The sequence below is a fragment of the Pectinophora gossypiella genome, chromosome 11, assembly GCF_024362695.1.
Source record: "Pectinophora gossypiella chromosome 11, ilPecGoss1.1, whole genome shotgun sequence".
Taxonomy (NCBI): domain Eukaryota; kingdom Metazoa; phylum Arthropoda; class Insecta; order Lepidoptera; family Gelechiidae; genus Pectinophora; species Pectinophora gossypiella.
Window position 1 is genome coordinate 2,640,361 of NC_065414.1, and position 119,487 is coordinate 2,759,847.

At 37.5% G+C, this 119,487-nt stretch overlaps 4 protein-coding genes, 1 non-coding gene and 1 pseudogene across 5 annotated transcripts; 1 reads left to right on the top strand and 5 right to left on the bottom strand.

Moving 5' to 3' along the window:
* Positions 1–21,987: 21,987 nt before the first annotated feature.
* On the bottom strand, positions 21,988–41,788 carry LOC126370789 (uncharacterized; annotated as a pseudogene).
* Positions 33,535–33,606, bottom strand: Trnav-cac (transfer RNA valine (anticodon CAC)). Its single transcript has one exon. It is a non-coding gene; the product is annotated as a tRNA-Val (tRNA).
* Positions 41,789–42,711: 923 nt separating the features above from the next.
* LOC126370698 (serine protease snake-like) lies at positions 42,712–55,156 on the bottom strand. Its single transcript, XM_050015709.1, has 10 exons — positions 54,872–55,156; positions 54,557–54,636; positions 53,586–53,630; positions 52,823–52,946; positions 52,179–52,241; positions 51,064–51,143; positions 49,474–49,653; positions 48,513–48,738; positions 45,669–45,832; positions 42,712–42,911 (listed from the first exon to the last, which is right to left on the bottom strand). The coding sequence occupies exons 1-10, from the start codon at positions 54,906–54,908 to the stop codon at positions 42,732–42,734; spliced, it is 1,179 nt and encodes a 392-aa protein (XP_049871666.1). The 5' UTR covers positions 54,909–55,156; the 3' UTR covers positions 42,712–42,731.
* Positions 55,157–58,665: 3,509 nt separating this feature from the next.
* Positions 58,666–65,958, bottom strand: LOC126370705 (serine protease persephone-like). The gene is made up of 9 exons (XM_050015718.1): positions 65,800–65,958; positions 64,798–64,853; positions 62,947–63,043; positions 62,435–62,506; positions 62,084–62,154; positions 61,299–61,454; positions 60,319–60,538; positions 59,919–60,115; positions 58,666–59,545 (listed from the first exon to the last, which is right to left on the bottom strand). Exons 1-9 carry the CDS (start codon positions 65,837–65,839, stop codon positions 59,357–59,359), a joined length of 1,098 nt encoding a protein of 365 aa, XP_049871675.1. The 5' UTR covers positions 65,840–65,958; the 3' UTR covers positions 58,666–59,356.
* A 2,688-nt stretch (positions 65,959–68,646) lies between these two features.
* LOC126370713 (serine protease snake-like) lies at positions 68,647–75,398 on the bottom strand. The gene is made up of 9 exons (XM_050015736.1): positions 75,194–75,398; positions 73,398–73,459; positions 72,474–72,555; positions 71,001–71,039; positions 70,521–70,573; positions 70,165–70,326; positions 69,666–69,870; positions 69,204–69,391; positions 68,647–68,923 (listed from the first exon to the last, which is right to left on the bottom strand). Exons 1-9 carry the CDS (start codon positions 75,231–75,233, stop codon positions 68,750–68,752), a joined length of 1,005 nt encoding a protein of 334 aa, XP_049871693.1. The 5' UTR covers positions 75,234–75,398; the 3' UTR covers positions 68,647–68,749.
* A 6,149-nt stretch (positions 75,399–81,547) lies between these two features.
* LOC126370790 (serine protease snake-like) lies at positions 81,548–85,939 on the top strand. The gene is made up of 9 exons (XM_050015814.1): positions 81,548–81,593; positions 81,863–82,002; positions 82,082–82,247; positions 82,963–83,025; positions 83,167–83,243; positions 83,553–83,720; positions 83,922–84,126; positions 84,493–84,665; positions 85,003–85,939. The coding sequence occupies exons 1-9, from the start codon at positions 81,548–81,550 to the stop codon at positions 85,324–85,326; spliced, it is 1,362 nt and encodes a 453-aa protein (XP_049871771.1). The 3' UTR covers positions 85,327–85,939.
* Positions 85,940–119,487: the final 33,548 nt, after the last annotated feature.

Genomic DNA, 119,487 nt, shown 5'->3' on the forward strand with positions numbered 1-119,487 from the left:
TTCATAAACGCGTGTATGAAACGTCATGACGTAGTTACGTCAACATTACGTCACGTCTTGACGTTATTGCGTTCGTGATTTACGGCACTATGCTTACACGAACAGCCGGGGTTTTAGAGGTTAAAGGTACTTTTATTTAAATATTCTGCACTATACGGGTAAGTGTATTTCTTCTTTAATCGTGTGGGACAACCCTTGTTGCAAATCTTTGTGTCAGCATTATTATTGAGCAACCAAAAACCCCTGACATTAGTCATATAACGACTATGTACTTACATCAGTATTTAGTAACCGGGACCAACGGCTTAACGTGCCTTTCGAAACACGGACCATCTCACATTCGGACAATCGGGTGATCAGCCTGCAATGTCCTAATCAAACTATGTTTGAAGCTTATAAAGGTTACCTGTTATTACATAAGTTCACGACTATATTCCAATTGGGATAGTCAGAGTTGTTCGGTACGAGTGCACCGAACTTGTATTTGTTGTTTTGTAGCACTATTGTGGGTCCACTAATGCACTACTGTAATAACACGCACTGATTTAAACTTTTTTTTTATTCTATAAATCGAGGAGCTAATATACAGTCGTTAGTGTAGTTTTTAGCAGAGAGACAAAATATTGCCATTGGCCCCGATTCCTGGAGACACCGCCTAATTTTATTTTAAGTTATATCCGTCATTTTCATAATTTTTCATTTCGAAAAGGAAAGGGACGGATGATTCACAGCTCTTAATTTTAGAAAGAATGAGTAAATGAATGTGTCGGGTTATTGACTGATGTAAAATTTTTAGACGGTTGGTTTAGATTTGTGCTTAAAATTGACGTGTGTTCCATAAATTTTATGCTTGTCGATTACCCGTCCCTTTCCTTTTCGGCGGATAAGAAAATGACAGATATAACTTAAAATAAAATTAGATGGTATTTACAGGAATTAGCACCATTGTAAAATACATCATAAAGTTGGGTTGCCAACAAGAGATATATCCAACGCGAGACGAACTAAGTATCCAATCTACACTTCACCGAGCTTTCTGTTAGACCAAAGTGTTAGTGTCAACTGCTTACATTTTGTTGGTGGAGCCACCATAGTCCATCTTTTTTTGTTTTGTTTTTGTCCATAGTTCATTTTAGTCCATTTTGTTGGTGTAGCCTAGTGAGATTCGGCCCTAATGTTGGTACACTTACAACCTAAATAAAGTACAGTGAAGTGCGGGTGGACAGATATTAGCGCGGTGACGTCGTAAGCAGCGCGTCCATGTCGTGTTCAGTTCGGCTCGAGTCACGTACTCTTACAATTTGGCCCGTAATGGAAGACCGCGGTAGTTGCGACGTGAGCGAGCCGTTATTGCACGCTATTTTTAACGAAATAAAGTATTTACTTTTGTGTTTTTAATGCTGCTTGGTGAAAGAATAATATAATATATATAATAAAATTCAAAAACATCTTTATTCAGTAGGTAACATAGTTACACTTTGAATCGTCAATTTTTACATAACGAACGTCTCATCCGCCTAAAACTACTGCAGCTCACAACCTGTATAGCCGAGGAAAAGAAGCTGCAAGAAAAACCTCGGCACAGGGCCCTAGACGTTCTTTAAAAAAATAAAAATAAACATAAAATATTGGTATACAATTGAGTAATTTAGCTGCCTAATATCAGTTCTCATACAGTTAATTTCATGCATTCATATCCTCTAAATAATCACTAACTTTATAATAACCTTTTTTGTAAAGTTTTTGTTTTTGTCTTAAAACAGTTGAAATGCAAATTCTGAATGTCAATGGGAATCTTATTGTAAAAACGTATACATTGCCCCTTAAAAGATTTAGTAATCTTATGTAATCGACTGACTTGTAAAGCAAGTTTACTTTTATTCCGGATATTAACAATGTGCCGATCGCTATTTTTTTGCAAATAATCCTATATGTATAATATAGGAAATGAGCATGAAAAATCCTATCGCATTACCCTAACATAACATAATCATACATCAATGGAATTACCTATGGGTGATAAGCATAAATAATCCTACGTATTTATTGTCATCATCAGCCCATTAACGTCCCCACTGCTGGGGCACGGGCCTTCCCTATGGATGGATAGGGAGATCGGGCCTTAAACCATCACGCGGGCCCAGTGCGGATTGATGGTTATTAACGACTGCCAATGCAGCCGGGACCAACGGCTTAACGTGCCTTCCGAAGCACGGAGGAGCTCGAGATAAAAACTTTTTTTTTTGATCACCCATCCTATGACCGGCCTTTGCGAAAGTTGCTTAACTTCAACAATCGCAGACCGAGCGCGTTTATCGCTGCGCCACCGAGCTCCTCAGCGATCTACTTTTGGTCGAAGAGCTCGTAGTTATTGTAATACTTACTAATAGTCATATTTTAAAAATCCTTATAAGTGGTGTTAGTGATATCGTAACGAAAACTATGAGAGATAATTCAGGCCATGATTCCGAGTTGATATCGAGCGCTTACGTTGTTTTTACTATAAAGTGGCGATATGCGTGAGTTATGTATAATGTATGTGATAGAATTGAAATGTCAGGCCGAAGTTCCATCAATTCGCGCGTATTTGACTTCTTCTTCTATCGTGTGGGTTATGAGGCGGGTTACCAACCTCATTAACCCCGGTGTCAGGGTTATTATTAAGCCGCCATAGGTCCCTGACATGGCTCATGTAACGACTACGTATTTACATAATTAAGTAGTAACCGGGTCCAACGGCTTAACGTGCCTTCCAAACCACGGATCATTCTATTTTCGGACAATCAGCGTGGTGTCCTAACCGAACTAGGGCCTACAAAGTGCTTTTTGTGATGTCTCCACAGGGATTCGAACCCGGGACCTCCGGAGCGGAGGCCGTTATTTTACTTATTCGTTTGTACTTTTGGTCGAAAAGCTTTAAGCGCATGAAGCATGAAGCGCATATAATAACTTCCTTAAATATTTTAAGCAAAAATAATTTCTTACAAAACCGTGGAAACCATCCAAAATAAACTTCCGTTAATAAACGGCCGTTTTGTAAGAATAGTTTTTCAAACTATCGTCCACCTGTAGTTCCTCTATACTTTTGATGTATTATGTAGTTATTTCTTACATATTTTACTAGCTTTTGCCCGCGGCTTCGTCCGCGTGGTGTGTTATATATAAGAGAGAGATCTTTGTGTGTGTGGTGCATATCAAATTTCAAGCATCTAACTTATGCAGTTTAGATTTTTTCATACAATTTTTTTCCCAATAACTCCCATTTTTCAAAATACAGCCAAAAATAAACTTTATATTTACTAAGGTATGCATGCATGCTAGATTGAATCAATTGATTGAATAGATTTTTTTTTAATTGATTGTTCATTGAGTTTTAATTTTAATACACACTTCCTTTCTTCCCTTCAATGTTGCTGTGCCCTACAGGGTCCATGTTTTAGTTCCTATGCCTATGTAACACCCCATTGTACTACATGGAATGCAATAAATAATTTAATTGAATTGAATTGAAAACATCTATCTTACGCGGTTTCGATTTTTTCATACAAATGTTTTTTTCCCGCTAACTCCCGTTTCCGTGGGAATTTTGCAATATCCTGTTGCAACTAAGCTTTAAGTTAACTTTTCTTTTTAAGTTAAGTTAAAATTTCAAGCATCTAACTTAAGCGGTTTAGATTTTTCATACAAAAGGATTTTCCCGCTAATTTCCGTTCCCGTGGGAATTTCGGGAATTCCTTTCTTAGTGCACCTCTACGGTACTTAAGCTATGTCCCTTCCAAATTGTAAATGCCTACGTTTAGCCGTTCAGGCTATGCGTTGATATGTCAGTCACTGAGTCAATCAGTTTCTCCTTTTATTTAGATTTGTTTTTTTCATACAAATGTTTTTTCCCGCTAACTACCGATCCCGTGGGAATTTTGTAATATCCTGTTGCAACTAAGCTTTAAGTTTACTAAAGTACCTGCATGCTAAATTTCAAACGTCTAACTTGAATGGTTTAGATTTTTCATACAAAAGGATTTTCCCGTTAATTCCCATTCCCGTGGGAATTTCGGAAATTCCTTTATTAGTGCACCTCCACGGTACCTAAGGTACCTGCATGACAAATTTCAAACGTCTAACTTGAGTGGTTTAGATTTTTCATACAAAAGGATTTTCCCGCTAATTCCCGTTCTCGTGGGAATTTCGGGAATTCCTTTCTTAGTGCACCTCTACGGTACCTAAGGTATCTGCATGCCAAATTTCAAACGTCTAACTTGAGTGGTTTAGATTTTTCATACAAAAGGATTTTCCCGCTAATTCCCGTTCCCGTGAGAATTTTGGGAATTCCTTTCTTAGTGCACCTCTACGGTACCTAAGGTATCTGCATGCCAAATTTCAAACGTCTAACTTGAGTGGTTTAGATTTGTCATACAAAAGGATTTTCCCGCTAATTCCCGTTCCCGTGGGAATTTCGGGAATTCCTTTCTTAGTGCACCTCTACGGTATCTAAGGTACCTGCATGCCAAATTTAAAACGTCTAACTTGAGTGGTTTAGATTTTTCATACAACAGGATTTTCCCGCTAATTCCCGTTCCCGTGGGAATTTCGGGAATTCCTTTCTTAGTACACCTTTACGGTATTTAAGGTACCTGTATGACAAATTTCAAACATCTAACTTGAATGGTTTAGATTTTTCATACAAAAGGATTTTACCGCTAATTCCCGTTCTCGTGGGAATTTCGGGAATTCCTTTCTTAGTGCACCTCTACGGTACCTAAGGTACCTGCATGACAAATTTCAAACGTCTAACTTGAGTGGTTTAGATATTTCATACAAAATGATTTTCCCGCTAATTCCCGTTCCCGTGGGAATTTCGGGAATTCCTTTCTTAGTGCACCTCTACGGTATCTAAGGTACCTGCATGCCAAATTTCAAACGTCTAACTTGAGTGGTTTAGATTTTTCATACAAAAGGATTTCCCTTCACTACTCTGCTCCTATTGATTGTAGCGTGATGAAAAGTATACTATAGCCTGTCCAGGAGTGTGAAGAATAATTGTACCAAGTTTCATTAAAATCCGTCCAGTAGTTTTTGTTTCTATAAGGAACATACAGACAGACAGACAGACAGACAGACAGACAGACAGACAAAAATTTTACTGATTGCATTTTTGGCATCAGTATCGATCACTTATCACCCCCTGATAGTTATTTTGAAAAAATATTTAATGTACAGAATTGACCTCTCTACAGATTTATTATAAGTATAGATGTGCTTCTCACACCTGTTGGTTGCTCTTTCTAACTTTTGCTAAGTTAAGTAATCGATAACGTAAGTCTCTGGAGCTATACGAGATATGCGAGCTAATTTTCCCAGCTTTTCTTTTTATGTCTCCCTTTTAACGGTTTTCGTTTTAGTCAGTGTAGTAACACAGTTAGTTCGACCATTGTAGACAGTGATACGGCTCACCACCTACCACGTTGGTCTAACAAAAAGCTCCTCGCAACCCGCGAATGGAAAACCAACCCAATACTTACAAGTTCACATACTTCCGAAACGCATTTCTCAGGAATGTGTTTTTCCTCACGATGTTTTCCTTCACCGCTGATCACGTGTCATTATTAAATCGAAATATTTCAATTTCAAAAATCATTGGTAAAGTTCCGTGCTTTCGAACTTGTGACCTCATAATGACAGTCAAACGTCCATCTAACTGGAATACTGGGATTTCTGTATACGTACAGAAAGAAGCCGTGGTAGCTAGTATACGTAGTATATAATATAAATACTATATATATTTTTTAAATAATTTAAATATAGTAGATAATATATATTATTTTAGTATATATATATTATTTTTGTAAACTACTTTTCTTGTTTAAATAAATATAATAGGATGTATTTAATATAGTAAATGTTGTATTTGTGGGAGATACGATTTCCCTGTCTCACTTAGCAGGGTCCACAGAATACCAGCGTCGTGGCTCGCACCTCGGCTTATGTTGAGTGAGGCCATTTTATAAAGGACATCACCACCATTGTTGACCAGTCCATACACTCAATTACAATTTGTCTTAATGTCTACTGTCTATTTATTTGTACTCTCTTGTGTTAGTTGGTTTTATTACGTGTTGGGTTTTATATTTTGTTACTGTGGTGTCCCTATAGAAGTATAATACACGTTTCTTTCATCTACTTAATTGGGTATTTGACTGGGTCCATGATAAATTATAATATGCTAATCTAAAAATCCCAGCAGTGGGCGTCGATGAATCTAGAAATAGAAGCCAACCATCAACAATCAATCTCATTTTACTTTTCGACTTATTTTCGAATTTTAATAACGACATAAATAACAATGAGTACGACGTTTGATTGTTTTTATTGATGACGTCACAGGACAATATTTCCATACAAACTCCAAAGAAAACTTCCGTTTTGACGTTTCGTAAAAGATATCTCATTTGACTAAGTTGTCAAGTAGCCTAATTATACAGTCATGAGCAATATCATGTACCCACTTTAGAACCCTGTCGCACTATCATATTTGACGTTTAATGAGACTTACGGTTTAATTTGCTAAAAAAGTTAATGTGACATGGTTTCAAAGGGTATACAGTATACATATTAGTACTCGTGACCGTTCATAAATGTTTATGGGGATCACGGGTATCAACATACATTTAAGTACAGCTAATTAATTACCAATGTATCGTCGTTGTTGCGACAAAAGTTTTGTTAGAACTACAGTCGTTAACTTCAGACCCTCTGAAAGCAAGTTCTTGTTAGGCATTGAGAGAATATTAGCACAAAACTTTCTTCTGTACGTTTGTTTACTTTGAACGGATTTTGTGAACGTTACTCATTGTCTAGTGCTTAAGTTTTTCCTAGTGTTACACCGGCCGTCATTGGGCGAGCTCCTTCATTCTGCGCTTATCGTAATCAGACCACTAGGGTCGTTTCATTATCTAAATATATAAAAGGAGAAACTGACTGACTGACATATCAACGCACAGCCTAAACGGCTAAACGTAGGCACTTGAAATTTGGAAAGGACGTAGCTTAGGCACCGTAGAGGTGCACTAAGAAAGGAATTCCCGGAATTCTCACGGGAACGGGGATTAGCGGGAAAATCCTTTTGTATGAAAAATCTAAACCGCTTAAGTTAGACGCTTGAAATTTGGCATGCAGGTACCTTAGTTAACTTAAAGCTTAGTTGCAACAGGATATTTCAAAAATTCCCACGGAAACGGAAGTTAGCGGGAAGAAACATTTGTATGAAAAAATCTAAACTGCATAAGTTAGATGCTTGAAATTTGATATGCACTTCCACACACACAAAGATCTCTCTTTTATAACACGCCACCCGGACGAAGTCGCGGGCAAAAGCTAGTTTCAAATATTATCCTCTCAGACGACGTCTTGAGCGGAGGTTCGCGCCCATTGGGGCAACCTCAGGCCTGTTGTCTTCAATTTTGTATCTGATGAGAGCCCTCAGTGGTCCTCATTTGTCCGGCCAAGTATTTATTTATTTATCTATCTAATAATTACAACTATAAGTTACCTTAAAGGTACATGCCCAATGCGGTAACTTCGACACATAAATATAAACTTAAATGATTATAAATATTTTTTTTTCTTAGTTACTAAACTTATCAAATATCCTTCATTATCGGTATACTAACTTATTATCACACGCACACCATGTCAGAACTCATCGGGACGGGTGCTCCACAGGTCTTCTAAGGACATGGCCAATCCACCGCCATTACCGTGTGCCGATGGCAGCCTCCACAGTATTCTAGCGATAAGGCCGCCTTTTGCCCTGTACTTACTTAAGAGTCTTTTTGTAATTATTTCTTTTTATTTTGGTGCAATAAAGTGTATTTGTATTGTATTGTATTCTGCCCAGTCAATCTCCACAGTTCTGTGTTTGTAATAGTCAAATCTACAATAAGGTACGTAAAATATATTGTTCACTTAAGTCCGCATGTTCACTTAAGAAATTTTTAGGCTTGATTAAGAGCGGGTCCGGATCTCGTTTGAGTAGATTTTGTCAATCTATCTTTTCCTTGAAGAGTTTTTACTGTTACAAAACAGTGTAACAGCCACCCGTTATCCACCCATACAGTGCTCGAGGCGTGTCCCCGCATACATTAACGGGAGCCACGGCGCTCGGATTAAATATGAACCCCGCTTAACTTTAATAAGCCAGGACATGAATGTTTGCTAATTTGTCAGCCCCTGTTACGGTGGTAGGGCGGCCGATAACACGCCGCGATACCTTATCTACGATATTCTTCGTGCGTGCACGGGTTTCGGTATATTTAATCTTTCGAACGCCGGAACGCGGAACTCGACCAGACACAATGTAAAATCTATTGTGTCTGGTATCTCGGCATATGAGAGGTTAAGCCACACACTTTCGTTAGCTGCCATGCTGGACTGGGAGAGAATCTTCTTCCCTTGTGAGGGTTGTGTTTTTTTAAAGTAAAATAACTCGGTTTGTACTTATTTAAATCTGTTGTAAAACACAACTGTTCGTTTTCCAAATAAACTAATCTATAATAAAATAATCGTGTCGTCTGAAACGATTATATAAATTTGAAAGAATTAATCGACCCTAGTGGACCGATAGCGATAAGCGCTGAATGAGGGAAATTGTTGACCACGCCGGCGGGGTCAGTATCGGGGTCCTAAAGAGTTTGTTGTCGCGAGCTGATTGGCCGCCTCTATGGCCTAAGTAACCGTGCGTCACCCAACAGGGTCCACATAATATCAGCGTCGTGGTACACGCCGCGACTTGTGCTGAGTAAGGCCCTTTTATCTCAGGACACCTTCTGGTCATTTCGACAAACATCCGTCTTGCTTTTTTGTAATTGTTTTAGTGGAAATTTGATATGATGTTGTATTTTTTTTGTATGTGGCGTCCTTTTATAATAAACTTTTTCTATTCTATTCTATTCTAACCAGTTAAGATCGTATGTGGGTTGTAAGCTCAATGATCTTCTAACGGCCATTTCTATACTCTATCTACGCATGGTCTTCGCTTACTAAGATACCTAAGTTTTGACACTTATTTTCGCGTATTTTGTATCATAATAAGGGTCAAACAAAAGTGTTCGACGGTAATTTTGTTTTAGATACATCAACTTAATCAGTATCTTAGATTATCTCCCTTCGTTCTTCATCATCATCAAAGGAATCAAACGAGCGAAGTCAATTCTTCTAAAAGCTGTTAATCAGGAGGGTCACTCATGAATGTTAATCTCTGTACCGAGGTACTTCCTCTCCAAACGAACTGGACGACAGTAAACCTTACGAGCTTGGTGGAATACTAAATACTTTTTCTACGCACATGCAAGTATAGGAAAATATATTTATATTGTGTATATTTTAATTATGTATATATTAATTCTGTATATACGTATTCATTAATTTTTATATTTTAATATAATTATGTAATAATTATGGACAATCAAGAGATAAAAGGGGTAAAAGGGAGCATTTTTAACTGAGCTATAGTTTGTTTAGTTTTAATTATTAGTGTTTATGTATGACTGGAATTAGCTTTGTGTTTGTCAACTATTATTATCTTTTTGAAAATTACTATTATTTATTATAATAGTATAGTGTAATATATAAAAAAATAAAAAAGTTGTTTATTTACATTACAGGCATCTAAAAATTAAACATTATTATAAAAAAATATTAGTAGAAAAAGGGTATTTATTTCTTTAAGTATGCATTATAATGTTATTTATTTAAAATTTATTAGTATTACAATTTCGCTACTTGGGTGTATTGTTTTATTTTATTGAGGTTGGCTGGACAAAACTCAACCACCAAAAAGTTTACAATATATTTTAAGTTTTTTATTTTTATTTCCTGTGTGGTTTCTGTCATGTGTTAAATGTAATAATATCTGTCTGTGAGAAAATAATAAATGTTTCCTTCTTCGTTCTTTCTTTCTTTTTTCTTTTTTCATTTCTTTCTTTCTTACTCTTTCTTACATTAGATTAGATATCCATCATAGGTCTCCTGTCTTTTGATTAGGTACCCACATGTGCAAAGGAGTTGGTTCGACAATCATATGCGGCGATACGACTCACCTTATGGAATTGATCTAACAGAAAGCTCGGTAATAAATGGGAACTCAGTACGGTCACGAGCATTAATACACTTTGGTACCATGTCACATTATTATTTTTGACAAATTGAACTGTAAGTCGCACTAAATGTCAGATATGGTAGTGCGACAGAGTCCTAAAGTGGGTACATTATATTGCTCATGACTGTACATCTTCCAACGTATGTACCTATCTCTGACTTGACCAATAGGGAATTTCGTGAGTTTAAGTTCTCGTTGTACCTATATTCTTAATAAAAAGATTGTTCAACCAGTTTAATCCACGGAAAATCCCCAAGGCACCAAATAATTCCCCAAAAAATATTCTAAGTGCTATTGTAATAAAGAAGGTAGGTATGATATTACACAGGTATTTTGTTTTCAATTACGCTCCTGCTTCGTTCACCGAATTAAACTTGAAATGTTTTTATTAATTCTCCTTCAAACATTCTTCGTTAGAGAAAAGGGCGAAGTGTGAATCTGATTCAGGTACAGAGAATTTCTTATCAGTACGCTTTTTATTAAATTAAGTTAAAAAACTGTGCAGGAGTTAAAAATGATTTATTATGTGCAAATGTCACAAAAAAAAACCTCGCTTTGAAACGTAAAAACTTTAAAACCTCTTTCAGCTCCTATTTTTTTATTTAGGTAGGTACATTAAAGGCGGATAAGCATTTTACAAAAAGTCGAAGTTCTGAAGTAACAAACATTAAAAAAAAACGAATTCTGGGGGTTAAAATGGGCACATTGAAGAAATTCATCTAAAAAACAATAGGTATATATATTACAATTTGACATTTGCGCATATAAAAAGTAAGTGCGCAATGCAATTAAATGTCAAATAGCAATATTGCTTTCTTAGATGAATTGCTTCGATGTGGCCATTTTAACCCCCCTGAACCTCTTTGTGAAGTCAACATTACCAAATGTCAAATTGACAGCAATATTATGTACTATGTATTTGCTGAGTTAACGTAATTGTGACAAACAGACGGGCGGGCAAACGAAGCAGCCAGGGTTCTTACTTTTCTGCTACGGATCTCTAAGCATGCTCAAGCGAAGATGAATGTGAAATAAAACTTTCCCAGGGCAATCTGTCAAATTCACGTTTTTTCTCGTTAATTTTTCCTCGTTCTCTCGTACATAGATAAATTGATCCCAGCCGGGAACTTAAATTAACTTGTGTTGAGTTATTAAGGGTGTAAGGTAAGTTGCTGACCTATCAAGTTCTGGGAGTCTGCATTTTGAACACCTTAATGAGGTCACGTATACTAAATGAGAACTTTCTAGGCTACGTTCCTTAAAATCAATATAGATAGCATCGTTTAATTAATTTCATGGATAACAGACATTATGCATCTTGTATCTTTGTTTTTGGGTATAAATGATGATCCTTTTTATTACACCCAGACACAATTACATCTTCCACCCATCATTATTTTGATCAAAATAGCTTTCTATTTTAAACAATGTAGGTAGCTACATAATTCTATACATAATGTGATCCAAATATCAAGCAACATTTATTTTTATATCAAAATCATTGGCCACAGCATCTATCGTAGATGATTCTTGCAACACTTGTGAGTCTACGGGTTCCCGCAGCGCCGCCGATGACTATAGAGCCAAAATAGTTGGAAAAAGGACTTCTTCTTCTTCTTATCGTGTGGGTTGTGAGGTAGAATACCAACCTCATCAACACTGGTGTCAGGGTTATAATTGAGCCGCCAAAGGCTCCTGACATGGTTCATGTAACGATTACTCACTTACATCAGTAAATAGTAACCGGGACCAACGGCTTAACGTGCCTTCCGAAGCACGGATCATCTTACTTGCGGACAATCAGGTGATCAGCCTGTAATGTCCTAAGCAAACTAAGGATCACAAAGTGATTTTTGTGATATGCCCCCACCGGGATTCGAACCCGGGACCTCCGGATCGTGAGTCCAACGCTCAACCACTGGACCACAGAAGCCGGTAACGGAAAAAGGACTACAATTTTCCATTAATCTCAAATGTTGCTATTCTTACTTTACATAATTTGCTACTTTCTATATCTGATTTTCTCTTCTCTATCTTCCGCTCTCTCTCTCTCTCTCTTTCTCTCTCTCTCTCTCTAAAAAATGATGAGGCATTCTCTTTTTATAGACCCTTAGATGTAACATAACATAACATAACAAATACTTTATTGCACAAACAGGAAAAAACAAAATACAAAACAAAAGATAAATAAAATGAGTACAATAGGCGGCCTTATTGCTAATTAGCAATCTCCTGATGACCTGTTGATGTACTATACTGTGGTATAAGATATTCTTTTAGAATCTTGTTTTCTTTAGGCTGGTGAGTTCTGTCATGGATCTCACAATAACAAAACACGATAGAAGTAAAACTTTATTACTTACCTCTAGACATCTGTACTCTCTTATTCCATCAAAGCAAGTCTAGTAAAACCACCAAATATGTTTGCAGAATGACAATAACAGAAAATGAATAACGTAACATTTTTCATGTCGACATGTCGATATTTTGTGCCAACCATTGATTGGCTGTCACCGTCAAACCACAATACATCCTCCCTGATAACAACAGACCCTTTATTTGTACCGAGAGGTAAAACGATGTCTCCGTTTTATTTGTGTTGTTGGGTGGTACAAACCATGAGATTTGAAAATCGAACGAACTTATGTCCCAATTACAGGTACACGCATGCACAATTACAACAACATAACGTATAAAATATATATTAGTATTATTATATAAACAAATAAACAGCTATAAATCTTCTAATTATGTTATCAGCTTCATTCGCCGATTTGTTCGGCAAAGTTAATGCCATCCGCGGCAAATCTACAATAAGTCACGTCAAAAAACCGGAGACCGGCCTTTGCGAAAGTTGCTTAACTTCAACAATCGCAGACCAAGCGCGTTTACCGCTGCGCCACCGAGCTCCTTTATTATTATTATTTGTTATTATTTAGTATAACTTGCGCCAAACGTTCTAGTTCATCTGCCAGGACAAGAATTAATATATTTATGATTCACAAATAGGTGAACATCAATAGAAGTCGAGGACAAGATGGCATCGAAAGAATTGTTTGCTTTAGTTAATATTATGGCTGAATTATATCTTATAATAGGATAGATTACGGGGTCACAGATGAATTATAAAATACTAATCTAGAACTTGCCCGCTACAAGGTGGACCGACGATCTGGTGAAGGTCGCAGGAAGCCGCTGGTTACGGGCAGCGCAGGACCGATCGTCGTGGAGATCCTTGGGGGAGGCCTATGCCCAGCAGTGGGCGTCGTACGGCTGATGACGATGAATCTAGAACTAAATATAGCAGAGAAAATATAGGTTGTAGTGTTAAATACGTATATTTCGTAGTAACAGCTTTTGCTAAGACAAAAGACGAAAGTACATACATAAGTTAATATAAAAACATTGGTCTTCTTATTGGCCAGTATAAAATTATACGAACTCACACACGGGATTCATTTGTGACCAATTTACGAATTTGAATTATGAATTACGTAATAAATTATGCGTATTATGAAATATTATGAGTACGACGTTTGACCTAGTTCATTGATGACGTCACCGTTTTGTATTCTCATACAAACGCCATATAACGGGGAGGGGAGATCAGTACTTTTTGTTAAAACACCATTACCTGTAACAATGGCAAAATTAGCTTTTACATCATCGAATTAAGGTTCAAAACAAGGAGGTTATCAATTTATATTTACATAATATTGTTGGAATTGCACAATATTCGTATATGTAAGTCTATAATAGGCTATGTGTGTTTGTATGTAGGTATGTATATATCTTTATCCACGCATTTTTTTCAAAAACTAGTAATCGTATGGAATGAATTCTTCAGAATTTAGATTGTAACATTGCATTCAACAAAATATTCTAAATTCAAATACACTTCTCATCAAAAAAATCGAAACACTTCCGTTTTCATTGTTTCTGTCCGAATTTAACACAAAAAAGAATTCATACGATGAAAAAAAATACATAAATGTATAGCTGGCAGTTTGGCCATTACAGTAATAAGCGAAAATTCTAAATTCAAAATTAGAATTTCATTTGTTTATCTTATAAACGAAATGAATCACTGTTTTGAGACAAATGTGTGTTTAGGGTTGGAGTACATTTAGCGTTTAAAAACTAAAAATTGGCGCCTATCCTTAAACTTTTTGTTTTTTATTTCAATACTGTGACTTTGGGACGTCTGAAAAAAGGTTTTTTTTTCTAAAACGTATGGATACTTCGCCCACAGAAGCCGCCCAAGTTGTGGCATTGCTGGATTCTGGCCTTAGTCAGCGTGTTGTGGCTGCAAGACTGCATCTAAGCCTGTCATCTGTTCATAGAGTCTATAAACGTTATCGGGAGACTGGTTTGTTCACGCGCCGTTCAGGATCTGGCAGGAATCGGGTCACTTCTGAGCGAGATGATCGATTTATTGTAACAACTTCTTTAAGAAATCGACGCCTTAACGCTTTTCAACTGCAGCAGCGGCTTCGTGTTGTACGAAGGGTGGCTGTAAGTGACTCTACAATTAGAAGAAGGTTGAAGGATCGTGGACTGGTACCGCATAAGCCAGCAAATGGGCCGAAATTAACTGCAGACCATCGAAGAGCGCGCCTTAACTTTGCACGTGAGCACCTAAATTGGTCATACCTACAGTGGAGCAAAGTTCTCTTTTCTGATGAGTGTAAAATTATGCTGTATGGTAACGACGGAAGGAACAAGGTCTACAGAAGAGACGGAGAACGCTATGCACAATGCTGCATTGAAGAAAAGGTCAGCTATGGTGGCGGTTCGTGGACGGTTTGGGGAGGAATCAGCGCCGACGGTAAGACAGAGCTTGCTTTCGTGTCTGGGCCACGTCTGCCTGCACTAAACTGTCATCGGTACGTCGAAGAGTGTCTCGAGCCTCATGTGATGCCCTATGCACATTTTATTGGCAACGGCTTCATATTCATGCACGACAATGCTAGGGCTCACACCGCGGGCGTCGTACGAGATTATCTTAACGAAGTCGATATCTCTATTATGGAATGGCCAGCAAGAAGCCCGGACATGAATCCCATTGAACATCTGTGGGATGAATTAAAGAGACGAATTCGAGCAAGAGATCCTGCCCCAGAAACACTTAGCCAGCTGCAAGATGCAATCCAAGAGGAATGGGACAATATACCACAGCATGTGATCGTGACTCTCATCCGATCGATGAAGAACCGTATGGAAGCAGTAATTAGAGCTCGGGGAGGGAATACAAGTTATTGAATAAACGTTTTTTAGCTTTTTTTTTCATTTACGTGTGTTGTTTTATCCATTTCCTTTATACTCCATACGGAATAAAAATGACTCATTTAACAAAATACGAAACCTATGAAAAATTCATTTAAATTTAGAACATTAACATTAAGATTTGATAAGCTCATATTACTCACTATTAAACGACATTTAACATTTATTCCTAAATGTACACATTTTTCTGATAATCCTAACAAAACGTAAACTTGCAAGGTGTTTCGATTTTTTTGATGAGAAGTGTATTTTATTTGGGAATCTACTCCATAACTATTTTTTACTTTTTATTTGACAGTTTTTAAAATAGGTTTATTTTTAAATTACTTATTATGTTACATTTCGCTTTGGTACATTAACCTGACTTTCCTGGCTTTGTGTGTAGCAAGCATTAAAAAGTTCATACGTCCTTGAGATTTTTTTTTTTATAAAACAAAATGGTTGCTTAGTAAAGTAACGTTAATCAATTTAACCTTCGTAATGGTGACATAATTGTTTTAAAACAAAATATACTGTCATTTTTCCCTGTTTACTCTCACAAAGTTACCTTTATTTAAATTTTGTGTGAAATCCGATTAATATTTATGTCGGTGTAATTAAATGAATAGCATTATTTTTTAAAAGAAGAAAAAAAAACGGCAATGGTCGCGTTGTACAATGATATACGAGAAGAGGAGGAATATTCAAAAATTGTCATTCCGTCATTTACATATTTTCCTTAAAACACACGTTTTTGGTGACATTTGAATAGGTACTTAGAAGGACTTACATTGACCAAATTGCAGATGTCCTTAGAAAAGGTTTAGTACGATCTACTCTGAACCGTCGTGCGTGTATGAAGCGATTCATGAATGTGGAGGAAGCAAGAGAAGTGTGTCAGGATGGAAGCAAATGGAATTCTATAGTCTCTGCTTACCCCGGTGGGAAATAGGCGTGAATTTATGTATGTATGTATGGATTACTGTAACGAATTCTATATTGTTTCTTTACTCTCTTTTGTTATTGTATAAAGTAATATAACACTACAGAACAATACTCAATATGGAGTCTCGTTTCCACAGTAATCCTAGACAGCTACAATGAGCTGGTCGGAGCCGGCCTCAGACTTCGCTATCCGTCTACTAGACAAATCGCTCCCTCAAATGGAAGATTACTGTAAATCCTGGTGGATGTCACACTGAACCGTAATGCTGTGGGGAAATGTGGCCTTGCCTAATAAAAAAAAAACAGAAAAAAAAAACGTTCGTCGTCGTCGTCGTTTGTTTTCGTTTCATTTAAGAATCGGTTAAGTAATCTCCATTCTAGATAGATAGATAAAATACTTTATTGAGCACAATGGACACAAAATATCTGTATTTTGTGTGATAAGGACAACATATACGGAAAAGCACAACACGCGGCCTTATTGCTCATGCAGCAATTTCTTCCAGGCAACCACAGCTAGCGTCTCTACATTCGTCTTAAAAAATAAAATAAGTAGTCATAAAAAATCGTAAATAAACGCAGTAGTTATGTTATGTTAGCGGAAAGAAAATATCAAAATGGTTAGCCGCAAATGATAATGAATTGTCCTTTCTTTCAGTTCCGGTCAAGTAGTTAATGACATATCTATAATTTAATAAGTCATGACACAAAACAGGCTCTACGGAACCCTATTTGCTACGTTCCTGACACTGACACACAACTTTTCCATCTTCCGTTCTCATGAATATCTTCGGACATAATCGCTAGTTTAGAGTTCCTAGAATTGGTATTGCCATTCTTTTAAATATTCTTAACACTTTCAAAGACAGAACGTCTACGGACGTTCCGATTCCAAAGTGTCATACCTACTACCTATTATGAACCATCAATGACCCATGGTCTCTGTCCGTGAAAGGGTTAATTAGAACACGCTTTGCCCATCTATGGATTCTTCTTCTAATTTTTTACCACTTACATCCGTCTCATACAACTATGTTTTGTTTATCTTTCTTTATTTTCGGCGTAGTAACACATACATAAACTCACCTATTTCCCACCGGGGTAAGTAGAGACTATAGAATTCCATTTTGCGTCGATCCTGACATATTTTTCTTGTTTCATTCACATTCATCAATCGCTTCATACACGCACGCCGGTTTAAGGTAGATCGTACTGCATCTAACGACATCTCCAATTTGGTCAATGCACGTTCTTCTAGGTTTTCCTCTGACAGCCCTACCACCAACCTTTCCTTTATATAGTCTTTCGTTATCGTAATCCTTGGCGCAATAAAGTATAATATATTCGACGGAATAGAAGAAAGAGATTGAGGTTGGTTGGTTGAGGTTGAGAGGTTGGTTGGTTGGTTGTTGGTTTGTTGGTTATGAGGTTAGAAAGGCCCTAACGCGCATTTTGTATGAGAACCACTGTCGCCGGTTCAACCCCACACTCTTTTACTACTACTCCTACAAACAGATAATAACGATAGCCCTACTGCTTCTCAAATTCCATAGACACTTTACCGCAGTGTATATTTTATGTGATAGGCTGCAATTTTATCATTACTATTCGTAAGATACTGCATAAAAAAGTATTTTTATTATAAATAGTCGATCATACTAAGGATTTTAGCGTTCCTGTGATCCTTGAATGATAGTCGACATGTGATTTTTTGCCCTGCAGACGACCTTTTAATATACTATCGCGGAGCTCCGTGCGACGTCTTCTTCTTCTTCTTCTTCTGGTGTCAGGGTCACTATTGAGCCGACAGTGGCCCCTGATATGGCTCACGTAATGACTACTTACTTAAATCAGTAAGTAGTAACCGGGACCACCGGCTTAACGTCCCTTCCGAAGCATGGATCATCTTACTTTTTTTTTTTATTTATTAGGTTAAAACAGCTCATTTACAATACTTTACAATAATATTATGTTATAAGCTAGTGAAGCTTATTACAGTTAACCACGTATTAATTAAAGTAGTAGGGGCAAACGAGTTCACGTATATCAGTGGTACGCGTGTGTGTGTGATGTGTGTGTGTGTGTTATGTGTTTACTTTCGAACAATCTGGTGATCAGCCAGTAATGTCCTAACCAAACTGGGGACCACAAAGTAATTTTTGTGATATGTCCCCACCGGGAATCGAACCGGGACCTCCGGATCGTGAACCCAACGCTCAACCACTGGTTGCAGACGACTGGAGATCATAGTTGAAGTATGAACTATTTGCTCATACTTGTATGGCGCGCGTTTCGCGCTCACTTGGCCCTTCCAACGTCTTCCTTCTGTTCCGTGATATATTCTATTCGGCTCCGGTGTGATACACGTCCGTCCTAAGCCTAGTCTTCAGTGTCGCATGCTCGACTACGGTTAGTTTTATTGTTAGCAGTTTTCATTTTACGAGGAGCTCGTGAGTTAACTGATATTTTTACCAGCTCACTACTGTCCGCTAAGGATTGGAGTGCATCCCTGGGATACAACTGTCTCTTTCAACACTTGTACTAATTTAAAAAGAGAATGCTTGACTTTATTTTGTAACGGGATTTTATATATTCTGTGCTGGGCTGTGAGCGAATAGGAAACAAAGCACGCGAGGTTTCCTAAATGATAAAAATGTCTGGTATTGAATGTGTTCCTCTAGTTATTAAATTACTTGTAATGTATACCATCATTGGTTTTTAAAAGATGTGTTGCTGTTGCAGTTTCTTGTCATTTCTCCTCCTCAGCCATAACACCTTGCGAAATGACGTAAATTCAAAAATGTTACATTGACTTTCAACAAGTTTATCCATGATAATTATGTTGAATAATTGATTCTGATTTCTCCATGGGTATGTCGTAAACCCTGATAGAGGGAATGCTTCCTTTCTTACTTGATAGACCGAGCCGGATGGCTATGTAATTAATGCCATTTCCGGCTAATCTGCAATAAGTCATGGCCAAGAAATAAACAATACAATACAAAAACGCTTTATTGCACATATAAAAACAACCTTAAATACAATAACAAAAGAGAAGGGCGGTACTGAAAAGTATCGGCGTCCGAAAGACGTAATATACGATCCCGACGACCCGATTACTCTAGCCATAGAGGCAACCCATCAGCTCACGACACCAAACACTTCAGGACCCCGTTACCGACCCTGCCGGGGTAGTCGACGATTTCCCTCAATCAGGTGTAGTTTTCACTAGGGTCGATTAATTCTTTCAAATATTTTTCCTCTCAGACGACGCCCTGATCCGAGGTTCGCTCCCAACTGGGCACCCTCTTGTCTTAAACGTTGTACCGGGTGAGAGCCTTCAACGTTCCCCATTTGTCCGGCCAAGTAGTTAATGCCATCTGCGGCAAATCGGCGGCAGCGGCAAAAAAATGACAAGAGAAGCACAGCACGGCGGCTTAGTAGTAGTAATTTTTGTGATATTTCCCCATCGGGAATCGAACCCGGGACCTCAGGATCGTGAGCCTAACACTCAACCACTGGGCCACGGAGGTCGATCGGTCACCGTTTTGGTGTGACCAGTAGTTTACGGGGCCAGAATCGCTGAGCCAAGATAAGGCCAGGGCCAAAATAAGCTGAAATATTAAACGTCAGCGCTGACTGAAAGTGATTAATGTACTGACGCCACTTTCATTAGGAGATTACATTAACGGGCTTGTTATATTACTGCTGCTTGTCAGACGAAAATAGGACCTTCTGTGCTTATTGCGGATGTAAAGACTCCTACTAGCCCGGAGACTTCATACAAAAATTATATTCTAAACGTGCGTCGCATCTAAATGTGTTTTCCGAATTCCATGATTTTTTCGAAAATAAACCGTGGTAGCTCGGTTCGTAGAACGCTTGACTCTCACTTTGAGGTCGCAGGTTCGAATCCCAGCATAGACCAATTATTTCCAATTTGTTTTCGAATTCATGTTTGGATCATGGGTCATGAAAACTTCGTGAAAACCCACATACCCGAGAAATGCATTTCGGAGGTTTGTGACCTAATCTGTTTTGGGCTGGTTTTCCCTTCGCGGGTTGGGAGGTCAGACAGGCTCAGGTTCTGTAAAAAAACCGCACCTGTCTAATCTTCAGGGTAGATAAGCGAACCCTGCGAAAAACGGGATAACGGTAGGGAGATAATGATGAAATAAAAAAAAAATGTTTTAAAAAAATGTTTTATAAAAAATTACACAGAGTACTGCGGGGCGGAAGGCAAGAGAGAAACCACTGCCCTATTTTTCCTTAAAAACGTAGCATGGAAAATGCTGCGCCAAGAGTGTGACTCTTAAATTGATGATGATAATTTTTTTTTTAATATTTTGCTTATGTTCAAAGAACACATTCATATCTTTTAAATAATGTGTCTATTATTTTACTACTTAGGTTCAACTTCATTGATAAACCACAGCCAATTTTACCCTCATCATATCCGTTTTAGGATTTTTTTTCTCATGACTTATTGTAGGTTTGCGTCTGATGGCAATAACTATTGATTAAGCTATTTTGGACAGATCCACTTTCTCCATACCCTCAATCCAAAGGGATCCAGTTTTCCATTTAGCCCCGTTCAAATCGAGCGGGATTTGTCCTAATCTGGGTTTAAGGAGGCCAATTCGTCTACCGTGTCTCTTGACATGGGAAAAATCGAGCCATCCACAACCAAACTGATACTATGAATCTCTGCTTGAAAACAGGTAAACAAATAGACGTGAAAAATTGTCGCCGAACGCTTTAAAATCGGTTTCTTTCCAACCAAAACGCGGACGTATATCAGAACGACATACTTTTCGTCTTGACGGAGTAAGTATACTAGAAGAATTCTAGTTATTTCTAGAATATTCCTGGTACTTATTTGGCAATTGGATTATCCAAAAAAGTAAGATGTGTCCGGTGTCGAATTATGGATGCACTAGCGATGCGTCGCACGCATCTATAGGTTTTGTTTATTTATTTACTAGCGACCCGCCCCGGCTTCGCTCGGATGCAATGCTGAGGAAAAAATGAAATAATTTACGACATCACATTAAAAACCTCAATAACAGTATTTATCCACTATTTAATGGATGTTATTATACATATAAACCTTCCTCTTGAATCACTCTATCTATTAAAAAAACTGCATCAAAATCCGTTGCATAGTTTTAAAGATTTAAGCGTACATAGGGATATAGGGTCAGAAAAAGCGACTTTGTTTTATACTATGTAGTGATTAAAAGGTACACCAACAGCTTACAGAGGTATAAATAATAATAAAAAACATTAAATAAAATATAAGTTATATCAGGAATTAGACTGTTACATAAGCCAATTTTAGGCGCACACAACATTTGCAGTGTAAGACAACGTAATCGTTTAGTAGATAACTAATTTATACAAATACAATTATACAGATAATTAAAAAAATATATAAAAAGAGTAAAATATATTATTATGCTGGAGGACATAAATATTTTTAAATTTTATCCTTATGCTGCCTAAGAGAATTGAAAAATAAGTTTATATCAGACATATCGGCAATTAGTTCATTATAAGTCACTTAAGTGAATACTAAATGTTACGTAGATATGTAAATGAAATAATACTTTATTGAATTGTATTTAATTTTTCTATTTCCAAACAATACTTTCAATCCAATCTAGAAAACTCGAGACTCTAGTATAAACTCCGGGTGTATTTTTTAGCGCACATTTGAAGCCGAATGACGTCACACCAATGACGTAATGCATGGCCCCCTGAGCGTTGGTAGGGAGGTTGATCTTCACCTGTAGTGGGCCACCAGAATCACCCTGAAAAGTAGGTATTAATATAAGAACAAAGAATAATACTGCATATAGAACGGTAACTCTACCCCGCACCAATTCATATCGAGCGCGGAGCTACATTTACCTCACCCCCTCCGGGTTTTACTCAGAAATCAGAATCATTTATTCAACGTAATTATCATGGATAAACTTGTTGAAGGTCAATGTAACATTTGAATTTACAACATTTCGCAAGGTGTTACGGTTGAGGAGAAGAAATGACAAAAAACTGCAACAGCAACACATCTTTTAAATCAATGAGGGTATACATTGCAAGTTATTTAATAACTAGAGGAACACATTTAATACCAGACATTTTTATCATTTAGGTAATCATTAAGCTTTTTTACATAAAGTAAAGCTTTCACATGAGCTTTAAATTTATTATTTGACAAAATCAAAATATTATCTGGTATTTTATTGTAAAAAAGTATACATAAGCCCAAAAAAGATGAATTTAATTTACTTAATTTAGAATTTTGAACTACTCTGGGCGCCATCCCACTCGCGTCAGACAGAGTACTACGGGGCGGAAGGCAAAAGGGAAATCACTGCCCTATTTTTCCCTAAAAAAGTAGCATGGAAAATGATGCACTGACAAGAGCGTGGCTCTTAAATTGATTATGATGATGATGATTTTGAATAGCAAGAATAGGTCTTAAATGGTCGTAAGCCGCTAAGGAGAGCGGTCTGTTCGCTTGCACTTTCGCGTAGACGTCATAGCCCACTTACCCGACTCTGCTAACACCCGACTAATAAAATATTTGATTTTTACTTTTATAGCACTCACCTGTTTAGGCAAACTCACAAAGAGAAAATTAAATCATCATAAAATATCATAGAAATGTGGGCTTTCACTCGTGGCTTTGCGATACAGTTAATATTGACAACATGAATTATCAGACAACTGGGTGTCAGCAAGCTTGGGCCATCAGGCTGGTCGGTAGTTGACCGGCAGCTGTCGTTTTAGGGTACTGGAAGGGATCAGTGTTGGAGTAGAGTCGTGTAAGTTGGCTATGACATTTTGTGTTGTGTCATAGAATAAACAATAATACCACGTATAGAACGATAACTCTCCGCTCCTCACCAGCAGCTGGCCTAGGTTTACGTCACCCTCTTCGGTCTTACTTTAGTCTTCAATCGTATGGCGTCAGACGCACACACACAGATGCGCATGTACGATAACGTCAATGTGTAGTGTCTGTGTAAAACGAGGTTTTTTGTATGAAGTGAATGGGGTGTGGTTGTGTAGTGTCCGGGGTTAAAACTATTGTTAGAACTATACCCACCTGGCACGTATCTGTACCGCCAGATAAATCACCAGCACAAATCTCGGTGTCCTGGATGCCGCACCATAACCGGCTGCAGTAAGGGCTGAGGAGTTTGTCGCATGTCTCCGAATCTATGATGTCCACTTCTGCCACTTGGAGTATAGGTGACGTGTTGTGACTTGCTGCGGATATTAAAAAAAGAACATAAAAAAGAGAGAACATAAAGAAGAAATGTTTATTATCATTTGAGGAGATCGGTGGCGCAGCGGTTAATTCGCTCGGTCTGCGATTGTTGAAGTTAAGCAACTTTCGCAAAGCCCGGTCATAGGATGGGTGACCACAAAAAAAAAGTTTTCATCTCGAGCTCCTCCGTGCTTCGGAAGGCACGTTAAGCCGTTGATCCCGACTGCATTAGCAGACGTTAATAACCATCAATCCGCACTGGGCCCACGTGATGGTTTAAGGCCCGATCTCCCTATCCATCTATAGGGAAGGCCCGTGCCCCAGCAGTGAGGACGTTAATGGGCTGATGATGATGATTATATAGGGACACCACAGTAACAATTAAAAAACAAAACACGGAATAACACATAACTTACAATCAAAACACGTAATAAAAACAACTTGCACGAGAGAGTATTAATAAATAGACAGTAAACATTAAGGAAAATTGTAATATTGTGTATGGACTGGTCAACAATGGTGTAGTGGACATACATTAACATAACATAAATAGCCTATATACGTCCCACTGCTTTTTCTATCTCCCAAAATTTTATATTGGCCAATAACCCGCCAGAATTAAGTTGACTGCACACAATCGGGTTACAAATCAGCAAGATGACTATTTTATTCACCTGATTTATTTAATAATTCTCTCATTCACTTTAAAATTAACAGTTGTCAATTATTTTCGGTGGAGAAGAAAATTACGGGTATTAACTTAAAATAAAATTAGGAGGTGTGTGGGAATCAGGACCATTAATATAACTTGAATGTTAGCTCTTTATAATATTCTTCTTCTTTGCGAGTCGATGGCGATCGATACTAAATTTTTGCTGACCAATAATTGGCCACGCTTACGGCATTGTCAGTGGCTTCGTAAAGGTCTTTAATAGTGCAGGTGTTAGGGCACTTAGGACAGCACAAAAGGTGAGCCATAGTTTGTGGTGATACTCCACACTCGCAATCATCGCAACCATCAACCAGATATCCCCACCTGCAGAGATTATCCTTGCAGCGGCCAACCTGTGTCCGGAGCCTATTTAAAGACGGGTGGGAGAACACTAATATAATAATAATATATATTTATAATATTGACATAGATTTTAAAATCAATCTCACCTACATCAACGACACCCCAACCAATAATTGTAGCTTTAGTTTTGACATCAACGTCAAAATTTTTCCAAAGGCAAGCAGGTTGTACATTGTAGTTGAATTCTATGTCTTTCTCTAACTCAATAAGAGCTATATCGAAATATTTCTTTGGAGAACTATAATTTGGATGGGTGATGATATTTTTGATGTTGGCATCTGTTGGGCGCACACCAGCTTCCTTCTGTAAAACAAGAAAGTTTTAGTTTTTTGGTTTTGTGTGTTTTAGGGGGTTCTAAATAGATTTTATGAATTTACATTTATTTTTAACTCAATATTAATTAATTTTTCATTTTAATAAGTTTAATTTTATTTTATTTAAATTTTAAGTACATTTAGTTTTAATATATAATATAAAATAATTTAATATATAATAACTTTTAATTTTAAAGTGACAAATTGTATCTTACAATATGGGTATCTACCCGAAATAAATGCATTTTTTTTAACTGATTTTACCTTATTAAAATTAAATAGTCACGTATCGACCCGATCAATAACTTCATTTTTTAATTATTCGCTTCTCAATAATTACCTAGAAACATACCTACCTACATTACCTACCTATGTTTTTTTATAATAACTTATCGTAAAACAGCTACGTAAATCAAAAATATGGAACGCTATGGATGTGACGAATTAAAAGTGCGTGAATATTTGAAACTGACTAATTAATTGATAGGCATTTCACAGAATATTTGCCTAATAATGATAGAGGACCTAAGGAGCGTGAAATATCAAAAATTCTCCCGCTTATTACTCTGCTGGTGCTGCTAAGGAAACAATTTGCGCCATTTTTAAATCTTGGCAAAAAAACCTGAAAGCTACATTTTACTTACACTGTCGATGATGTTTTTGTCACCAAATCTGACGATTTTGGGATCGACGTCTGCTATCCGGGTATCTCTGTCTGAGGCTTTGCTGCAATGGGCAGCAGTCATTGCGAACCTGGAACTGATGAGGGAGCTACCGCAACTGAAGATCCAAGTGCCTTCAACGGCTTTCCAACCCATAGCTCCCTAGAAAATGAATGATTATAGCAACCGACAGCACATCGGCCTGCGCCTTCTAGGCGACCACACCTGCATTGGCGTCTCCGCCATTATCATTTTTATGATAAGATCATGTCATGTCATGGCCCTACATAGGACATTATGGATATGGCTTTAGACAGTATAAAACATTATGAAAGTATGTGTATAATCTATGGGAGCGCGTGGGCCGTCATTCCGTGTGTAGGTAGTTTATTTTAAGGCAATTAAGATTATTATATTTAGATATTTATTATTATGTTAGTTAGGTATTATTGATTGTTAATTATGTGGATTTTTTATTGGTTACTTTTATTTATAAATTGAAATTAATGATTGATATATTCTGCATGACATTTAGGAATTATTATTATTGAGTTAAAATTTGAATTATGATATTGAATTATTTAAGTTTGAGTTATTTGAGTTTATTTAAGTTCATATTATTATGTTGATTTCTCAAGTTTAGTTTCTTATATGTATGAAAATTTTAAATTCGTATGCCAATTCTTGGCTGAATGTGCTGAGACCGATGACAACACTGTAATATCTTGTAACACGCAACATTCACGAATAAATATTTTTGTATTTGTATTTATTTGTATTTTTATCATGGGCTTTGCCTGTGATTAAATTAAAAACCAAGCTGCGGTGGTAGTTAAGGGTAGTTCATCTGGTATATGAGCTTGCGCAATGAAGTTATTAGTTTACTGGTGTGAAATATCGGATATAATGACGAAATTCTACTAATAATTAGTAGCTGTAGTGGTGGTGGGGGTCATTGAAACGAGCCTTGGGCTTCCCCAGGGCTATGTCCAGCAGTGGACCATTTCCGGCTGATGATGATGATAACTGTAGTCAGTCTCGTTATCTGTTATGAGTGCCGCTTGGAGAGTGTCCCTTCCATACATCGTATTAAGGCCCTATCTCACCTTTTTTGGCCAAGTAGTTAATGCCACTTGCGGCAAACCAACAATCTACAATACGTAACGTCAAAAAAAATTATCTCACTTTTGTTGCGTCATCATCGGGAATATATTCGGGATCGGGTTGCCAGCAACAAATTGGTTATTTAAGCATGGTGTCCTAGAGAGTTATGGCCTTTATTGTTTACTCTATAGTTCTTTGTATATACGTAGAATATAAATCGTTTATAATAAATTATTATTATAATATTAATAATACATTATTATTATAAATTATTATTAATAAATTATTCTATACAAAGATCTATTCTATAAATGTGTTACTAACCATATGAGGGAATTCCCCTGGCTGCGCATCTCGTCTGTTTATACCTATGATACCCAAACCGTTTGCTTTTTCTATAATATAATTCGTGCCTGTAAACATAGATTTACAATTTAATATTATAATGTTTCATTTCAGTAAGCACTTTCAATCATCATCATGTGTCTAGTGTTACCACGTTTTTCACGAGGTTTGCTTCCCTAAGCGTCTACCTGTCTGACCTACCAACCCGCGAAGACAAAACCAGCAATACAGGTTAGGTGATATACCTCCGAAACGCATTTCTCAAGAATGTGAGTTTCCTTACGATGTTTTCCTTCACCGCTGAACACGTCATAATCAGTAGGCACTTTCAATAACAGATCAATTATAAGTAAAGGTAACTTACACGCTTTATCAATGTTTTCAACTTCTTCTCGATGTTTGATATTCCATATGTATTCGTAACATTCTGAAAAGAAAAGATTTATCACACGTTGCGGTCGCGGTCGCAGTCGCCGGTGGAGTGGTCGGCAAGGTAGTTCTTATTGATTCGTAAGTAAACCGTTGATTCTTAATACACGAGCAGCGCAATATTAATGTGTGTATATTTTAATATTGTAGATGTATATGTGTGTCGTAGGTTTTGCCTAAATAAACTTTTTTTTTCACCGCCTTACCGCGCAGGCGATCGGGTCGTGTGACAACCGCCTAAGTATAAAAATAAATACTTATAGAGTATTTATAAGTACTTATATCGAACTTTGAAAAATCGTCTTCACGAATCTCTATAAGTTTTCGAAAAAAAAAAATCTATTCCATTCCATTTTGTTTTATTGTATTCAACTTACTTTGCTCACTGATTCTTCTACCGGGTGCACTGAAATCTGGCATGGGCGAGGGTACTCTGTTGCAAGGATTCTCTTCATCTGACCCAATTCTTGAAGGCAACTGAGTAGTGGACGAGGTCGTTTCTTGTATCTGAAAATATTAATTATTTTATTTGTCACTTAAAATTACGAATAATTAAAACATTTCAAATTATTACACAAACACTAGTCAGTCTAAAATACCGCCCCCTCTCGTACCTGGTTCAAAGGTGCCCATTATACTGGCCGCGTTACCGCGCACTATTGCCAAGGAAACCTGTTGAACCAGGAACGAGCTGGCGCGGGGGTCACTACCGCGGTCCCTCAAGCGCCTCTCCAAAACACGAATAAAATCCTTGGCCGCCGAGCACCACAAACCCGAAGTTTCGACGGCAAAAGGGACAAAATCGTGGGTCCGCGTTAATTCTTTTATTATTCATCTTTTTCTTAGCGTGCCTCTCCATTACTGGAGGTTAGCGATCTGCTCATGGAATGTGTGCCTGTCCCTGACCATACGGAATAGTTCTTCAATCGTCGCCACCTTCGTCCACTCCTTGATGTTGTCTAAACATGTCATCCTCGGCTTTCTCACACGTATACCACACAAGATTTTGCCCGACAATATAACTTGAAGCAGGCGATATTTGTCAACCCGACTTTTCTTTTTTTATTGTGAGTAACATCTGCCTTTTCCGACCGAAGACCTTCTCGTTAGTGACTGGTTTTATACGCAACATGTGAAGCACTACATATAGAAGGTTTCGAGACGCTTCTGTTAAATCCTCACATAAAATAATGTGGCAATACTAGTTTTAAGTTTTTTAATTCTACCGCAAGCTGGTGCGTCTAACTACTCTTTACTTACTCACTCAAAATGTAAACATACATACATACATAAACTCACGCCCGTAATCCCTAATGGGGTGGGCAGAGCCACAAGTAATCAAAGACAACTTGCAGCCACTGTTGATACGAAGTCCAAAGATGGATATGATGAACCTTATGGTGATAAGGGATCAGCCTATCGCCCATAACATTAGTCCATCATGTTAGAGGACACAATCCCTCTGTCGGTTTTTACGACAAAATGTAAAAATATATAATATGTTGAGGTTGGTTGGTTGGTTTATTAAGTACTTACAGTCCATCAATCCGCACTGGGCCCGCGTGATGGTTTATGGCCCGATCTCCCTATCCATCCATAGGGAAGGCCCGTGCCCCAGCAGTGGGGACGTTAATGGGCTGATGATGATGATGATGAAGTACAGTCCAAAAATAACTTTTAAGTGCAATTTAATTTAAATTTACTCCAGCTCCGCACAGCTTCTTGTCGTTTGAGTCATTATCCATACCGATATTGTAAATTCAAAAGTAACCTGTCTGTCTGATTTAGATGTAATTTGGCACAGGATGAGACTCAGGGAAAACAGGAATTTTTATCCCGGAAATCATTCCTTAAGAGGATGAAAAGAAGGAAAAAATAAAAAAAACCCGACCAGAAAGAAACAGCTCAGTGGTTCCAGGAGACATTAGTGTTTCAAATGTCAGACCCCACATATGCTTGCAAGCAAACTGAGCGTGTAACATTCCTATCACACAAACGACCTGATGACCTTGAGTTTTCAAGGTGAACCGATATCCACCAAACATAGCTAAGAACAATCTCGACTGATATACCTTTCAAACAAAAACAAACCGCCTTAAAATCGGATCATCCGTTTGGGAGCTACGATGCCACAGACAGACACATACACATTTACACACACACAGACACGTCAAACTTATAACACTCCGTCGTTTTTGCATCGGGGGTTAAAAATAATACATGACGCCTTCAACATGGTGCGTGCGATTTGAATTCCACACGAACTGGTGGATGAGAGAAAGCTAGTGCCTCCCTAATAAACGTAGGAAAGTGAGAATGCTATGGAAGGATAATGAATGGGAATTTGATTGTTTATGGTATGAATGACGTCATAAATCGTCTGAAACAGACGTATAAGGCCAATGATGATGATGATGATGGTATGAAAGGAGGATGGTTAATGAATGGGACGTAAGGCAGTTTTAAAAAGTACGAAAGGGGAGTCGTGCGATGTCGGTCGGATGGGAGGGTTTTGGTTTTAATATAAGGTGCAAAAGGAGTAAAGACATTTAAAAAATATCCCGAGTTATTTCCTTATCCCACATAAATAAAAAGTACTTAATACTTACTGAGCTATTGAGATTATCTATATATCCCCAAGACCACTTTTCTTCTTCCTGTAAAATAAAAACAAAAGATGGTGTGTTTTCTGGAATCAACACCATTATACAATATCGTCGATGACGTCACTAACTGACGTATATGAAATTTTTGGTGAATCTGATTTGCATCTTTTGCTGATAAGACACTGAGGCTGAGGAGCTCGGTGGCGCAGCGGTAAACGCGCTCGGTCTGCGATTGTTGAAGTTAAGCAACTTTCGCAAAGGTCGGTCATAGGATGGGTGACCACAAAAAAGTTTTCATCTGGAGCTCCTCCGTGCTTCGGAAGGCACGTTAAGCCGTTGGTCCCAGCTGCATTAGCAGTTGTTAATAACCATCAATCTGCACTGGGCCCGCGTGATGGTTTAAGGCCCGATCTCCCTATCCATCCATGGGGAAGGCCCGTGCCCCAGCAGTGGGGACGTTAATGGGCTGATGATGATGATGATGATGATGATAAGACACAAATTATTTTAGCAAAAAAATGCAGATACGTCAGTTTGCAAAGTCAGCCACGATATAGGTAATTAAATATCAAATATTTGTAGGTACTTACATGTTCAGTTCCATTGTCGTTTAAGTTACCAACTGTAGAAGCCTTAATATGGTCTGCAACACATAATTCACATTTTCACACAGATTGGTAACTGATTAAAAAAAAAATAACACATTCCGGGACACAAATGCTGTCGTTCAAGTGTCATACTACGATAAATGAAAGGTCAATGACACGCGGTTCGTGACGACCTCCGTGGTCCAGTGGTTGAGCGTTGGGCTCGCGATCCGGAGGTCCCGGGTCCGTATCCCGGTGGCCACATATCACAGAAATCACTTTATGATCCCTAGTTTGGTTAGGACATTACAGGCTGATCACCTGATTGTCCAAAAAGTAAGACAATCCGTGTTTCGAAAGGCACGTTAAGCCGTTGGTCCCGGTTACTACTTACTAATGTAAGTAAGTAGTCGTTACATGAGCTACGTCAGGGGCCTTTGGCGGCTCAATAATAACCCTGACACCAGGGTTGATGAGGTTGGTAATTCACTTCACAACCCACACGATAGAAGAAGAAGACGCGGTTCGTGTCACGAAACGTGTTAAAGATGACAGAGCCGTATGTCAAAAATAAACTGTATAAAAAAAGTAAAGAAACAACCTAAACAAATAACACAAAGAATTAGAACACTGAATTTCATATTTGAGAGATAAAAAAGTGAGTAATTTGTGCGAAACAAAAGCTTGTATAGAAATATTGAATGCACGTCCACTCTGCGTTCGCGAACCACGCAAGTAAACCTGTACAGTCATGAGCAATATAATGTACCCACTTTAGGACTCTGTCGCACTAACAAATTTAACATTTAGTGAGACTTACAGTACAATTTGTCAGAAAAGTTAATGTGACATGGTACCAAAGTGTATAATATATTAATGCTCGTGACCGTACTTATCTGTGACTATACTTACTACAATAAAAATAAAAGTCTTACTACTAGATACTTAAGTACATTACCACAGGTTTCGTACAGTCAGTGACTAAAATAAGTATGCATACGTCCTTACCGGTTTTTCCTTGATTAGTCATCTACCGCCATTAAAATAAAGTTTATTGTCGTTCGTCTTGTTCTTGTCTTGTATCTTCATTACTTGATACAGGCAGAATTTTGTTCACACAAATGCTGTTTATCAAGAATTGAATTTAAGTTAATTTTACTCCCATAAAACATTTATTTTTTTTTGAACATTTTTTTTTGCATTTTTTTTACTTATGAGGTTGAGTTTATATGTATGTTTGTACATACATACATAAACTCACGCCTATTTTCGACTGGGGTAAGCAGACACTAAAAGATTCCATTTGCTTCGATTCTGCCACACTTCTCTTGCTTCCTCCACATTCATCAATCGTTACAAGCACGCCGGTTCAGAGCAGATCGTACTATAAAACTTTTCTAAGGACATCTCCAATGTATGTTTGTAAAAGATGGTTATAAATTGAGAGTATAAATCTTCACTTGTTTGGTAGTTCTCTCTCTCTCTATTTAAGAGCTGCGCTCTTGTCGGTGGAGTAATCGCCATTCCTCTCTTCTTCCCGCCAAAACCTTCACCTCCCGATACTACACGACCTGCACCTTCTCTTTTATTTCTTTCATAAATGTTATGCTAGGTCTACCCCTTCCTCTCTTCCGTTCAATTTTTCTTTCTATAATATTTGTTAATGAATCGTGTCGTATCAGGTGGCCAATCATATTTCCTCTCCGGTTCTCTATAGTCTTCAATATGGTTCTCTTTTCTCCAACTCTTTCCAGCACTTTTTCATTTGACACCATTTTAAATATATATGGTAGTTATTGTAGTGGTAATATGTATGGTAGTTAGTACGCCATTATTATTAGTGTTACTAGCTCCATAAAAGACCAAATGTTCTTTTAAAATCTAAACCCCATTGTTTAGCTATTGTGTCTGTAAATCTCAGACTCACGAGGATATTAGGCGGTTATTACACGGCGCGACACGAAGTTTTGAATAAGGAATAAATACTACGTATAGGAGCTCGGTTGAGGAGCTCGGTGGCGCAGCGATAATCGCGCTCGGTCTGCGATTGTTGAAGTTAAGTAACTTTCGCAAAGGCCGGTCATAGGATAGGTGACCACAAAAAAAAACGAAAAAGTTTTCATCTCGAGCTCCTCCGTGCTTCGGAAGGCACGTTAAGAAGTTGGTCGCGGCTGCATTAGCAGTCGTTAGTAACCACCAATCCGCACTGGGCCCGCGTGGTGGTTTAAGGCCCGAGCCCCAGCAATGGGGCACCAAAATGATGACTACGTATAGAACGGCAACTCTCCGCTCCCGACCAGCGCAGCAGCCGAGCTAGGTTTACCTCACCCCCTCTCGGTCTTACTTTAGTCTTTAATTGTATGGGCGCCTGACGTCACAGAAATAGATGCGCGTGTATGATAACGTCAATGTGTAGTGTCTGTGTAAAACGAGGTTTTTTGTATAAAGTATCCGGGGTGAGTACCGTCTATGTCGAGTTATAACCGCTTTGTTGTGAGTCATGGTCATTATCATCATAAATAGCCTATATACGTCCCGCTGCTGGGCACAGGCCTCCCCTCAATCAACCGGAGGAGGTATGGAGCATACTCCACCACGCTGCTCCACTGCGGGTTGGTAGAGGTGTTTTTACGGCTAATAGCCGGGACCAACAGCTTAACGTGCCCTCCGAAGCACGGAATCATCTTTCATTTTCGGACAATCAGGTGATTCAAGCCTGAAAAGTCCTTACTAAACAAAGGACAGCCTCACAAAGTGATTTCGACAATGTCTCCACCGGGAATCGAACCCGGACCTCCAGATCGTGAGTCTAACGCTCTAACCACTAAACCATGGAGGCTGTCATGGTCATACATGACGTCAATGAGTAGATAAATACTGCTATTTTGTAGATAATTCACAAGTTTATTGTTATTACTGACAATATACAAACGCTTAAGAAATGATCAATTGATCACAGACCATGGAACTATCTAGGTGTCTCGCTCAGCCACTGCTGAAAACTCTCCGCTCCCCACCAGCGACTGAGATAGGTTTACCTCACCCCCTCGAACATAGTTTAGTCTTCAATCGTATAGATGCGGGTATGTTTAAAGTGAAACAAAATGTCTTAATTGAAAAGTTTGTTTATTTCTATTTCCAAACTGTACTTTCGATCCAGTCTACAAAAGCTGATACCCTGGTGTAAATTCCTGGCGTGTCTTTACGAGCGCATTCGAAGCCGAATGACGTCACACCAATGAGATGGTACATAGGTCCTATGTTAGGGGGAAGGTTGATCTTCACCTGGAGTGGACCTCCGGAGTCACCCTGGAAATGATTAAAATTTACGATACATAAACCTCACGCCCAATGCGCGAGAGTCCAAATCAGAACACAATTTGCAGCCCTATTGACACGATATCCTATTTTTTTTAATGAAACGTAACTGACATTCTCCGTGGTCTAGTGGTTAGAGCATTGGGCTCGCGATGTGCGAAAATCACTTTGTGAGACTATCCTTGTTCAGCTAGGACAATGCAGGCTGAATCTGGTTGTTTGAAAAAGAAACATGATTCCATGCTTCGGAAGACACGTTAAGCAAGGTCCGGGCTACTAGCCCAAATGCCTCGACCAACCTGCACTGGAGCAGCGTATGCTCCGTATCTCTTCCAGTTGATTGAGGGAACGCCTCGTATAGGCTTTTTGTGAATGTTATGTTTATGTCACCGTAAAATTGTAAATAACGTTTGATTATAATCTATCGATTTGAATCTCGCGAGATTGTGAACTGTCGAATAATTATGAATCGTATCATATTGCTTACAATTTAACGTATTATTTTTCGGTAGATTATAATTTATCGAAGTGAAACCGTCAAATTGTGATACGAAACGCACCTCGCGTGCTAAACCATAGAGATACAAAACTATTAGAGTGAGCATAATGTTAATTTGGGATTCTTTTAAAATGCATAAATGTTTTTGTCATAATTTTAATTATCATAATCCTTTTTGCATAACGTTTTTTAGCATAATAGTTTTACTTTCCCATAATAACATCTAGGAATACTGGTTTGTTAGGTATAACTTATTTTTGGGATTAATAAATAGATATCCATAATTATTTTTTAGAATAATAGTGTTTTGTCATAATTTTTACAAGGCATAACAGTAGGTTAGGGTGCGGCGGGGGTGGCCCTTGGGCCACCCCTATGCCGCCAGCATGTTTATCTTACACACGAAAAGTATACTGAATGATACGTTTCAGATTTTTTAATTTTGATACATTTTTTCTTACCATGTGATGTCAGAATTATTGATTACTTACTAAATAATTAATAAATACGTACTTGATTTCACAATCTTGAAGAGCATTTATTTTATTTGACTGACACCTGTGTTTTATTCCTAACTCTATGGACACAGAACGGTCTACTGTAAGGCCGACCAATCAGGGACAGCCGTCGGACAGTTGACAATTTGACAATTGTAAGATTGTGATTTAACAGTTTTACTTCGATAGATTATAATCTGACGAATAATAATACGTTAAATTGTAAGCAGTATATTACGTTTCACAATTTTTCGACAGTTCACATTATATTATAATCTAACGTTATTTACAATTTTACGGTGACATTTATATATAATGACAGGGGATCAGCCCCATCTCTCGCTGTCCTCTCCTTTTCCTAGTTCATCTGACCTCCAGCCCCATGTCCATAAAAATATAAGTTATAAAATTACCAATTTACTTAACAAAAACGACAATGTAATGTAGTTGTTACCAAAGAGAATAAATCACTACGTTTTCATTGTCAACTTATGTCTATACATTGTTTTAAGTTTACGAGGTTATTATCATAATTAAAACACATAATAACGGGTTCTTACCGCGTTCAAAGCAGGGCACCACACAACACACTGTACGCATGGCACTTGCAACAGTGTCGAAATATCGGGAGTCTCATACATACATACATACATAAACTCACGCCTATTTCCCACCGGGGTAAGCAGAGACTATAGAATTCCATTTGCTTCGATCCTGACACACTTCTCTTGCTTCCTCCACATTCATCAATCGCTTCATACACGCGCGCCGGTTCAGAGTAGATCGTATTAAACCTTTTCTAAGGACATCTCCAATTTGGTCATCGTAAGTCCTTCTCGGTCTTCCTCTGCCAGCCCTACCATCAACTTTCGCTTTATATACCGCTTTTGCAATTCTATTATCCTTCATCCGCTCTACGTGTCCAAACCAACAAATCAAATCAAATCAATCAAATCATTTATTCGCATTCCCTTCTTAATCTTAGTCACTATATCGTCTTTTACACCACATCTCTGTCTTATCACACTGTTTCTCACTCTATCACTCAACTTCACACCGCAGATGTTACGCAAAGACCTCATTTCTACGGCATTGATTCTCATATCCCTGCTTAAAACGCGGTAAAAACCCGTTATTATGTATTTTACCTTATGTCTATCCCATATATTTAAATCCGGATACAAACATAGGTACGCCACACGCCTTACCACGTGTTATACGTGCTCTGCACAGGCGTCACCTCGAATACGAAGGTACAGTCATGAGCAATATAATGTACCCACTTTAGAACCCTGTCGCACTATCATATTTTGACGTTTAATGAGACTTGCCGTTTAATTTGTCAAAAAAGTTAATGTAACATGGTTTCAAAGTGTATACATATTATTACTCGTGACCACACGCGTGCAGAGCACATACCTTGCAACACTCCTATCCGGTCACACTGTTATTTTTTATAATCGTTTGCAACTAGGCTAAAGCCCCTAAACGTCAGCATTACCTGACAAGTATCTATTCCTCCGGTGAGCACTCCAGCACATATTTGGGTTTCGTTGATACCACACCAATGTCTGCTACACTTTGGTCGTAGCAGCTGATCACAGGTCTCGGAACTTATCAAATCTACTTCAGCTTTTTGAAGAACAGGACGTGTTTTAAGAGTACCTGTTGAGCAAATAATGTTATTAGTAACATAACATAGGCTCGCGGCTTTATCCTAATTGGAGTAGTCAGATGCTCACTGAGCTTTCTGTTAGATCAATGTGATAGGTGATGAGCCGTATCGCCGTTTATAATGGTCGAGCCAACTCTACGTCATATCGATTGCCCACATCTCTATCACATCGCTCTACATGTAACTGTATACTTATCGGTCTAAGTTATATTAGTACTCAATATCCTAGATATATGGCGCCGGCGTCGGCGTAATGACGATACAGATCGCAGAATTTCGCATGGACAGGAGGAGAATCCGATGGTGTAATGATTAACACGCTCGTTCCAGCTTGACAAGAGCTGTGGGTTCAAGTCCCGTCTGAATCAGATCTTTGTGAGTTTTACGAGTGATAGCTATAAAAACAAAACAAAAGGGTATTTCACGAATAAGGCTAAAAGAGACTACAAGACATTTTGCGTAAGGGAAAAACACTTAATGTCAGCAATAGATTAGTCTAAACAAACCTCACCTGATTCTATAACGCCCCATCCAGTGACTTTGGCCCTACTGCCAAGAGAGCTGGTGTCAAATTTGGTCCACAAACACGCAGGATGAATTTTTTCGTCAAATACAAACTCCTGATCTATTTCTATAAGGGCGATGTCGTTATATTTCTTCGGAGATTTGTATTGGGGATGGACGATTATCCTCTTGATGTTTGCGTCCCTAGGGTAAAAAGAGCCATGCGCCTATAAAAAAAAAATTATACTGATTCAGGTTGCACAGAAGTTCAACCTTAACGTATGAATTTGTTTTTCGAATCAGATGTAGATATACCATAATACTTTTACTAAACCCATAATTTTGAGATATTCCATCCGCATGAACAAAGCTCCATTTCTGGTGCAGCGATGTCATTCTTTAAAGTACCTAACTGCAGTCACCTGCCAAGCTTTATCGATGAACCAACGACGAACTGTCTGTATCTTCAAAGAAAACTGTCTAACTAGAAGTTGTTTTCCGTCCGTGGTCCAGTGGTGGAGCGTTGGTTACACGATCTGGAGGTTCCGGGTTCGAATCCCAGTGGGGACATACCACAAAAATCGCTTTGTGAGCCCTGGTTTGGTTAGGATATTGCAGGCTGATTGTCTGATTGCCCGAGAGTAAGATGATCCGTTCGGAAGGCACGTTAAACTATTGGTCCCTGTTACTACTTACTGATGTAAATTTACATGAGCCATGTCAGGGGCCATTGGGGGCTCAATAACCCTGCCACCAGGGTTGATCAGGTACCAATAGCTCGCTACCTGATAATCTACAAGATGGAAGAAGAAGAAATCACATCTACTCCAATGTATAATGCGTTGACTGTTCGTCTACGAACGGACAGTTGATTGAGATGCATTCTTTACTCCACCAGGAGGAAATTAAACTATTTACGTGGACTTACGGCGTCAATTATGTTTCTGTCTCCAAATCTTATAATCTTGGGTTCCAGATCAGCGATTGAAGAATCCAATGGTGATGCTTTGCTGCAGTGCGCAGCGGTCAATACAAAGTTGGGGCTGATAAGGGTCCCGCCACATTTGAAGACCCAAGTACTAAAGACAGCCTTCCAGCCCAACGCACACTGAAATAGTTTTTGGAAGTAAGGTTGTTGTGATAACAGGAAAAACCTTATTACTAAACAAAGACTAAAAGATTTATCTAATCAAAAACATAAATGTGAAATGAGAGCCAAATTCAAAATTATGATAAATGCCTTGGTTGTGTACTTCAACGAAAAAAGAAGTGAGATCTAAGTGGGTGCCAAGTTCAATGGTCAGTCGTGAAATGTATTTATAAGTAACAGTATAATATATGATATCTTCTTATAACATAAGATATTGTAGCCTAAGGTCTGTCTTTGCTAGTTTTCATGTATGAAAACCAAGTTCAAGTGCAAGTTCTAAACCTACAAGTATTTGTCGGTTCTTATTTTATAATTCCGAAAATTTTGATTATTGGTAGAAACTAGCGATCGAACATAATACTTAATTCGTTTGTAGGTTTATAAATGTGAAAGTGCTTGCACTTTTATTTAATGCAAGAAGACAATAGTATTGTAACGTAACATATTCACGAAGTCTCAAAAATCTCGTGGTTCACATTAACCACAAAATTCGGGCTATTGACCCCAAAAGGCACTGCCTATTCCGATCACTGATGATGATGCATGAGTCACGTACCATATGTGGATATTCACCAGGACGAGCATTATTTCCACCAGCAATAATGACGGATATATTTTTATGGGGTCTACATTCTTTCATCCTTCGACGGTTTTCCTCTAGATCTTTGCTGTACCATATATACTCGTCACATTCTGAAAGCCAAACCTCAAAATGAGTTAATTTGAGCCAGTTATATTTAGCAAGTTCTTTGCCCATAAGGGTGCCTGCAAGAAGTTGCTATCAACAATAAGGCCACCGATTATGTTTCTCTTGTCACTTTTGTAATTGTTTTTTAATGTTGTGTTTGTATATGTGCAATAAAGCGTTTTGTGTTGTATTATTGTTATAGTATATTTATTTATTTCAAGAAACATGACTACCGTAGATTGAACATCAGCGTTCAAAAAGTGGGACTCAAAGTTACTGTGAATATAGCGACGTTGACAGTACTTTACCTCAGTGCGCGATTAGGCGCCGAACTGGCAACACGTGGAAGTGCGTGGTAAAAACTTACAAAAATAGAAGCTCAAAGCGAAAAAAGAAGGTTGGAACATCATATTTCTAATAAGTAATGACATTGTGCATATTATCATAGTATAAACATTTTAATTTTCGCAGTAAAACCCACCAAAATTATTATTTTAGTTTAAAATCCACTAAAACAAGTACTCCCGGTCAATCCGAGTCGGAGTACAACCGAATTCTATTATTTTTTTTTTGTGTTAGTTCACCTATTATAAATTTATTTTTATAATTTTTCGTGTGCTATTTTTAGTGTTATTATTATTTTTTATTTTTGCTTTTTTTTCTAACGTGTTTTACTGAAATCATACAGTATGAGTAAGTGTCTTTGTTTTTTGTTTTTAACACTGTATATACCTTTGTAAATAAATACAAATGAAAATAAGATATAGGGTATTTATTCCATGCTCACTTGTTTCACTGATCCTTTTGCCTGGTTTTCTGAAGTCGGGCAAAGGCTCTGGAGTTGAATTGCAGTCTATTTCTCCATATCTGTCAGTTACTGATGACTCCGTGGTTGTGGTTGTCTTCTGCAATATAAGAAACATCAAGTTTTCAAATGTTGTTACTGCACCGCCCTGAATATTAAAATAGAATAGAATAGAAATTGTTTATTACTTATAATTATTTTTAACTACAGTTTCAGTCACTCTAACCGGAAATAAAAAAAAAACAAAAATATTTATTTTTCAAAATTGGCTTACATAATCAGCGCTTTTTGAACATCAAAAATTAAATTATATATTAAGTAACTAGCTGTAAAACTATTTGGCGGCGAGGGTGTGCTGCCGCCAAAGGATGTTTTCGGGGTACCGAACTGAGCATAGTACCCCGCTAGCCACAAGTTGGTAGTGTGACTAGGGATCGACGATCCGACAGTGTTGTGTTGGAAGTTGTATATATGCGTCTTGCTGTGTAAACTTCGATACCGCGTTTCACGACAGCTTGAAGAATGTGGCGCCATCTGTTGCATGTGAGCGGAACTAGGTGGCCAACTAGTTGGGTCCGCTACAACTACTACCACATCGGAATCTGGAACACTGAGGGAAAGTCGTGGCCAGAAAACCCCCCAGCACAGGGCACTAGTCCTACTGTGTAATGTTTACCTTTTTTTTCGACTTCTTTAGTCCTTTTTATGATTATTATTTTCTTTTACAGTAATTTATTGAACCAATTATATTTATTTATTTATTATTTATATATCAGTAGCTTAAAAGCATATTTGTTACCGTAAATACGAAATGAGTATTGATGAAAGTTGAATTCTGGTGACTTGTTATGTTAGTGAAGATACTTACTATCGTTGTTATAGAACCCCACGACCAACGGTCGTTGTCTTCCTTGAATAAAAAAAATAAATCATTATTTAAAAACTAGTAAGAGACACCTCCCCGCAGTACCCGGATCAGCATGGTGGAGTATGTTCCATACCGGCGGAACCGGAGGCGGTTGATAGAGGGGAGACCTGTGCCCAGCATTGGGAGGTATATTAAGCTGTTTATGTTTTATGTTATGTATTTAAAATCGGTACGGCAATGCAGGACGGAAGGGGCATGTCACAGGGACTGTAACCTGGAACCTGACAGAGGGCAGCAGTAACTGTCAGTACTATTCAGAGGCAGAGGACAGGAGTCCTAGTATGGCTTTGTAATAGACTACTCTGGGCGCCATCCCACTCGCGTCAGACAGAGTATTGCGGGGTAGATGGCAAGAGGGAAACCAATGCCCTATTTTTCCCTAAAAAAGTAGCATGGAGAGTATTTTACAGAAATGCTGCACCGACAAGAGCGTGGCTCTTAAATTGATGATGATGATGATTTAAAATCTATAGATGTATGGATTCTGGTTAGGCTCTAGCTAGAACATCACCGATTGAGAAATTGGTCGGTGTACTGCGAAACGGAACGCGATCGAGGCAACCACCGTTCTACACGCCCTATCTATGGAGTAATGGTGAAAACTCCACCGACAAGAGCGCAGCTCTTAAATAAAGAGTGAGATTTTAAATTAAAAAAAAAATGGCAAAACCAGACAAAAATTCCCTAGTAATCTTGCTATCTTTCTTTACATTTTGTATGCATCTACGTATCTATGTACTCACTTGTTCTGAGGTTTGTGATGTTTTCAGATTCTTATTCAAATCCAATGTGTTTACTTCACCTAATTCTCTAGACACTGCAAAATGTGAGTACAATAAAATAGAAGTTTAAAATTATTTATAAATTGGCAAGAGACTTCTAAAGTTATTACTTACCTAAATAAAAAAGCACAAGGAATAGGACGCTAGTTACGTTCTTCATTTTTATGTTATTTATAAAACATCAACGCAATTTAAAAAAAAACATTTGAAAGTTCTAAAAATGTTTGCCCGTTTTGTGAACACGACCGTCAAGCTGTGATAAGGTCAGATATTTATATGAAATCAGGTTTTATTTTTAATATATTTACCTCTGATGTGTCTAGTTTTTTTATTTTTGTTATTTATCTGTTTTTCGGCTGGGTCCTAGAGCTACCAAAGGCCGTTGACGCGGCTCATCTAAAGCGCAATACACACCAAAGTCGTCGACTCGCTGATACAGTCCTTTTTTTTTCTTTTTTGACGTGACTTATTGTAGATTTGCCGCAGATGGCATTAACTACTTGGCTGGACAAATGGGGACCGCTGAAGGCTCTCACCCGGCACAACGTTTAAGACAACAGGCCTGAGGGTGCCCTGGCGGGTCGATAGCGATAAGCAATAATACCTTGACTAACTCAGAATAATTATGAGCTGAATCATTCCCCTCAGTATTCGGTACGATCACTATCGATATTCTTACTATCGATAGATTATCAATCAGCAACACTAGTAAACAGTAAGGGTCAGTAGTTCAGCCTACAATGTTTTGCTAAACTGCGTCAATCTTATAAAGTGATTTCTGACAATATTCCCATCGGGAGTGGAACCCAGGACTAGATTAGCATGTGAGCCAAAAGCTCTCATAACCAGGCCGCAGAGACGGTTTTTAAAACTTCAAAACACTTCCAGATCAGTGCTTGAAAACCAGGTTAAGTCTAGAGATAATGTTTTATTCGCTTATAATGAAATTCCGGTGACGCGTGCGTGCTCAGTTCATATTTCGATAGATGTACCTTTTGACTAGCTCAACCGATTTCTTTTCATTTGTAGTCGGAAGCTTATGATGTTATGTTTGTTGTGTGTCGAAGGGAAGCCACCGTAAGAAACAAAACAAAACCCTTCATAAAAATATTATATTTCTATTTCCAAACAACACTTTCGATCCAGTCTACAAAAGCTGATACCCTGGTGTAAATTCCTGGCGTATCTTTACGAGAGCATTCGAAGCCGAATGACGTCACACCAATGAGATAATACATAGCTCCTTCTGCGTTGGGGGGAAGGTTGATCTTCACCTGAAGCGGACCTCCTGAGTCACCCTGCAAATGAATATAAAGTTACATATTGTCAAGTACTTCTTCTAGTTCAAGAATCTCAAAAGCTTTATGCTATTTAATTTTTCCTTCTTACCACCCCTAGTATACTAAAGACTATGACTAAAAAAAACATATGCTGGCTACTGAGCCAGCATATTCATGGTAACTCGTATTATTTATTACTGAACAAATAGTACGAGTTACCATGAATAAATATGAGGAAATTAGAATGTAGATTGGTATAACTTTGTTGATTATATGAATATAAGGAGCGGGAAAAATAAAACGACGTCGTTCTTGTTACTCCATATTGTATCAATTTTTTTTTAAATTTAAACATGGTGCTTGTCTATGACATGCTTTTTTGGCGGGAAACGGGAACGGGACAGTTGCTTTCTTCATTGAATAATCTAAATAATTAATACGAAGTGGTGTTTTGTGGTTGATGATCGCATTAAGTTAGTCGGAAGACATTGGCGAGTGTTATTATATTGGAGTATTCAATAAACAAAATGTATCTGCCTATTTTCGCTTCGTGTCAAGAAGCCGCTTCATAACTCGAAAGTTTATGCGGACTTTCGAGTTAATTCGTTTGGGGTTCGGAGTAGGAGTCTACTCCAAGGGTGGGGGCTTAGGTGTCATCATCATCACCTTTCATCATTTCATTATTCATCAAGAAAAAAAATACGTAAGACATGGCTGTATGGGCATAGTTCCCTTTGCCTTACTCTTCGGGGAAAAACAAAACAAAAAAAAAATGTCTATGACATGCTGCCACCACCTAGGTGTCCTACAGCAACAATTCCAGGTCTGGAAGTCAGGCAACCCTTATCATAAAATATTTAGAGCAACGACCAAGGAAATATCTAGCAAAAAGTATGCATGTAAACATTAAGTAATAACCTAATGAGGGGCTGTCCAGGTTACGCTCCTCAAAAACAAAATAGATGGCGTTGAACAGATTTTTCTTCGTTTTAACTTTTTTATAATTTTATGGATAACAGACTAATTATGCATCTTTTATCTTTGTTTCTGGGTATAACAAATGACCCTTTTTAAAAAAATAATTATTTGCTCATAAAACAGTGTACAATAAAGGTTTTACAATAAATACACACCCAGGCACAATTACATCTTCCAGCCATTGTTCATCAAAATCTGTCTCTCTCTCTTGGGTCGGTCCCTCATATCTGAGGATCGTGGTCAGCATCAGGTTTGCGAGGACCCTTCATGCTGACTCTCTTGAGACAATAGAAGCAGTGGTTTCCCTTTGCCTTCTGCCCCAGACATTTTTCAAAATAAAGAGACGCAGTTACCTATACTGCTACATAATTCTATACATAATGAGATTCAAATATCAAGCAACAATTATTTTTTATATATTACTTCTGCCATTACATTGTACTTTGGAATAAGTATGTACCCGAGTAATGAGAAAATAAGTAATTATCACGTTAAAGCTGTACGGTCACGAGCATTAATATGTATACACTTTGGTACCATGTCACATTAACTTTTTTGACAAATTGAACTGTAAGTCTCACTAAATGTCAAATATGTTAGTGCGACAGAGTCCTAAAGTGGATACATTATATTGCTCATGACTGTACAACTATATAGCCTGGAAAATTCCCCGTTCTATCTAGTAAGATACTCCAAGTAGTGGTTTAAAAGGACATGGATATGTCGCAGGGATATGATAAAAACGGGGATTTGATCAATTCCCTAAGAGATTTGATCAAATCACGGAAGATGTTAAAATAACAACACGATTTTATCTTTTCCCTAAACAAATCTAGTGAATTGAACAAATCCCTAAATTAGTTCAGTAAAATGACAAAAATAATTTTGCTTTGGTATTTTAAAGGTTTATTTCATAAATTCCCCCCCCTTAGGGAATTGATCAAATCCCCGTTTTTATCGTATCCCTGCGACAGATATATCAATCTCAGGATTCAACAAGTGTGTTATTATTCTTTATAACAACCTACATTTCACAGTTCTTACAAGTCTGTACAGGGATTGGAGAGGAATGAGATAGGGTTATAGCTATAAATATACATACATGTAGGAAAGTGAGAATACTATAGAAGCATAATGATCGGGAATTTGATTGTTTATGGTATGAATGGAGGATGGTTAATGAATGGGACGTAAGTCAGTTTTAAAAAATAAGAAAGGCGAGTCTATGGTGCGATGTCAGACGGGTTAGAGAATTTTGTTAAAATATAAGCAGTAAGGATATTTAAAATATCCCGTTTTATTTCTCTATCCCACATACATAAAAACCTACATATCATACAACTATTTATTTATGTACAGTATACTATTATTTTATACAACTTTTTCAGTATCGAATTTTATTGGCAAGCATCATCGGTTGGTTCGGTTGTCGTACCCGCGGATTTCTCCAGCCGTGTTGTAGCTGAAAATCAGCGTTTTGTTCGTGAGAGCAAAAACTTGCGCTGAGCTACGACCGATTTGCGCTGCTACAGCACACATACCTGGCGTGTTTAATACAGAGCTTCGTCTCTGTTGATTGGCTGTCTGTATCTAATCTTTTTCTTTTTGTATGCATGTGTGTCTGTAGACCAAATAAATGTTTTTATCTATCTATCTATCTATACAACATACAAGTACATAAACAGCATATACGTCCCGCTGCTTGGCACAGGCCTCCCCTCAATCAACCGGTGCGTGGCATGGAGCACACTCCACCACGCTGCTCCAGTTATTTGCATATAAAGTTAGAAAAATTACCTGACAGCTGTCTATTCCTCCACTGAGTACTCCAGCACATATTTGGGTATCTTCTATACCACACCAATGTCTGTTACACTTTGGTCGTAGCAGCTGATCACAGGTCTCGGAACTTATCAGATCTACTTCAGCTTTTTGAAGTTCAGGACGTGTTTTAAGAGTACCTGTTAAGCAAAATTATTTACAAATAAATAAAAACAAAGTTCTAAGGAGACATTAATTTTTCTCTTCTTTTAGATCATGTATTTTATTTTTGTGATGCGCCGAGGTATTTATTGTCAGCAGCAGAAAAAAATGTGTATTTTAAATTATTTTCAGTTCCATACATTTGCAACGGAAAATTCCACTTAATATTAACTCGGAATCACGGGGTAAAGTAAAAAGTATTAAAACACATATTAACGGATTCTTACCGCGTTGGGAGTCTCGAGTATTTTAAACGCAGTAAGAACAGTAAGAACGAAAGAAGAGGTGAGGCGAAAATATTAGATCAGGTAAAAATACTAGGTAATTTCTGAGATTAGGCCGCACCTAATCCAAAGGACGCAGTACCTAATCCACCTAATACAAGTCTTCACTACTCGACGAACCGCGTCCGCGCGTACTCGCACTGGTAACTGCCAACTGCCAAATTAATACATTAAAAAAATACAAAAAAGAACAAAAAAAAAGCGAGAAAAGTTATAAAAAAACTATAAAATATAATCCTATGAACATAAAATGAATTGAAATCTTTTAAATACGCCTGCTCGAATGACACTTAATTTTAAACTGATAGTCCTAAGCCTGTAAAAGTATGAAGGGAAGATTACAATTCATTAAATAAGCTTACTTAGAATGGTAAAAACAGTGTAGTACGCCGTGGTACTGCATCGTATCATACGTTCAATACTCTGTACTATGCGGATTAGGTGTAGTACAGTCACGAGCATTAATATGTATACACTTTGGTACCATGTCACATTAACTTTTTTGACAAATTGAACTATAAGTCTCACTAAATGTCAAATATGTTAGTGCGACGGAGTCCTAAAGTGGGTATATTATATTGCTCGTGACTGTACGGTACACAGCACTGGTATAAATTATCTTATACGCTCAATATGCAGTAAACTATGTGGTTTAGGTATTTGGAACAGGTATTTTTGTGGATTAGGAACAGTTGTAACTGATATCAAATTTACCTAGTAGAACCCATCTCTAGTAAGAACCCGTTATTGGTGCTAATTCCTGTAAATACCATCTAATTTTATTTTAAGTTATATCTGTCATTTTCTTATCCGTCAATTTTAAGCACAAATCTAAACCAACCGTCTAAAAATTTTACATCAGTCAATAACCCGACACAGTTAAGTAGACAGCACGTCAAACGGATTGCATACCAGCGACGTACCTTTTTGATTCCCCCGGGTTATTCATTCATTTACTCATTCTTCCTAAAATTAAGAGCTGTGAATCATCCGTCCCTTTCCTTTTCGACGGATATGAAAATGACGGATATAACTTAAAATAAAATTAGGCGGTGTCTGCAGGAATCGGGGCCATTATGTGTTTTAATTATGATAATAACCGCGTAAACTTAAAACAATTTTGTAATGCTACGAATAAATAATAAGTCAGGAAGGGTAACTATGAACAAACGCCGGCGAAATATTGGCCCCACGACATTCTAAAAGATCGTAAATCCATAAAACCAATCAGTAGCGATTCCGTGACGCGCTTCATTGCGACAAGCGCTGTGATTGGTTATCAATAGCAACCACAATAGAGGTTGGTGCGTGTGTTTCCGGGGTTCTCAAATCAAGGATGTTGTTATGCAATGCATGGATGAGTATAAGTAAAAAATGGACGAAACTAACGGTGGATTTAATAATTTTTAGTGTTTTGTATTTCGGATGAGGCGTGTTGCTGAATTATGTATTCAAGTAGTATTATTATATTGCATGTTTTGTGTTTTGAATTAATTGGTATTTAGTAAAAACAACTATTCAATACTTTAATTTTTTACTTGGATGATATATAAATATAATTACAATGTTACTTATTATTTACTGGAATAGGATGGAAGCCGATCATCCTCTCTTCTTTCGTAACGAACTGCTTTTATCCATTTTTGCAGTAGGTTTTCATTTTTGGGGAAAATAAAAAAAGGAAATTTCGACAAGACTAAATAACTGAAAAACTTATATTTTGCTGGAAATTGATAATATTACTTGACTGCATAGTATTAAAAATTATAATTTACCTATCTGAATATTAAGCTAGGAACTTCTTGAATAATGCGGATCAAAGTACAATGTGTTTACGAGAACAGAAATGTTATATTTACCGATGATAAGTTATTCCAATTATCTTTTTGCTGCGCTTTTTTCGTTTCCTACACCAACTAACTACACATGACGACATTTTACATAATATTTCACTGTTTTTTCCATAGAAATATAGCATAAATCGAGCAATGACATACGTTAGTGACGGCGCGAGGCAGATTGAAGTAGGTGCGAGTAGTCATTTTAAGCCCCGCCCACTCAGTGTACATTTTAGTGGCGTCAAATTGTGAACGTTGTTACTCTTCCTGACTTATTATTTATTCGTAGTTGTAATGTATCGATTTACAACATGTGTTGTTGTTGCAGATTCTTGTCATTTCTTCTCCTCAGTCATAACACCTTTCGGAATGACGTGTATTCAAAAATGTTATATTGACCTATGATAATTACGTTAAATAAATGATTCTATCGAATAAACAGCTGTTTCGGTTACTTGCTTTATATTTGAAAGAATAAAAACATAAGAGAAATTATGTATAAGTAGGTAACGTTTGTCAGAATGGATTAGCCTCACCTGACTCTATAACACCCCATCCAGTAATATAGGCCCTCGTGCCAAGTGGACTGGTGTCAAATTGACTCCACAAACATGCAGGTTGGAGGTTCTTGTCAAAAGTAAACTCTTTGTCCACTTCGATAAGGGCTATGTCGTAATATTTCTTAGGGGAATTGTATTGGGGATGAACGATTATTCTCTTGATGTTCGCGTCTGTAGGCTGAAAGTACAAGAAGCCACGTTCCTGGGGAAAAAAAACAATAAAATTACTAAAATAAAATCTTGTAGTATTGCCCATACTACTAAATTACCAACCAATAGGAACACATTATCATCGAAAAAATTAAGTTCTTCAAAAAACTTCATACTTTGAGAAAAATACAGAAACAGTCTATATACGTCTCACTGCTGGGCACTGGTGTCCCCTCAATCAACTGGAGGCGGTATAGGGCATATTCCACCACGCTGCTCCAATGCGGTTTGGTGAAGGTGTTTGGGTTAGTAGCCCGGGACCAACGGCTTAGCGTGCCCTCCGAAGCACGGAATCATCTTACTTTTTCGGACAATCGGGTGATTCAAGGCTGCAATGTCCTAACCAAACAAAGGACAGTCTTACAGTGATGTCGACAATGTCCCCATCGGGAATCGAACCCGGCTCTCCAGATCGTGAGCAGAACTCTCTAACCACTAGATCACGGAGGCTAATCATCTCCCTAGCATTATCCCGTTTTTCACGGGGTCCGCTTACCTAATCTGAAGATTTGACAGATCCGGTTTTTTCAGACGCGTTTGCCTGTCTGCCCTTCCAACCCGCGAAGGGAAAACCAGCCCAATACAGGTTAGGTTAGATTAGGGTTAGGTCACATACCTCCGATAATGCAATTCTCGGGAATGTGGGTTTCCTCACGATGTTTTCCTTCACAAGTTTAATTCGAAAAGAAATTCGACCATCACCACGATTACACCAATTGATACTTACAGCATCGATGATATTCTTATCACCAAATCTTATAATCTTGGGATCGACCTCAGTGATTGAAGTATCCAACGACGACGCTTGCGTGCAGTGCGCGGCGGTCAATACGAAGTTGGCGCTGATGAGTGTACCTCCACATTTGAAGATCCAAGTACCAACGACAGCCTTCCAGCCCAAGGCACACTGCAAGAATTTATTATTATTTATTTTATGAAAGTCCGCAAAACACATTTCATCATTTGGTTCTTTGCATGAAGACCACATAAGGTCATTATCATCTCCTTAGCATTGGCCCGTTATTCACAAGGTCCTAATCTAAACTGAATATTTGCAGGTCCAGCTTTTTACAGAAGCGACTTGATATCAGCTCAGAGTCATGGTCTGAATCATCTCTGAAATTTTTCGTTATCATGTCACTTCTTTTTCTATCTTTGGGTAGTGAGGAGACTTATCAACCTCATCAACCCTGGTGTCAGGGTTATTATTGAGCCGCCAAAGGCCCCAAGGTCATGTCACTAACACACACTAAAATGTTACCAACTGAATAAAGACATTTTTGTTAGAGTGATGATGTTAATGATATATATCTCCCTAGCATTATCCCGTTTTTTCACAGGGTCCGCTTACCTAACCTGAAAATTTGACAAGTCCAAGTTTTTATAGAAGTGAAGTGCCAGTCTGACCTTCCAACCCGCGAAGGAAAAACTCAACTAACAGGTTAGGTCACAAATACCTCCGAAACGCATTTCTCGGGAATGTGGGTTTCCCACGATGATTCCTTTACCGTTGAGCACGTGATAATCATTTATGATCCAAACATGAATTCGGAAACAGACAAAAGACGACACTAAGGTCTTGATTCAAAAATAACGAGAGTTATAAGTAATTAAATGTTTATTTCCTCTACAAAAATACATGGTGTCTTCTTCTAATCGTGTCGAGGGCGAACTAAATAGTTTCGGCCCAAAACTTGACAACACGTATGGTGCTATCTGCAGCGCTCATCAGATCCTCCTGCGTGTACATGGTAATATTTGTAGAGTGTTTTAGGACTCCAGGCCTCCACCTCCAGAACGTCAAAAAACGTCGAAAAATAACTAAATAGAAAGCAGTTGAAAAATAAAAACATCAATTATTATTCATCATGATTTTTTTTTTCTTAATTTAATCATATTTGTGTTAATTTTCTATTTTAATTTTATTGTGTATTTTATTTGAATGTTATTGTAATTTAATCGTTAATTTTATATGATTTTACTTGTAATTCAATCTGTTATGTTTTAAATTCGTATACCGAAAGGTGCGACAAAGTGCAAAATAAACTATATTGGAACAACCCTTTTACGAATAACCTACGACGAATAACTGAATTTCAATTAGAATTTGAAAAACATTTCTTAAAAACAAATATAAAAGCTATAAATGCGTGTATGTGTGAGTGTGTGCAAGCGCGCGCGTGTTTGTGTGTATGTGTCTATGTGTCTATGTGTGATAATAGTATGATCCACTAATTTCTGAACATTCTATATGCATTGTATATTTTGAAATGAGTGTGACTATGCACATAATCAAAAGATCTGTTTTGGTACTTACCATGTGTGGGAATTCTCCGAGAGCTGCATCAAATCCACCTGTGATAGAACCAGGAGGCGGATAATTGGCGGGAAGACCACCTAAAGTTATTATAAAAAAAATAGTTACAATACAAATACACTTTATTGCACCAAAATAAAAAGAAAGAAGAAGAAGAAAGAAGAAGAAGATTAAGTTAAGTACATATTGGCCCCGATTCCTGCAGACACATTCTAATTTTACTTTAAGTTATACCTGTTATTTTCTTATCCGCCGAAAATGAAAGGGACGGATGATTGACAGCTCTTAATTTTAGGAAGAATGAGTAAATTAATGAATAACCCGAGCGAATCAAAAAGGTACCTCGCTGATATACAAACTGTTTGACGTGTGCTGTCAACATAATTCTGTCGGGTTATTGGCCAATGTAAATTTTTTAGACGGTTGTTTTAGATTTGTGCTTGCACCAAGTTGGATCGAGGTCATACATAACATTCATAAGCAGCCTATATACGTCCCACTGCTGGACAACCAGAACCAGCCCCCTTCAATCAACCAGAGGGGGTATGGAGCATACACCACCACGCTGCTTCACTGATCGTTGGTGGAGCTCCTGAGATCTGGAGGTCCGGGTTTGATTCGCGATGGGGATATTGTCGAAATCAATTAGGAGACTGTCCTTTGTTTGGTAAGGACATTGCGGGCTTGAATCCCCTGATTGTCCGAAAAAGTAAGATGATTCCATGCTTCGGAGGGCACCTTAAGCTGTTGGTCCCGGTTACTACTTACTGCAGTAAGTATGTGGTCCTTATGTGAGCAATGTCAGGGGCCTTTGGTAGCTCAATTACAACCCTGACACCAGAGTTGATGAGGTTGGTAATCCACCTCTTAACCCACTCGATAGAAGACAAGAAGACTACCACGATTGGCCCGACCCTTATATATTACGGCTCACCACCTATCACGTTGGTCTAGCAGAAAGCTCGGTGAGGTGTAAGTACTTAGTTCGTCTTGCGACGGATGTACCTTTGACTTTTCCAATTGGGATATGATCGAGAGGATATGTTATGTTATATAAATCGGTTGAGGCAACGGTATTTGGCAATTTTTATGGAATTTTAAATTGAAATCCTTACATCTCTCTTTCCTTTGACGTTTTTCCTCTCGATCTTTGTTGTACCATATGTACTCGTAACATTCTGAAAGCGAAAAAAAAGAATCAATAGACTCTGAATCACGTGGCCAACTTTTTAATTTGCCCTGATGTGACCGAAACCCTGACTGAGCGATGTTAAGGGTCTTACTGATGTAAGTTAGTAGTCGTTACATAAGCCATGTTAGGGGCCTTTGGCGGCTCAATAGTAACCCTGACACCAGGGTCGATGGGGTTGGTAATCCACCTCACAACCCTCACGATAGAAGAAGGAGGGTCTTTGGCGGCTCAATTATAACCTTGACACCACTTCAAGTTAGTCAACTACCTCACAGCCCGCACAATCGAAGGAATCTGATATGGTGGCAGTCAGATTTTAGATTTACATTTACGTATCCAAGCTTTTACCCAAGATACCAGATTCACACCAATTCAGACTTATTATTTTTCTTACGTGCAGTCTTCACTAACGCAGTTGGCTCGACTACTATAGACGGCGATACGGCTCACCACCTATCACGTTGGTCTAACAGAAACCTCGGTGAGGTGTGGGTAGGGTCAGCTTGCGATAGATGTACCTCTGACTACCCCAGTTGGGATATATCCGTGAGCTTATGTTATGCATACTTATTTCACTGATTCTTCTGCCAGGTTTATTGAAGTCAGGCATAGGTTTAGATGTCGCATTGCAGTCTATCCCTCCTTGTGCATATCTCTCTGTTATAGATGACTCAGTAGCCACAGTTTGAACCTGCAAAATAAGAACAAGGATTACAAACAGGTCAGTACCTATTACAGGTTGCTGGTGCCTACAGTGGAGCGAGCTAGCTTGAATAGCAATTCCATAGTCGTTCATGAGCTGCGGGCTCGGGCAGGTCCCGTCCGTCAGAAATTGTTTCGATTTAATTTTCTCCTTGTGAGTTTCGGTATAGAAAGCGGTCTAAAAAACAAAAATCATTTCCAAAGGTTTTTTTACAAGTACTACGTTCTGAATAATACAGGTTGTTAAAGACATCGTAGCTAATACTGTAGGGGATGATTCAGACCATGATTCTGAGTTAAAATCAAGTGGAATTTTCCGTCGCAAAATTCATGATTTTTTTTAGCTTTTTTAAATTATTTTCAATTCTATACTTTTACGGTGGAAAATTCCACTTGATATTAAGTCAGAATAATGAGCTGAATCATCCCTCTCGGTATTCGTTACGATGTCACTAACATCCTGTATAATTATTCTACTTACTTATATTCGTTACACAATCGCGTTGTTCTAACAGAAAGTTCGGTAAGGTGTGGGTTCTTAGTTCATTTTGCGAAGTATGTCCGTTTTATTACCCTAATTGGGATATAGTCATGATAATATTATGTTATATTATGTTATTTTACTCACTTTTGTTATATCCACATAACCCCATGACCAACGATCGTCGTCTTCCTGTAAATACATAAAAAAAATAAAAACATTTATTGTTCTTCTTCTTCTATCGTGTGGGTTGTGAGGTGGATTACCAAGGTCATCAGCCCTGGTATTAGGGTTACTATTGAGCCGCCAATGGCCTCTGACATGGTTCATGTAACGACTACATACTTACATCAGTAAGTAATAACCGGGACCTACGGCTTATCGTGCCTTCCGAAGCACGGATCATCTTACTTTCGGACAATCAAGTGATCAGATTAAATGTGTTCCTCTAGTTATTAAATAACTTGTAATGTATACCCTCATTGATTTAAAAGAGGTGTTGCTGTTGCAGTTTCTTGTCATTTCTTGTTCTCAGCCATAACACCTTGCGAAATGACGTAAATTCAAAATGTTACATTGACCTTCAACAAGGCTTTTCGGCGGGAAACGGGAACGGGACAGTTGCTTTCTTCATTGAGTAATCTAAATAATTAATACGAAGTGGTGTTTTGTGGTTAATGATCGCATTAAGTTAGTCGGAAGACATTCGGGAGTGTTATTATATTGGAGTATTCAATAAACAAAGTGTATTGCCTATTTTCGCTTCGTGCCGGGAAGCCGCTTCATAACTCAAAAGTTTATGCGGACTTTTGAGTTAATTCGTTTGGGGTTCGGAGTAGGAGTCTACTCCGAGGGTGGGGGCTTAGGTTTCATCATCATCACCTTTCATCATTTCATTAATCATCAAGAAAAAAAAATACGTCAGACATGGCTGTATGGGCATAGTTCCCTTTGCCTTACCCTTCGGGGAAAACCAAAACAAAAAAAAATGACCTTCAACAAGTTCATCCATGGTTCGTTGAATATATGATTTTGAATCTGATTCAACCTCACAACTCACACGATAGAAGAAGTATGAACATTGGATATGACTGAAATTATAACAATGATTTACTTACGGCTTTAATTATTTGTATATCTTCATTCGGCTGGAGATCCACATCAAAAGTACGAGTACATTCACTTATGTCTCTAGGTACTGCAACAAACACAACACCAATATCAACTTTAAGGTATAAAGCAAACTCAATGTAAACACTTATCTTACCGTAAAATAAACAGGCGTTGAACGTTCAACGCCTGTTTAAAGACACGTGTCTTTAAGTATTCGACAGCCAAACAAAAATGAATCCAATTATAATTCTGTTTAGCTGTCAAATACTTGTACACACGTCCACCGCTTTTGGTAAGACGGTTAATAAAAAAATACCTACTTATGTATAAAAACGCAAAAAATAACACTTTCTTCATCTTCGATAGCGACTGTACGAATACGAATAATTTACACAAAGTTCAACACGTTAAATTCTCGAGAATCTTGCTTAGTATATAAACACGTGCGTCAACCGAACATGAGCCTTGATGAGGATAATAATTATATAATTATGCTAAATCCGGTTTCTATTCGTGATCTTGTACAGGTACCATACTTAAATACGTTTGTTATTTGCCAGAATAATAACAAGTATAGTACAGATCATAACGACTGCTTATTAAAGAACACAACAATGATAATGCTTGATGAAATACTTGATAAAATGCTTGGTGACTAATTGATGAGTATGAGCAAAGATAATTTAACAGTACCTATGAGCATAAATTAAATGACAAGGAAGAGTTCCCGAAAAAATGTAAGTAATACTTTTTACAGATCCTGTTAACCCTTTTACGGACAGGGATCATGGGTCATGGATGGTTCATAATAATAGGTAATATGACACCTTGGGATCGGATCGTCATTAGACGTTCTGTCCTTGAAAGTGTTAAGGAGGTGGAACAGTTATAATATATCAATCGTAGGTAGATAAAGTGAAAGCTGAATAGGGAGATTCTTCTTTTTTGTCAATAGCATAGGTTATACTTTTAAAGGCTTAAAGTTTTACTGTAGCGTAAATCGATTAATCAAAACGATTAATTAAATCGATTAATCAAAACGATTAATTAAATCGATTAATCGATCGGTCGGTTTTAATCGATTATTTTATTTTATTTACCCCTAAATAAACTAAATATCGACATGCCTATCAATAGTATCGATATTATCGATTAAATTGACACTATCTATATTGAGAATTCTACTATTATATCGATTATAATCTAGTATAATCGAGTATAACGGATATAATTATAGAATTTCCAATACCGATACTATGGATAGGCATATCGATATAAAGATTATTTTGGAACTTAGAAAATAAACGATCATTAATCGATATACAGTCGATTATCGGGCAACACTAGTGGCGATCACAATAAATCTTACAGGTTGCCGTAATACAGTACAAAAGTGGGGCCTGTATAGTCGTTAGCTTAAAAAAAATGCATGTTTTAAGGTCGGTCACCTTGCTAACTTTAATGTCAGGGTTACTATCAAGTTGTGAGAGGCCTCTGACAATGCTGACGTAACAACTACGTACCTACTTACATAAGTAAACTGCAACCGGAACCAGCTATGGTGCCCTTGTATTTTTACTCTTCACACATATCCAGCCACACATGACGACATGCAACCAGTTAATTTGTTTGTGAGTACATACGATAAGGTGCAAAAGTCCAATCAGTTTCTTGCAAAGAAACAAATTAACTGGTTGCATGTCGTTTCTGTAAAAAAAAAAGATTTCATCTTGAGCTCCTCCGTGCTTCGGAAGGCACGTTAAGTCGTTGGTCCCGGCTGCATTAGCAGTCGTTAATAACCACCAATCCGCACTGGGCCCGCGTGGTGGTTTAAGGCCCGATCTCCCTATCCATCCATAGGGAAGGCCCGCGCCCCTGCAGTGGGGACGTTAATGGGCTGATGATGATGATGTCGTTTCTGTAATAGACCAAAAACACCTACAAAAACAAAAAAAAATACAATTTTGACAACTAATGGTTCATAATTCCATCTCTCTCTCTCTCTCTCTCTCGCTATTTAAGAGCTGCGCTCTTGTCGGTGGAGTAATCGCCATTCCTCTCTTCTTCCCGCCAAAATCGTCACCTCCCGGTACGACACGACCTGCACCTTCTCTTTTATTTGTTTCATAAATGTTATCCTAGGTCTACCCCTTCCTGTCTTCCCTTCAATTTTTCCTTCTATAATGTTTGTTCTAAATGAATCGTGTTGTATCAGGAATTCCATCACTGTTTACAAATAATTCGCTGGGATCAGTGACTGCACTTTTGCTCTTTGATTGTACCTACGTTTAGATTTCACACAAAGAGAGAGGTACACATTATTAACCTTTCGTTTTTTAAAAACTTTTTGTTTCGTATTTTTGTATTTATTTAGTTTATTCTGTCGGCAACATAATATTGTATACTTACTAGTTGTGCTTCTGTATCTGATCTGTAGAAGAGAGACATCATACACTGAAATATAAGTGATTCCATACTTAGCTATAGTACCTACTCAATTATTTATATCAACCGCCATATGTTTAATTTAAGGAAAACATTGTACCGGAATTTATTTTTTGTCAATAGTATTATAATTATAGTATAGTATAATTATAGCATGATAAATATAAGAATATAAATGATGATGATGATCTCTCCGACCGATTTCGGCCATGGCGACTACTTCGACTCCTAGTCTGCACGACGCTGATGCGCCCGATTATCTTTACAGTGAACTCCCACGCACAGTGAGGGCACGTGAGCACACCGTTTTGGTAATTATAATGAATATTAGGCTGCCAAAATACTAAATTGTGTAACAGTTTTTTATGTTTTTTTTTTTAAAGAACATCAAGGGCCCTGTACCGATATTTTTTGCAGCGTCTTTTCCAGGTTGTGAGAAGCTTCAGTACCTAGTTTTAGGCAGATGAGACGTTCGTTATGTAAATATAGTTCTTATAGGAAGAAAGTGGCTGTGACATAAGGAGGGACAGACAGACGTACAAAACGAATCCATAAGGGTTCCGTTTTTCTGGTATTTGGCTACGGAACCATAAAAATGACGATTCAAAGTGTAACTATGTTACCTACTAAAAGATATATTTGAATTTTGAATTTGAACTGCTAGGTGTTAGTGAATAGTGTTTTGTACAAAGTTATATCATCAACATCATCAGCCCATTAACGTCCCCACTGCTGGGGCACGGGCCTTCCCTATGGATGGATAGGGAAATCGGGCCTTAAACCATCACGCGGGCCCAGTGCGGATTGATGGTTATTAACGACTGCTATTGCAGCCGGGACCAACGGCTACAAACAAACAAAGTTATATCATGTAAGGGAATAAGCGTGAAAAATCCTATCAAATTACCCTAACATAACATAATTAACATCAATGGAATTACCTATGGGTTATAAGCATGAAGAATCCTATGTATCTATTATAATACTTGCTAATAGTCATATTTTTAAAATTCTTATACAGGTTGTTAGTGACAGACATCGTAACGATAACTTTGAGGGATGATTCAGCTCATTATTCTGAGTAAATATCAAGTATTTTCCATCGCAAAAGTATATAATTGAAAATAATTTAAAAAAGAACACAAAAAAACATGAATTTTGCGACGGAAAATTCCACTTAATATTAACTCAGAATCATAGTCTGAATCATCGCCCTGAGTATTAGTTACGACGTCACTAACATATACCCTATGTGTGTCCAGGTATTCCCGGTGGGCGGGTAATTAAAGAGGCAGCCAATCAGCTCGTGACACCAAACACTTCAGGGCCCCGATACCAACCCCGCCTCAATCAGCGCTTATCGCTATCGACCCACTAAGGTCGATTAATTCTTTCAAATATTTTTTCCTCTTAGACGACGCCCTGGGACGAGGTTCGCGCCCAACTGGGCACCCTCAGGCCTGTTGTCTTAAACTTTGTACCGGGTGAGAGCCTTCAGCGCTCCCATTTGTCCGCCCAAGTAGTTAATGCCATCTGCGGCAAATCTACAATAAGTCATGTCAACAAAAAAAGGGTAAAGAATAGAGCGCTACTAGCCAATAAACTGTTCGAGGCGAGGATCTTTGTTAAATGACAAGTAATTTTCTCGTAAAATTAAAAAATATATATATATATTTATTAGGCATTTATTTAGAAACATCGTGAGGAAACTCACATTCAAGAGAAATGTATTATTTATTTATTTATTATTATTACAAGTTCTTAAAGTTAATTTACAGCACTATCCAAAACAGATCCAAGAGAACGTGTTAACGCGATAAATTGTTTTTTATGCAGTGTTACAGTAGCAACCCAAAAAGACCGAAGCCTGTGATAGGGTTACCTACATCGTCTTAAAACAATGACATAAATATACATATGCCGTAGGTAGACAGCGCGGTGTAATTTTAATACAAAAAACTTAAAATAGATATTAAAGGATTAGTATTTAATTTAAGATTATGTAGTTAGTAAATAATGCTAAAGTTAGTAAAAGCATTGTAAACAAATTATTTTAAAAGCTCAGAGTAAGCATTCATCTAAATCCATGTTTAATAAAAACTGTTTTAGTTTAAAATTGAAGTTCTTAACATTATATGGCTGAGAGTTGAATATTCGGTCTCTGATGAGATCTATCTGCTGTTGCACTTCGTCTGGCAACTTCTCATACATCCGGGGCATTCGGGAATTTTTGGAGATATGTGACCTAACCGAGTGTGTTGGATGAGACAGGCAATCGCATCAGTAAAAAACCGGACCTGTCAAATCTTCAGGTCAGGTAAGCGGACACTGAAAAACGGGATACTGCTAGGGAGATGATATTAGGCATTTATTTTATTCTTAGGCCAAACGATACTTTCAATCCAGTCGAGATAGCTTGAAACCCTGGTGTAGACGTCAGGAGTAACACTGTTACAACGGACACTGTACGAAGTAATACCGATGACGTAGTTCATAGCACCTTCAGGAGAATCGGAGATCCTTATTTGTAGCGGGTCTCCGGAGAAACTCTGGAAAGATAATAATAATAATATAATTATCATTAAAATCATTATAGAGCTTTTAAACTCAAACTCAAAAATTTATTTATTAATTTTTTACATAAATGCAGGGTGTCAGTGACGTCGTAACGAAAACTTTGACAGATGATTCAGACCGTGATTCTGGGTTGATATCAAGTGAAATTTTACGTTGCAAATGATGGTACCGAAAATAATTTAAAAAAATACTAAAACTTTCATGAATTTTCCGAGAGGAATATTGCGACAGAAAATTTCACTTGCTATTAACTCAAAATCATGGTGAGAATTATTCCCTTCAGTATTCGATATCATGTCACTGACACCCTGTATAATGTTGTTCAAAGCTGCCATTTTAGCTTACCGCGCAAATTTGGCTTTCTGCGTTCCATTGTTCCTTTTTTATTAGGGCGTTAACAAAACCTTCGGCACAAATATGTGTATCTTTTACTTCACAGTGTTTTCCTCCACAGACTGGTTTTATCAGCTCTTCACATTTAGTGGAATCAATAATCTTTAAAGAGGCTTTTTTCGGTTTCGGAGAATCTTCTTCGGGTTTGGCTAAAATGTTATAATTGCTTTTTGTAATATAATTAATTTATGACTGATAGATTGTTAAAATCTTATCATGTTCTGTTGAAATAAACGCCAATAAACGCTTCTTACGCTTATTTTGTCACGAAATATGAACATTAATAATAAATATATCATAAATATAATTATACAATATTTTTTATTTTAATATTTCTTGAACTATTTCTTACCTGAATGAACAGGACCCCATCCAGTTGCGTTTGCGAAGCTTCCAAGAGAGCTAACATCAACATCCTTCCACAGACATGCTGGTAAAACGTTCTTCTTGAACGCTACTGCTTCTTCTAGTTCTATAAGACCTATATCATTGATCAAATTTTCTTCTACAAAGTCTGGGTGTACAATTACTTTCTTAATTTTCGCCTCGATAGAATTAAGTCCATTAGCCAACTGTAAAATCAAAGGTTTTGTTAAGATCTACTCATCAATATTGCAGTGAAGAGTATCGCCAGCAAAAAATGCGGATTTGTAAGTCACATGAAACACAATAAAATAATTAATAAGTAAATAGGTATTTCGTTGCACATACAACACAAAGATACAGAAAAAGACTATAATAAACTGCCTATATACGTCCCACTGCTGGGCACAGGCCTCACCTCAATCAACCGGAGGGGGTAAAAACAAAAGAAAAAGACTAATCTAGATTTAATATAGTAATACTAGTAGTACTTACAGTACTTGTAGTAGTATCCGGCCAAGTAGTTAATGCAATTTGCGGCAAATTTACAATAAGTCACGTCAAAAAAGTAAGATGAATATTACTTGTAAGTAACTTTGTTAAGTGTGCAAGGCATAGACAATTGGGTCGTGTACTAGGTTCAAGATAAATTATGAAATTCTGATTATTAAATAAAGGCAGATTTAAAACTAACGAAAAACATTTTCTTTTTTCTATTTAACTTGTTTATGAATTTTAATCAAGAAAAACGTACTTAATAATAAGTTCGACATTTTATCATGTTCCTCTATGACGTCACAGCGTGCTTTTTCATACAATTTCCCTAGTAATTTCGTGTTTTGACGTTTAGTAAAAAGTAACTGATTTGACTAGTTGGAAACTAGCCTTTTGGCAAACACATGTTAGCGCGCTTTCAGACTAGCGCACTTAAGAATCTACTTTTTTTAAGATCAAGATATTTACACGTACATTATCGAAAACATTTTTGTCGCCGAATCTGACAATTTCCGGCTTTGGTAAATTGCCATTTAGGCAATGAGCGGCGGTCAGTACATATCTGTCGCTGACGAGGGAACCTCCACATTTAAAGAGCCATCCTTTCTCATCTTTCCATCCAATAGCAACCTGGAAGATATATAAAAGAAGAATGAGCATTCTGGTACAATTAAAATTTTTATTTTGTTTACGTTTTTGCATTTGAGTACAATCTCACGTGATGGTAAATTGCCAATGTGGGTAGGTGGAAAATTACCTATTTAATCTAGCTTTGAAAGGTCCAAGATGAATATATTAGGGGAAAAATGACATACTGCTTTGCGGCAGGCGGTTCTAGACTTTTATTCCTTCGCTTTATTATATAAAATAAGTAAGTTTAAAAATGTGTTGATGGGAAGAATAGTAATAGCCGGAACAACGGCTTAACGTGCCCTCAGCACGGAATCATACTTTTTCGGACAATCAGGTGATTTACGCCTGCAATGTCAGCATCTGATATTTAAACTGGTTCTCCAGATTGTGAGCCCAACGCTCTATCCACTAGACCACGTAGGTTGTTAATGAATTAATGAATCAAAAATTTATGAACCAAACATTGCTTCTTCATTATTGTCCTCAAAATTATAACACGTACAGCATTTCAACTTTAAATACGCCAAATGGCCGGCTATTCCAACTCTCCCTGTTATGGATACTTGATTCATCATGCTTATCGCTTAAACATAATTTTGGGTTTATGTTATGTTTTGAAAAATTACCAAATTGGGGTCTTGTCCAGGAGCAGCATCATCGTCGTCATTTCTAAAGGCTGGTCCGTATCCATCTGGACCTGTAATATTATACCACATAATAAAATCTGCACATACTGAATCTTTCTGTTAGGTCGACCATTATAGACGGCGATAAGACTCACCATCTATCACGTTGGTCTAACAAAAAGCTCGGTGAAGTTTGGGTATGGATGTACCTTTGACTACCCAATTGGGTTGGGATATAGTCGTGAGCTTATAGTATGTTAACTTTCAGAAAGACAAAAGTTGCGCGACCACCATCGCACACTTACAAAAAAACAGATACTTCTGGTAACTTCTGGTCACAACTCTACTTACAGTCATTCCATGTAACAATTGTTTTACTTTGATGTTCTCGAGATTTGACATTCCATTTGTATTCGTCACATTCTGGAAATAGTTTTAAAAATGTGTTGGTGAAAATATAGTTTAAAAGTGATTAAGATAAGTGTGCCATTTTATTAATTAAAAACATCATAGAAGAGAAGGTAGAAGGACCTTTCCTTCTAGGAAGGGGAAGACTAAAGTGACAGCTTTTTTTGACGTGGCTTATTGTAGATTTGCCGCAAATGGCATTAACTACTTGACAAACTAAAGTGAAGAGGAAAGTCGTGTCTTATAAGGAAGTCAAAAACTGGCTTTTAATGGACAAAAATGGAGAATGCTACACCGACAAGAGCGTGGCTCTTAAATTAATGATGATTATTTAATTTGAGAAGGCCAAAATTTAAAATTTTGAAAAAGGAACTCTTATATTATGTTTCCCTTCACTATTTTAGGTCCTATTCGTTTCATTTCTTCGTATTAATAATATTTTAAATTAATCTTACTTTGTTCACTTATCCGCTTGCCTGCTGCAGCAAAATCTGGTGTGGGCTCAGGTAGTGGTTTGCACGTAATTAAAGCACCATAGTCTATTATTTCTTCCTGTAAGTATTTTAAAACAAAATAATTGTTTTTAGGGATATAAAATTAAGTATTCTAATAATAATTATCATATTAAAAACATCAAAAAACACCAGCAACAAAACACATCAGCAACATCATCACAACAATTCAAAACATCAGCTTCTCAATAAATGTTTCTTGTTTCTTGTATCATAGAATGAAAGGGAGGAAGTGGAAGACCAAGAAGAACTTACATGGAACAGATTAAAAGAGAAGGAAAATGAATGAGAAGGTGAATGTCGTGTCTTGTAAGGAAGTGAAAGAATTGGCCATTGATAGACAAGAATAGAGAATGCTACACCGACAAGAGCGTGGCTCCTAAATTACTGATGAGTATCTTTTATTTTTACTTTTATGTTTCATTCATTGCTTACGATAAGCGGTACGAGTGGAAAGTAGTATTGATTTCTCCGGCAGGGATTTTGTATCTAATTTAATTATTGTTATACAAAGATTTTAATTTAGTTAAGCTTTCAAATCAAATCAAATCAAATATACTTTATTGCACAGAACTACATTTAAACAATCAGACATAACACATGAATACAGTACAATTTAGGCGGCCTTATTGCTGTAGAACTTTCATTTCATTAAAACAATTAAAAAAATAAGTATTAAATAAAATATTGTTCTTAAGTCCTTTATCCTCGTAACGCCCGGATTTCCAGACACAATAGTTAAACAGTGGGATTTGGATTTTAAAAGGTATCCAAATTCAAATTCAAAAATATCTTTATTCAATAGGTAACATAGTTACACTTTGAATCATCAATTTTACATAACGAACGTCTCATCCGCCTAAAACTACTGCAGCTTCTCACAACCTGTATAGCCGGGGAAAAGAATGAGCATTTGGGCCTTACGACCTTAAATATCTAGGTGTGAATTAGAATGTCGATTTCACGTTTCTAATACTTTAATAATAATAATTATATTATGACGTACTTAATAACTAATAAGTTAACCACGTAATGATTCCACGTTTAATTGTTGTCATGAGGAAAACCACACAATTTTAGGACGACGACAACACGAATATGACCATAACCACTATATAAATAGGTACTATAATAATATTTCGTCATGATTTTTAAGTTTATTTCATCATCATGCGTTTTCCTGTCCAAAGGATAAGGCCCAAAATGTATGGATCTCGAAATCAATTTCCGAGGACCTCGACGTCACCTATGCCAATCTATGATTTATAACGAGTTATTAAACCAGTGAAAATAACATTGAATGAATCCTTGAGGTTTAGAAAATATGTAACAAAATGTATAAAAGTACAGGGTGTTAGTGACATCGTAACGAATACTAAAGCGGATAATTCCGACCATGATTCTGAGTAAAGTTTATTTTTTTGTGTGTTTTAAAATTATTTTAAATTGTATACTTTTGCGATGGAAAATTCCACTTGAAATTCACTCAGAATAATGAGCCGTAAAATACTGAGGGGGATGATTCAGACCATGATTCTGAGTTGATATCAAGTGAAATTTCTTGCCGGAAAACTCATTAAAATTTTAGTGATTTTTTAAAATTATTTTCAATTCCATACTTTTGCGACGGAAAATTCCACTTGATATCAACTTAAAGTCTTGGTCTGAATCCACGCTCAAACAGCTTATAAAATGAAACATTAAATAAAATAAAAGTTACATTAGGAATATTATTACACAACATTTCCAGTGTAAGACAACGTAAATGTTTATCGTATATTATTTTATACTCACTCGTCTTAATCTTCGATTAACGCCCAACGAGTTCACATCTAGTATATTATTTGTTACTGAAAACGAAACGTTACATGTAATAACACATACTTATTTGTACTCCTAATCTACACCTCTGCGTATCCCACGGGGATACAGGCGTGATGGTAAGTTATATTATTTCATTAGGGACACTTTCCAATTAAATGCGAAACTTGTTTTTATCTTCTTTTGAGCCGGGCGCTATGTTATGAGGACACCAACAGTGGTGGCGGGGGTGCGAGGTGTGCGACCGCACTGGGCGCCGAAATAGGAGGGGGGCGCCATAATCAACCAAGACTAGTCTACTTTAGGTCAATCAATGACTTAGGGGACATCTCATCCCAGTCTTAAACTGGGCCCAGGGGCGAGTTTGCCCTTTTCTAATTGATAATGGGTAACTGGGCCCACTATGATTCAGTTGTTGGGACGATTACACCTTTGATTATTTTCTAGGGGTTTCTTGGGCCCTACGTGATGCTGCCTCGAACAATGGGATAAGACACAAGTGTAGGTAGGTACATTTGATAATTAAATGAATTAATTAGAAAAGGGCAAACTCGCCCCTGGGCCCAGTTTAAGACTGGGACGAGATGTCCCCTAAGTCAGGTAAATTTCGGTGGCCGTAAAGTAATCGAAAAATATTGTATTTAGAGGGGCTGAGGGGTACCACTTTGAGGTCTCGCACCACCTAAATCACCTCGCCTCACCTTGCCTCACTTCGCCTTCACTTTAACATACAGTAAGTATAGGGAATTACTAAACATTGTATGTTAATTTCAATGCAATTTATTTATTTAATTATAATTTATTTAATGTAATGAATTGTATGGGCCTAGTTGCCTAAATAAAGAATTTGAATTTGAATTTAAATGTTTTGTTAGGGCCGCCACTGGCGCCACAATGGTGTCCTAGTGAGATTGTGGCCCTGAAAAGGGAATCACAAATTTTTTTTACTTATCTTTTAAATGATTTTCCACTTACCTAAACATAAAATTGGAAATATCCCAACAGCACACTTCATGTTTATTTATGATCCGTATTTTATTTATATTTATACTATTAAAGTTTTTTAGGTAGACACATCCGCATGTAGCGAAGATAACACATAAATTGTTATCTTGGAACGATATTTGAATAATTACACAGTACACAATAAGGAAAAACCAACGTTATTAAGAATAAGTACATAGTAAAAGCAACACAAATACAATTTTAAACTGGTTATTTTATTAATCACACACACAAACTCACGCATGGTCCAAGGTCGAGCGGTTATCGCGTCATGGGTCATGTCAGGGCCTTTGGTGCTTCAATAATAACTATGACATCAGCAGGGCTAACATCGATCAAGTCGATATTTTTTATCGAAATCGAGTAATTTGTTATAATAAATCTCTAGCCATAGAGGCAGCCAATCAGCTCGCGACACCAAACACTTCAGGACCCCGATACCGACCCCGCCGGCGTGGTCGACGACTTCCCTCAATCAGCGCTTATCGCTATCGACCCACTAGGGTTGATTAATTCTTTCAAATATATTTCCTCTCAGACGACGCCCTGAGCCGAGGTTCGCGCCCAACTGGGCACCCTCAGGCCTGTTGTCTTAAAACGTTGTACCGGGTGAGAGCCTTCAGCGCTCCCCATTTGTCCGGCCAAGTATTTAATGCCACCTGCGGCAAATCTACAATAAGTCACGTCAAAAAAAATATTAAAACGTGTTAATTTCTTGTTTCAAGCAACATAAAGTTATGAGGCAACCCCAGGAAGCAAGGTTAATACTTGGGTTGGGGATGTCTCGCCTTACCCTAGTTGACATGCAAAGCAAAAATAAATAAAGAATAAAAAAAAGTATCAATTAAAATTAATGATAACATGTCTAAAAGGCAATAACAAGACTACCAACCAATGTCTAAAACCCTAACTTATTAACCATGAATGTCTGTTTTTGTGCTTGTTCGTATGTGATTGTGTGTATGTGTTTATGGATGTGTGAGGGTGTAGTAGGTATGTAGGATGTACGAGGCGAGGCCTCACAGGCCAACCACTGCCGGGTCGCGGAAGTATGCTTCGGCGATTCCCGGGTCCTGGCACCACAGTGGACAAGTAGGTACACCGTTGGGTTTTAGTGGGTATACCGGGTGGCAACACCCGGGGAGTCCCACATAACGTCGCCCCCCCGGGTGGCGTGGTATGCGTAAAGCATTTCCCAACGCTAAAAAAAAAAAAAAAACAGGTATGTAGGATGTACATCTGTGTGTGTGTGGTTGTGTATTTATCTCTGCATATGTGTACTAGCGACCCGACCCAGGTGTTTTCCTGAGTGCAGTTTACCCTTCTTGTTCTTATAGTAGTTATTTTCCCTAACATGCGTGTCACGATAAATAAAATTACCATCACGATAAATGTTTATCACATTCAAAAACCGAACGTAGCCATTTCGTAAAAAAAATCTGTATTTTTGACCGAACGACATGACTTTTTTGGTTTGCCCAGCACCAATCGACAAAATGACATTTATCGTCAGAATCCATAAAATGACCGTGTTGAAATTTTATCACGTTGTACCTTCACAGCCAAGGTGAAAGTAAGTCAGTAAACTACCACAGGACAGAGTGAACAGGCACCTTCTGGGCTTCACGCTCCATTTTAGGCCTCGTCAATGCCCTCGGGAAGTCTAGGGCCAAGAGAAAACCCATCAAAGGTAATAAAAAATATTTCCTTCACAAAAATACATGGTAAATATTTGTAGACGCTGGAGCCAAACTAGGATACCCTGAAAAAAATAACAAAGCCTCTTTCCTAATTATACTCGCTCCTTGTTCGAGTAGGATGTTACGTCTTATGCTCCAGCATCGTCTATAACAATTTCTTACTTATTAGCTCACATTCCGAGGATGAATCTTTATTTGACTATTTTAACCGTAGGTATTTAACTAATGAGTTACAAAATACAACATTGTTATTACCATAAACAAACACAAAATCACAAAATATTCTCATGACGAAATCAATTAACAAATGCGACCGTGTGATTGTATCATCTTTTTTTGACATGACTTATTGTAGATTTGCCGCAGATGGCATTAACTACTTGGCCGGACAAATGGGGAGCGCTGAAGGCTTTCACCCGGTACAACGTTTAATACAATAGGCCTGAGTGTGCTTAGTTGAGCGCGAACCTTGGCTCAGGGCGTCGTCTGAGAGGGAAAATATTTGAAAGAATTAATCAACCCTAGTGGGTCGATAGCGATAAGCGCTGATTGAGGGAAATCTTCGACCACGCCGGCGGGGTCGATATCGGGGTTCTGAAGTGTTTGGTGTCGCGAGCTGATTGACCGCCTCTATGGCTAGAGTAATCGGATGATTGTACGATCAGGCACACGACTCATGTCTGGAATCCCCATGAATGATAAATCCGTAAGACAGCTGATGACATTCTTATCACCACAATTGGGAACAATCCTCCCCACGGTAACTAAAGACATCATTACAAAAATGATGCCAACCTCTCTGGTTCCCATCGCTTCTGTCCACCAACTTGATGTTCTGGCCGGGTCTGCTCCTGATCATTTCGAAGCTTCCAGACCATTCAAACTTCCTATTTACCTTTAAGTATACCTAGATATAGTCTTAGACGATATTTAATATAATTAAATTACTTACTTAGCTATTCTGGACATAAAGCGCGTTTTGCTGCGCATATAGTTTCGTTTATTTGACAGCCTTTGAAGAGACTTTAAATTCGTAATAAGTGCACTAAATATACTATAAATCAATGCTTGAGACATCAAAAAAGGGTAACAGAAAAACAGGGTTAAAAAAAACCAATTCAAATAGGAAGAAATCTTTAATCCATTAATTTTATTTTTCCTCTGGATAAAGGTGATGCTCGACTGTTTCTAGCGTATTAAAAATGCTTCTTTTTCTTTGTTCAGGACCAGACGATGCTCTCGATCCAGTTAAGGTAGCTAGACACCTTAGTGTAGACATCAGGCACGGTGTCGCTGGCACAGCGGGCGCCGAAGGAGCTCACGCCGATCACGTAGTTCAATGACCCTGAGGAGGACGACGAGATCCGCACTTGGAGTGGGTCACCGGAGTAGCCCTGGAAAGATGGGAACATCGTCATAGATTTATATACATACATAATCTCACGAATAGTCGTAGGATATAGATCCCTGTTGGGGTAGAAATGGTATATACGGTATCCATCGCAACATGAACTAAGTACCCACACCTCACCAAGCTTTTTTAGACCAATGTGATGGGTGCCGTATCGCCGGATATAGTGGTCGAGCCAACTGTGTTAGTGAAAACTGCACCTAAGATTAATTGGTGCATGACCAGTACCGGGTTTTGGGGATAATCTAAACAAAATAACGTACCCAGCATTGATTCCCTTCTTCCCATTGACCTGTTTTAGCTAAAGCGGCGAAGAAGTTTTCAGTACAAATCTGGGTTTCCTTGATGCTGCATTTGCCACTACAAACTGGAGCCAATCGTTCTTCGCAGGTCGCTTTGTCTACAATTTTGACTGAGGCTCTTTTCGGGTGTGCTGTAGTTTCGACTTCATCTAAAATAGGAAGTGACATTTGAGGAGTGTGTGTATTCGAACATCCTAATAAGATATTTCTCTGTCAAAAGTAGAGCTCTTAAATAAGATGATGATTAAGCAACGTTTATAATTATTATCATTTATGAAACAGGCGTGTTCTTTTTTGCGTGGGTTTTTTTTCTAAATCACATAAGAATGTGATTTTTGAAAAAGGCGCTTACTGCGCCTTTTTCACTATACGGCGACGATAAAGTAATTTAGATTTAAGTTATAGCTAGGTCCTTCTTCTCACCAGGTTTGACTTGACTCCATCCAGTGACATTTGCAAACTTGCCAAGAGAACTAACATCCTCTTCCTTCCAAAGACAGGCAGGAAAGACGTTTTCATTGAAAGTTATTTCCTCTTCAAGTTCTAAAAGAGCTATATCATTATACTTTTTGCTTGCTGTGAATTCCGGATGCAGAAATGTTCTCTTAATTTTGGCTTCGACAACATTCTGTAAAATTTTAAACTTTATTAAGACATGAGCAAGGAGCATATTTCGCCGATTTTATAATGTTGTTCATTCCTGTACTTTATGATTTACTTTTTAATTTTAAGTTTGAGTCCGGGAAATAATTTAAAAACAAAAGATGGTCTTGTATAAGGGTTCAGCAAAGTTTCCCAAAATTTGGAAAAAGCAGTATTGAGCAGTAAAGTTTTATTACGACACAGAACAATACTGTTTCTAACAGTAATTAGCAGTAAGGTCAGCTAAAAGTATGATTGGCGGACATTTGATGTTACTTACTTCGTCCAGAAGATTTTTGTCACCAAACCTGATAACCAATGGTTTATTTGAGGCGCTTTCAGGAGAGAAGCAATGGGCAGCAACAAGCACGTATTTGGAGCTGATGAGTGAGCCTCCACATCTGGTTTTCCATACGTTTTTATCTTCAAAACCGATGGCAGCCTGAAAGAAGAGAATAGATAGATAAAATCTCTATTTTGAAGAAAAACAGAAACGGAGATATTTATTTCAAGGATGTTCATAGCAAATGAGGATAAACACTAGAAGCTCAAACGTAGGTGGTAGCACTGTTGAATGTGGTGTTCCTAAATTTTGACAGTTCTCTATACTGGATAATGAATATAGTATTTATTTACCAAGTTGGGGTATTCTGCAGCTATAGCGCCGTCATATTTATGTCCAGAATGACCTGTGAACAGATTTTGGAATAATAGTAAGAGAACATGATACTTCTTATTTATCGTGTGGGTTGTGAGGTGAATGACCGACCTCATCAACCAAGGTGTCAAGGTCAATTCCACCACCAACAATTAAACAGCTGGAGTTCCGATCAAAGGGCTCACAAATAATACTGGTTGTATAAACCACATGCGAGCATAAGATTGTAACTTTGTTTATTTTAATATTTGTATAGATTGGCATAATATTTAGATTTCTATGCTGTATGATAAATAAATATAATTATTTAAATAAATTAAGCTAATAAACCCTCTCCAGAGTCATGAGAAAATAGGTAATTATCACGTTAAATTCGATAGCGTCATCTATATTATTTTTGAGGAACGTGGTGTAGAAAGACCCTCATTGTGTGTAGTAAATTCTATGTTTTTACTTACAGCGATTCCGGTTTATGATCCCTTTGTATTCTTCACATTCTAGAAAAAGAAATAAAATAAAGTCAATAACATTAAAAATAAGCAGTCCACGACCAAACAGCGACAGGATTAGCAGAACGTACTGGGTAGCTCACTGGGACGGGCTAACCTATAAAATGCTACTTAGGTTCTATGACGATCTTGTGACGTGTAGCGAGTAGGCGCCGCTACTTCAAAAGTGCACCCCTGATGCCGGGCAGCAGCGGTATCAGTACTGGTTGGAGGCCGAGGAAATGGATTCTGGTAGGGCTCTAGCTAGAACATCACCGATTGAGAAATTGGTCGGTGTGCTGCGGAACGGAAGGCGATTGGGGCAACCACCGTTCTACACGCCCCATCTATGGAGTAATGAAGGCTACGAGTACCAACCTCATCCACCCTGGTGTCAGGGTTACCATTGAGCCGCCAAAGGCCCCTGACATGGCTCATGTAACGACTACATTCTTACATTAGTAACCGGGACCAACGGCTTAACGTGCCTTCCGAAGCACGGATAATCTTACTATCAGCCTGTAATGTCCTAACCGAACTAGGGATCACAAAGTGATTTTCGTGTTACCCACACCGGGACTCGAACCCGGGACCTCCGGGTCGTGAGCACAACGCTCAACCACTGGCCCACGGAGACCGTTATTATTACTGTAAAAGAACAGGTTTATAGCGAATGAATACATAATTTCAATTAATTTACGAACACAAACATAATAAAGCAACATAACAGAGCATCACGCCTGTGTCCCCGAGGGTGTAGGCAGAGGTGCCCACTAGCCAGCCATGAATTGAAATCAAAACTAATAATAACATCATTCCCCTACCATTATCCCGTTTTTCACAGGATCCGCTTACCTAACCTTACGATTTCACAGGTCCGGTTTTTTACAAAAGCGACTGCCTGTCTGACCTTGCAACCCGCGAAGGGGAAAATCAGCCCAATACACGTTAGGTCACATACCTCCGAAAAGGCATTTCTCGGAATGTGGGTTTCCTCACGATGTTTTCCTTCATCGCTGAGCACGTGATTATCATTTATGATCCAAACATGAATTCGGAAACAAATTTATTGGTTTAGGCCTGTGCTGGATTCGAACCTGCGACCTCAAAGTGGGCTACCCGAGAAATGCATTTTCGGAGGTATGTGACTTAACCTGTAATGGGCTGGATTTCTCTTCGCGGGTTGGAAGGTTAGACAGGCAGTTGCTTCTGACCGACATCCGCTTTCACCCGACAGAATTGTGTTGATAGCACACGTCAAATGGTTTGCATACCAGCGAGATACCTTTTTGATTCGCCCGGGTTATCATTCATTTACTCATTTTCCTAAAATTAAGAGCTGTCAATCATCCGTCCCTTTCCTTTTCGGCGGATAAGAAAATGACAGGTATAACTTAAAGTAAAATTAGGAGGTGTCTGCAGGAATCGGGGCCTTTGACTTACTTTGTTCACTAATTCGTTGTCCTGGTTCTGGCACAGGATTCTGCTCACACTCGGTCGGATCACCTTCGCCCGAAATATCTTCCTGTATTTCCAATATCAAAAATATAATTATATATTATAAAATAGGTATGTAATTAGTCATATTTTTACCCGACTTTGGCGAAGCAAAAAGAAGGGTTATGTGTTTGATAATCTGTTTTAAGAATTTGCTTACCACGCCATGCGACCACGGCTATCTCCTAAACATCACTGTTCGGAAGAATATCAGAGAATAGAAGAGAATATTTTCTTGTTTCGTGCTTTTTAGAGCGTGATTTTTCTGTAGTCGGGTTATAGTTTTCAAACTTATTTTTTTTCAACTCTATTTTTTAACATAAGGCTCACGACTGTATTTCCGTATGTGGTAGTCAGTGGTACATTCATAGCATGATGACTTCAACGTTTATTTTTATAAATAAAAATTATTTATTAAATAAAAATACAAAAACAAGTACATTCCATCCAACTACAATTGTAACAACACACATATTATTAAAAACAAAACGTAAAAAAGGGATAAAAAGCTATAAATAAAAAAAGAAAATTATTTATTATTATTTATTTTTTATTTTTTTTATTTTATTATTATTATTTTTTATCTTTTAAATTGATAATATACATTTAAGTATGTAGATAATATTCAGTCAATCACAGAAACTGTGTGGTACACCGGATTACTTCTCTTCTGTACCGGACTTGCACCAATGAGTTATTAATTTAGCTTAAGTGGAATTTTCACTTACACTGTTGGCTCGACTACGTATTATATACGGCGGCGATACGGTTCACTACCTATCACGTTGGTCTAACAGATGTACAACTAACACCCCTAATTCGGATACAGTCAGCAGCTTATGTTATGTTATGTTATGAAGTTCTACTTACTCTTTTTAGACGATTCGGTTCCTTTAAACGCATGGAATTGACGTCTAGTGCATTGTTGATCACTGTAACATTAATTAAATTGATTTAAGTCATTTATATGACACGACGGATTTATTAAAAACATCATAGAAGGGAAGCTACAAGGAAAGAGAGGAAGGGGAAGACCGAGAAGAGCAGGTTAAAGAGAAGGCGAACGTTGTGTGTGAATGAAGTGAAAGAATTGGCTTTTGACAGACAATAATGGAGAATGCTACACCGACAAGAGCGTGGCTCTTAAATTAGTACTTTTAAATTGACATAATATAATGTTCTAAAGATAAGAGTCTCCTTCCTCTTTTTCTATCGCGTGGATTGTGAGGTCAATGACCAACCTCATCAACCCTGGTGTCAGGGTTGCTATTGAGCCGCCACAGACTCCTGACATGGCTCGAGCGATGTAACAACTACATATTTACTTAGGTAAATAGTAGCGCAGGACCGATCGTCGTGGAAATCCTTGGGGGAGGCCTATGCCCAGCAGTGGGCGTCGTACGGCTGATGATGATGAAATAGTAGCGGAAACTGACTGCTTAACATGACCTCCGAAGCATAAAATATGAGTAAAAATTAAAAAGCTCATGGAACAACTATTACATACTATTGAACAGCCCGACTATTTCAGTAAACTCACAAAGAAAAAATTTTAATCGAAAAAAAATCTGACTAGGACGGGAATCGAACCCGCAGCTCTTGTCAAGCCCTCTTGTTCTTGTTATTTTTTCTCTTCGTGAGTTTCCTTATGCTATAAAAATAAAAAATATTATTTCAGTAAAATTTGTGTTTACATCAATATAGATAACATTTTAGAATAGGTTCAATGCGCGGTACTAGTTAGGTCTTTTTAGGTACTTACAGGAGATAGTGTTATGGCGTTCATAAGCATAGTGATGTATCATTCGAGATTAGATTGATCGATTCTTTTCTATTTATTTATTTATTATGGACAACTTACAAGCTACACTCTGCACATGCAAAGTTACAGACAATAAAAAAAAGATTAAGAGCTAGCTCAATTACAAGTAGTCACAGCATGCATAATCAAGTGAACAAGAAAAACAAGATATAAACTATATTAAAAAATAAAAAATAGACATATCTAACAATATCTAATCATCTCCCTAGCACTATCCCGTTTTTCACAGGATCCGCTTAGCTAACCTGAAGATTTGTCAGGACCGGTTTTTTACAGAAGCGACTGCCTAACCTTCCAACCCGCGAAGGGAAAACCAGCCCAGTACGTTGGTCACATACCTGTGGATTTCCTCACGATGTTTTCCTTCACAGCTGAGCACGGATAATAATTTATGATCCAAACATACGTAACGTAACGTAACGTAAACAGCCTATATACGTCCCACTGCTGGGCACAGGCCTCCCCTCAATCAACCGGAGGGGGTATGGAGCATACTCCACCACGCTGCTCCAATGCGGGTGGTGGAGGTGTTTTTTACGGCTAATAGCCGGGACCAACGGCTTAACGTGCCCTCCGAAGCACGGAATTATCTTACTTTTTCGGACAATCAGGTGATTCAAGCCTGAAAAGTCCTTACCAAACAAAGGACAGTCTCACAAAATGATTTCGACAATGTCCCCATCGGGGATCGAACCCGGACCTCCAGATCGTGAGCCTTACGCTCTAACCACTAGACCACAAAGGCTGCTTGAATGAGAGGCAAGCGTTCTACCAACTGGGCTACCACGGCTCTTCTATCTAACAAAAGCTACTTACTAAATTATTGAAGTTTTTGTTTACATACCTAAATATAACACAGTGCACATCACTATAGAACGCTTCATTTTTAATTTTAATTTAGTTTGTAAGAAATTAAATTATCTTTACTGCAATATCTTTTAAATTAAATAGAACACAACCTTAAGTTGCAAAGATACATGAGTTATAAACTAATGATATATCCAAGCCACATTTATAAATACACACACGAAGAAGTAATCTTAATAAGAACCGCCTCTATAGGTCGACAACAACACAACAATCAGAAAATGAATTGAAAACCAGTTACTTTAAGCTGGGTAAGAATGATTGAATAAAATAAATGATTTTTGAGTTCCGTACGTCTTGTAGAAAAGTTCAGCTTTTTAGTAAATATGGATTATATTATATTGAGTATTTATTAATATATCTACGAGCTCTCAGCAACCCTGGTGTCAGGGTTAATATTCAGCCGCCAAACTCATGTAATGACTACGTACTTACATCAGTAAGTAGTAACCGGGACCAACGGCTTAACGGACCAACGTGAGTTTTTTATGTGTTGTGTGTTTACAAACATAAACTTTGACAACGCATCGATGTACCGATGCGTGGTATGGTACTTCCGTTTTAGTATTTTGACTGCGGAACTTCAGAACTGGGTTAAGATCTTTGTGCTTTAGTTTCTTTAACATTTTTTCCTCTTATTCATACTATTTATCATTTTACATTTTAAGTACATAGTAAATGTTTCACATCACTAATTTAAGCGACACGCTCTTGTCGGTGTAGCATTTTCCATGCCACTTTTAGGGAAAAATAAAATAAAAATATATGTAAACAAAAAAAAAATGTAACGTGTGTGTGTGTGTGTGTGTGTTAATGTTTACCTACATTGTTTTTCTTTTCAACAGTTCCACTTGACCTGTAATGACGCTGTAATGTCATTTGATAAGAAGTTGTGGATGCGCTTCTAGAGGTCTTTTAATAGGTAAAAAAAAAAATGGTGGCTCTGCCAATGTGGTCAATATGTATGTATATAAGTTATTATGTTAACTCCTCTGTTGCCGGATTTTTTTTCGTATACATACTTCTTTAACCGTAGTTGGAGGTCGCGTAATCGTGAAAAAATCTCAAGTCAATAATTGGTAGAACCTTTGATTCTCATTGTAAGGTCGCAGATTCAAATCCAGAAACGGCTAAAATCATTTTCGAATTTGTTTTTGAATTTATGTTTGGGTCTTAAATTATTGTCACGCGCTCAGCATTGAAGGAAAACATCGTATGGAAACCCAAATACGATATAATACCTACACGAGAAATTTGTTTTTGGAGGTATGTGACCTAGTCTGTTGTGTCGATGGATTATTGTTCGGCTGGTTCGAAGATCAGGGTCGCATCCGTGAAAAATCGGATATGTCACAGCTGACTCTGTGAGAAACAGGATTACGCTAAGAAGAAGATGATCAGTGATGTGACGTATCCGGAAATGTTCCTAAAGCGGGAACGTTCCCGCTGAAAAACTTTTTAATAGTAAAACTCTGTAATAGGATACAGGCTCCTTTTCTTTGTTAAATAGATCTTTCATAGAGGCAGCCAATCAGCTCGCGACACCAAACACTTCAGGACCCCGATGCCGACCCCACCGGCGTGGTCGACGATTTCCCTCATTCAGCGCTTATCGCTATCGACCCATTAAGGTTGAAAATTCTTTCAAATATTTTTCCTCTCAGATGACGCCCTGAGCCGAGGTTCGCGCCCAACTGGGCACCCTCAGGCCTGTTGTCTTAAACGTTGTACCGGGTGAGATTCAGCGCTCCCCATTTGTCAATTTACAATAAGTTACGTCAAAGAAAAAATGTTCTCTGGTCGTATCTGCTTAAAGGTTAGATAATAAAGCTTTTTTACTGTCAGGAAGGTTCCTAAAGTCGAACCATTCGTGGGAACGGCACATCACACTGATGATGATTCGTTTTGAGACTTTCTTGAGTATATCTAAAAGTGTATCCTGGTGTTTTGTGGTTTTCTCCTTCTAAACATATTTTAGTTAAATATAAAACACATTAGACTAAATGTTCCTTAGAATTAAAAACCAATTTTATCTCCACACAATCACACCAGCTTAACAACGTATTTTATTATTTTTAATTAGACGTGTGACGTGACTCAATGTAGATTTCCGCATATATGTCATTAACTACTTAGCCGGACATATGGGGAGCGCTGAGAGCTCTGGCATAGACTGTCAAAAGGACATAACACACACATACACACACACACACACACATTATTGCACAAAAAATACAAATGAGACAAAAGAAGTATACTTAATCGATTTTAAAGATAATCGTTATAAACAGGTATGTACACAAACACGCAGGTAGAAACAAGATACTTAAAACTTGAATAAATTAGGTATCCTTATATCGATTAGGAATTTAATTTAAATCCTATATTAAAAATAACAATAAATTATTTCGTTTGGCGGTTCGTCTTCATTTAGGGGCAAAGACCTATATTACCTCATCTTCATCATCAATTTAAGAGCCACGCTCTTGTCGGTGTAGCATTTTCCATGCTACTTTTTTAGGGAAAAATAGGGCATACATGTCTACATTACCTATATTAGGCCCTGTTATGGTGAGGCTGTCAGTGAACTGGGTCATAATGGGTTTTCCCGTCAAAGCAGTGTCGACTACTCCAGTAATGTGTCGTTTAAGGATATCATTCGTAGAGCTTTCGTGGCGGTCAATGTTCTAGCAGGGCGGGAGTCTCATCCAGTGGCGGCTCTAGCAAAATATTTGGATGTTGCGAAACCTCAAAGTGGCACTCCTCAGCCCCTTAAAATACAAAATTTTTCGATTACTATACGGCCATCGAAATTTACCTATTTAAATGTTTTAAAAACGTTGTTTACAACCACACGGTATGAATTTTATGTGGCCGCAATCAAACCCGATGAAGTTTTAAATTGCGGTCAGGGTCAGCAGGAACCAGTCTTGGTTGATTTTGGAACCTAAGCCCCCACCCTCGGAGCAGACTCCTACTCCGAATCCCAAACGAATTAACTCAAAAGTCCGCATAAACTTTCGAGTTATGAAGCGGCTTGTTGGCACGAAGGGAAAATAGATAGGTACACTTTGTTCATTGAATATTCCGATATAATAACACTGTCGCGAATGTTTTCCGACTAACTTACTTACACAAAACACCACGTCGTATTAATTATTTAGGTTATTCAATGAAGGAAGCAACCGTCCCGTTGCAGTTCCCGCCAAAAAGTCCCATTTCTCAAGGTCAAGACAGTCACGTGCTCGTGTCAAGTGGCGTGGCACTTGAGTTTGCGTTTATTGTAACTCGTTTGTTTCTAACTTAAGAGTGATATAATAAGGAGTTTTTAATCCAAAGAGATGTATATCCTACTTTTTAAATAACAATTAAAAAGAAAAAATATCCTGTGTTGTCACGAGACTTGTTGCTACGGTTGCTAAGTCAAGTGACCTTTATAGGGCATTGCCCGATCAGCTGGTCCGTAACCGCGATGAGTAAAGGGGAAATAATAGACGATTGCTCACCTCAATGGGATCTCCCTAGGTTTTGCACTTCGACCACTGTGACCCAATGATCGACTAAGGCCACGATTCCTGCAGACACAACTTAATTTTATTTTAAGTTATACCTGTTATTTTCTTATCCGCTTAAAAAGACAAGTACGGGAATTAGCACCTATGTATCGATTAAAAATCGATTATTCGGCAACACTATCATCGATCACTGATGCAAAAATGCCTAGTGGTGAAATTTTTTTAAAATCAGTTCAACAGTTTCAAGTAGGGTTCGAGTCCCGGTGAGGGTAACACGAAAATCACTCTGTGATCCCGAGTAAGATGATACGTTGGTCCCGGCTTCATCTTATTTTTCTCAAAATCAAGTGATTCGTACCTGCGATTTCCTTACCAAACAAATCACAGACAAAATGATTTTCACAATGTCCCCATCGGGAATCGAATGCGGAGCTCCAGATCGTGTGCTCAACGCTCTCACAACTAGACCATGGAGACTGTCAATTATAATATATTATAAACATGTAGGTAGTGTATTATAATATTATAGTATAGATGTAGATTAGACAATAGAGATTAGAATTATGCGACTTTATGTAGGGGGCTATGTACGTATTAATCATCTCCCTAGCATTATCCCGTTTTCCACAGGGTCCGATTACCTAACCTGAAGATTTGACAGGTCCGGTTTTTTACAGAAGCGTCTGCCTGTCTGACCTTCCAACCCGCGAAGGGAAAACCAGCCCAATACAGCTTAGGTCACATACCTCCGAAAATGCATTTCTCGGGAATGTGGGTTTCCTCACGATGTTTTTCTTCACCGCTGAGCATGTGACAATCATTTATGATCCAAACATGAATTCGAAAACAAATTCGACAATCATTGTTTTAGGCCTGTGCTGGATTCGAACCTGCGACCTCAAAGTGAAAGGCAAGCGTTCTACCAACTGGGCTACCGGCTCGTTCTATGTTAGTATTACTAACATAACATAATATTCTCACGACTATATCCCAATTGGGTTAGTAAGAGGTACATCCACCGCAAGATAAACTAAGTACGGTCACGAGCACACTTTGGTACCATGTCACATTAACTTTTTTGACAAATTGAACTGTAAGTATCACTAAATGTCAAATATGTTAGTGCGACAGAGTCCTAAACTGGGTTTATTATATTGCTCATGACTGTACCCATACCTCACCGACATTTCCCTTAGTCCAACGTGATAGGTGGCGAGACGCATCCGTAAGTAATTGATAGAATTCCCTTGAAGTACCTCTGTAGATATGTAACTTCGGCGGCGCGACAACAAATGCGTATTAGGATCGATTGATCTATAAAGAATTTTTTTAAACAAAAACCGAAATCACGTGTCTGTGGTAATTACGAAACTTCCCCAGATAAATTCAATAACATAATTCCTACAACATAATATAGGAAAATCCTTTGGAATATTCATAATAAACAATAATTCGGTCACAATAATAAATCAGACACGACATAATATCCCTATTTACTATTTAAATAGAATAAATAAAGTAGTAATACAAGTAATAGTAAAGTAGAGTATTAATATTAGGGAAGCTACAAGGAAAGAGAGGAAGGGGAAGACCAAGAAGAGCTTACATGGAACAGATTAAAGAGAAGGCGAACGTCGTGTCTTATAAGGAAGTGAAGGAATTGGCCTTTAGTAGACAAGAATGGAGAATGCTACATCGACAAAAGCGTGCCTCTTAAATTAGTGATGATGAAAGTATTAATAACATTGATCTGCACCATAGTAAAGGAAAATACTTATACCGATACAAACTCCGCCGGTGTGGTCGACGATTACTCTCATTCAGCGCTTATCGCATCAATTCTCGATCTCGATCTAGGGTCGATTAATTCTTTCGAAATATTATTGTAATGCTGTCACACGACATCCTGAGCCGAAGCTCGCGCCCAACTGTGCACCCTCAGGCCTGTTGTCTTAAGCGCTCTTCATTTGTTCGGCCAAGTACTTGTTTATTAGTATTATTTATTTATTCACAATTTACATAGACATTACAGGCAATCTCAATTCGACTTTGTTATGCAATTATACTTAGATATTATAAACTCAAGAGTTTTACAATTAAGTTTGTGAAAGTGTGTGAAAGTAAAGAAACAGTGTTTAAAGTAGTGCTAAGTGCAGTGTTTCGCGTAGTGTGTTAGGTGTCACGGAAAGTGCGAAAAAAGTGTAGTGACGGTATGTATTTATTTATTCACAATTTACATAGACATTACAGGCAATCCCAATTCGCCTATATAATGCAATTATACTTTAATAATATAATCTCAAGAGTTTTACAATGAAGTGGAAAAAAGGCATAAGTTGACTTAGCAACTTTTCAATTACATTTTTCCTACGTCAATTTGGTTAGATTTTAACATTATTTAATAATATTTATTTCTTTCCTTTTGTTAGTCTGCGTCTGTATCGGCGGCATAACAACAGTTACCAGTAGATCATTTTCCGCCAAATTCAATAAGCTTATTAATTAATACAAAAGGTAATTCAATACAATTGTTTTCCTTAGGGAATTCATTCAGAATCTCCCACAGTGTTGGGTTATGACTTATGACGTTAAAAGGGAATGATATTGGTTCTGGCAAATACGTAGTTTTGTATGGTTTTACGTTGTGGTTGCACAATTATATTGTATAATAATTATTGGGATAATTGCTAGGATATATAATGAAAAACAATTGTTGAACAACCATCATTAAATTACAAAGCGTTTCAGGCGCAGGTCGTGAAGTACACGAATTATATTAAATAAATTAAATTATTTAATAATTTATATTCGTCAAAATGGCGATTGTGAAAGCTTCAGGATTTTGCATAATATTTTTTGCTGGTAAGTTTTTTAACAATTTACTATTTAAGTACTTACCATTTGAAATTTATTTTAAGTTTTGGTCAATAAAGTACTTATCTTGTTTGTTGTTGTGTTGTGAAAAAATATAATTTTAACATAATTGTTCATTAATACTATTACAAAAATAAATGTTATATAATACAATTAATACAATTTTAAATTAAAAAAGAAAACGAAGTTTGACTTTTCAAAAAGTGTATAATATACTTATTTCATAATATATATTAAATTGTTTTTTTTTGTTTCAGAAATATTGTTCTCGATGGGAGCAATAATACAAAGCAATAGATTCCCATCACTTTCTGAAATACCTAATACAGTTGATACCAGTGTAAGCTGGGAAACTAAAGTATTTTTACCTCCCGGAAATTATCCTGGGAAACCTAATGTAAGTATAAATAATGCTTGTAATACAAACTATATGTGTAATTACATTTATATGTATTTATAATTATATTTTCCTACAGATACCAGGTGGAGACAACAACATCATAGATACTCAGAAGGATCAAACGTTTGAAGGTGCAATCAAAGATATGGATAAAGCTTTTGAGGGAGACAATGACCCATGCTCTATGGTCAACGTGCCTTCAAAAAATTTCATGGTTGAAGGACGCAGAATAAGTGAAGCGAGTAAGTATTTACCAAAGACTAAAAGTACTACTCAAAAAAATATCGAAACTTCTCGCAAGTTTATACTTTTAAATAACAATTATAAAAAATATATCAGTATTAGGAACATTAATGTTCCAAATTTAAATTTAGTTAACGGCAACTTAATTAACCTCGATTTTTTTGTGAAGTAAAGTATAGTATAATACCTACCATTCTACACATTTCACATAATGTTGTTTCCCTGGTACGGCAGACTAGAATTTACGTCATTTATGTTCCCAATTGTACCTTTGTGTTTACAATTTCCGATGACTGTATTTTTCGTATTTTCCATTTTTTCGCCTCTGCGCATGTTTTATGTCCGATGACGTATGTATGTCATCTTTTCGTCGCGTGTGTATTAGTGTCTTTCAGACTCATTCATATATTTGTATTACTATGCAGGAAAATAAACAATACAAATTGAAAAACAAATTGAAGTTTGTTCTTATATTAAAATGTCCTGTTTTTTTTTAAATATTGCACCGTCGATTGTGCACGGAAAAATGTCATACCAACTATTTTTTTAAAGATTTCTTAAAATATTTTAAAATAAACTAAGGAAATCATTGAGTAGCAGGCGGAAGGCAATTCTCAGCCACTATTCTGATTATTGTTTTGGTGTCACGATAGAATGAATATAAATGATATATACTTTTCATTTTTAATGACAATGTTTATTTTTTTTTTTCAGAATGCTTACAACACATTTGGGAAGTGAAGAAGGAAGAAGAAACTACAAGAAGAGTCAATCAATGTAAGTTTAGTTACGTCTTTTTGTGTTACACTTTTAGAGTCATTTAGATATTTAACATAATGCATAATGTTCCTAAAGTTATGTTTATATTATATTTTTTATGATTTTCTATAATTAACTAAGCATTACGTATTGTTGCAGGTATGGCAAAATTTAAAAACGAGTATACTTCTGTGGTTGGAGGGAGAGACGCTGAGCCTGGAGAGTTTCCTCATATGGTAAGGATATTAATAAATAATTATGATTTTTTTAAAATAAAGTTAACTATAAAATCACAAAAAAGTATCAAATTATTTTATAATAGGGTTTTTAAATTCTCGTATCTACACCGCGACTTCGCTTTGTAATTTCTTTAACACGGTTTGAAATGGAAAGAAAGTATTTGTCCTAAATATATTAAATATTTTTCTTTTTATACGTTGCTCCATGCTCTGTCTTAGCTGTACTGTATAATTATTCCAAACTCCTTCACTTATATTTCATGTATTTACGTATTTAAGAAAAGTCATTATTTTTTTTGTTTACAGGGTGCTCTTGGTTGGAAGAGAAAAGAAGGTGACTATGCGTTCATGTGTGGTAGTTTCCTCATCAGTGAAAAATTCGTTCTTACTGCTGCCCACTGCTACAGGAGTGATGATGAAAAACTCGCCCATCCCACACCGAAAATTGTCAGATTTGGTGTCGAAAATATAATTGTGAGTATAAATTTAAAAGAAAAATGAGATGTTCAAAAACAAAGTAAACCCAGCTTTAAATAAAAATCTCCAGTTTAGAGAGACATTTTTAAGAGTGAAATCTCTTCAACCATAACAAAAAGCTTAAAAAAATCAGCATATCTGTAGCCTAAGTAATTAGAAATATGACAGCTAAGTAAACATAAATCATTTTTATAACAGAAAGACAAGCAAACTCCAGTGGACGTCAAGATTTTGGAATTTAGAAAGCATCCGAGCTACAGGCCTCCTCCTTACAAGACGTACGACATTGCTGTAGTAGAATTGGCCAAGAGAGTCAAATTCAACAAATTCATCCAACCAGCTTGCCTGCTCAACCAACAAGTAGATAGTGCTACGGTTACTGGATGGGGAGTCGTTGATACCGGTGAGTTTCAAAAATTTCTAATTAATGATATTGTACTTGAAGTAGGTAATCCGCCTCACAACCCATACGATACGAGAATGACATTAGAAATCCATACACATAGGGTAACCTTTAATAGGTTCTTGGATCTATGAATACCAAAACTTTAAAAACGCACATTTTATACAAAATTAAGGTTTTACATGGGTAAGATTATTAAATCAATAAAAATATAAAGATTTTACATAGGTACCTATCCAAGGATAAGTTAAAAAGATGTAAAAGGGGTACCTATTCATAATACGAATAGTCCTCACTTATGAAAAGCACCTCGTGCACTAAAACATAAATTTCAAAATCCTTCATATTGTAATTCTTTTGTTACAGTATTATACAGTACAAATACCAGTGATAAATTGAAAGTCGCCGAAGTAGATATTGTGCCGACGAAGAGGTGCAATAAATTGCTCCGAGCGAAACGTACTGAGCAATTTTGGAAAGCAGTCCGGAGTGATCAAATCTGTGCCACCAGGCTGAACGGGTCGGCTGACGCTTGTGGTGTAAGTATTGTAACATGACATAACATGGCTTTACGCTTGTATCCCCGAGGGAGTAGGCAAAGAGAGTGATCAGATCATAGCCTATATAATTTTCCATCATATTGATCATAATCGCTTAGTTGTTTTTTACGACAAGTCCAGTATGTTAAGTAGCTAAACAAATTCTTCGTTTTTTTACTTATTTACCTAATGGAAAAACAACATAATAAATTCTTGCTCTAATTCCACCATAGTATCGCCCACTTGATTTGTATTACCTAACTTCTCTTAGGTAGCGTTGTAAATCCCAAATATTCCATTTATGCCTTTCTAACAGTCAATGCATTATTTTTTTCAGGGTGATTCTGGCGGGCCTCTTCAATCAGTCCTTTCGGTTAACACCAAGAAGACCATTTACAACGTCATCGGCGTCACCTCATTTGGATTCAAATGTGGTGTTTCAAAGTTCCCGAGCATCTATACTCGGGTCAATAGCTACATTGACTGGATCGAAGAGCAGGTCTGGGGGAGCCATGAGAGACAGTTCCAGGCCATGAAAGCCAGTGGTGTGAATGTTCAAAAAGTCCAGCATTTCACTGAAGGTGACCTGTTTTGGTTGAACAAGCAGCTTGGGCGATGGTCGTATGTCTCGCATGACTTTCCTGAGTTGAATTCGGTTTAGACTTTATAATAAGAAGAGTCTTGTAGATGTAGGAATAGGTTATTCTTGGCAACTTTAAAAGATAAATGACATAAATGAATTTAGGGCGAAGTAGTCATCATCATCAGCCCATTAACGTCCCCACTGCTGGGGCACGGGCCTTCCCTATGGATGGGGAGATCGGGCCTTAAACCATCACGCGGGCCCAGTGCGGATTGATGGTTATTAACGACTGCTAATGCAGCCGGGACCAACGGCTTAACGGACCTTCCGAAGCACGAAGGAGCTCGAGATGAAAACTTTTTTTGTGGTCACCCATCCTATGACCGGCCTTTGCGAAAGTTGCTTAACTTCAACAATCGCAGACCGAGCGCGTTTACTGCTGCACCACCGAGCTCCTCCGGATTAATTTTGGAATGACTAATTCCGTTTTTAATTAGGTTATAAGCTAAAAGACAAAGACGTATTATAGAATATAAATAATAATAAAAAAAAGTATTGTACAATCTCTAAACGATTCAGGCAGTTAAAAAAAACTATATTAGTTGAATTAAGAAGGTACACCAAAGATATTTTTTAATTCTTAGACTGTATAACCAAAGTATTACTTAGGTAGTTATTGTAGAATTATGCTTCAAAGTTCCTACTATTTTAATAATGTTTTATATACTTAGATTATAGATTTAAGTAGTTCAATTGTGTGGTTGTCGTATTGTTAAAAAATGTAAATAAGCTAGGTACTGTAACTAGGTACATGAGAATATTATCATATTTTTAAAGAATTATAATAAAAACGAATAAAGATATAATAATAATTTAAACATATTTTTTTAATTTTTCACTTATGTCGTTCTATCATGAAGATGGAATCATCTTACTAATATTTTTGTAAGATGATTCTTCGTAGAAGTGCTTCGTAGGGCACCTGGCTATTACCGTAAAAAATCACCTCCGCCAACTCGAATTGGAGTAGCGTGGTGGAGTGTGCTCCATACCCCCTCCGGTTGATTGAGAGGAGGCCTGTGCCCAATACTGAGACGTTTATATGCTGTTTATTTTATAAACGTAATTACGTATATATATTGTATGTATAGTATAGCAAAGTTATGAAGCGAAAGAAAGCGAAAAATCGGCTAACGAGTATATCGTTAGCCGATTTTTCCCTGGTATCCAGGTTATGGGAAGCTGCAGTGACGAATCAAATTGTAGCTGTGTTACCTACTGAATAAGGATATTTTTCAAATTCAAATATATAATATAGAAATGGGACGATTGCTGGTACGAGTGCTATTCAAATTCGGAATCGGAAATATAATCGTCAAAAGCAGTTGTAACTGATTATGACGACTGATCCTGACGATTATGATTCCGATTCCGATTCATCATCATCTTACTTAATCTGGGGATTTGACAAGTCCGTTTTGTTTACAGAAGCGACTGCCTGGAATTCTAATCTGAAGGGACAACCAGCCCAGTACAGGTTAGATCACATACCTTTGGAACGCATTTCTCAAAAATGTGGGTTTCACTATATTGCTCTTCACCACTGAACTATCTGGTTTTACTTATCAGTAATGCGAAATATATATTGTTTTTCATTTTGCATCAATTTTTAAATTAAGTTTAAGTATTAAACGACATTAAGTACGATTAATAATGCACAGTCAAACTTTAATCGAAGCACACCCAAAATCCAATAGTAATAAAATTAAAAATAATTTTGAAAATAATTATTACTTACTTAAAAAAAATACAATTAATAAATACTTAAGCTTTTAATCAGGTTAATAAACCTGGAAACGAAATATGGGAGAAATTAATTTCAACTTGTACTGAAACTGATCTGACCTTCAACCCTAAATGAAACTATAGCATAGGATAGGCACTCAAAGTACCAGGGTATCATATCCTCTAGGAGCGAGCATTCGTCTGCATTATGTAGTCTTTACAAGCCAAGTTCGCCACTCAACTTGGTCCACTCAGTCTCATAGAGCAGCAACAAGTGACTTTAATAATTGAATACGCCTCAAGTGTTGAGCGAGGTTGTTTTTCTTTCACGACGGGATATTTATAACAGCTTGGTTACTGGACAGACGGACACTTGTCAGTGTGAGCTTAAAATCAAATTCAAATTTAAAAGAACATATTCAGTAAATCAAATCCAAATCAAATTAATCATTAATCCGCATAGGATGCATGATTATGTATTTATAAGCTTGTGAAAATTTAGAAGTTAAGCAGGTACTTAATTACTATATTAATTACAATATCCAGTAGGTGTTGTACTGGGTAACATAGTTACAGTGTGAATCGGCAATATTTACATAACGAACGTCTCATCCGCTTAAAACGACTGAGCTTCTCACAACCTGTATAGCCGTGGAAAAGAAGCTGCAAGTAGAAAAACCTTCCTTTATAATGCTTCGTATGGAAAGCTAAGGCGGTTATCACACGAGACGGTGTTCGGGTATTAAAAATCGATAAGTCAATACAGTGTCAGTAATAGTGTATGGACGAAAGTCTGTAGTGAAAACGTTTAATATATATTTTTTTTTAATACTACCTTACCGACCGATTCACCGCCAACCGCGAATGTGACCGTATTGTTTTGGCGTATAGAGGAAGCGAATGCTATCGACGTGGATAAACGGCACACGCTTATTGGTCGAAACCCTCGCCATAATTCGTGGCGCGGCACCCATACCGCGGGCACAGGTTTTAAATTCTCTCACGTAATATCTTTATACTGTTGATCTGCCTAATTTGTTAACAATAATAAATACAATACCATACAAATATACTTCATTGAGACAAAATAAAGAAAATATTTGCATGGAAAATGGCGGCCTTATCGCTTACCTAAAGCGATTTCTTCCAGACAACCATAAGGCAAGAAAATATGTTTAAATTAAAAGATTGCCGATGCAAACAAAGTACAACTTACCAAAGAATATATATATTCTCACTTAAATTTATTTTAAATTTTGCGGCGGAAAATATCCACTTGATATTAACTCAGAATCGTGGTCTGAATCATCTCCCTCAGTATTTCTTACGACGTCACTAACATCTTGTGTACTATGGAAGAAATGGAGTACCTAGATAGATGCCATTAAATATGTAAGAAAGAAGAAAGAATGAAAGGAGAAAAAAACATTTATTTCCACAGTACTTTTTTCTCAGTGAGGGAGGCTTTAGAGGCTCGGTGAGGTAGGTCAGTGACCTCCCAACTCATACGAGAGAAAATAACCTCTTACCTAGAAACTCAGCCGAGACTGCTCTCAAGAGCTTGCTCAAGTCCCTGTTTTTATATAAGAACGGTCACATTGACATGATCTTGAGGGCAGTTTCGACTGAGATTAGTTTATTAATACCACCCCTAGTATAAGAACATCAGAATCATTTGAAACTTCTTCTTATCATATGGGTTGTGAGGTGGATTACCAACCTCATCAACCCTGGTGTCAGGGTTATTATTGAGCCGCCAAAAGCCCCTGACATGGTTTATGTAACGACTACATACTTACATCAGTAAGTAGTAACCGGGACTAACGGCTTAACGTGCTTTCCGAAACACGGTTCATCTTACAGACTTTACTTTCGGACAATCAGGTGATCAGCCTGTAATGTCTTAACCAAACTAGGGATCAAAAAGTGATTTTTGTGATATGTCCCCACTGGGCTTCGAACCTGGGGCTTCCGGATCGTGAGCCCAACGCTCCGTTACTTGAAACTGACAGTTTATAAAACTAAGTTGCCAGCCTAAAATAATAATATTCTAACGCAAAGATCCAAACATCGCTGACTGCACATATTGACAGCCATATGTATTTCTTTAGAAGCCTTCAGGCAGTACGTTATGTAGGTATATTAAACGTCAAACTCATAATCGGCGCCGCAAATTTCTGTGTTATAATATCCTAAACTTAGCGTTGGAGATGTCTGGGATTAACGAAAATAGAGCGAGGAGGTATAACTTTATGTTGCATTTACTCCCTAGAGCGTATCTCATTTTCGTAGCATCTATGAGTGTGAGCAGTTGTAAGGGAAGCGCTGGATAGAAACCGGTGGAGACAGACCATCCTCTCAAGATGCAACCCTGATGCTGACCACGATCTTTAGATATGAGGGACTAGGGAGTTAAAATGGCCACAAGAAAGCAATATTGCTATTTGACATTTGTTTGCAATGCGCACTTACTTTTATATGCGCAAATGTCAAATTGCAACATTGCTTTATTAGATGAATTGCTTCGATGTGGCCTTTTTAGCCACCCAGACTGTATGATGATCCCTGCTTCGGAAGGCACGTTAAGCCGTTGGTTTCGGTTACTACTGACTGATGTAAGTAAGTAGTCGTTACTGAGCCAAGCCAGGCGTTACGGGGCCTTTGGCGGATTAGCTAGGAAAGGAGAAGTTAGGATAGTAACCCTGACACCAGGGTTGATGGGGTTTGTACTCCACCTCACAAGTGGGAATATTCCCGTTGAAAAAACTATTTAATAATAAGGATCTTTCTTGTACTCTAGTTCTAAAATAAATACCTCCTCCACCTGTCTTGTGTTGCTCATTCCAACAAGAAGGCAGTAGTTTAAAGCTGCAATAGTTTCTGAGTTATCGCGCACACTGTGACACTAGTTTGAGTTAGTCGGCTAAACACTAGCGGCTTATACTTCGCTGTAAATAAGACATTATGCGCTTGCGGCGCTCAGATTGTAGCGCGGTAGATAAAGGGTGTTATTCACTTAGAAATAAATTTAAAGAAATTAGTATTTTAACTTTGGCATCACAATATACCTATCTTTGAAAACTTAATTTATTATGTAAAAAAACATATAGGATTATTTGCAAAAAATAGCGATCGGCACATTGTTAATACCCTCGATAAAAATAAACTTTACAAGTCAGTCGGGGCTTCTAGAGCGTCTAGGGCCCTGTGCCAAGGTTTTCTTGTAGCTTCTTTTCCCCGGCTATACAGGTTGTGAGAAGCTGCAGTAGTTTTAGGCGGATGAGACGTTCGTTATGTAAAAATTGACGATTCAAAGTGTAACTATGTTACCTACTGAATAAAGATATTTTTGAATTTGAATTTGAAATAGAACCCAGTCAAAGATGATCAAAAATCAATATCATTTTACTTTTCTTATTTTCGGCGAGGCGATGGACTGTTTACCTGTCACCATACCTCATCATATCCATAGGTTCCTCATATTATTACCCATTTTAGGAGTTCGTACCAAAAGTAACTGTAAGTTGTCTTGATTATTTGTTGCTCTGCTCACCCCATTAGGAATTACTTGCACGAGTTTATGTAAGGTTGCACCTTTCTTTTCTAGCGATCTGGGGTCTGTTTAATAAAACTTACAATTGTAAATTACAATGACAATTTGATGTACATTGCGGAGTTAGTGATCACAAATATTTTGCAGTCTCATATTAGCTACGTAATGAACACCAAATTGTCGTTGTAATTTACAATTGTAAGTTTTATAAAACAGGTCCCTGGAGGCACTGTAATACCATTTTTATTGCGAATAAATGTCTATGAATTATGAATTCGTTAGGGCATTGCAGGCTGAATCCCTAACGTGCTCAATGTGATAACATTTTATAACGGTCATTTTATCGATTCTGACGATATAATTATGTCGTTTTGTCGATTGGTGCTATTATTGTGAACCTAAATAACGTCGTTCTGTCAAAATAACGAACAAAATCACGTGGCACGCATATTAGGGAAAAACATTTTTTTTAAACAAATTTATTGAAATAATTAAAGCACGACAGCCTCCGTGGTCTAGTGGTTAGAGCGTTAGGTTCACGATCTGGAGGTCCGGGTTCGATTCCCGATGGGGACATTGTCGAAATCACTTTGTGAGACTGTCCTTTGTTTGGTAAGGACTTTTCAGGCTTGAATCACCTGATTGTCCGAAAAAGTAAGATGATTTCGTGCTTCGGAGGGCACGTTAAGCCGTTGGTCCCGGCTATTAGCCGTAAAAACACCTCCACCAACCCGCAGTGGAGCAGCGTGGTGGAGTATGCTCCATACCCCCTCCGGTTGATTGAGGGGAGGCCTGTGCCCAGCAGTGGGACGTATATAGGCAGTTTATGTTATGTAATTAAAGCACATAATAACGAGTTCTTACCGCGTTTAAATGGGGATATGAGACTCCCGATATTTCGACGCTGTTGCAAGTGCCATGATCACGGGATGACTGATGAGATTGGAGTGGAGTAGGTAGAAAACCGCGTAAACTTAAAACAATGTAAATTTATTGAATAGATCGATAATTTTATCACGTTGCGCACGTTAGCCCTGCTGGTAGTTCAAAAAAAATTAAATGATTCCGTGCTTCGGAAAGCACGTTAAGCCGTAGGTCCCGACATTCTGCAAAACGAATTAACTCCCAATTCAAAGTCGAATTGTGTTCCACACACAACCAATCACACAAATAGACTTTATTCATTAATGAAATCGTCAATATTATTAACTGTCGGGAATCGTCGCTGGGATTCAATCCCGCGGATCAAATCCCGGGATTATCCGTGACATGGAATCATCGAAAAACCCAAAGTTTATTCGACGAAATTCGGAATCCCGATTGAAATGTTTTGTCTACATTGATGGTTCGTATATTCATTTACAGAGCTTTAGCTATACTTGACGTGCGCAAATAACGATTCCAAATTATTTTGTTGGTTGTAGTCTGATGATGAGTATATTATTATACACCATGATGATAGTGTGTAAGTATACACACACACTCACACAGTGTTTGAGTACCTGCGGCCAAGTAGTTGATGCCATCTGCGGCAAATCTACAATAAGCCACGTCAAAAAAAAAAAAGAAATGTTCGATTCCCGGTTCCAAATTTGCACCAACGAGTTATTAATTTATCTTAAGTGTAATTTTTACAAAACAGTTCGCCTCCAGATAGTGATACGGCTATCAAACAATTTTTTTACGTGACTTATCGGAGATTTTCCGCACATGGCATTAAGGTAAGCAGTGGCAGCCCTAGCAAAGTATTTAGGTGGCGCGAAACCTCAGTAGCGCCCCTTAAAATACAGTTTTTTCGATTAGTTTACGGCCACCGAAATATACGTACAGTCATGAGCAATATAATGTACCCACTTTAGGACTCTGTCGCACTAACATATTTGACATTTGGTGAGACTTACAGTTCAATTTCAGGAAAGTTAATGTGATATGTTACCAAAGTGTATACATATTAATGCTCGTGACCGTACCTATTTAAATCTTTTAAACATGTCGTTTACGGCCACCCATTTTATGTGGCCGCTAAGAGGTTAATTAATAATTAATTTACAGGGCAGGTGTGCCCAATCCAGTTACTCCCCTGTAGATCCGGGGCTGCCAGCCAGGGTGGCCCCATCTTGGCTGATTTTGGGGGCTCCCCTAAAACGGCCCCCGGTGCGCACCGCTCGCACCACCGTAGGGCTGCCACTGAAGGTAAGCGTACTTGGCCGGAATATTAAACAGCGAAACCTATCACACTGATCTAACAGAAAACTCGGTAAATGGATATTCTGTTCATCCAACGATCTATGCACCTCGACATAAAGTCGTGAGCTTCTCCATCAGGGCTATGTTTTGTAAACTGTTAACTACTTACCTAATTATTTTGGTAAGTAGTTATTAACGACTTCACTGTCTAGTTATTAGTCGGTTTTTACGACATGCCTGGGAAGATAACCAGGCGATCTAGTTCTGTTATTTGTTCGCTCTCAGTCAAGCATAAAAGCTAACCTTTTAAATAAATATTATAATGTAAAACCAGTAACTGTACAGCACATACTATTCATAAATATTCCTTAGCACTAGCACCAGAAAGAAAAATTGCAATTCCTTTTTCCCAGGCGCACTGCCACTCATGCATAACAAAGGCGAAACAAAGCATTGAACGAGTGTTCAATACTATTTTATTATACTTCACACTGCTTGCATTGAGATGTGAATTATAAACCAAAATATCCCTGAATATTATTGCCTTGGTTTCTTGCGCCATTTTATACTAGTATTTTTACAATAAGCACATTCAAAACACCTTGTTTTACACAGACACTACACGTTGACCTTATCGTACACGCGCATCTGTTTGTGCGATGTCTGATGCCTATACGAATGAAGACTAAGTAAGACCGAGGCGGTGAGGTAAACCTAGCTCAGCCGCTGGTGGGGAGCTTAGAGTAGCCATTGTATATGTTTTTTATTCCTTATTCAATGCAATAAGTACAAATACTATGTACCTATTAGTTGTACAATTGGGGCGGAAATTATGCAGTTGTCGGCAACAATTTGGTTACAATGAGGTGAGGTAATCTTTGTACAACTGTATACATTTTGTCGGTGGCGCCAATTGCTTAACAAAGTTTTTGGCTTCCATACACCAAGACCACCATGAAGTACTATCACGTAGGTACTCGGTAGGGGTAGGGTAGGGTGTTACAGTAAATGTTTATTTTTATTTATAATTTTACATTCAAACGAGTACTCACACAAAAATCTACAAAAATCTCAAACTTACGGCGAGTCGCGTAATGCGTAAGTGTGAGCGAAACACAGTCCGCTCGCTCTTTCCCTCACTCAATAGCGGCATGCGGTCATTTATGACTAAAGTAAAACCCAGAGGGGGTGAGCGGATAGTTACCGTTCTATACGTGTATTATACTTTATTTTATAATACTTTATGCTATTATACTTTATTCTTGGTGCGAATGTTGCATGCTGTGGGTTGAATTAATAATGTAACAGAATAGAAACGATTTCAAGCAAACACTTGTCAAAGATAAAAAAAAATAAGTACAGTTGTATTGTATTTTGTAAAAGTTCGCACTGACCGATGCAGTTCGCGTTTGCGAACCTTTTCATGTTTAGAAAACTCCCTATAAAAACGTTATCAGCAATCAGCTTTTTCGGCATTTAAAACAAAAGAAAGGGCAAAGCCACGATAAGCCGAGAGCGAAAACGATTCGAGATACCATCGAGAAACGGGCGGATATTGTAGAGATTTCCGAACCGCGCGAAAAGTGGGCATCGGGGTAATCTCCGATTGCGACGCAAAAACGCGGCAATTGGCTTTGTTTTTTTTTTTAAGTCTAGGTCACTGGGATTTTGAGACGGACAGTTCAGAAAATTGGGATTAGATTGCGGAGCCAGAATTTTTCAGTCCTAGTCGAAATAAAAACGCGTTTTGAATTTGGAATTATAGGTTATATATTTTTTTTAAATTTTTCGTAAATAACTATCATAAGTAACTAATTAATGAATGAATACAATTTGATGAAATGATGATAGAAGCATAATAAGTTCTTACTCTGTGAGGCCAGTTTCTCAACGAAGGGGTGAAGACGAAACTAATCGACATTTAAAACGAATTTTCAAAATAAATCAAAGTTATTTCGGATCTCTATCAGCTTATACGTAGGTAATATACTCATTTGCCAAAATTCCGTTGGCTAAAATCAAACATTCACTATTAGAGCATGCAAATTCAGAAATCGTTGAAATTTATCGCTTTCACTACAATGGCGAAATCAGCGCGACATTCCCTATTAGTGGTCATAACTGCATACCAACTTTGTCGAGGCCAGGATTCAGAAATTATAGTCAAATCTTTAAGGGGGTCATTACAAAAATACTAGAACAGAATATTCGTTTATTGCATAAATTGTGAGGAGCTCGGTGGCGCAGCGGTTAACGCGCTCGGTCTGCGATTGTTGAAGTAAAGCAACTTTCGCAAAGGCCGGTCATAGGATGGGTGACCACAAAAAAAAAGTTTTCATCTCGAGCTCCTCCGTGCTTCGGAAGGCACGTTAAGCCGTTGGTCCCGGCTGCATTAGCCGTCGTTAATAACCATCAATACGCACTGGGCCAGCGTGATAGTTTAAGGCCCGATCTCCCTATCCATCCATAGGGAAGGCCCGTGCCCCAGCAGTGGGGACGTTAATGGGCTGATGATGATGATGATGATGCATAAAATGTGGTACTTACGTAAGTGGTAGTAAATGTAGTAAATAATTATAGTTTCACACATTTTGCTTAAAGCAGCATGCAAAAATGTAAAAACCCAATCCAATGTAAAAAGAACATTATAATTATAACTTGCATGTCAGACGGTTATCATAGGAAATAATATAATTCTTCTTATCATGTGGATTGTGAGGTGGAATACCAGCCTCATCAACCCTGGTGTCTGGGTTATTATTGAGCCGCCAAAGGCCCTGGCATGACTCATACATGCATCACACTACTTTCGTGAACGGATCATCTTACTTTCGGACCATACAATTTTTGTGATATGTCCCCACCGTGATTCGAACCCGGGGCCTCCGGATCGTGAGCCCAACGTTCAACCACTGGACCACTTAGGCTGTTAGTATATAGTCCTGTGCTTAAGCTATAGATGTCAGGTTATGTACATGTTGTAATACATTAGTATTATAACGTGCGCCGACGCCGCTCCGCGCCTGCTTTGCAACTGCTTTTGGTGTGCCAAAGCCTTGAAAGTTATTTCCAAAATGATCAACTAGGTGTTCGATTTTAGTAGGTAGGTCTATCCTTAAAGATAATATAATATCGCCTTTTAAAAAAATACTTTCTAAAGTGATTTTGTTTTTTTTTTGACCCGCCGCCGCGGGTCAGGCGCGGGAGCCGCCATTCGCCGGGTAAGGAGTATATTCAATACTTTGTGAAATAAATATTAGCAATATTATAAATAAAAAAGCAATATATAAATTTTATGCATAATTATAAAAATAAAACGCGTAGTACACGCAAATGTCAAATAGCAATTTTTCTTTTTTGGATGGATGGATATTTTGCTTTTGGTGTGCTGAAGTGTTAGAAGAAGAACGTGTGTGGCTCGTTTATGATAACGTTTTTTCCTGTAAATATCTGTGTGCTAATGTGTGTTCAACAAAGTGTTTTATTATAATTATAATGTTTAGATACAAGTGGGTCCCGATGACCCCCTACTGTTTCCAGTTGGTGACATATCCTCTATTCAATTACAGAAATTCTAATGATTATTAATGGACGCGGGTACAAGCGTTTTCGAACATAGATTGAGGATTATAGCGCCCGCGGATTAGGGTATTATTCTGTTTGAGTAGTATTGCTCTTTCAAAGCTGTTCACATAAATATCAACTATGAAATTTCGGCCAAGCAGTATCGTAGATTTGCCTCGGCTACTCGGGTACTTGTACGGGACGTAAGTGACATCGTAACAAATACCGAGGGGGATGATTCAGCTCATTATTCTGAGTTAATGTCAAGTGGAACTCTTCATCGCAAAAATATAGAATTAAAAATAATTAAAAATATAAAACACATATATACATGAAGTTTGCGACGGAAAATTCCACTTGATATTATCTCAGAATCACGGCTTGAATCACCCCTCAAAGTTTTCGTTACGATTTCAAAAAACATTCTGTATAATATATAAAATATATGTGTTTATATAGGTATAATCTACGAGGCATCATAATGACAAGCAGTCATGTTAAAAGTATCTGCTCGAAACTTGTCTGTCTTTTAACAAGGAAACTTGGTTTCACTGGACTCGGGTGAGTAGTAACAAACTTGAGAAACATTTATACAGTTATTATTGTATGTCTTATATTGAGTCAATATAAAAAAGTTTGAAGGCTTCTTGTTCTATTGCGTGGGTTAAGGGGAGGTGGGAATCAATCTCATCAACCCTGGTGTCAGGGTTATTATTGAGCTGCCAAAGGTACACATGGCTCACGTAACGACTACTTACTTACATCATCAAGTAGTAACTAGGATCAACGGCTTAACGTCTTTCCGCAGTACGGATCATCTTACTTTCGGACAGTCAGGTGTGATCACCTGACTGATGTCTGTAGTGTCCTAACCAAAACAGGGACCATAAAGTGATTTTTATGATATGTCCCTATCGGGATTCGCTAAACAGTAAATATAACTTTTCAACACACTTACTTACTCTTAAAGTAATTCTTATGGTACCGCGTTTAGACACATAAAGCATCCTATTAATAACGCGTGCTTTAAAAACATTATCGCACTAGTTATTTTTTATCTCACAATAGAGTTCTTTCTTACGTCCATATATTAAGGAACGCAAATAGTAAGTAAATACTTCTGAAACTACGATGTGGTCTGATGATGGTGTGGGCTGATCACACGATACCGTACGCTTCACTTTATTCCATAGCTTGGTTAGGACATTTAATCGACGATAGCGATAAGCGCTGAATAAGGGAAATCGTGGACCACGCCGGTGTGGTCGGTATCGGGATTCTGATGTGTTTGGTATCGCGAGCTGATTGGCCGCCTCTATGGCTAGAGTAATCGGGTCGTCGGGATCGTATATTACAGCTTGATCACCCGATATTCCAGAAGTAAGATGATCCGTGCTTATGAAGGCACGTCAAGCCGTTGGTTGCGGTTACTACTTTCTGATGTAAATACGTAGTTGTTACAGGAGTCTTTGCCTGGTTAATAATAATCCTGACACCGGGTTGCTGAGGTATAATCTACCTTACAACCCACACGATAGAAGACATGACCATACGGCTCGTCATAATCCATTTTGGTAATTCGTATCTATAGTTTCGAATTGTATTGTGATAACTTATGGCTCTTCCCACGCTATTTCAGGATCTCCACGATAAAGGGTTTCCCTAGTGCGAGGTCCGTCAGTAATGTATACATGTTTAAGTATTTTTTCAAACACATTCAATATAGAAAGTTCAAACATATTCAGCATAGAAACATATTCTATTCTATTCTAGTATTGGTATGAATTTATGTAAGTATGGCGTACACTAAAGAGGTTTTGCAGGTATACAAAATTACTAACCAACTCATTACTGCATTACTATCGGCCGTGCAAGTTCTACAAAGTGGGATTATCAATCTTAATGGCCATTACGTAAGCCTACAAGTCATTAGAGTGGTTTTCAAACTGAAATCTGCTTGAGAACAGTTTAAACCGTAATTGACTTTGGTACAGCCCTGTCACCAACTCGCCAAGTTTATGGCTAGCGCAGAATTAGCGATGATTCGTTAGTGAATGTTCGTGTTTTATGAGCTCGAGTTATCTGTGTATCAACGTATGAAGACTAGAGCCTTAGTGAGTTGTCCCTATCCATAAATGAATAAATTGTTTCCATTTATAAAAGAAATATCGCGAAAATTCCCGTACACATTTTGTGTACTCTAATGAGAAAAAATGACGAAAGTTTCCTGTAGTAGGAACGTAACTTTGACTTGCGTCTTAAGACCATGATTTACGTTGTCAGAAGCCATAGCATACAACGGTTGCTACGGCAACGCCGCGATCGACGCTGAGAAATGTCAGTTCAGGGGGTTAAAAAGGCCCCATACAAACAATTTATCTAAACTTTATCTAAAAAGGTAATTGAAGACGTTGCGCACGCAAACGTCAAATAGCAATATTGCTTTTTTAGATGATTTGATTTGACCGGAACTGTCAAATGTTCAGGTTAGGTAAGCGGACTCTGTGAAAAACAGGTTAATTCTAGGGAGATGATGATATGAATTGCTTCAATGTGTTTTTTTTAATCCCCCAGTTCTGAACTGTGACTTGGACAAGATACATCGACGAGTGCAACTCTTTTTTTTGACGTCACTTCTTGTAGTTTTGCCAGAGATGGCATTCACTACTTGGCCGGACAAAGAGTACACCTCAAAGATCCTTCAAATTGACAGACAGAAAAAATACAAAATATTAGCAAAATATGGCTCTGACTTGTTACATAAGACTCACCGGACGTTTTTATAACGTCAACGAATATTCACATGGTGTGCACACCCTTACATCTCTTAATATTGGTAAGTTGAGAGATTAATCTTCGGCCACAAATGGTTTTGGTTTGTTCTATACACAGTAGCCCGGCCCTTAGAAGGTTGTTTGGAGATGTGTGGTTAATAGAGTTGATTTGAGTCCAAAGTTCGTGGAATTTTGTACGCATTGGTACAACAGGCGGTACTTATGTCTACTGAATGTTACTTCAGAGTTTTGCTACGCAAATATCCATTTTTCTTTTGGACAAACAAAAAAATATTTAAGTTCAACGCGCTTATTATCTTAATTAAAGCACGTAATACAGGCAGACTCCCGATATTTCTACACTGTTGCAGGAGCCTGATTTTAACGCGGTAAGAACCCAGTATTATATGGTTTTATTATAAAAATTAATACCCGCGTATGTACTTGATAGAACAGACACTACGTATACGCATAATATAATTATATAAATATGCGCACATTTACACACACACACACACACATTACAAATTTTTTGTAACCAATTTTAACTAAGTATAAATTAAAATTTAATAAAATTTAAGTACATTTTGACGCTTATGACGAAGCACTTATTTTGTAGCATCGAGGTAAATCGTTAAAAATGGCGAAATAAAATTTCGACAGTCATTTAAAATTCATCATAATTATCTGTAACTTTTTCCAAAATTTTTACAAACACCCCCCATTTTACAAGCCCCCGTGGTCCAGGGCCCCGTATCATTGCTACGGAAAATACGGGGTGGCTACGCCCATGATCTTCGTACATTCCTCCCATCGCCAATAAGATAAGATAAACTAATATTTCCTTTACCAATGATTATACGCACTAATAATTCACATACCTACCTAAATATGTAAGAAGAAATACTGAACAAAAATACTTGGTAAAAATAGGCAAACGAACCGGAATAATTCTGGGGGAAAGGTCGGAGAAACACGTAGGTCTATGTACCTAATTGTACAGGCGACCACAAGAATGTGTTCTTTGATGACTTATTAGGTTGTTGGCCCCGATTTCTTCAGACACCTCCTAATTTTACTTTAAGTTATGATCTGTCATTTTCTTATCCGCTGAAAAGGAAAGGGACGGATGATTGACAGCTCTTAATTTTAGGAAGAAATTTTAGACGGTTGTTTTAGATTTGTGCTTGAAATTTACGTGTGTTCCATAAATTTTATGCTTGTCGATTACCCGTCCGTTTCCTTTTCGCCGTATAAGAAAATGACAGATACCTATAGCTAAAAATAAAATAAAATTAATTAGCACCATTGTGGCCATTGATGTATAATATGTTACTATAGCAACAAGTCGTGGCTGTCGGAGCCGATAAAAGCAGAAAAATCCATTGAAATACTTATCAAAAACTTATAGAATAATCAGGTCTGTAGAGGCCATATTAAAGTAATTCATTTACAAAAGCAACGCTACTTACAGAAATGCGAAGGAGGGTTATGTGTTGGACCGCTTTGTATGTTTGTGAGTATTATGGTGGCCACACACCATCCTTCCTATAGTCCAATCGGCATGACGCGATCGATTGGATCAAATCGAATTGACCGTATGTGGGCGTGGATTGGCATGTCCAATCTATTTGACGGCACAATCCACGCCCACATACGGTCAATTCGATTTGATCCAATCGATCGCGTCATGCCGATTGGACGATAGGAAGGATGGTGTATGGCCACCATTATGTATGTACGTCTGTCCTCCTCACTTAGAACCACTTATCACAATTTGACAAATGAGGTGTCACTAGAAGCTTTATGATTGCCTGGTGGTTATGGACTATGTGATGTCACGCTTAATTCAATATGGCGCCCTTTAGAGGACTTTAGAACTGTTACCTAAATTATACAACGAGTGAGAGCCATCAAAGCTCCCCATTTATCCGACCAAGTAGCCAATGTTCTCCGAGAGAAAACATTAACTCATATAAAATAAATTATTCATTTATTACAAAGAAATTCATGTCTGAGTGTACTATAAAGAGAAATGCCAGCAGCAAAACTCCCTTTATGAAATCACCAAAGAGATATCGTGTCATAACAGGCAGAATTCTCTGTACAAATATGCTAAGGAAATGACGGAGGATCGATTGACGATTCAGCTCTATAATTTTTCTTTCGTAAGTACCTACTGAATTTGAAGAGTTCCATGTATGAACTGGATAAACTTCTTACAAAATAAGTTGATTTATATGTATCAAATATTAGGTAAATCAACAAGGAATATTGGGAGTTTGAAAAGCCTCAGTCTGTCACTATTTTTTTTGACGTGACTTTTTTTAGATTGGCCACAAATAGCATTAACTAATAGGACACAGCTGTCACTATACGACTATGTAGGTATTTATTGAAGAAATACTAAAATAAAATACAATAAGCAACGTGGAAACCTTAAACGTTGTATCGGGTGAGAGCCTTCAGCGCTGCCCATTTGTCCGGCCAAGTAGTTAATGCCATCTGCGGCAAATCCACAATAAGTCACGTCAAAAAAAAAGTGGAATATTCTAAATATTGATTGTTATGCTTTTTTTAATATATGGAATATTTTAAGCTAGAAGCAATTTTACCCTCAAAATAGCACAAAAAACCTTCATAAGATGACCATCATTTACAGATGAATAAATATGACGGGAGTAACAATAAATATGAGAAAAACCGGGCCAAATACTTTCTGAGGGAAATGGCTAAATGGCCGGGATAACTCGAGTTATCTGTTGAACAAATTCCAAGGATTATTTTGAGGGATCGGCGGTAAGACACTATATAGTGCGTTATAAATTCCCGTAGTATCCTCTATACTGAAATGGAGGCAAATAAAAAACATAAATATGTAAGTCTACTGAAATTTATTGTTTCTATTTTTATTGTATTATTATTTTTTGTCTTTATATTAGTAAGTATAATAAAATTGTTCTTGTAATTTCATAAGATTTGTACGCGTATGTAGGTAGGTATGTCTATCTGTAGTATTATGCACTGCATGTCTCCTTATCACGTAGGTCAGCTGGAAGAAATCTCTTTGACGAATACCTATATTTTGTTACATTTTTATCACGTGCGGTGAAGGAAAACATCGTGATGAAACCCACATTCCCGAGAAATGCATTTTCTCAGGTATGTCACCTAACCCGTATTGGGCTAGTTTTTTCTTCGCAGGTTGGAATGTCAGACAGGCAGTCGCTGTATAAAAACGCACCTGCCAAAGGAGATCATCGGCTCTCCATACTTTGGCCGGCCCAAATTTGAAAGTGCCGGCCAGAGAAAAAAAATGTGTCGAACCTTTCGAGTAGATTGCTCTGAACATTTTTTACTATGACACCAAACGTGTATGACCATTAGTTTGGCTTTAATTGGATTTTAAAAATCACGATTTTTCATACATTATGTAAAAAAAAATATTGTGTCCGTTTGGAAAAAAAGGGATACAGACGTATTCCAAAGGACCGTTAGAACATTTATTAGTATGGCGCCAAACTTCTCTGACCATTATTTTGACGTTTATTGGACTTTCCGTTTTGGTTAATATGTTAAAATGCCGGCAATCGAAAAGAATACGTCGAATCTGTCTAATAGTTGCTTCTCAATATTTTTTAATATGACACCAAACATCTATGACCATTATTTTGACTTTTATTGGAATTTACGTTTTAGTTCAAATGTGAAAAGTGCCGACCAGGAAAAATACCATGTAGATAGTATCGAGTAGATGCCTATTAACATTTTTTTCTATAGCACCAAACGTGTACGATCATTAGTTTGGCGTTAATTTTATTTTAAAAATCTTGATTTTTTATTTATTTTGTTTAAAAATAAAGTGCTTTGGGCAAAAATTGCGATACGGCGGATTACAAAGGACCTTTAATACAACTTTGAACATTTAATAATCTGGCGCAAAACATTTTTGACCATTATTTTGACTTTGACTTTTATTGGACTTTTTAAAAATCTTTATTTTCTTATACATTTTAACAATGACAACAAGCAGAGCTTTCCCAATGACTAGTTATTAGTCAGATAAATACTTTGTGTTTTTGTTTTGTGTGTTGTTAGGTGAACTTCTATATTAATACTATCTAATCTTAGATATGACGTAGGCTGTAGTTTTTGCATTCCACTCAACGTTACGGCCTAAGTTTAGGTTGAATTATTATGACCGTAGATGGTTACCACCCACCAAAGATAAGCTTGCCATCTAGTGACGAAACTCGTATTTTGGTATGACGTCTGAAGTAGCTGTTAGGGAAGACGGGAGTCGGGCAGTTGTACTTTTCATGTATGTCCTGGTGCTACTCGGCCAATAACGTAGTACCTCTATCACCCCACTGTATTTTCCTTGTATACACACTTTTCTTAAAAAAAAGTAGCTTCTAAAGCGTAAACGCAAACCTATTTTTAATTTATAAAAATGTGTCAAAAAGACGACTATATAACGTCTTTAGCAAGATAGTTCCATTATAACCAGATAAAAGCTTTTTTCGCCAAAGTGTAGGTATCTATGAAAACACCAGATTTTTGAAAAATCGAATTAAGTTCAAAATAGTGGTCATAGACGTTTAATTCCATTTAAATAACGCGCCTGTTATGTTTTACTTTTTCACAAAATGAATCAAAAATCAAGATTTTTTTAAATCCAACAAAAGCCAAACTAATGGTCATACACGTTTTTGTCATAGTGAATAATGTTTACAGGTATCTTCTCGATAGCTTTGACATGTGTTTTTTGCTGACCGGCACTTTTCACACAGAAACTATAACGTAAAGTCCAACAAAAGTCAAAATAATGGTCATAGACGTTTGGTGCCCTAATAATAAATGGTCAAACGGATAAGTTATAACGGAGTATACCAATATTGTTTCTTGGCCAGCACTTCACATTTTCACCAAAAATGTATGAAAATTCACGTTTTTTTAATTCGAATAAAAACCGAAAATATTGACCCTACAGCTTTGGTGCCATAGTAATAAATGCTCAGACGGATAAGTTCTAAGGATATATACCATTATTGTTACTTGGCCGGCACTTTATATTTTGACCAAAAATGTATGAAAAATACAGTTTTTTTAATTCGAATAAAACCGAAGATATTGACCCTACAGCTTTAGTGCCATAGTAATAAATGCTCAGATGGATAAGATCTAACGGAATATAGCAAAATTATTTTTTGGCCGGCACTTTGACTTCTGGGCCGAAATCCGATGATCTCCTTATAGGTTATGTAAGCAGACCGTGGGATAACTAGGTAGCTCTTCCAACGTGTGGGTTGTGAAGTGGATTACCAGACTTATCGACCCTGGTATCAGGGTTATTATTGAACCGCCAAAGACCCCTCACTTGGCTCATGAAACCACCACTTACTTACATCAGTAAGTAGTAAACTTTACCCGACTTAACGTGCCTTCCGAAGCACGGATCATCTTACTTTCGGACAGTTAGATAATCAGCTTGTAATCTCCTAGCCAAACTAGAGATCATAAAGTAATATGTCCCCACTGGGATTCGAACCCAACGTTCGCTTAACGCTCAACCACTGGACCCCAGAGGCCGCTAGGTAGATAATGGCCCCAGACACCGCCTAATTTTATTTTAAGTTATATCCGTCATTTTCATATTCGTCGAAAAGGAAAGGGACGGATGATTCACAGCTCTTAATTTTAGGAAGAATGAGTAAATGAATGAATAACCCGGGCGAATCAAAAAGGTATGTCGCTGGTATGCAATCCGTTTGACGTGCTGTCTACTTACCTGTGTCGGGTTATTGACTGATGTAAAATTTTTAGACGGTTGTTTTAGATTTGTCCTTAAAATTGACGTGTGTTCTATAAATTTTATGCTTGTCGATTACCCGTCCTTTTCCTTTTCGGCGGATAAGAAAATGACAGATATAACTTAAAATAAAATTAGATGGTTTTTACAGGAATTAGCACCAGTGTACCTATTTGTCCTCAACATCCACTTTCTTACCTACCGTGTTATTCGCAACTCGCTCAGCAAACTAAATTTAAATTTCATAATCCTTAGCCACTCAAGTCTCAAGGGAACTATTCAGAGATAATTTGCTCTAAAATCTGAAGCATGTTGAAAATTTCGTGTCGAGACATCAAAGCGACATAGCTGGTACGTGCTTCGTTTGATATACCTACTCATTGGTGTATAAATGTTACTATAGCAACAACCTACTTGTATATTGTTTATAATTAACGACGTTCCAACACACACGTTTTTAGAGGTACAAAGCTTTTCCACAAGTCGTCCATAATAAATGTCCCAGCTAGATTCTACTCCGTGGTCCAGTGGTTGAGCGATGGGCTCACGATCCGTAGGGACCGGGATCGAATCCCGGTGGGGACATACCAGAAAAATCACTTTGTGATCCCTAGTTTGGTTAGGACATTACAGGCTGATCACCTGATTGTCCGAAAGTGATATGATCACGTTAAGCCGTTGGTCCCGGTTACTACTTACTGATGTAATTATGTAGTCGTTACCTGAGTCATGTCAGAGGCCTTGGGCGGCACATTAATAACCCTGACACTGGTTGGTATTCTACCTCACAACCACGATAAGAAGAGGAAGCTAGGTTCTACCTATATGAAAAAAATATATTGAATCATCTGTGCAAATAACGAGCGAAAATAAAAGACAGAACGGTACCGAAAGCTTATTATTTTATTTATTTATCTATACTTATAATAAATCTGTAGAGAGGTCAATTCTGTACATTAAATATTTTTTCAAAATAACTATCAGGGGGTGATAAGTGGTCGATACTGATGCCAAAAATGCAATCAGTAAAATTTTTGTCTGTCTGTCTGTCTGTCTGTCTGTCTGTCTGTCTGTATGTTCCTTATAGAAACAAAAACTACTGGACGGATTTTAATGAAACTTGGTACAATTATTCTTCACACTCCTGGACAGGTTATAGTATACTTTTCATCACGCTACAATCAATAGGAGCAGAGTAGTGAAGGGAAATCCTTTTGTATGAAAAATCTAAACCGCTCAAGTTAGACGTTTGAAATTTGGCATGCAGGTACCTTAGATACCGTAGAGGTGCACTAAGAAAGGAATTCCCGAAATTCCTACGGGAACGGGAATTAGCGGGAAAATCCTTTTGTATGAAAAATCTAAACCACTCAAGTTAGACGTTTGAAATTTGGCATGCAGGTACCTTAGATACCGTAGAGGTACACTAAGAAAGGAATTCCCGAAATTCCCACGGGAACGGGAATTAGCGGGAAAATCCTTTTGTATGAAAAATCTAAACCATTCAAGTTAGACGTTTGAAATTTGGCATGCAGATACCTTAGATACCGTAGAGGTGCACTAAGAAAGGAATTCCCGAAATTCCCACGAGAACGGGAATTAGCGGGAAAATCCTTTTGTATGAAAAATCTAAACCACTCAAGTTAGACGTTTGAAATTTGTCATGCAGGTACCTTAGATACCGTAGAGGTGTACTAAGAAAGGAATTCCCGAAATTCCCACGTGAACGGCAATTAGCGGGAAAATCCTTTTGTATGAAAAATCTAAACCACTCAAGTTAGACGTTTGAAATTTGGCATGCAGGTACCATAGGTACCGTAGAGGTGCATTAAGAAAGGAATTCCCAAAGTTCTCACGGGAACGGGAATTAACGGGAAAATCCTTTTGTATGAAAAATCTAAACCATTCAAGTTAGAAGTTTGAAATTTGGCTCGCAGGTACCTTAGATACCGTAGAGGTGCACTAAGAAAGGAATTCCCGAAATTCCCACGGGAACGGGAATTAGCGGGAAAATCCTTTTGTATGAAAAATCTAAACCATTCAAGTTAGACGTTTGAAATTTGTCATGCAGGTACCTTAAATACCGTAGAGGTACACTAAGAAAGGAATTCCCGAAATTCCCACGGGAACGGGAATTAGCGGGAAAATCCTTTTGTATGAAAAATCTAAACCACTCAAGTTAGACGTTTGAAATTTGGCATGCAGGTACCATAGGTACCGTAGAGGTGCACTAAGAAAGGAATTCCCGAAATTCCCACGAGAACGGGAATTAGCGGGAAAATCCTTTTGTATGAAAAATCTAAACCACTCAAGTTAGACGTTTGAAATTTGTCATGCAGGTACCTTAGATGCCGTAGAGGTGTACTAAGAAAGGAATTCCCGAAATTCCCACGGAAACGGGAATTAGCGGGAAAATCCTTTTGTATGAAAAATCTAAACCACTCAAGTTAGACGTTTGAAATTTGGCATGCAGGTACCATAGGTACCGTAGAGGTGCACTAAGAAAGGAATTCCCGAAATTCCCACGGGAACGGGAATTAGCGGGAAAATCCTTTTGTATGAAAAATCTAAACCACTCAAGTTAGACGTTTGAAATTTGGCATGCAGGTACTTTAGTAAACTTAAAGCTTAGTTGCAACAGGATATTACAAAATTCCCACGGGAACGGTAGTTAGCGGGAAAAACATTTGTATGAAAAAATCAAATCTAAATAAAAGGAGAAACTGACTGACTCAGTGACTGACATATCAACGCATAGCCTGAACGGCTAAACGTAGGTATTTGAAATTTGGAAGGGACATAGCTTAGGTACCGTAGAGGTGCACTAAGAAAGGAATTCCCGGAATTCCCACGGAAACGGAAATTTGCGGGAAAATCCTTTTGTATGAAAAATCTAAACCGCTTAAGTTAGACGCTTGAAATTTGGCATGCAGGTACCTTAGTTAACTTAAAGCTTAGTTGCAACAGGATATTGCAAAATTCCCACGGAAACGGGAGTAAGCGGGAAAAAAACATTTGTATGAAAAAATCGAAACCGCGTAAGATAGATGTTTTCAATTCAATTCAATTAAATTATTTATTGCATTCCATGTAGTACAATGGGGTGTTACATAGGCATAGGAACTAAAACATGGACCCTGTAGGGCACAGCAACGTTGAAGGGAAGAGAGGAAGTGTGTATTAAAATTAAAACTCAATGAACAATCAATTAAAAAAAAAATCAATTCAATCAATTGATTCAATCTAGCATGCATGCATACCTTAGTAAATATAAAGTTTATTTTTGGCTGTATTTTGAAAAATGGGAGTTATTGGGAAAAAAAAATTATGAAAAAATCTAAACTGCATAAGTATGCACTCCCACACACACAAAGATCTCTCTCTTATATAACACGCCACGCGGACGAAGTCGCGGGCAAAAGCTAGTTTATAAATAAATAAAAAATAAATAAATAATAATATATTAATAATATATTATTATTATTATTATATATAATAATCATAAATTATAATATATTAATTCAATTTTATAACTTAAATTATATCCGGGACTACGCCATTCGTCAAATAAATATCATCATCTCCCTAGCATTATCCCGTTTTTCACAGGGTCCGCTTACGTAAGCTGAAGATTTGACAGGACTCACATTAATCTTTATTAAAATTTACGAATAAGTTAAATAGAAAAAAGAAAACCCTTTTTGTCACTTTTAGATCTGTTTTTATTTAGTAATCGGAGTTTGATAATTTGTCTTTGAACTAGGAATCTCCCCAATTATCTAAATTACTTATATTAGTTTATAAAAATATTATAATCACAAAATAGACTAAAGCATGTGACTGGGTATACAATCAATGTAACCACAATGGTCAAATTAAATTTAACTTGCTATTATACATAAAAGTACGAACTCTTTATCAGCATTTAGTTCAAGACAAAAGTGTACAGATTCAGCGACACAATAAGAATTAGAATGTTAATCAAACTGAACTTGGAACAATGCTAACTATTGTTCTCCATCCTAGTTTGTTACATCACAGTACCGTTATTTCAGTAGGTGCAGTCTCACTTGAGTTTCAAGGTTCATCCAACCGTTGCCATACCTGTTAAAATAACATATTGCGACTCCGCCGCAGTCAATGACGCCGCAAAAACCGCGAGATGTTTTGCCAAAAATATCAATATCATTCAATACTGCGAAGTTTCTCCTCTGCATTTCAATGTACTGTGGCACCATTGTCCCCTTTTTTAATCAAATTCAAAGCCCCGAACAGAATTACAGACGAAACGCATAAATTAAGGAGTTAGACAAACTTTGCAAAGTTTCAATGCGCGCTTTCGAAGGATTGTTCCATGAATAACCTTAAGAAACGAACCTTGTTATAAGACGTGGAGATTATCTGAATATTTTGCTCTTTGCATACATCATATTACCAGCCGATGGTGTCTGTTAAACGCTTTCAAGATTTTGATGGGCTGATCAACTGTCACCATACGGTTCATCATAATACATCTCACTTCTTCAGTTCAAAGTAGCTGAATTTTTGTATTTCGATAACAAAAAAAATAAATCATAAATGATTATCACGTGCTCAGTGGTAAACGAAAAACATCGTGAGGAAACCCGCATTTCCGAAAAATGCATTTTCGGGGGTATGTGACTTAACCTGTTTTGGGCTGGTTTTCCCTTCGCGGGTTGGAAGGTCAGACAGGCAGTCGCTTCTATAAAAATCGGACCTGTCAAATCTTCAGGTTAGGTAAACGGGCCCTGTGAAAAACGGGATAAGGCTGGGGGGATAACATACAAGGGGACAAGATATGAGGAGCCTCATGGTGACAAGGGATCAGCCTATCGCCCATAACACAAAACCTCTATCGGATTTAACGACATATCTGGGAAGACAAGTAGCTGAATATATCTACCTACGAGTGTTAAAATTTTTATAATGTTCAACTTTAAGATATAGGTATTCCCATTGGAAAGATTTTGTTGGTCGAATTGGATGGCGACTCATTGGAATATTTATCAGTCGAGGGATTTGAGCCGAGTTTGTATCCAGAATGTTATTTTAAAGTACTTATTCCTTGGTAAACTTCAGTATTCTTGTTCGAACATTGTTTAATTGGGAATTAAATGAGGGTTTCGTATTGAAATCGGTTGGATCCTGTCGGATATTTTGAAGTAGAAAAAAGTATTGGCCATTTCCATTTAGACAAGTTTGTGTTCGTCGTATTTGTGTACTTAAAAAAATGACGTCAATAAAAACAACTACCTACCAACATAGGTATTACTTACTTTTAGAGTTACGAATAGAAAAAAACTAAGTCGTCCGTCTGTCCGTCTGTGTGTCTTACAAGACCATTTTGTTCGAGAACGCGTGGAGATATCAAGTGGAAACTAACATCTAATACTTATTTTTGAAGTCCCTTGGACCTGTAAAAAAATCAAGCTGCTAAATCAACGCAATCCAAAGATACGTCATTTTTCAGCATTCCTAGTACAACCTACGATGTAAGCTGATAAGGAGTAAGAGAGCGCGCGGACTGTATCTCTCTCTCACTTACGCGTTACGCGGCAAACGGAATAATGAGATTTTTGTATAGAGTGTCCGGGAAGTGCTTCCAGTGGAAAGTGTAAGCTCTTGGGTAATCTGAATTCAGCTCCAAAACCCCCTAAAACACTCAGCTTAACCCATAATTTGACCATTGATTCCACTTTATCCCCTAAACAGTGAACAGTCGACCTCACAGTACAAGCCATTACCAGAATTTATACGCACCACCAAACTATCAATTGCCACTTGTACTACGTTAACGGGATCTCAACAGAATAGTAGATTTATGTTTAATTTAATGACGTTGCGATACTCGATTCTAACTCGACTTGGCGTGAAATAATCGACATCTTATTCTATAGGTAATTCTTCCTCTATCGTGTGGGTTGTGAGGTGGATTACCAACCTGAGCAACCCTTGTGTCAGGGTTACTATTGAGCCGCCAAAGGCCCCTGGACATGGCTTATGTAACGATTACTCATTTACATCAGTAATTAGTAACCGGGACCAACGGCTTAACGTGCCTTCCGAAGCACGGATCATTTTACTTTCGGACAATGAGGTGATCAACCTGTAATATCCTAACCAAACTAGGGATCTCAAATTGATTTTTCTGATATTTCCCCACCGGGATTAGATCCCGGGACCTCCGGATCGTGAGCCGAACGCTCAACCACTGGATGACAGATGCTGTTATAGGTAAGTAGTAATGTTACTCGTATTAGAGGTAAGTACCTAAGTAAATATTCTATATTCCTTCAGTAGATGTTTTGACTACGGTTGGTGTATGAAATCGTGGTTGAGTCGAAACTGGAAGGCCTAGGCGAACATAAATTCATAAACTCACGCTTTTAGTCCCTTATGGGGTGGGCAGAGCCACAAGTAATCATAGACAACTTACAGCCACATTGCTACGGAGAACCGTGATCCTATTCAGAATGCTTATAAAAAAAAAATACGCCAGGTCATGAGTTGGTTTTGATAACCGACAAGCATGGCATCATCTCCCTAGCATTATCCCATTTTCCACAGGGTCCACTTACCTAACCTGAATATTTGACAGGTGCGGTTTTTAACAGAAGCGACTGCCTGTCTGACCCTCCAACCCGCGAAGGAAAAACCAGCCCCAATACCTACAGGTTAGGTCACACACCTCCGAAAATGCATTTCCAGGGGAATTCTGTAATATAGAATAACTAATAATACTACGTATAGAACGGTAACTCTCCGCTCCCCACTAGCGTATGAGCTAGGTTTACCCCCCCTCCCCTCGAACACAGTTTTGACTTGAATCGTATGGAGTCAGTCGTCACACATACAGATACGCGTTTACGATAATCACAAACGGTAATCGATGTGCGCATGAGAGATGTTCGTAGATGCCCATGAAAATTGCAGCAAACTGTGCCCAGAGCTCATTTTTTGAGCACTGGACAAAGGCTCAATATTGCCGAAACCCAGCTCTTATTTATAAGTAAATTATTAAAATAACATTAGCTATTAAGTTTTCTTTCATACTAACCCCTATGGATGTGTTAATGTCTGAAATAAATATATTTGAATTTTTTATAATGTCAATGTGTAGTGTCTGTGTAATACGAGGTTGTTTGTATGAAGTGTCCGGGGTGTGTCTGTAGTGTTTACCTACCTCTGTGAAAATTAGATGAAGACGAGTTATAAAATATCTAGCCAAAGCTCAAGCGACCGAGTTTCGAGTTCGTTTCGAGTTAGAATAGTAAAGTAGGAGCATCACTAGTTAAATTTAATCTGTCTTTGGTTGTTTATGAGCCTTCTATGGCAGCTGGAAGCCTGTTAGCAGCTACGAAACAATTTAAACCTGAATTGAATTGCAAATGTAGTCAACAAGGCACTGTGAATTCCTTGGTAGTGGTTTTTTGTCTTCATAGTTTGCGGGGTTAGTGTTTATGAAAGCTGGGTCGTATTAGATCGTATATGTATACAGGATTACAGTGACATAGTAACGTTAATTTTGAGGAATGATTAAGACATGATTCTGAGTTGATATCAAGTGGAATATCCCGTCGCAAAAGTTTGGAACTGAAAATAATGAAAAAAGGTACTTAAGAAATTTCCGAAAGAAAATTCCACTTGATATTAACTCAGAATCATGGCAGACCGTAACGAATAGGTACTGATGAATGATTTCTGAATCTTCCCCCTCAGTACCTATTCGTTACGGTTTCACTGACACCATGTCACCTCGCCACAGCCAGCTATGTTTCAGTTCCATGTAACAGATGAACCACGTGATATCAAATATACAATACAATGCAATACAATAACAATATTATTATGATACAATTATTATGATATTTATGATATTATTATGATATTTTTATTTTTTACTATTATTTTTATTTATTTTTTCTTTGTATTTTCAATTTTTATGTTTTTTCATCACCAAATTGGTTTATTGTTAATTATTTGATACAATTATCTGTGATCCAAACATAAATTTGTATAAATTACTACAATCATGATACTCTGCCAATTTAAATAGAAATTGCAACTGTACTCGTATGTAAAGCATTATTTTACTTCTTCTGTGAAAATTATTATAATTATGTCCCCGTCGTAAAATGAGCTTTAGAATCTCCAGACAGTTATTGTGTATTCATTCACTTAATAAGAAAACTTCACCATATAATGTTACAGCGAAAGATCGCAATTATTCTCGTCGCTTCTGCTATCACCGAAGGCTATGGCATGGGGAGGAAACTTTGGGGATAGTTATTCTTATGTCACTTCAAGTTCTCCTCAGTTATTCGCAGTATATCGTCAAGTTACTTCGTCGCCTCTTAAATATGTATAGCAGGTTTTATGTTCTACGTACTAGTTTTTTTATGTCGGAGCGGTAAGTTCAGACTTATTATGTTTTCGGGGAAGAGGGTTTGAGGATGTTTCGGCTGATGCTGAAGGCTCTGTATAGTTGTGATCATAGTCGTTTTTCGAATGGATGGTTCAATAACTGAATTTTCAAAAATATCTTTATTCAATAGGTTACTACACTTTGAATTGTCAACTTTTACACATCTCATCCGCTTTAAACTACTGCAGCTTGCGCACAACATTTACAAGTTTTACGCAAAACATACACGAAAGATACAGTACAATCTGGCGGCCTTATTGCTAAGCAGCAATTTTTTTTACAACCAGTGGTAAAAAATGAAACATTTATCATAATTGCCAACCTGCGTAGCCGAGGAAGAGTAACTGTTATAACGAGGATTTTCTAGGCACAGGGCCTTAGATGTTCTTAAATATATCTTAACCTAACCTACCTATTTTACTGTTAAATATTGGTATCTAGTTTAACTAGATTTGGCCCTCCAGATCTGTAGAGGACTGGATAAAATTAGTAATATTGAAGCTATGAGATGGATATGTTGGCGAGTCGACTTTAAGACATACCCGACATGATAAGCAGCTGAACATATATTTTTTACCGACTTGTTTTTGTATGTATTTATTTTATTTTATTATGTTCGAGGAGCTAAACATCGTGACGAAACCCACATTCCCGAGATGCATTTTCGGAGGTATGTGACCTACCAACCAACCCCAACCAACCAACCTGTATTGGGCTGGTTTTCCCTTCACCGCTTAGAAGGTCAGACAGGCAGTCGCTTCTCTAAAAAACCGGACCTGTCAAATCTTCAGGTTAGGTAAGCGGACCCTGTGAAAAAACGGGACAAAGCTAGGTAGATGATGATGTTCGAGGAGCTAACAGGTAAGTTAGGTAGTTAGCAAAAGGCCTATTACAAGCTTCCACATGTAGAAGGGAAATAAAGTCGATGGCTGTATCGATGGTTACATAATTACCTTTAGGTTTTTTCTTATTCACATGACGTCATGTTTATCAGATGAGCCTTCCTATAACGCCTCGATGAAAACACGAGAACTTCCCCCTCTATCGATTTGTCAAAACTTATTTACGTCAGCGGCGACATAGAGCTCTATAACCGAGATAAAACTTTCAAGATCTCTAGTCGCTAGTGGAAAATTGCCACCAGTTATCTTGACCTGCCACTCCTCCCCAGAGTCACTAACTTTGACGATAGTTGGGGCAGTTGAAGGGGATTAGTGGGTCCAGTTATAATGGTTCATCCGTGGTGTTTATTAGCGTCAAGTTGTCAGCTAATTCGCGCTCGGACAGACAAATTTAATAATAAGTACCTGTATAATGAAGTATAGAACCGGGTAGCGATGTCTACGTTTTATGGTAATCCATTTGGTCGCGTTTACAAGTTTCGATTAAGTTGGAGATGGTTTCTAACTTATTACAGTCTAATATTGTTGCTTCGCTAGTTTACTAGTTATTTTTTCATTTCTTTATACACTCGCGCCATTAGTTCTTATCGGAATGAAAAAATTAACTATAAGTACCTAATTTAAAAGAAAAAAACATGTTCAAATCATTCAAACTCATACTCAAAAATATATTTATTCTCTTCTTCTTATCGTGTGGGTTGTGAGGTGGAATACCAACCTCATGAACCCTGGTGTCAGGGTTATTCCTGAGCCGCCAAAGGCTCATGTAACGAATATATTTTTAAACGTTGATTATAATTGTTAAAAGAAATAAATAGATATATGTACTATCAAAGTTGTAATAGGAATTAGAAGGAGCGGGGCTTCTTGACACAGGTATTTACATGAGGCTTACTAGGAAGTCCCAATAACTGAGTTATATATGACTATTTAAAGCAAATAAAGTATTTTTTGATTTTGATATTACACAACATAATATTACACACATGACATTATTTCATGTAAGTACGAATATATTTATTGAATTGGAAGAATACTTACATTTGAACCGTCAATTTTTACTTAATAAATATATTTGTTGCGGAACGCCTTACCCGCCTAAAACTACTGCAGCTTCTCACAACCTGTATAGGCACCAGAGTGTGATCTGTTTGTGAGTGAGTGGACGTATGTGTGTCGCGAGTGTCTGAAGTTCTGCGAGATGATAAATGATGTGTGAAAATTAAATATGTTTTTATATTGTTTACACCTAAATTTCATATGTTTAATTATATTATTGTTTATATTTAAAGTTTCACGGCGCATTGGCGCCTCTGCACTGTAAAGTCGTGAAATGTAAATAAATAAATAATCAAATCAAATATACTTTATTGCACACAACATACAAAACAAATTAACACAGATGATGATAGATACAGTACAATCATCAGTAGGTACAAATCCTCATTAGGTGTCAATGACTCTCATTTCCTAACGATAATTATTAACGATATAACGCCAGTCTAACACATTTCCCCTGCGAAAACAGCTTTAGTAACGCGAGTGGAATGGGGAACACCGAGAAATTCCTCCCATGTTATAATTATTCCAGCTTACATTTACTGGTACATTTTCATTGCCCTGAGCTATTAAGCGCGCCCCATTGCCAGAGTTAAAGCGATTTTTTTCGCTCAATATCCGTTTGAGTGCACGTTTCACAGAAACATTACTATAAAGTATAAAACAAAAATAAAAATTTAAAATTAATTAATTTCTCTTACTTTAAGATTTGTATAAATTATGACTGTATATTTCTAGTGAACTATTGTATTGGGATAGTCTTGTAAAGATAGTTCTAGAACATTGATAAATAAATAAATAAATATACTCACGCATGGCTAAAATAAAAATACTATACTTATTCCCAAAGAGATAATATACATACATACATACATAAACTCACGCCCGTAATCCCTAATGGGGTGGGCAGAGCCACAAGTAATCAAAGACAACTTGCAGCCACTGTTGATACGATGTCGTAAGCTGGATATGATGAACCTTATGGTGATAAGGGATCAGCCTATCGCCCATAACATTAGTCCATCATGTTAGATGACACAATCCCTCTGTCGGTTATAATAGAGATATAATATAATACGAAAAAAAAAATTAGATGCCAGCGGCGGCTTCGGCTTAATGACGATAGATCGAAAGAATTTTGCATGGTCAGGAGGAGGACCCGGTGGTGTAATAGTTAACACGCTCGTCCCGGCTTGACAAGAGCTAAGGGTTCAAGTCCCGTCCGAGTCGGATTTTTTTTCGATTTAAATTTTCTCTTTGGGAGTTTTCCTAAGCACGGGTAAGTGCTATTAAAACAAAAAAAATACTTATTTACGCTATTCGCTACCAGTCAGTGAAGCTCTGAAACAACCTGTCTTTATTTCTTCTGAATGTTACGTGAATTATATATTTTTATTTTATAGTTAATATACCTACTCATACATTTTTATTATCTTTAGATCCTCCTAGGTGTGATTATGTAGATAAAGTTGAAAGTTTTTACTGGTGTTTCGGTTTCTGTTCAGTATTATGATGATAACATTATTATCTTGCTGTGATGTTTTTCAAGGATTTTTCTTAGTAAGTACTTTTTTGAAATTACTACCAATACCAAATGTAGTAGGTAGGCCTCGTCAATGCCTTCGAGCAAAAGCAAACCCATCATAGGTAAAATAATGGTATAAATTATATGACACTAGCTGTAGTGCAGTTGGTATCTTTATTTCACTAGAGGATCTTAGAAAATAATAGCAGTAGCCATGATTCTAAGTTGATATCAGGCGTAATTTTCCATCGTAAAAGGATGGAACTGAAAATAATTAAATAAAAACCCTAAAGAATTTCAAATCAAATCAAATCAAATCAAATATACTTTATTGCACAGAACTAGAATTTCAACAATCAGACATAACACATGAATACAGTACAATTTGGGCGGCCTTATTGCTCTAGAGCAATTTCATGAATTTTCGACATGAAAATCCACTTGATATAACTGAGAATCATGGTACGGCCTCTGTGGTCCAGACTGAATTGGACTCACTATCCGGAGGCCTCGGGTTCGAATCCCGGTGGGGACATATCACAAAAATCGCTTTGTGATCCCTAGTTTGGTTAGGACATTACATGCTGATCACCTGATTGTCCGAAAGTAAGATGATCCGTGCTTCGGGAGGCACGTTAAGCCGTTGGTCCCGGTTACTACTTAAGTACTGATGTAAGTAAGTAGCCGTTACATGAGCCATGTCAGGGGCCTTTTGCAGCTCAGTCATAAAGAGTCTAACAATAAATGTGATAAAATAAATTTATTTTAATTATTATGTAACTTGATATTTGCGCATTTAAAATTAGTGCGCAATGTTAACAAATGTCAAATTTGTAATAAAATATTTCATAAAACCAAGTAGAAATAAAATTTATTTCCTACTACTTAGTTGAGAGCAAGTTCACTAGACGACCTGATAAAAGGATCAAAAATTCGTTCAATCTTAAAAGCACCCTCCTAAAACGTGGCGACGCAAATCTCCACCATCACAAGCATCAGCAAGCGCCAATGAAAAAACCTCCTTCGGGACGAAAATTAAAATGAAAAACTATTTTCTCGTTAGAAAAATCGTTCCTCCCAGAAGCCTAGATCAAACACGTTGAGTAGACTCCATTAGACGAGGCTATGTACGTGTGTTGAATCGCAAAATGGGATTTTATTTTTAAATGTGCAATCGTGCTGCGTGGTAGCTGGCTAGCTGCAGAATTTAGAACTGCGATAAGTAAATGCCCAGTTGTAATTTACAACTGCTTGTTCAGAGAAAGTTGCGTTGTTTTGGTAAACTTTCATTTGTGTTACAGGTTTTTAAACTTGTAAATGGTAATGTAATTTGGAGAGTAGTACGTTTTAGATGTCTAGTTATAAATGTTAGTGTAGGTTATTTGAATGAAATTCTTGCCTCTTAATATTAACACAGGTGTTAGTGACACCGCACTGAATACTGAGGGGGATGATTCAGGTCATGATTCTGAGTTAATATTAAGTGGAATTTTGATGGGGAAATAATTTAAATTAATTAATTTCTATTAATTTAAGATTTGTATAAATTATGACTGTATATTTCTAGTGATTGTATTGGGATAGTCTTGTAAAGATATATATTTTCGTGCTTCTTAAAATTATTTTTAACTCCGTACTTTTGCGATGGAAAATTCCACTTGTTACTCGAAATTATGAGCTGAATCATCCCCCTCAGTATTCGTTATAGTGTCACTAACATTCTGTACATATCTAGTAGCTCGAGAGAGAACACATGCAACAAACATTCATACATACATAAACTCACGCCCGTAATCCCAAATGGGGTGGGCAGAGCCACAAGTAATCAAAGACAACTTGCAGCCACTGTTGATACGAAGTCCTAAGATGGATATGATGAACCTTATGGTGATAAGGGATCAGCCTATCGCCCATAACATTAGTCCATCAACAAAATTTTTACAATATCTACAATAATCCAGGTAAATATGCCTGCTTTTGTTCTTCTGATCGCATCATCACTGATCAAGTCATTTTATAACAGTCTTGTAAATTAGGTAAAAAATCGTATAAAATAAAAATTCAAAAAACGTTGTGAACAGGGTAACGAAATTAGTGACATATTTTAACAAAATGTGTTTAGAATATTTTGAATACGATATAAATATGTAAAAAATCATCCCCATTTCGAATTTCGAATTTAAAATGTTTCAACAAAAACCGGAACTGTAACAGTCCACAAACGATTTGGAATGATGCCAATGTCGTGTACGGGACCGAACCCCGACCGGGGTTTTTAATAGCCGGCCTGTTGGCGACGTGTGATTGAGTGTGGCTGCAAAAATCCAGATGTTTCGGCTTGGAGGTGAGGTGATGCAGTGTTCGATGGCGCGGAAGAGGTGAATTGGCTGTTAACAACAGACTTGGAAAGAAACAGAACAGTTTTTAGTTCAAAACTGTTCACGGAGACTCTATCAGGTCTTATCGCGCGGTAATATTACAGACACTTCTTCTTCTATCATGTGGGTTGTGAAGTGGATTAGCAGCCTTAGCAACTCTGGTGTCAGGGATTGCACACACTAATATAGATGCATAAACGCCAAGCCGGGAAAATTTGTCGCGTCCACCAGGTTAATTATGTGAAAAATGGAGC

Bases quoted from the DNA above. Each gene is read 5' to 3' on its own strand.
- LOC126370713 (XM_050015736.1), bottom strand. From the start codon at position 75,233: ATGAAGCGTTCTATAGTGATGTGCACTGTGTTATATTTAG. The intron at 70,574-71,000 runs GTAAGTAAAAAC...ATCTGTTCACAG, and splicing joins GATCATAAACCGGAATCGCT to GTCATTCTGGACATAAATAT. The intron at 70,327-70,520 runs GTAAATAAATAC...CTCTTCTTTCAG, and splicing joins CTGCAGAATACCCCAACTTG to GCTGCCATCGGTTTTGAAGA.
- LOC126370790 (XM_050015814.1), top strand. From the start codon at position 81,548: ATGGCGATTGTGAAAGCTTCAGGATTTTGCATAATATTTTTTGCTG. The intron at 81,594-81,862 runs GTAAGTTTTTTA...TTTTTGTTTCAG, and splicing joins TTGCATAATATTTTTTGCTG to AAATATTGTTCTCGATGGGA. The intron at 82,248-82,962 runs GTAAGTATTTAC...TTTTTTTTTCAG, and splicing joins ACGCAGAATAAGTGAAGCGA to AATGCTTACAACACATTTGG.
- LOC126370698 (XM_050015709.1), bottom strand. From the start codon at position 54,908: ATGAAGAAAGTGTTATTTTTTGCGTTTTTATACATAA. The intron at 52,947-53,585 runs GTGAGTAAAATA...CTTATTTTGCAG, and splicing joins GTTATGTGGATATAACAAAA to GTTCAAACTGTGGCTACTGA. The intron at 42,912-45,668 runs GTAATTTTTCTA...ATTCATTTGCAG, and splicing joins GAGGAATAGACAGCTGTCAG to GGTGACTCAGGAGGTCCGCT.
- LOC126370705 (XM_050015718.1), bottom strand. From the start codon at position 65,839: ATGAAGTGTGCTGTTGGGATATTTCCAATTTTATGTTTAG. The intron at 62,155-62,434 runs GTAAGTAGAGTT...ATAATATTACAG, and splicing joins AATTGTTACATGGAATGACT to GTCCAGATGGATACGGACCA. The intron at 60,539-61,298 runs GTACGTGTAAAT...TTGATTTTACAG, and splicing joins ACAAAAATGTTTTCGATAAT to TTGGCTAATGGACTTAATTC.